Raw genomic sequence first — 143,843 nt, forward strand, 5'->3', positions numbered from 1 at the left:
ATTGTCAACATGTCAGTGAAGGTGAGAAATCTCATGGTGAACATACATTGTGAAGTAGATAAGAATAAATGAAAGTAGTACCTCATCAAATGTAATCCTAGTGAATTTAGTGAGAAACAAGGATATTGTATTGCAATTTGATGGTACTAGTTCCACAGCTGACCTGCCCGGCATCTCCATAGAGACAGAGTTGTTGGTGATTTTTTTGAAGATGCAAATTATTTTCACAGATTACCCGAATTTGACAGAAAAATCTATTGAATGGCAGATGTACCAAAATCAGAATAACACACACATGAAAATGCATATGCAAAAATACACACAAAACAATGTAGGCAGCAGCTACAAATGACTATACAGACATCCTTTTTTACAGTCTTACTGTGAAGTTTTATGTTGTTTAATGTAATGGTGTAGGCTGCTTTAACTGTTGGCTCACCATGCTGGGTTGACACTTCAAATATTTTTCCATCATGCCACCTCTGTACCTTTGAATTTGGATAAAAGATGTTGTTTTTTCTTTAAAATGAAAGTGCATAATCCATAAAGGTCACTGATTTCTGGACATTTTAAGACAATTTCCACATTGCTATACCTATAGAAAATGGTTAAAAATAACTATACTTCAATAAATGCACTTACATAAGTACTGTACTTGGGTGCATTTCTGAAGTACTACCACTGTACAGTTCTTACTTGTCCCTTTACAGGTGAAGGTCAATTCATTGAATATGTTGTTGCATTGTAACGGCATATAGTTTGAAAGAGCTTCACCACGACCAGCTACAAATATGATAAGAAATGCTCACATTTTAATGGATGACAAAAAAATAATTAAATACTATAACATTTGATAATGAAACAGACTATTCCGATGCATAAGGAGTAGTTTTACGTTTGATACTTTAAGGACACTCTCCTTATAGGACTGCAATATAACACTTTTTCAGCTGGGATCTCAATACCGCTTATACCACTAGAAGTTTTAATATTTAATATTTTGTATTTGTAGAATACTATGTCATTAAAAATGAAGCCCTCATGGTCACCTCATCTCTGACAGACACCTTCAGTAGGAACACAGTGCACGGGAAATCTTTCGTGAGGAGAACAGGACAAATCATTTATTAAAATTTTAATAATGTTAAGGTATATTGTTATGTTAAAAGAAATTTCACAATGTTATGTACACTATTAGTTCTAAGATAGCTAGAACTGAAGAAGCCTCTTGGATAAGAGTTGAAACCGTCTTCAAGAAAACTACAACCAAGTCCAGTTGCTTCTTTGTTTTGACACCCTCGTGGATATATTGTTGAAAATGTTATTAAATCATAGTAGTCACACAGCATATTGTATGAAATATGTATGTCTGGGGACCTACAGTAAATCTGTTTACACAGTCACATTATGTGGACTTCCTCAAACACACATTATCTAAATGAATTGTTTTAATGTTATGGTAAGGTTGAGGTTCATTTTATAGTAGGGTTAGGTAAGTAGCAGTTGAGATATAGCTTTGCTACCATAACCCTCTGAACCATAATCCATTTTTTTCCTATTTGGGGTCTGCCGCGTCACCTCGTGTAATAATGTTACCTCAAGCCTGTAATGTACAGTCAAGTTATATCCATCTTCTTTTTTTTCAGGACAACCTAGGCTATCAGCATTTGTATGCTTCAGTGATATCACATGCATGTATAAATGGTTATATGACCATAAAGACAAAAGAAAATACAAAAAACAGAAATTGAATCTCACAGTCATTCATTATAATGACACACCAAACAACAATGTTTCCTTGGCTATAAGGGAAAACAATTCAAAACATTATTACTAATGCAAATCAAAAGTTGTGTACATTTTTCTACAAATAAATCCTTTGATTTTGATCAAACCACGCACCCTTGTGGATTAGTGCACAGCCCACTCTACCTTTCTGGTGACTATAGTCTGAGGTGGGTGGAACAAAAGACTTCATATGACCATGTGACAATACTCGGTAGTTTTAAAATCCCGACTCGAACAGTGGAAGAAGTACTCACGTGTGTGTGTGTGTGTGTGTGTGTGTGTGTGCGTGCGTGCGTGCGTGCGTGCGTGCGTGTGTGTGTGAGACGGGGAGATAGTGATAGATCATATTTCCCTTGGTGTCATTCACAAGCCATGTTCCATTAATCTCCCATACACTCATATTGCCTATGATAGCACAATCATTCCTTTACACAGTGTGAGATGTGTGTGTGTGTGTGTGTGTGTGTGTGTGTGTGTGTGTGTGTGTGTGTGTGTGTGTGTGTGTGTGTGTGTGTATAACATGCTGACGTGAGGTCATCTGTCTCTCTCACTCAGGTTTAGGAGTTGGCAAAACACTTCCTGTGCTCTGCATCTCTGCAGCATACTGTGCAAGTCAGTTCTTATGAATAAACAGAAGTTCTGTCTACATTCTGTGTCAATCACCAACAAATGCAGTTTGTGTATCTTGGAGGTCCAGTTAATTCGTCAAATGTATGTCTTTGTATTGTAATGTATTTCATAAAACATTTGCGAAGCCCAAATCTTGTTCCATGTTGTTTCAAATTCAACGCTTACGTTCACATCCGTGTTACAGCCTCTCTCTCACTGCAGCACGTCTTGGCGCCAAACTCCAACTCTCCTCATTCGGTGTGAAACCCCTTGAGATTTTCAGTCGCCCCATCTGGCCTTCCCTGTGAAAAATTTCTAGGGGCTCCAGTGCCAATACGCCGTGCACATCAGCCTAAGCTAAGCCTTTGCCTTGACCCACAGTCAGTCCAAAGCCTTTTCTCCCATTAGAGGATAAATCAAACCTTTGTGTGGCCTCTCGAGTGCAGCTAGAATGGCTCATTGCTGCCTCTCCCGTCAAGGCGAAGCCACACACACAGTCAGACTTTGAAAGACTATTCAACACATACTTCCTCTTAGGAATCAATATCTCTTTTTTTTTCACAAGCAATAAATGCTCAATTCAGCGCTTCAATGGCTTTGCTGCTACAAGCCTCACTGGGTGTGCCCAACAGCTCATGGTGGCTAAAGTTGGCAGATATTCATGGACTAAATATTAAGGACATATTGTGCTGTGTGACAAAACCGGTCCTCTTAAGGACTTTATGATTCTTCTCCACTTGTATTGTTTTAGCTTTTACACTATAGTCACCCGTGGCCACAGTGGCTCCTGTTCAGTAAAACGTGCGCAGACCTGCTCTCAGTACTCGTTTCTTCAGACTTGATGTGCAAGACCACGCACAAGGAAGTAGGTTTAGGATGTTTAATGAAAAAACAAAGGCCGAATAGTGCGTAGCGGAGTAGGTGCGCAGGGGCAAGGTGGGTTAGGGCTCTTTCGGTTCGGCTGAGGCCGACTCCAGGCATCCACGGGTTCACAGAAAATCGGTCCTGGACAGAAAATGTGATTAACAAGAGTACTTCGACATCGAACAGGTGTCGTGCTCGACTGTGTGGCTGTGTACAATACCACAACAGGTAGAACGATCCGGCCTCGAACGTGTGTCCAGCCTCAGCTTGAGAGCAAATGTCTGATGAGCTGAGGACTACCAGGCGGGGGTCCCAGCCAGGCGGCCCGAGACGAGGCCGCGCCCCCCCACTTCGCCTGAAACCACACACAAAACAAAATGGTTATTCAGGTCACAGCGGGAGCCGTGACACAGGACCAGGACAGAGACGCTGAAAAATGTTAACTTTAAATTCAAGTTAATAAAGCATTTAGTTCAGTGTACCCGATGCTAAAGGAGATAGGAAAGGAAGCATTGCAGCACCTTTCCTTAGCATTTAGAGAATCCGAACGGCTCTTATCATGGCTGCTGATAAAATACTTCCGGGTCACGTCAAGATTAAGGAAACTTCCCTAAGCCAATTTTACACTTCGAAGAGGACAAGTCCAAGGAGAACTGCTGCCTGATTCAATCTAAATCGACAGTAATCGCGAGCTCCTAAGTAATCCCCTGTTGACAGCCAGTTGGTTCTGTGGTTTCACAGGAGTTAGGTTGACGTGCCTCACGTGTCATTTTGCGTGTGCGTGTCTCCCGGTGCCTCATTCGGTTCACTGTCCTAATATACACATGTGATTCATCAGAAAGAATCACAAAAGTCAATAACCGTAGTTCTGCCTGTGTGTGTAAGTGACTGACTTTCAGTCTGTGCAACCGATTTGGAGAAATTGACGGCAGAGTAACAAAGAAAATGAATCCATCCACATATTTGGGGGGAAATAGGTGATTATTTTATTTATTTTTATTTTGCCATTTCTGCACCTGATTCTGATTCTTCTTCCTTACTGCAGATATGTATCGCCTGGAGCTGGCCGGTGGTCTCGGGGTCATACTGCTGCTGCTGGGGGTCCTGACGGCACTCTATAAGTGTTACAACCTGGAAATCATGCTCTGCTACAGGAGACACTTTGGGAGCGACGAGACTGAGGACGGTAAGCCCGGTTCAGTGCCCAGTCCCACCGCACGACACCCACACACCACACCGATACCGAGTGAAGAGTCAACGGTGTGTTATGATAGAAACATGCAGATAAAACCCACAATTAACATTAATAAGCTCCAAACTGATGACAAATGTATTTTTTAAAAAAGCATCAAATTTAATAAATGATTTAGTTTTTCGTTGATTTGCCGATTCTTCTTGTGTTCATTGATGAAATAAGGATGAGCTTTATTTTTAAAGTCCCTTTGAAGAGTAAAAATTGACAAATCCATGCAAGCATATTAACTATAGCTAAATTTAAGAAAATAGCAGAAGGAAATTTACAGAGACGTGATGGTCGTATTGATTCAAAGTATTGATTTCCACTTAAAGTTCAACGCCGGTCTCATAGTCCTTGCAAGGTTTTTCTGAGCTTTAGTGCTCCAACGGTGAATAGCTGATTTTCCTCTGTCTTTTCTTTTCTTTTGCTGCTGCTGTAATAAAGTCTTTTGTGGAATTTGAAGCCAATCCCAGTGCTATACCTCTGGAAAATAGTTGAAAATAACTATACTTCAATAAATGCACTTACATATGTACTGTACTTGAGTGCATTCTTTTGAGGTACTACCATGCGGTACTGTACTTACTTGTGCCTTTACAGATAAAGGTCAATTTATTGAATATGTTGTTGCATTGTAACAGTTTAAGAAGCTTCACCTTGACTAGCTACAGAAAGATAAAGACATTTTAATGCATGAGACATGAATAATTAAATAATATAGCATTTGACAATGAAACGGGCTATGCGGATGCATAAGGAGTAGTTTTACTTACAAAGATTAAAAAAGTATTATCTTATCTTATCTTATATATATATCAAGAAGTGATCTCATTCAGGAAGTCAGCTGTGTACTTTTAAAAAACAGCTTACACCAAGACCACAATAAAACAATAAGCACAACATGTGAGAAAGAATCACGTTGCCATCTTTACAGTTGTAACAAAAATAAACTGTGCTGTGATTCCATGTCTCCCTTCAGCTGTTAGGGAGGTCAGAGGTATATGTAACCCGGCTTTAAAGGTGAAATGCAAATAAAGCGCTTCAAACCTCCCCTGTCCTCTCTGTCTGACTCCGTTGTCTCTCGACCCTCGCAGATAATAAGGAGTACGACGCCTACCTGTCCTACACTAAAGTGGACCTGGACTGTCTGGGCAGGTGAGCTGTCTGGGCCTCACACTCAGGGCCGCCAGTGGCTGTGCAGCACGCACACAAAAAAAAAGAAGGACTTGCTCGGGTCGATCATGTGTGCTGGACATTTGCAGTGAGCAGTCGCTGCTCTCCAGCGGACCGGATGTAACACCGACTTACATATTGATGTGTACCTTCTCTCTCAGAGTGGGACGAGAAGAGGGATGCCACCCTCATGTCTGCACGTCATGTGTGGAGCTGGCGTCAGGACATGGTTACACTTTGCCATAGCTTTAGAATAAGAAATTGGAAGCAGGTGGAGACAGGGAGCCCGGCTCTCACTAAAGTGACAAAATATCGACACCTCCGAAATTCACCAATGAATCTCATCCTGGCTCCAGCTCCACACTGACCCCTTGAAAAGAAAGAGAATGATATATGAATTTCCCTTAAAAAATATTTAAAAACGATGCTACACTTACCACACTAACTATGACCAATTTCTTCCTGCATGTGCTTCACAGTATCAGTCGTCTTTGTTAGACGCTGGTCATGTTTAAAGAAGCAGTAGGTCATATCAGGCTTAATGATGTTACAGTACATCACACGTCGCCTTAGAGATTAACTGATGATTTTGCATTTAACTCTCAATCTGGAGCCATTTTCGTTGTTGTCTTCTGTGGCAGGACGACGAGCAGCGACGAGGAGACGTTCGCTTTGGAGATCCTGCCGGATGTTTTGGAGAAACATTATGGCTACAAGCTGTTCATACCGGACAGAGATTTAATACCCAGCAGCAGTAAGTATCCATCTATATATCTATCTAGCTCATCCACTCCTCTGCACCCCCGGCACGCACACACACACACACGCACACACACACACACACACACACACACACACACACACACACACATCACTTCTCACTCTCTCTGTGGAACACTGTACCTCCCAATACCCAGAATTCATCACTCTGTCAGAAGAAATAAGGCTGAATGTGGGTCTTCATTACACCGTAACCCAGTCACAAACAGGTACACACATCTGTGTCTGCTCTCAGCTGTGTGTAACATTTGCACTCAAACCACACAACACCGATACGTAACACGCACGCACAACGTCGCTCTGCCTCACAGATCGTTCCCGATCTACTGTGAACGGTGTTTTCCTCAACTTACAGTAGCTCATGTTGAGTCCTCATTGTGACAAGTACCACAGATGCCTCCATGCATGAACAACGGGAGCTGTGGAAGAAAAAAAACATCTGGATTATTTGTGTTGTAAAAGCGAAGAGATTCGAGATCCAATGTTTGCTCGTGAACACGGTGAAGGATTGCGCGCTGGTCATCTTTCCTGGTCAAGCTGACAACACGGTCGTTTGTCTCCATTTCTACGTTGACAATTTGAGGACAGCATGTGGACATATTTACTGAAGCTGCTGCTCAGAGACAGTCACATTCACATATGTATGGTCTCTAAATATGAACCCAGAGCACTGAGACATTGTGATTCACTGAAGCTGGGCTGAAAAAATGAAAGACATATGGAGAAAAACTGAGGATATACTTGCACAGATTTGTCACTATTTCAGGCACACACACACACACACACATGCACACACAGATACACACACTCAGACCTCCATCTATCACTGTTGAGCTCAGCTCTGGCCTTGCTTGCTGCTGTGAATGAAGCATTTACATTAGAATGTAGTGCGTGCGTGTATCAAATAAACACACATTTAAAATTGTCCCAAACACACTCATATGCACATTCCAATCAGGAGAGACAGTGAATTACGACATTTTATTTATTACAGGTTTAACAGAAGTGATATGTGATGACAAAATATTGATATTTTGAGTCTTTGGCGCATAGACTCCATGGGGAGATATTGAAGCCGAGGGCATCCTGATCAGCAGCAGGTAAATCCCCCCATGGAGTCCGGACACTGGTGGTGATGGTGGTTGATGACTTGCTGAGTGATGGATTGAAGAATCCCATGAGTCTGCACAGACTGGGCGGTGAAAGGGAGGCGGAGGGAGCGCAGAACAGCAGCATAAGAGGACGAAGGCAGGGAGAGAGGTCATATTCAAACAAACAGCAGCAAGATGATAGGCTAATGAGGCAGGCGTGCTGCAACGCTATTGGGTATTCGAGACCAGCTGATTAACCGCTGATTGCAGGAAGGACAGGCTCAGGGAATGACGGCGGGAGCTGATGAGTGTGCGACGGTCAGGATGACTGAGACTTAAAGTACAACCGAAGCAAGCATGAGGGAGCTCATTAAAGCTCATTAATAATTAATTTTTTCCATATTAAAAATCACAGGGTCACCCAGCGCACACGAGATCTAAAAGGACACTCTGCGAAACCTCATTCGCATGTGTAACTACGCTAAGATTCAAACCTACAGTCTTCCTCAACATTATGTTGTGTGGTTTGTTCATGTGTTGTTTTTTTCATCCGGACTTTACACACATTGTATGTCCACCATTTGTTGATATGGTATCGGTTACTGATGCATCCGACATCTGTCTGACTTTGATATTCTTCAGGTAAGGTGTGTGCTTAAGGGAACGTAATGTGCATTAGGGGTTCTAATATTCTGTACCTGCTCAGTGCTTAAAAAAACACTGCAAAACATATCAATAGTCCGTCAGGTCCCAGGTTAATTCCACTGAGCTTTCAAACTAACGCAAGAAATAAAATATTGAGCCATTATCCCCTTCGTATTAGCATTAAGTTGACAAAATGCTTTTTCAACCTGCCCCAAAAACTCTGGGAGAAGGATGCAGTCACTAAATATGTAGTTTCATAACGTGGCGAGAAAGGAACAGACTAATGGGTTTCCTGCATTATTTAACATTTCCTTTAAAATACATAAATAAATGTATTTAAATATGGCTCATAACGAATCAGCACGCTCTACATAGTCTGCCCTTAACCAAGAGGATGCCTCCTGTAAACACACACACACAACACCGCATGCCGGGAGCAGATGGAGAAGTCACATGTCCTCCCAAATTGCGGCTTCCGCTCTGCGCCCCAAAAACATCCGAAATTACAAATGTCCACCGTGCACACCCACACGCACATAACTCTGTCTGAGCCGCGTGTACCGGCCAAAAGGTTACGCGGTGTGCGACGAACAGACCCAGCGAGGTGCCCCTCTCCACTACTCACCGAAGCCATCGACAGAGCAGCGCGGGGACGCGACCTAAAATACCACATTCAATTATCCACTCCATTAGCGCGCCGAAATGAACACGAGCGCGAGAAATAAACCGCGGGAAACAGGGAGAGGGCGGGCGACGGGTTCGCCGGTTTGTGCTGTTTCAAATTAATTGATTTACATAATCCCCCCAGAAAAACATAGCGAGCAGCGAGATGAAGTGACGGGCGGGAGAGGGGAGGAGGGGAGGTTAGATGTTGAGGAGAGGAGAGAGGAGGGAGATAAAGAGAGAAAGAAAGAGGGAGAATGTTGGTTTGTTCTGCGCTATTTGTGCCTCTCAGATTGAGCGTGAAATTGCAATGTGTTGTTGGCGAGCCTCTGTCATTAATTTAGTTAGCAAGTGGAGGGATGGTGACGGAGAGAGAGAGAGAGAGAGACGTACGGGGGGCAGGCAATTGGTCGTTCGCAGAACAGAGATTTTCTGTAACTCCAAGTCACAGAAATAATGAGCAAATGTCGGTTATGCGCGGTGCAGACAACATTGAGAATGTCACCAATAATCCAGTGGAAATGGGACACGATGGGGAGGAAAAAAAGGCTGACGTGAAGCGGCAGAAATATTTCAGGCAGTTCTGCAAGCGTCGCAGTGAACTCTGATTCCTATTGATATGGACACGTAGAGTAGCTCCAGCTCAGATCGGCCCACTTTACGCATCTCATCACCTGCCCTCTTCTGAGTTCTGAGTAAAAAGGCTGATGCCAGGGCCGAAACTCTCGCGCAGGCATTTCTGTCACCCTTGCCGCACACTCCTGTCAATCTCCCCCTGTCATTTATGGATGAAGTGACTTCGAGGATGCGGCACGAGTCAGGCAGATGCGATATTGAGAGGTTTCTCCCTCTGTACACTCATGTTAAATTCCACTATCGCTGCCTTTTTCCTTTTGAAGGCGGTTGTAGCTTTTCCTCTAAATCAACTATAAATAAAATGTTCTGTCTCTCGTACTCACTCTCAACTTTTGGAGACATAAATGCACGACTGTTACAGCAACAACACTGAAGATGTCGTGGAATTTTTCGTCTATCCTCCCCTGACAAACTCTCAAGATGAGTCCTCTCAGGCACCGAGGAAGGCCTTCGTATCTATGGCAAGACGAAACAATCTGAGAGCAGCTGATGTCTCTCTCTCTCTCTCTCTCTCTCTCTCTCTCTCTCTCTCTCTCTCTCTCTCTCTTTCTCTCTCTCTCTCTCGAGGTGTCTTCCTGAATCAGCATCCACTCCATCGATTACTCCATTTAAGAAGGTGTCTTATTCACACGATGCTACAAACACACGATGTGTGAGAACACGTCCAACAGGCTACACCGGACCTATCTGTTGTCCGCGAGGAAATAATTGTAGCACCATTCATTCCCTCTATAAACACAAGTTGTATATTATCCCTATGTTTCCATGACAGTGTGTGCGCACAGTGGTTGTACAACGTCTCTGTGTTGGTGGACTGTCCACGTGAGAGGGCACGAGAGTGTGCGCCATGCTCTGGGCCTCAGTGGCCACTCGCAACCGACTCAGGTCATGCCCGGTTCTTCATTTCAATCTCAATGACAACCCGTCTGTCTTTTTTCGCTCCGCCCCCCCCCCCAGCCTATATCGAGGACCTGGCTCGCAGCGTGGAGCAGAGCAGACGGCTCATCATCATCTTGACCCCAGAGTTTGTCGCCAAACGAGGGTGGAGTATCTTCCAGATAGAGACCCGCCTCCACTCCATGCTGGTTACCGGGGAGATCAAGGTGTGGATCACAGAGTAAACAGGAAAACAGTCTAAAGGATAGACAGATGTGTGTTATTAGCTTCCCTGGCTTGATGACATCACTACATGTGCTCTGTACTTTGAACAATAATGACAACGGCTTTGACGAGATTGTCATATTTCTCCCTTCCCAAACACCTCTCCATCCGTGGTTCTGTGTCCAGGTGATCATGATAGAGTGTGCCGACCTGAAGAACGTCATCAACTACCAAGAGGTCGAGGCACTTAAACATACGATCAAGGTAACCAGAGAAAGGGGGGGATGGAGGGAGAGAGGCAAGAGGGGGAGTCTGTCTGAAGGGCGTCATCGTCCACGAGCAGCAAAAATATCTTCACCTCTCGTCTTCTTCTCCTCGCCAGGTTTTGTCTATCATCAAGTGGAGGGGTCCTAAAAGCAACGAGCTGTCCTCCAAGTTTTGGAAACAGGTGGTCTACGATATGCCTGCTAAACGCAGAGAGACTCTGTCCAGACGCCAGGTATATACAAAAGTCTAAAATCACTTTAGATTCCTTGTGTTTACAGTTTTTTTTCCACAAAACTTTGCATTGGCCCCCAAAAGAAATGAACAAGGGGCCATTTGATACCTTGCTATGCCCAACTGTGACAGTGAGAATAAAGTAACTTTGAAAACACATGAATTTGCACATTGTAGTGAAACCCCTTCCCTGCTTCCCATATTGTATTCTGTAAAATGTATACAGAATACAATATGGCATGACCAGGAGCTTGGGAGTAATACTGTGGAAGTCTAGCATATTTTACTTACGCTCCCCTGGGTGACACGAACAGATGGCCTTGGCCTTGGAGATGCCCAATAAGCTAATGTATTAAAATCCGAATGATAAAGGGGGAAAATGTGACCACGTCGACCACGTGTTAACACCTCAGGTGGTGTATGCCCTGATTAGCAAAGAGATGTTCACCTGCTGCTTGGTACTGCAGAATAATCATGGAGAAACAATAAATACAGAGTGAACCGTACGACGGCAGCAGAGTGGATCAAATCTTAATGTCCCACGGTGACGAAAAAGCCTTGACGTCGTGGAACTGGGGCAGTTATAATGAGAGTAGTAATCACGTTAAAAGTGCTAAAGTATTTTGGGGGTTCATACACTGCACCTGTGCTCTCTTATCTTATTAACACCAGTTATGTGATTTTCTTTGTTTGTTTTACAATTGCAGCCTATTTTTTTCTTCATGCAGGAAACAGCACTTTAACTTTGTTACCGTCTTTGTGGGAGAAATGTGAACGCTTCCGCCCGTGTCGTGGTATAAACCCCGCCCATTATCAGATAATCGGCTGTGATTGGACCGACGAGTTTTCTGCCGGAGGGAAAATCCCTTCCCAATGGAGGGGATCCAGACCGTATTCTGGCAGAGCAAATTGAAATGAGCTCCCACAATTCGTCTGGTTGCCCAGGCTGTGAAATGCCACCTCGACTTAAGGACTACGACTACTATTTACTGTCCACACTTGTTTGGATAATGAACAGTGTCAGTGATGACATGAACCAAATACGTTAATGCAACCAAGTGAAGTTTAGCTAAATGTTTCTGAGCAGAGGACAAACTATGGCTTTGGTTTTACCTTTTTAACGGTAACAAATGTGCTCACCAGAACTTTTGTCTGTATCTGCACAATGTAATCTTGTTTCTGTGGCGACAGGTGATGGACTCGGGCGAACAGGGCCTCTTTGGTGACCTACAGACCACCGTCTCCACAATTGCCATGACAACCACCTCTGCCTCCCTGGTGCCCCCTAATGAGAGTCGCCATGGACATCATCAGGTCAGCTGTTTCACCTCTGACTGACAATAACACTTTGACAGACAAATTGGATTTTATAGGTCACAAATTTACTATAACATTTGATGAATTCATATGAACAACTACCACTAAACTGTACAGTGTGATTGGCTGTAGGAGTTTAGGTCTATAACTGCGAAGGATCAAACTAGCAGGGTTTAATTGTATGTAATACATTTTTTTAAAAGATCGCTAATACCCAAACTTGATTTAACTTCTAACTAGTCTGGAAGGATTGCAAGCTTCTGTGGCAGGCACGAATATATAAACCTATAAAACTGAAACTAGTGGAAAATATAAAAAAAAAAGTACAGTCTTCTCCAAAGGGGCTGGAGAAGCAAATACATTGTTAATAAATAATTATTTCCACATTTCAAAATATATGTAAGTTTGCAAGTTCAGCACAGAATTGATGCACGTGACAAAATATAAGAGGAAACACGCCCAACCCTCCAAACTAACCGAATCACCATCTATACAGTGTACCCAAAAATATTGTCGTTTCTGCAGGCTAGTGGCTTGTCATTAAAAATGTGATGTAAATAATAGTACACGTGAGTTAGTTTAGACCTTTGGTCTAGCAACATTTTACAATGACCAGACCAATGTTGTGTAGGGAGGGGTGACCCATGGACATGCTTCACCTGCTCAAGGGTCACGGTGGCCAAACCGGCTGTATCACCTACATTACTACAGCCAGATTTTACTTAAGAGTTTGTTTCTGGTGGTTAAAGTTACCCTTATTATTTTTATAAGCCCGAATCCGAAGATGAGACTTGAGCCCTTTCTAAAAGAAAGAAGTCCCAGCTTCATTTATTTTGAACCCTTTATAAAATAATAGAGCCACAGTTCATCCAGCAATTAAATCACAGTCTGAAAATCTCTTATATTGCACTGTAGCTGTTTATAAAAAAAGTTTATAAGAAGGCTTTTTTTTTGAACACAGGTTGCCTTGGCGACAGAGATTCCGGACTACAACCAGATGACCTTGCCACTAGCGGGGGGTCACACAGCTACAGCAGCCCAGATGAGGCATTTCTGCCGCAGTTACGAGTTCCAGCTTCCCCCACCGCCTTCCTCCATGTCGCCTCCTCTCCCACCTCCCTCCACCGTGCAGTTCTCCACTCTGGGACCCGGGGGGCGCCACGTCTATTGCAACATCCCTATGACACTATTGAATGGACAGGTGAGAGAAAAGACAGTGCCACTTACAGTGTGTTAGTCAGTTAGTGAGTTAGTTAGTTAGTTAGATAATTAGTTAGGCAGTGCCCTGCATCCAACATCTGCACAGTGTATCCTTTTTTCTTGTTTGTGTGCATGTACTTAAAAGTGAAACCCCTCTTTTCTCCCCAGGGGTTCAGAGCAGCTCACTGGGGAACAAGAGGTCTGTTTGGATAAACGAAAACATAGGAAAAAAAACTGTATCATCTATTATATAACCTCTATTTATTCTAACAGACTGGGAAATAGTTTTCATATAGCTGTATAGTTGTCATACGTGTGTCCTTGTGCTATTCTTGCATGCTGTAATACTGTATATAATGTAGAATGTTTTTAATTGTGTATTTTGTCTAAGACTTGTGGTTTTAGGGAAGGTTTCCTGTTGATCACTGTTGTGTCGTGTGCTCCCTAGGTACCTCAGAGCAGTACGCTTGGGAAAAAGCCGGAACTCCACCTGAACAGCACGTTCGTACCTCTCACCAGCAGAGAACTAAGCTCTGACATCTGGTAGATGTGCTCAACTGGCACTGGATACAAACTGGTTTGCAGATTGCTTTTTTTCACTGGCTTTTGGACCTTGGGTAGATTGGTCGGTCGACTGGTTTCCATCGTGCTTTTGGACTGTGTACAGACTGTCGGAGTGTCAGTAGAGACTCGTTCTGGGCCTTCTCACCCCATGCTGTGGACAAAACGACTTCTTAAAGACTGTATAAGGCTGAGATTCACAGTGGTTGGGTGTAATGACTGCATTCCTCACAAACAGATGGATTCATTTTGTCAAACCTTTGGACCAACTGGTTACCGACTGATACAAACTGGTATGTATGAGGGGTGGCCAATGCCGTTTAATAGAGGCGGAATGCTATTACACGACATGACTGGTTCAATGAATTTGACAGCAGAGTGTTTATAGACAGATATGGACATGTGGACATGATGAACTGGTAAAGTCCATGAAAAGGGGCCAGGATACCTTAAAGATGACTTTGGATCCACAGCCAATAGAAGTCTGTGTGTCAAACTAGCTACCACGTTGGACCTCGGAGCACAACGAAGTATCCCAGTCCACTCGCACACCGGCTGTGGAAACCAGTTGACTCGTCAGCTGCTCGACTACTTGGAAATATCGGTCCACGGAAAAGCAAAAAGTAGCGCAAACGCCGGTCAATCTTCCACATCGGCAACTTCTCAGAATTCCAATCTACCTGTTGACTAGGTGGCTCGTCAGGAGACAAGGTCGATTTCAAGCAATGCTTTTGGAATACCAGTCCACCTTAAAACAACAAGTCAACCTCTTGAAGTACAACTCCTAGTTGGCTACCTGGTATGGCACTTAGAAGCCGAACCCCAAAAAAGCCGTTGTGTATCAGAAATGGTAGTCTGGAAGAACTTCAAGCAAGTGATGCAGAAAACAATGGCTAAAACTTATTTTACTGGGAAAGCACAGTTAGCTGGAGTCGGTGGAAGCTATCTAGTTGCATAAACTAGTTGACTATAATGCTACTTCTTGAACTAGGAGGGGGGAAAAACCAGCCAGCTCGTCAAACTGTGACCCAGTTAACAGCAACTAGTTATTTCATCGAGAGGCGAAAATGTCCGAGGGGTGAACCACCAACTCTCACCACCGGGCTAAAAGCATAAAGGACTTGGCTTTTTCTATTTGCATGACCACCCATTTAGATAAAAAAAAAAGATAATCAAATAAACATAGATAAAAGAGTAAATGACACAGTCATTTGTCGCAGCCTCTTTTAACACGGAGGAAATGAAACGTCTTATGTTGATGCAGTATATTTGTTTTCTGTCCGGCCACGAGGTGATGATAAAAACTGAATAAAGGGAAAAATAGGAGGTGTCCCTCCAAAAACATTTTCAATATTTATTTTACATTCAAAAGGTTTGTCGTTTTAAAAGGTAGGAGAGAATTGTTTTCCAGGCTTTGTTCTTTAAATATCTGTTTGTTATAATAATCTCTGTACAGCTTCCATAACTGACGCATAGACCTATACATGACAGTGATTGGTTCCCTACATTTTGTTAACACTCACATTAAGTGTCCTACTTTTGCTTTCGTTCCGTTCAACTTTTTGTCAGTGGTTGGGTGGATGGATGGATGTTTTGTTTTTTTGATTTTTCTCGGCAGTACAACACTGCTAAGAGACTGATGTTTTAATCAACGCGACTACCGGAATCCAGACGACGACCGGTCAGCCAAAGGAGGGGCTTCACTGCATAAAAAGCCAGACTCCAAGCTGAAGCAGAACTCATTCTTCTTTGTGAGCTTTAAAAAAAAAAAAAAAAGTTTATTACCATGGTATTTAAGCAAAGTGAATTCTGTTTTGAGTTTACAAAAAGGTACTGTCATTGTCTTATTAGAACCAATGAAATATGGATATTTGAGATTGTTTGATACAATAATTAATTATTTGAGTTGTTATATTCGATGGCAATATACAGTATAGTGGTTGTCTTTTGATTTCTGCTAATTTCTTTGACTATTCATTGGATATATTGGTTGAAATAATTTAACGGAGAGCAAATAAAAATTATATGAGTTGTTTTGTACATTTCGAATGCCTTTCATCCGACACCGTGAGCTGTTATGCTTTCTTCCTTCTCTTTCTTCCCCACTCTGACCTTGTGTTTCATGCTTTGCCAGGTTTCACGCCAAGCTCCTCCCCCACACAACTTCTCTTTAACATTTGCTGAAATGAGGAACAGTGAGTTGACAAGGATTTGGGCTGTGTTGAGCTGCAGTAAATAGAAAGTAATTACAGGTCCGGTGTGTATAGGATTAAGGGGTATATCCTGGCAAAATTGAAATTTAATATTGCTGATTATATTTCAATTGGTATATAATCACCTGAAACTAAGAATCATTATGTTTTTTTTAGCTTAGAATGAGCCCTTTATATTGTGATAAACCTTGTCTCGTGGATGTGAGAATGTAGAGAGTGCCTGCACACAGAATATTTATACCGGGCACACTAAAACAAGGAGGAGGAGATCCCAAAAGTTCCAGAAAAAGAACCCTCATTATTACAAATTCATCATTTTCAGCGCACATCCTTGCACACAGGTGAGGGGCACAGTCTGGGTTCCAAAGTCCATCAGGTTGCACCACCATGTTTATTCAGTAACCCAGAATGGACAAATCAGACACTGGCTCAATTTATTACAGAAACTGTTTTAAATTTTCTGTTCAGAGGAGACGCCACGATACAGGGTCGAGTCTCGAGTCCACTGTGTCCAAGTCCGAGTCCAAGTGAAGTCACAAATTAAAGAGGGTCTACAAAGATGACACAGCTTTCACCATTCAAAGTCTTCACGACCCGGGGGCGCGACAGACGAAATTGACAGACTTATTGAACATATAAGTTGTCAGGGACTTCATCCACCTTCGAGTCCGATTTCATGAAAGCTCGAGTCCTCTTGCATTTAATCCTCGAGTCAGAGTCCAAGCCAGAGTGGAGTCATGAGTCCCGAAAATAGCGACTCAAGTCGAGTACTACATCCCTGCCACGATAACCCTGTGGTCAAAAGGTCGAAAAAAAACTTTCAAAGATTTGTTGTTAGTAAAGACTCAGAATTGTAAAGGCGGTTTAGTTGTTCAGATGCCCTCAGCCAATGAAGACAAATCATCCTTTAAAAGCGAAGTTGTCATCGCAAGAAATTTCTCACAAACACCCTTTTAAAAGAAAATCCTCCATTAGCCTCCCTGTGATGCCTGTGTGCCCTGTGCATCACAGGGAGGCTGGAGGCAATCCCCGTTGAGCGCAGGTCACGTGGAAGAAGCCAGAGTACCTGAGAAAACTCTGGCACGAGGAGAACCTACCAACTCCACGCAGAAGAGACCAGGCGCAACCAGGCTTCAGACCCCGCTGCACCGCCGCGCCGTCCTCCAGTTCCTCATTCAGCAGTCAATGATACGAATGAAAACAAAGAAGTGGTTTCAGATACGTGTTCAAAAGCATGTCAACTCTCATGTGTCAAGACCTTTGTGAATTTTCACCCCATTGCATCTATAAATGGACGACTACAGGTGTCACAGTAATAGTGATCGAGCATTTCTCTCATCAATAACTCACTGTATAATATAAATATGCACATGATACATTAGTTTCAAATTTGTTCTTATTAACCTATGAATAAGTAAGTAAATAAAATAAACTACAAAGTAATTATTTTGTATTTAAATTGTTAATAAATGAAGTTCAATAACCAGGTTCGGGAACAGGGGCCGCGCCTTAAACACACTTCATTTACGCACAGAAAGTACTCAAGCGCCCTCTTTGACTCTCATATGACAAGTGACAAACAAGCAAACAAACCTCCCTCTAACAAGCACGGATCGCGAACTCCTGCCCTCGCGTCAGCAAGGACGCACGTCGACTCATAGCGGCGACCATGCCACCGCTTCAAAGACGATAAGCGTCTGACTTGTGCACAGCATATCCGACAGCTGCAGTTGTGCTTCAATCTGGTTCCACAGATCAGCGCACTTTTGAAGAGCAGCGTAGAGTCAGAAAGAGGCCTTGTGTGTGTGTGTGTGTGTGTGTGTGTGTGTCTCACACGCTCCACCACAAACCACAGTGCAGTCAGACAGCCAGAGGCACATCCTGATTACTTGCTATTTTTTGTGTCTGTCAGTCGCCGTCCGCAGCTGTCAGCACTGGACTCGCTCTCCCTTGAAAATGCTCCAGAATTCTCTTTCCAAATCGTAAGTCTAGATTTATTTCAATGAATTTGACTCAATCATAAAGTGAGAGAAGTGAGAGACTCGGCGTGGGTACTGAATGAGAAAGCTTTACAGTAATATCCCCTGTCTGGGTCTTGTAGAAGTGGATCCGTCACACTCAGTACATCAGAGGCTAATGTCTGGATTCAGGTACAAACACGCATTTATGCCTGCGTGGTTTTTACTATCACATATTTTCAAAGTGGAAAGGCTAGGTTTTTAGCATTCAGGCATTACCAACACATGCACATGTGGAAATAAAAAATGTAATGAACAACTGTTGAGCAAGCGTCATTGAGGTTTCAATTATTCCTTGTTATTGGTTTGACTTACTCTAGTATGTGTGTCTATATGCATTACTGACACAGAGTGACAGAAGATACTCACTGGTTTCGAAAGAAGCTTGGGAGCCATTCGTTTTTTTCTCAGTATATTGGAGTTCAATTAAGGTATTATTTTTGTCTCAGACCACGGGAGAGTAAAAAACAGCAGGGTTATGACGCAGCTCTATTTTAACAATGATAGAACAATGTGAGCACAATGTAAGAGCAAATGTCCAATCCCACTTTTACTAGTGTAACGGCAGGAAAAGAAAGGACACCGCTCCACACAGGTGGCTCAAAAATGTTGTACATAGTCTCCTAATTCATCGTGCGTGCATGCTTGGGATTAACACACAATGGAGCAATCAGAAGTGACAACTCCCACTCCCTTTTTAAATGCTCGGGTCGCTTGCGACCTCGGTGAAATGTTGCGCCAGCGGTTGGTTTGCAGGGAACCTGGGGGACGGCATGAGTCGATTGGAGTCGTACTTGTGAAAGTGTTACATTCAGTGTCACTGAGTCGCAGTGACGCAGCCGTTGTGAAATTCAGAGCAGACTGCATGATAAAACATTGGGCGAGGGTTTGTGTTGTCTTACAAAAGGGTTCAGAGTATGAATGACTGCGCTATTTGTCTTGATATAAATAGTAAAGCGTGTGCAGTAACACTGTGCACCCCCCCCCCCCCCCCCCCCCCCCCCCCTCTCTCTGTGGAGGTTTTAGTGCTTGCTGCTCCAGGCCCGGCCCGGGTTGTGGTCGTGGTGGTTTGTGATGGATGCAGCTCTTAATGGAAACTCCGTCACTGTCTCTACGCGGCTACAAACAAGTCACTGCTTAGGACGTGAACATCAGTGGGCGAGGGAGAGGTGATATTTGCAGAGTACTTCCTGGTTCCAGCCTGCGGTGCGGTTGAAGGGCATTAACGGCGGCCATTTTCACTCTTGTCTCCGCAGTGAAAAGACTCCATGGACAAGGGCGAGGAGGGGGTTGATTTTGTTGATGCTGTTCCTCATGACGGGGACTTTAATGCTCATGTTCTACCTTGAAGTATCGTTGCCTTTGAGCTTTTGGAGAACAAGCTCAGTGTCTAGCAACAATATGACTACTGCTGTCTTCAGTGTAAGTATATGTACTGGCCCCTATGTCATCTTGCAAGGGCAGCTACGAATATGAGGCGAAAAAATTGCACACAATGCATTTGTGCTGTTTTCTGCCCTGTTTATCTAATGAGTCATCAGCTCTAAAGCTGGATTTGCACTCCTGCTGTGAGGACAGCCGGCGTCGTGCACCTCCTTAAAAAACGGCACTACATTTCGGGGCTATGGCATCAAGGAAGATCTGGACGTGGATACTGCAATTACTGTTTTGCCGCTTGTGTTTGTCCCGCCATATTTGACTAAAGAGATTTAGTCAAATATGGCGGGACTATTTTACTAGTTCAGGCCTTTACAGTGTCAAACATCCAACTAACCACTTATACTGCAAACCGTGTGCCGTCTGCATTCCCTGCTCTCTGCGAGTGAATGAATGTCACCACAGACGACACTGTTCTCAGCCATGGACACGCTATACAATGCTGAACGATGAGTTACCTGCATGTGGGTCCAGTTTCTATAAATCCGCTTGGCCTACTGTACGTATAATAAAGAACATTTAAGAATATAACTGTGAAAATTGCAAAATCCTGATGCAGCCTAATAAAGCATCTGGCATTGCCGAGCAACCAAATCAGAACCTGGACCACATTGAGTATAAATTCAGCTCACTCAAAAAAACACAGACTCCCTTTGCTTACACAGGTCACAGCGGAGGGCTTTGTGGCATACCCACACCATTACCGTCTCATACTGGACGAGCCACACAGATGTTGGCGGGAAAGCCCCTTCCTGGTCCTTATGATCCCCGTCGCACCCCACAACAGAGAGGCCCGCGACGCCATCCGCAGCACGTGGGGCAAAGAAACCGCAGTGCTGGGCCATGTAATCAGCCACTACTTCCTGCTGGGACAGTCCACGGAGGGAGATGCGTCCGAGGTCCTCGAGCGGCATGTGAGTGTCTTCATTTTTTTAAAAATTGCTCAAAGCAATCTCAAAGTGCTACAATCGCGAGGTACAATGGAACGCAGCAATTAATACAGTTGCAGAAAACGGTCCAGAATACGTCGCCTTCGTGTAAAGTGGCGCACCGGTGATTGGCTCAGTTGGTTATGGTTTGCAACTTTACCACCAGATGCTGCCAGAAAAGAAAAAGAATTACACACTGGGGCTTTAATGTGGATGGTGGATTTTTTGGGGGATTTTTCCCGCAAGTGACTCTTAAGGGCTACTTTGAGACATTCACAGAAGTCCGGACATTTTTACTGAACTTCTCTGGATGTGAGCAAATGTCCAGACCTTGAGTGGGAGTGAGCCCATGTCTCAGGGAATCTCAGGAAACATTCCAGACATGCTCCCGCTCTCGAGAAGGGCGGCTGACCCGCCGCGTTCATTATGCGCCAACGGCAAACGGAGTTCAGGTCTGAAAAAGCGGCCTCAGTCTAGCTTCTACCATCAAACCTGTCTGTCGCAGCAGCAGACGGCTATTTTCAGCCAAAGAGCATCTGATAGACACCATGGCACACAACCTACCCAGCACCTAACAAGGCCAGACCTAACAGGATAGGGTCCAGGTGGCCGGTGAAAACGTGACTCCAAACAAATGCTAATGAAGTTCCGGTTGTGCTGGATGTTTAAATACACAACTGGTCTCCACACAAAAACTCAGTTTGCCACTAATTATGACTGCTTTGTACTAAGTCTCCCATCACTCTTTCTTTAGTTGTTACAGGAAAGCCGGACACATCAAGACATTCTCCAGAGTGACTTCATGGACAGCTACAACAACCTCACCATTAAAACCATGGTCATGTTCGAGTGGCTCAGCTCCCACTGCCCCAACACCTCGTACGCCATGAAGGTCGACTCCGACATGTTCCTCAATGTCCACAACCTCGTTGACATGCTCGCGGCGGCCCCCCGACATCTCTACATGACAGGGCAGGTGGCGAGGGGTGCCTTTGTTATCCGATACCGCAGCTCAAAGTGGTTCATGCCCGTGTCTGTCTTCCCTGAGTCAACGTACCCACCGTACGCCCTGGGACTGGGCTATGTGTTCTCAATGGATTTACCCAGGAGGATGCTGCAGGCGTCGTCGCACGTGCGAGCTGTGAGCATTGAAGACGTGTACGTGGGCTTGTGTATGAGACACCTGGGAATCCCACTGACAGATCCCCCCAACAGTGGTTTGTTCAGGGTCACAAAACCGTTTTTCACGTACAACTGTTACTGGACCTCTGTCATTACAACAATACTAGAGACCTCAGAGCAGCTTCGGGATGTATGGGCAATTTATCAGACTCAAGTACAAAATGGCTGTTAAACCCTTCTGCCGGTGCAGAAAATTGCCACTAATTCACAGTTGCACCCCGTTACTGCCTTGATGATGGGTTTTTTGGAATCGACTTTTGACTTACTTGGATTGTTTGTATTTCTTTACACCAGTTACAATCATCTTGGGTGGGACTAAGCCAATAAGCCACTATTTTGCGTCATTGGTGCAGCCGCAAAATAGTGTCGGGAGAAATTGATTTGGAAAAGTGAAGAGAAATGTATAATATCCTACCAAAAGATTGCAAACAAAAACAATGTTAAAGCTATAGTAAAAGTTGAACTGGCTACGACCTAAATCCTTTAGATAACATGCTTAGATTAAAGCTACAGAGTGTAATATTTAGAAGAACGTATTCACAGAAATTTAATATATTGTCCATAATTGTGTGTTCATATATGTACAATCACCTGGGACAAAGAACCAATGTTTTTTCGTCGTGTTGTGCGACTCGGGAGGACGAAATAAAAATGACCACGCCGACTTCCGGGGTCCAAGTTCCGAGTTGTTCCAAAGTAAAATGGAACGCAGCATTAAACACGGTTGCAGAGAACTCGTCGCATTTGCGTTGAACTTCCAGCGCTGCGCGAAACCGGAAATGGAATTAACGGTGCGCTGCCATAAAATGTCCCCTGTCGGGTGCTCAGTGGGTTGCGGTTTACAACTTTACCACCTGATGCCGCCAGAAAAGTACAAAAATTACACACTGGGGCTTTAAAATTGAGCAGAATGAATGACGAAACGACAGCATCCAAAAATTACACAACGACACACTTTTGACCGTTCACGTGAACTGCAATGTAGAAGCTGTAGTTACTATAGTCAGGATAATATCTTCTGTACCACAGCTACACTCTTCTTGGCCTGCTGACATTCAGCGGGACTATGGTTGAATGCAGCTGTAACCAAAATATTCATGATTTTTGTGCGTGATGTGCTGAATGGATGTTTTATTAAAGTTTCAACTAAAAAACTGGTGTGTCGCGTGTACACACTTGTACACTTGAACATGGAGAATGAACAAAAGATCTGAGAATGAGGTGAGGTTTGACTGGCTGGTGGTAAGTACAGTACTTGAATTGGACACACCTGGTGTGACTGTAAGTTCCATGTGAGATCTACAGAATGTCTCCAAAAAGTACATTGATGACATGATGGCAAAATGATGAGTCAGCCCACAAAGTAGACCCACTTACCACAAGCGGCTCACGTCACATCCTCTTCTCGTTTGTGCAGATCAACGAAAACAACAAATAACGGGGGGGGGGGGGGGGGGGGGGGTGGAGAATGCAAGAACACGGTGTCCATCTGTGAAGCTGCACGTGTGCTCCTTCACTTTGAGTCGCCTCTTCTCTCTGGTCTCCGATCGCCCAACACACTTCTTTTAAAGTGTTTCATATGAGAGCAGCACATACAGTCAACGGTTTTTTTCTCCACCCACACATCTTTCTCATGCTGCTGCCCCAGCACGAACACGTGAACCAAACACAGACGCGCGTAACCGATCGAGACAATCGACACAACACCAGTGACAAAAACGCATAAGGGGGCGACAATTGCAGCAAGAAAAATAAATACATAACAAAAAAAAAGGTTTCGAGCGTGTATTTTGCTTAGTCAATTCCGAGGCTGCTTATTACGGACCGCTCTACTCCCAAAAGGGGCGACCACTCTTTTACTAACTCATCTAAGGTTCCTTGCAACACATTGGATGACCTCTCATAGGGCCGAATTGACAATAATTTATCGTACCAAAGGGATAATGTAGGTGGATGCACATCCAGCCAGATATTTAAAAAACAAAACACGTTTCAATGCCAGGTGTAAATGGGTGTTGCCAAGTCAGCCATGGCAACATCTTCCTCATTGCGAGACGGGCAGCGGACCACAGCTATGTTCATGTTATTGGTTAGCAGCGATGACTCTGGCCTACAAAAAGAAGTAAAGAAAGGGAAGTATCCCTGTGCTGCTGCCAGGCTGTTCACTGAGTCTGGGTCACCACTACATGAGTTGAGCCAAGCATTTCTAAGCATGGTGAAGGAAAAACAATACAATTATGGATTAAAAAAAAGAAAAAGAAAAAGGAAGAAGGTAAAGGCTGTGCAAGAGAAAGATGCATTAATGTGACAGAATTAGATCAAAGTAAATGAGATCAGGAAATAACGACAGACATTGATAGGACCGTGAGACCGGAATCAGGCTGAAGCAAAGGCGAGATTAAAGAGGCAGGACTTTATTTGAAATGAGCAATTGTGGAACAGGACTTATTATTCCGGGGCTATTGGGGAGCAACAGGGAAAGTCTGGGTCCCGTTGACTGACTGAAGTGACTTGTTGTGAGGATTATCTAAGTGACCCAGTGGCAGAATATGGGATCAGGAGATCAGTGGTATAACAAGGGCCAAGACAAGATATTCAAATCGATTCGGTATTCAACTGGTAGCCAGGGCACGTTTGCCAGGACGGGAGATAAATGTCGCCCCTTTTTTTTTTTTAGCACCAAAGTCTAGCAGCTGCAGCTTTGAAACGAGATTCAAGCATAAGCATTTCGTCTCTTGTGCTTCTCCGCCCACTGAAATACCTTATTCCCACTATATGCTCTATATTTTTTCTTGAACAAGGTTATGCATTCTATCCTGTTTACACGAAATACAGTGAGTTTCGTAACAAGGCTGCGATATGTGAAAGAACGGCAGGTTTAATCGTGTTCAAATTATCGTTACAGTAGATTTATAAGGAGATTTTTTTTATTTCTACTCATTGCTTGTGTCCTCATTTTCAATCATTCTGCAGTGAGACGGACAATGGTACTCGGGAAAGCCACTTCCTGATATGACTGATATTTTAAAGTAGCCCCATCCGGTTGTTTTTGTCAGTAATGCAAACATGCAAACATGAGCAACAGCGCTCCCGTGTGGCAACTAGGCAAATGAGAGAACAGGAAGTAGGAAAGAGACACTGAAGAGGTAGTAAAATCAGAGCTTATGAATGAAATGAAGTCAAGTTGAAACGGGTATGGGCGCTCGTCAAATTTGAACAACGTTTCAGACAGAAATGTCTCTTGCAACCCTCTACACTTACTGCCCCTCAGAGGGGTTTATTGCTTTTCAAGTGTCAGTGTATTTTGTATCTGTTAAAGTTTTTCGAACCCCTGTCTGTGAGTCTGCAATGGCAGACAAGGAGACACTGAGGGAGACAGAGACAGATAAAGAGATGTGCTCAGCCAGCCGGTTAGAATCACGTCAGTGTGCCTCTGCAGGATCTCTTGCTCCCAGCAAAACTCTCTGCTTGCATATATATATATGATATTTCTTCAAGTTATTTTTCCATCTGAGGACATTTGGTCCCCCTGCAAATATATATATATATATATAAAACATAATATGAGAATGCATATATGTGTGCTTATTCTCATATTATGTTTTTTATATATATATATATATATATATATATATATATTTTTTTTTTTGCGTGGGGACCAAATGTCCTCAGATGGAAAAATAACTTGAAGAAACGTCATCCGGTGTGAGGACATGCTGTTCTGGCAGCTAGACTACCTTGTCAGGTCTTAGTGTGAATTGACCTTGAGTGACCTCGGACAACCCAATCCGCAGCACCAGAGCAAGACACGTCTTCTCTAGAGCCTGTTCTACGACTGCTGCTTCAAAACCCACCAACTCTCTCTGCACAGGTCCTCTTCCAAGGCGTTTGGGTCGGAGGCTCTGAGTGCGAGTAAGAGTCTATAGCAGCAAACTCAGAGACTCGAAAACCCTCAGCGATGGAGTCAATCCGCATTCGGGCCGAGGAACCTGCCCCGCTGGTTCTGATTCATTGTTGATCGCAAATTCGAGAGGATCCCGACGACCAAGCCAAGCTATTCCGACACACACTACGGTGTCAGTGTGTCTGTCCATCAGATAAGTCCACGTTGTGTGTTCTAGATTATTCATTCCCCAGGCTGTCAATGTGTGTGTAAATGAGAGACGTACGATTTGATCCTAATGAAAAACAGAGACCAGAGAATATACAGTAACTGTATGTGTCAGTCGAAGCTGTTCTGAAGGTTTTCATTAATTATTATTGCTAACTGCATTACTATAATCAACATGGCTGGGCATAATTTAAATCTTGCCTGCATTTTCTGTCCCTTGTATATAAAATATTCTATAATTTGGAATAAAGTTTGAGCGCTTTAAGCTTTGATGTGTCTGCCAGAGAGAAATCCTCTTCCTTTCTCTTCTGAGAAAGTGACAGTGATGCAGCTCTTATTGCTGATGTATATGCTTATTGGTGTACATACAGTACGTATGTGTTATCTGCATGCATGCCCTCAGGAAATGGTTGAGATAAGTGGAATGTCAACTTCCTCTACACTCAGAACACCTTATATGTTGCAGATACACAGAAACACAAACACACACACGCGGAAAATAAGAAATGACAGAGAGAGAGACAAACAGACAAACGGAATGTTTCACAGAATCTTGTCTTGTTTAGGTTGGATTCGAGTCCAGTGAGTGTGTGTGTGTGTGTGTGTGTGTGTGTGTGTGTGTGTGTGTGCGCGTGCGTGCGTGTGTGTGTGTGCGTGTGTGTGTGTGTGTGCGTGTGTGAGCGTGTGTGTGTAGGCAGCTGACCCTGGTGTGAAGAGGGCCACTGTGTGAGACCACAGAGAGACCATTCTTCACAGCAGCAAACACACACACACCCACAACCACACGCACACACACACACACGCACACACACACACACACTCATAGCCGCCCCCCCCCCTTACGCTTTAATTTGTCACATTCACTTACACACACAAACACACATACAGAGTCACTTGCCATCTTTCTCTCATTCTCCTACAGTCACACTAATCTCCCTGTTACTGCCAAACACACACACAAACACACACACACACACACACACACACACACATACATACACACACGCACGCACAGTGTCTGTGTCCGACCACATAATGAGCCTTATTCCATCATGCTGACTGTGACTCATTGCTGGCTCAGTCAGTGGACTGGAATGTCAAGCTCCATCTATCTAATACATTTTACACTTAAAAACATAATTACATGGCTAAAGAAAATAAATACTGTCGCATAAACAACTGAGGAAGGACAAACAAATCTAAAATAAATTGTTGTTTTGAAGTTTGGGGGGCAAATTTGAATGCAGCATTGTCAGGGTAATATTTTAATAAAAAGTTTTTGCTTTCAAAGCACTGGCGGCTGTTAGTGGCCTGTTTACTTTAACGTCTGTTTGATTTAATTAGGAAACCCCATTGTGCAGCTGATGAGAATTACTCTTTCATATCAAATATCATCTTTCACAGACACATGAAATAAGTGAGCCAGAATTTTTTACTGCAACAATAGGCTGACATCAGTCAAGGTTGGTACTTTGTAATAATCAGTACATTTTGCTTTCAACTGGATAAACAATGTCCTTATTAATTAGCATGCCAATAAATCCATCTTGCAAAATTACAGTGATCTCTCTGCGACTTGACGGTAGCACATGAGGGTTGCTCAGCCACATTACACGTGGTCTGCGCTACTTATTGGAGGATCTGGGCTGAACAGCATCCTTATTCTGTCAAACCTGTTGGCGGGGACAGGCTCCATCTCCTCTGGAGGTTATCGAACCATCTACAGTAAACCAAACAGGGAGCTAATGGGGACAAGCCAGAATTGGGTTGATGGGATGTTGTCTATTAAAAGCAGTAAGAAGCTCGGCTGCAATGTTCTGATCTGGTTGGAGGTGGCACAGTGACTTCACTGACTCGCGGTAGTCGAGTTTTGAGAAAGAGTATATGTTTGAATCTTCACATGGCTATTGAAGTAAGCAGGATTGGACAACCTTTTTGAAATGAAAAGTGAAGTCTGAATCAAATCCAACTCCCAAGTTTCTGGCAATGGGCCTCATATTGAAGCCGATAACGGACCAAGGCTATTTTCGAAAGGGCTGGTGTTTGGGCAACTTAACAGTATTATTTCAGATTTTGAATTATTGAGTTGAAGAAAATGTTGTGCCACCCAACAGTTGATATCACTAAGACAAGTGAAAACAACAGCTAGGCTTCTTGGGTTGCCAGGTCACAGAGGAAGGTACGTATATCTGTGTCATCAGCGTAGCAGTGAAAACATGCATTGTCGCGTTGGATTATTTGACCAAGTAGGGAGCCTGGAGTTGCCAGGTTGGATTTTCACGTAGGTAGGATACTGTTGGCAAGGCGAGAGACAGTGGCCGCATCGGCAGTGTGATATCTTTGTATATAAATGATCAGGGTAATATTCGCTATTTTATAGTTTGTTTATAGCTTGACTGTGCATTACAGGGTTGATTTTATACATGCAAAAAACATTGTTAGGTTTTATAGGTAGCTAACAAAACATAGCCATCAAGCAGTTTTTGACAGCTACAGCCTACTTGAAAATGTATGAATAGAGAATATTACCGTTCGTTGACTCTCTTGCCTGTCATGAAGAGACTAGTTATATGTTGTTACAGTCCCGGGCCAGTAGAGGGCTCTAGGAGTACACTCATGGGAATTACATATAGCCAGGTGCAGAGAGAGTGTATATGGCCGGAGGCATGAGAGGTTTTACTCCCACGTTGGGCATGTTATCATGTTCTGCCAGCTCCCTGAATAAAGTCACGAGAAGTGGAAATGCCTGGGTGCTGATCATTGATATACGAAGATATCACACTGCCGATGCGGCCACTGTCTCTCGCCTAGCCAACAGTATCCTACCTACGTGAAAATCCAACCCGGCAACTCCAGGCTCCCTAAGAGCTGTCAGTCAAAGTCCAGAGGCTCCGCCCCTAAAGTGTCCAAAACTTTCTCCGCGAGCGTAGAAAGCGCTCCACGAGCAGCGGAGCCGCCTCTCGCGCGAGTGTAAGATGTTTCACGGCGAGCGCAGAAATAACCCCTCGAGCAGCGGAGCTGCTTTTCCCGCGAGCGACAGCAGACCCTCTTGAGCCTCAAGGGATTTAAATCTGCGCGCGATGGTTAATATATGCGCGAGTCAAATCGCAGACATCGCTCGCGAGTCATTTTTTTGTGCGCTGTACATATGACCAAATTCTGGCTCCATACATTTTCTACAGAGCTATTAAAAATCAACAAAATACCTCGGCCCAACTGTTCAGCTTTTCAGATTGCAGGCGGGGTTACCCCACAAGAGTCCAACTGTGACATCAGAGTGGGAAAGAAATCTGAACCAGTGGTTCAGAGCCAGGCTGTAGGGTTCAGCCAGCTCACAAAAAAACAACAACAGGGTTGGTCTTCTTTCACAGTTTGTGGGCCGGCAGGCTCCACAGATACACAAAGATACGATTGTGTAAGTGCAAAAAAAACTGAAAAAGTGTTTTTTTTTGCATCATATGTCACCTTTAAGAAACTTAGTTGGAATGATATAAAGGCTGCACGTCCGGCTTCTTGTGAGATATGATGTCGATTAAAAAAGGACATTGGTACAGGTTTAAAAATGACTAAGAATGTCCCCACTGACACGCAAGGCACGTGACACATTCTAAGTTGCTTCCAAATAAAATTACACTTTTTCTAAAGAAATCATATGAGTCAAAAATGATTCTCCCTTGTGGAACTGGACACACACGCGTGCATCAATTAGTGTTACTGTCAGAAAAAAGTAGCTGTTGTAGCTAAAACCACCGCCTTCCTTTTTCATGTTGGGGAAGGTGAATCGTAGCTTCGCTCCTTAAGATGCAAACTGTCACAGGATGATGTACAACTGGAACAGCAATGAGACACCTGCAAATACCCACAAATTGACTGTACACTGTAGAATGAAGATCGGTGTGTTTCAGAGTGGTCCCACTTTAAATTTCTCAGTGTACTGCATGTGTGCAAGTTCCTTTCAGTTAATCTCAGTCGATAACAAACATGTTGTCCATTCTCCTTTATATGTATGACTGTTTTTTTTTTTTGGAGTAACGTAAGGACTTTGAACCTTGTTTGCACGCACGGCCGCGGACGCACGGATACACGTGGAGACATTTTTGTGTACTACGTCTACGTTTCATCACTTTCCCTCAGCTGCGTAAGGACGCGCATACCGCTGAAACGGGACGGGGGGGTTGGCAAAGCAGAAGCTCCTCGCCCCGTCGTCTTTCCGGGGTTGACCCCAAGTCAAACATTTCTCAAAAGTCACTCCTCTGGAGCGAAATACCCGAAGGTAAGGTGGCGCAAATACAACCGGAAACAAAGAGTTTGCAATTTCAAAGTTAAAGCTGCGCAGTTAGTGAGCCGACCGCTTTCACGTTGAAGTTGACATGTTTCGAATATCTCTGACTTTTATAGTATTCGCGATGGTCGCTGCTTCGTCTCGCCTCTTCGACAACGGAGACAAACACACACGTTATTCATTTTATTAACGCGCGCGCTGACGCAGACAACTATTCTGAAAGTCGTGTCCGGAAGCAGTTAGCTTGACGTCGGCTAGCTCGACTCAAACCTCCGAATGGACCCGTCGGGAGGAAAAACCCGTTAGTTCTTTTTTTTGTGTGTGGAGGAGAGAGAGAGAAAAAAAGAAAAACTCGCGACCGTCCGTCCGTCCATGACTCGTCCCGCGAACACCGACACGCCGACAAAGTGACTGGCAGCGATGTCGAGGGAGAACACCACCCGGAGTCTGGACAGCATCGACCTCGCAGCTTTGCGGGTGAGGAGAGAAACGTTGTCTTCTTTCTTTCTTTCTTTTTTTCTTTTTTAAAGAGAAAGTTTGAGTAAACAGTGCAGGATGTGGTCGGGTGTTCCTTTACGAACGCAACGGTTCCCAGCGACAGCTCTGTGGGCTGTCAAGAGATTTTGGAAGTCGTCTAAACGCCCGGCACGAGCTTTTTACGCACAGCTGTAGAACCTTTTACCGAACTGTCTCGTGCCGCGACTGGGCGCTTGCTTTCCACACCGCGTCCCGTCTGTTGTCAGCTTTGCGAGCGGCGGTGTTTACACACCGGAGTTCCCTCTGGCTCGGTTTGCCCGAAAAGTTCACCGCGCAACAAGTGGTCGACGTCGAAGAGAAAGCCCCCGACGCTGCGTGCGTGCGTGTGTGTGTGTGTGCGTGTATTTGATGTCAGGAAACACAAACAAGAAATCAGTTGCTTTAATCCAAATCAGTGAATACTAGTGATCTATTGCTCGTCGATGTGTTGCGTTCAATGTCTTCTTATTGCCACGGTGTTTTTCTGTCACAGTCCCACGCTGACACTGACGGCTGGGCCCGTGTGATGCCATGGCCGTGTAGACAAAATAATAATCATAATAATAATACTTTTTTTTATTTATATAGCACCTTTCAGAAGCAGCTTTGCAAAGTGGGTTCGCAAAAACATACAAATCACAGACAATTGAAATCAGCGTTCCAACAATAATACGGTTTTCAGGTCACATATCTGTATGTATATTTTAAAAAAAGATATAAAAAGACGACATCACATTAAAGCAAGACTAATGTAACGACATGTTACATCTCCTACGGTTAAGAATACTCCCCCAGTCAGTGAAATTGCACATTGAGGACATTTTGTTAAATGATGTCTTCCTCACTTGTAAGCTCAAAAGTGTGATCCACAGTTTGCGAGCACCACTTCCTCAGTCCACATCCTTCTGCGGCACTGCATTGTTTCTCCCGTTTGCCCTCAGGTCCGAGCATATAGAGCTTCTCATAGTTGTGCTCGGCGTGACCCTGTTGCCCCTCGCCGAAATGTGCACCACTTTTTTACACTTCTCCGGTTCCCATCCCTCCTGTCCCGATTCTCCTTCCTCACTGACTCTGTGTGTTTGTCGCTCTCCAGGATCCAGCAGGTATCTTCGAGCTGGTGGAAGTGGTTGGCAATGGAACCTACGGTCAAGTGTACAAGGTAAAGACACACTCACCATGCCTCTCTGCCCCCCCCCCCTTTCCATTTTGTTCGGCGATTGTCACATATGAATAGGCCTGTCACGACTACTTTGTGTTTTGCACGATATATGGTCCCAGAAATAATTGCGACAAACAATATTATCGTCATTTTAAGACCTTTTTTTGATACTGAATCACGTGAGCCTGCAGTGGAGGCCTATCGGACGTTGCACGTGCAAGTCTGACGCGATTTGTGTTGCTGCTGAAAGAAATGTTATCCAAAGTTTAGACAAAACAGGCAATTTGTGGACTAAGACATCCCTAATTTCTGACATTTAATAAAACCAAACCAGGGATTAATTGATCATACGACGAGAACAGATGAGAGGTTAGAAGCGGCGTGACTTGCTGGTTTGTTGTTGACATGTATTCTTATGTCAATAGGAAGAAGAGAAACACTGCTGCACACTGTGATACTGATACAAAAAGTTCATGTTTGCAGACGTTGGCAGTAAGTTAGACCGTGAGACACGTCACTTGTGGTAAAACTCACTACGGCTACTTACAGTTGCTCAGGGGGAACAAGATGCAATTCTCAGTTCGACTGAAATATCCTGTAGCTCTTGAAAAAAGAAAAGACACAAACACACTAGCATCTGCATATGCATCATCTTTAAAGGGCCCCGGGGTGGGGCCCACTTCCTTATCGCAATATCTGTTGGACTATGTGTGTGTGTGGTTTGTGGTCAAAGGAGGTGTTCGCTCTTATTTAGGCCTGTGCAGATGGTTGTGCCTCCACGTTCACATGCCTTTGCTGTACCACAAACCGTGTCGCTTTGGGTGTACGGACTAGTTTTGGTTTTGAAAAAAAAATAGGAGCCAGCGATCAATGATTTTGCAACGGAGGGTTCGCACCCTTGAGAATTTAAAGCCTCGTTATTGTTACCCCAGTAAGATGTACAGTAGTGCCCATACGTTGAGCTGCCATTTGGCAAAGAAAAGACGAATAAACATATAAACATGTTTGTACAGAAGGTGATGTGACATTGCCTTCCAAACTGAACTATGGAGGATGATGGTTATTTTTCCTGCAGGACGAGACACAAATATAAAGTTTCCATACAATTAATTAAGCAATAGCTAACTACAGGCCGTGATATACGGATATTATACCACAGTTAAGGGGCGTTGTTCTGGCGACTCCCTTTACTGTGGTATAATGAGCATATACCACAGACTTAAGTGAGCTATTGCTTTTATAAAACGATGACAAGTATATTGAAATGAAAGTAATAGACACACTACAGTTAGATTTTTTCATTTCGTCAAAAAAGATTTTTTTTGAACGAATACAAAAAAGTTGTCCCTCCTGGCTGCCTGCACAGTGCGCGGCGGTTGCTATGCAACACACCGTAGCGTTCCTCAGAAAGAAGACCCAGAAAAGCTGGGTCCGCCAAAACACCATTCAACCTCACCGTGTGCTATGAGCTCCTAAGTTTACTCAACTTCCCTGCGTCGCTACTCACCTCTACTTACGTCGTTACTACTTGCACGGACCGGTGCAAACTGATTCAACGTCGTAGCCGTGGTATACGCTCAATATACCACAGCTACGAACCAATCAGATCGCTTGATCTGATCTGAAACGCTTCCCGTTTTATAAAGTGCGACATTAAATCCATTCTGCAAGAAACATAATTGCGACCTGATCACGTTTACGTTTTGTTGTCGTCGCTAATTTACACTTTTGGCAAGTAGCACCAGCAATGAATATGCGAGTAAAAATGTTCACAGAAAACTTGTGTTGTCTCCTCCTGAAATTTCCCGACCTTGCGGCACAACATCCGATTGTAGCGACTGAAGGATTTTTTTACAATTGTTTTATGGCTCCGTGCTCAGACACTCACAGTGCTTGTGCCCGCGTTGCCTGAAAACCTAAGCACAGACTGTGGATGTGAACCCTGGTCTCTGGTGTGACGGTTGTGGCCTTTGTATGGGGTTGGTTCAATAGGAGCGATTGCAGGTCACTGCAGAAGAAGAAGAAGAGGAAGACGCAAGCAACAATAAATCACTTCTTGGTCTTGCTAAAAATGTAGCTCTAGGCTAAGGGAATGATTTAACGCAGAGGGTTAAAAATGTAAGGATTGTTCTCAGAGGTGTGCGTGTGTGTGTGTGTGTGTCTCGATGTGTGTGAGACAGAAGGTGGGTGTGTGTGTGCCTCGATGTGTGTGAGACAGAAGGTGGGTGTGTGTGTGCCTCGATTGCCACTTGATTTCCTGAAAGAGGAAATGTTGCAAGCGACGCACAGGACAGTCAGGCCCGTGTCGGCCGTTACACAAGGTGCGATTACGCAACGGTAGAAAAATCACACATGTCACCCCCTGACTCACGTTCATTGATGCTTTAACAAGGGGAACTCTCCAAATATGGTGAGCTCTCACATTCACGGGGAGTTGGAGCAGTGATTTTGGTGATTCTAGTGATTTTAGTGTTTCTCGCGTCGTCAACCCACGAGCAGAGGCAGTGTCGACCTCATAAGCTCTTTGGATGAAGCCCGTGTTTCGTGACGCAGCTTGTCCTCCGAAGAGGAACTTTTGTTTTGCGAAGAGTGAAACTCTACAGAGTAGTAATAGTTTGAGACGTTGTTTTTTTTCACAGACTAATTTCTGTGTAATGAAATAATATGGCATGAAATGGCTACTCTTCTCTGGGCTGCTCAAATTCTCCCGGAGCGTCCGCTGAGGCGTCACCACTTCTTTGATTATTCTATTCATATTTTTATCCATCAAATGCATTTACTGTTATGGTCTGTTATGCTCATGATGCAGACACGGTCCAGCAATACTTAATGCTGCCTCATGAGAATTGCTACAGGGAGTAATAAAGTTTATTTCCGTCAGGCTTTTAATTGGACATTGATGAGAAGAACTGTTAGTGTCTGTCTGTGAGTGTGTTTTCAGCTTTACAACAGGTCCCGTCGTGGGAAAACCTCGGCAGGAACCGGGCACGATAGAACAATGATTTCCACACATGCACACACGCACACACACAAACATGCAACATGGCCCCCAAAGAAAACACTTGGTTGTGGATGGATGTGAGTGCTGGAGATGCTGACGATGCAACTGGGCTTTTCCTCTGTTTATTTGTGTGTGTGTGTGTGTGTGTGTGTGTGTGTGTGTGTGTGTGTGTGTGTGTGTGTGTGTGTGTGTGTGTGTGTGTGTGTGTGTGTGTGTGTGTGTGTGTGTGTGTGTGTGTGTGTGTGTGTGTGTGTGTGTGTGTGTGTGTGTGTGTGTGTGTGTGTGTGTGTTGCATTTTCACTACGTTGCAGTCGGAGCGTTTCATAATGGAAACCCGACACGGATGCTCCGATCTAAATTCTAAGCTTAGATATCTGTGTTAAATATTCATGTAAATTTAGCTTGAACACAGTGTAGAACAACAGGGGGACGTTTGTTTGAAACATTGATATAATGTGTCACAATCAAACTTTATATATATTTTTTATATATTTAGGAAGAGTAAGACATCAACAAAATCCCCCTGTATTGTGCCAAGATGGACCGAGTTCAGAAGATACAGGGCTTTATGGGCTGCCACATAGTCACAACGTGAACTCACGGACAAAACCAGTCCCTCTTTTACTTTTACAGAGAAGCTGAGGTCACCATGGTTTTCAAAGACATATCTACAGCACATGAAATTCACACACCCGTGTTTTTATTCATCATACATGACCTAAATGGTAAAATAAAGAAATGGCTGTGTTAAGTGAAAGGTCTTAAGTCAACTGGCAAAAGCTTATAGCAACAAGCAGGGTTAGATAAGGTCAATCAAGTCACGCAAACAAATCAGAGGGGTCAGGCAGTAGGTTAAAACACATAAACCACATAACTAGACCATTGAGCAGGGGCGCAAAATTATTTTACTAATGTTATTCACCTAATTTATGTGCAGTGTTTAATTTCAGCATAGTGTGGCTCTCTACTGTGATTTGCTGTTATTTATGGTCAAGTTTCACTCCCCTGCTTTCCGTTTCACTGTGTGTGTTTGTTTGTGTGTGTGTGTGTGTGTGTGTCTGTGTGTGTGTGTCTCAGTCCTTCGCCACACCCGCACAGCAGAGCACCACGTTAAGCGCGATAAAAGCTGTCCAAAAAGTCTCCTTGAATTCGTCTGAAACCAAAGACGGACAGACATCGACCCCGAACTTCTGAAATCTGCATTTTTTTAAACACACACAATGTGTTGACAGTGGCGACGATGCTGCTCGTGGCAGGGAAGCGAGTCCTGGCATCAGCAGCGTTCCTGTTGTTACAACTTCTGTAAATATGTACAAGAACCGGAGAAGATAACAGCCCTCCCCCAGTGACTTTGCTGTAAGTTCGTGGCATCTTAGCAACATAGGCCCTCTGGCAAAATTTGAAGTGAAAAACTTAATGTTTGAAGAGAAGCCGGCAAGCGATCAACTGGAGGAGGGAGACGAAGTGAGGGCAGGGGGCGGACGTTAGTTGTGACAGGGTGAGGAAGATTCAAGAACCACAGTCTGTGACTTTGAAAAAGAGAGAGAGAGAGAGGATGAAGTGTTTGGTTAAATAGTTTGTAGGCCAACTTGAGTTATGTTGCCATTTAGCTCTACTCACAGCCGACCTGTGTAACATCAGGAGTCGGTTGTAGTGAATGCTAAATTTGTCTTAGACCCATATTGTTGAGCATTACGATAGGTTTGTGCCTGTGTTGCTGGAGCAGAGTTTGCCCCATTAGCTGGATTGTCACTTTAATTCAGTGGAGCGGCCTCCTGCTGTCGTCTGGCACAGTTCAGTAGAGATGGAGTCAGCTGGGGGAGTAGAGAGGGCTGGAAGAAACAATACAGCCTTTTTCATCCAAATAGCCCCAGAGACTGAAACATCAGGAGCTTCTGAGGAACTCAAAGAATCTTCAGTGCACTTTAGTTTTTTCTGCATTTCCCCCACATTTTAGGGGCTGTGGGGATGAGAGAAATTAGGGCAAAAACAGAATTAAAAAAGCCGCCTAGATTGAGACATAATTAATGCTAGCCTGGCGAAGTTGGACTAAAACTCAAATGGGTATTAGTCTGGGACCTCACGGTTCATTTTCGATTTCCAAGAGGCGTTACCAACGGACGCAGACGAATCATGTAACCTCTGCTGAGCGATGCAAAAGTGTCAACAGACGAGAGCAGAGAGGAGATGCCCGTGATGATGATTCCACAATGTCTGTGAACGAGTGCTGCCGTTTTTATGGCAGAGATTTGAAGATATCTGGTACTCTTAGTCAAATGCTCGTTCATCAGCAGCAGCCTCTGTGGTATAAACTCCGCCCATTGTCAGATAATCGGTTGTGATTGGACCTGCAGGTTTTCTGCCGGGGGGAAATCACTGCCCAATGAAGGGTAACCAGACCGTAGTCTGGCAGAGCAAATTTAAATTCGTCTGGGTCCCAGGCTACAATTTATGCACGAAATAGAGAAAACACTGAGTCCTGTGACAAAAGTTCATATGTGAAGGGTAATGGAGATTTTTAAGAGGACCGAATAGTACATTTTTTCTCTTGTGGTTATTTGTCTGCTGTTGTAGGTGTCAGAAATGCAAGCTGAGTTTGACCAGTAAGTGACATTCAGTACTGCAAACCCCACCCGTATAGTTTTCAGCAGACTGTCCCATGCCATGGGATCCAGATCCCTGTAGTATGAATGCAGGTAAAGTTCCTTAGTTCCTCAAAGAGTTCCTGGTAAAGACAAACACAATCGCACCCTTTCTATTCTTATTTTTACTCCTCTTCATTTCTATAACCTTAAGCCTTTTCTCTTCTCTTTTCTTTTCTCTTCTCTCATTGTTTTTTTCGTTGCTTTTTCTTGGAATTCTTTTTTCATGCACAGCATTGATTTCACATAGTTGACTCCTGGCTTTTTGGTGTCCAAAACATGTGCACCCAAGGACAATATCATTTTTGTCCAACTCGTGGAGAAAGCACGCGTGCACACACACACACACAAGCACACTAGTGTGAAAAGATGTACCATGTGCAGTAGTAATCACATGGTAGTCGTATGCCTGCAGTGGTATTGTGGCCCCGAGACAAAGAAATACAGCCCTTACAAGTGGGCAAAACCACTTCACAGGAATTTCTTTGATTTTTTAAAATATTTTTTTGTTTTGTCATGAGTTATTGCCAGTCTGTCCTGCATGGATCAAGGATACACACAAATTATTGCCATATTTACATAAGGCAAAAGAGAAAAAAGTGACTTCAGCTCTTGAACTTTTCAAGTTACAACTTATTGTACTTTAAGTACGGCACTGTGAAGAGACAGACACTGTGCATGCTCCTCCCTTTCACTCAGCATCTTGTCATCACTTGCACACACACACACACACACACCCACACACGCACAGACACACTAAGGGCGTTTCCATGTTTGCAAAAGGAACTTCCCTTCCCTGGCACCGCAAGCCATTGCTTTAGAGTAATCTGTGTCATTTGTCTCTCTCTCTCTTTCTCGCCTTCTCTCGTGTGTGTGTGTGTGTGTGTGTGTGTGTGTGTGTGTGTGTGTGTGTGTGTGTGTGTGTGTGTGTGTGTGTGTGTGTGTGTGTGTGTGTGTGTGTGTGTGTGTGTGTGTGTGTGTGTGTGTGTGTGTGTGTGTGTGTGTGTGTGTGTGTGAGTGAGACAATGTCAAACTCCACTAAAGCGTATCTCTATGGTCAACACAGCACAACTCTAAGTAAAGCTGAAATTAGCAGCTCCTCTGACCAAATGAAACGTGTTGAAATGCTTCTTCAGACTGTTTGTGTGTATCTGTGTCTGCTCGGCCAAGTCATGTTTACAGAATGTATTTAGTAAGGTGAAACGTGTCTTTAACTTTCATTTGTCACATTTAATCGGGTTCGGAAAGGTCAAAGCCATTCATATTTGCTCAAGAGAACCAATTTGACAGTTGATCTCAGTAAACCTCGAGGACACCACGTTCGTACATCATAAAACAGCCGGCTGCAATACAAATTCCCAGAGTGAGTCACTTCCTCAAATCTTCCTAGTGTCAGTCTTGTCACTTCTCATTCTATTACCCACACATCATTGTTGTTTCACAAACTTTAACTCATCTGCTTACACAAGCATTTAAAAACTATCCAAATGTAGATTTTGATAAGGCGCTTATCTCCGCGGCAACCACATCAATCCCCTCCCACGGAGACGGCACAACACCTCCTGCCGCTGCTACACAGGGGAAGCCACTGCAAAGGGTGTTTAAGGTGTTTCCATCTCTATTAAGAAATGAACAGTGCAAAGTTTACTCCCATTGCACTATTTGAAATTCAAAATTTTAGGTGGTGAAATCTGAAAAAATAGTATTGTTAGTTTTTTGTTCCAAAGCCAAGCAGTGGTGGGTGGGTCTCTGAGCCGAGGGAGACAGGAAACATCCTCCAACACAGTCTGGAGTTGCTTCATCTGTTTTTGTTCGAGGCGAAACAGAAAGACCGGGAGAGAGAGGCAAAGGAATGGAATGGAGAGGAAGGAGAGAGAGACAGAGGGAGAGAGTGAGTGAGTGAGGGCAGGGGAAGGAAAGCAGAGGTGAAAGGCAGAGAGACAGCGAGGAGGGGAGGAAGGAAGAGGGAGAGAGACAAACGAAGAGCTAGAGAGAGAAGAGGAAAGCAGCCTCCCCCCTCCCCATGAGACATGGAGCTATGGATAGTGCTGATTACCCCGGAGTGTGTGTGTGTGTGTGTGCGTGTGCTAGAGATAGGGAGCAGTTGAGTATGGTATTGTTTAATATATATAGAAAAGTTGAGCTCAGCAGGTTTTAACGTCCAACTTCAAAATAGTGTAACTGTGTTTGAAATGTTACAAACACATATACGTCCATGCGCTGGTCCGAGTCTGGATAATCATTCAGAAACAGTTCAGTTCAGACCTCTGACCATGGATTGCGATTGTGTGTTATTGTGTGATATGTTTTGTTTTTTTTATGTGGAAGATTAATGTGTAAAGTTGGTGGAGTGTAACAATTGTGTGCTGAATCACTGAACAGTATCAGTTTTGTTAATAGCCTGATCAATTATGGATTTGCATACAATGCTGAAGTGTTTCTGCGATAAGCTAAACCCTCTCAATCCTCTCTGTTGGCCGACAGGGGACACGCGGACACGCGTGCGCACACACACACACACACACACAGTGGGAGTAACTTCACTTTCTTAGCTCTTTCTCCGTTTGCAGCATTATTCTGAATATAATAGAAACCAGTCCAGCTCTTTGGACCGTGTAGTGCCAGCCAGTGAACGTTCCATGTGAATGGAATGGAGGAAATAAAAGAAGTTGTTTCTCTGCAAACACACACACACACACACACACACACTTTGTAGAGGCGAGGTGATCAGAGATTCCGTCCAGTCAAGCACAAAGTGCACATATGTAGCTAAGAGGCTGTTCTGTAGGGGCAGATAGAAAGACGGAGGGGAGGAGATGAGACAGATATAGTGGTTGGGGTGGAAGGGTTAGCACGTTGTAAACTGTTCCTCTCATTTGTCTCCTTGCTGACTGCTTCGCAAATGTCTCTCTTGTATCGAATTTGCATATGTATGACTGCATTATAGAAACCTTTTCACTGACACAATATTTGTAGTGTTCCCTTATTCTGCCAGTGTGTGTGTGTGTCAGCATGTGACAGACTGATAAGGAGATGACATTTGTTTCTGGATGTATTATGTGCGTTTGATTTCCATGCACTTTGTCATACACTGTAAGTGCGTGAGTCTGTGTGTTAGATACACTGGGTGTCAATGCCAAAAAGTGCAGAAGCTTTCTCCAATTAATTGAAGACCATAGAGCCGTTTTAAGTGTGTCTGTGTGCGTCAGTGCTGCAGATTGTTAATAGCTACAGTAGCACCAGTTGAGAATAGAACATTTCACACATTTGTAATTTGTGGTGGCAGGCAGCACAGCCAGCAGATCATCAAGTCTAAAGGGACAGGAAGGCCATTTCCTCATTCATCCCAGTCAGGGCAGGGGCGTCTTGGATGTCACCATTCTTTGCGACTACGGAGACAATGTCCTCTACTTGGAGGCAGAATCGCGGCCGGAATGAACAGGGCAGGGGTCAGTGAGACGGACATTCAATATGAAAGGTGAAATGTTTGTGAGAAAAAAACAGCCAGGTGGTTGTCCGGCAAGGAGTCGGCTTCACGAAGAAAAAAAACTTTATTTCAAAGCACATCGTTGCTTTCCCCTTTTTTTTAATGAATATTCCTAGCCTCCTTTGCTCAGGTCATGTGAATTGTAGCCTGGGACCCAGACTAATTCTGGGAGCTCATTTAAATTTGCTCTGCCAGAATACGGTCTGGATCCCCTCCATTGGGAAGTGATTTTCCTCCGGCACAAAACTTGCCAGTCCAATCACAACCGATTATCTGATAATGGGCGGGGTCTATACCGCGACACGGAGGGAAGTGACTTTTGTAAACAACCAAGGCTGCAGCCGACGAACGAGCATTTGACTTAAAGTACCCGATATCTTCAAATTTCTCCCACAAAAACACTCGTCCACAGACATTGTGGCCCGTCGCTCAACAGACGTCACATGATTCGTTGCTCTCGCTGGTTGTAGGTCTGTCCAATTGCGTCCGGAGGCATTTTGCTCTGCGTCCGTTGGTAACGCCGCTTGGAAATCGAAAATTAACCGAGAGGTCCCTGACTAATACGCATTTTAGTCTTAGTCTGGCTACGCCGGGCCAGAGGGAACTGAGGATGAGACTGGTTTGGGGTTTTTTTTTCAAATGAAAAACATCATACACTTGCATTTGTAACCATGGTGGTCCCAATGATGCAGCCTTTCTCGTGTCCACAAACAGTCCCACACGGTGTTGTGGACATATTTCAGGGTTTCATGTAGGTTCTAGTAACTGATTAGTTAACACACTCTGTTAGCATAAACTGATGGACTAAGATACCTACAAGAGTTTATTCAGTGATGAAACTGTTTGCAGAGCCAAAGGCATAATGCCATGTACTGGCCAACCTCTATTCCACTAGCCACTGTAACTAAGTGCAATCACTTGCTCAGGACTTTAAAGACTTTGTCCTCGAATGATCCGACTGTGGCACATTTCCACATCCAGTTTGGCAAAGTTCCCCCCTTTGCTTCCTTTTCAATTTTGAACTACATTCTACCAAGATTTCCAGCATGTTTACTGTAAATCATTTTTCCCCAGTTCTGTTTGCCGTGACAGTTTCCTGGTTATATCGACCTTGTGGACAGAAAAAGAAAATGATCGTTCGGACATTTCCATCTAGTTATCTGGAGCATGCACAGTTCGCACAGTGTGCTACACAGTCACACATTTGGGAGTGTACGCGGACGTCTTCACACGCAGCTATGCTGACCCTCGCAGACATTGGCCAGACGATGACATTTCCATCACGCCGACCCTCGTGGACCCCTCGCAGACCTTTGCGATCGCACCGACGTGGAAAGTATGAGTTGGCCTTTGGATTAAAAAAGCCTGACGCAGTTCCACTGGCAGTGGATTGGACTGAAGTAACTGATTTAATGGAAATAAAAAGAAAAGAACTGCTTGAATTCTCTGAGAGTGTAAGATACTTGGTTTATGTGGACATAGTTACATAGATGGACATGAATATGAACTGATTGAGGTGAAGTGGGATCTGTCATGCCCTCTAGTCTGTTTTATACGCACACACACACACACACACACGCACACACACACTCACCTCTGCCATACACCTCAAATGAAAGACCTATAGAGTATCATCTCTTGTATCTCGTCAGTTTTCCGACTCATCACAAGGTTTTCAATTTTCCCCTTTTCACCTGACTGCACTTTACAGATCTGCGTGTGCGTGCGGGCTCGCTCCCTCCTTTAATCTTGCGCCGTGTCTTGTTCCGTCTGACTGTGCCTCTGACGAGAAAATTAAAGTATGTGGACGCCGCCGTGTACACGGGTGTTGGAAATGAAATCACAGCAATCCGAGTATTCACTCGAAAGTTGTTGTGATTTGTGTATATGTTACTAAATGATTGTTGTGCTGATTATCCATTCTGCCCTGGGCACAGTTTGTGTTGTTATCCAGGGTTGAAGTTACACAGTACTTGCTGTCTAATCCCGTACTTCTCCATCCTGCCGGCCTTCCCCATTCAAACAGCTGCAATGAACTGGAACATTTGAAGAATATTGACCTGAGCCTCCCAGTGTGGGATGATTCAATTTTGTCTCTACATGTGCTCTGCTCTTATTAGCGGCTGTGGTGATCATGAGCTATACATAAAGCAATCCCACTGAGTTGATTGTACCATAATTATGGAATCATCTTTTGCCATCGACAATTTATCCCACGACAAAATGCCGTTGATCGATGTTCTTGTTTAGGAATAAGCTATTGAGTCATGTTTTAGTTTTTTTTTGATAATTCTGTGTCAAGATGAAAAAGTAAAAGTGTGTACGTTGTTGGAGATAATTGTTTTGCGTGGGGTGTCGAGTCTGTTGTTTCTACAGTGATCTGAACCCGTTCTTCATCTATCCCACCAGGGTCGTCACGTCAAGACAGGCCAGCTGGCAGCTATCAAAGTCATGGAGGTCACAGAGGTAAAAAAAAACTGTCTATTACCTGTGCTCTCAACTAATTCATTCTTTTGCTTATGTGTGGTGAATATTACAGTGAATCCAGTCGTGCAGTCTTTGAGTGGTGTGAGGAGTTTAAAGCAGCGACTCTACTGATATTACTTGATCCGCCGTGTCCGATTGCTCTTGACACTAATCACATAAGATGTGAAACTGCGACAACAATCGATGAATCGATTTGTAATCTATTTCTAAATTAATCGCCGACTATTTTGTGAGTTGGCTAATCACCTCTCTCGTTTTATGCTCCGTGCACCAGAGCAGCCGGACACGGCAGTGCAGCGAAGAAGGCAGGTATTAAAGGACATTATTTTCTAGTTAAGTGTGTGTCAAAGAATAAAATGCTCATCCCGGGTCCGAAATTTGTGTGTGCGCCTTGTGCTCAGGGAACTGTTTTAATCGCAATTTCAAGCAGCAACCAGTGAGGACCAGTCCAGACAATATTTATGGATGTGATGATGACACTCGTCATTTTTGGCACACATAATTTTAAAATGGACTAATGCAGGATGAAAAGCTATTCATTGAGACAGACTAATGATCAAACATTGAAATAAAAACTGGCAATTAGCAGGGCATACTGCGGAGCAATATTGATGCACATCTCAGTAAATAATAGCCATCAAGTATTCAGACAATCCACAGTATAAAAAGTGTTTCACATTTGAAATGTATTTAAAGGGTCCATATTGTCAAAATTGAGATTTCTTGGCTTTTTTCATAATAAATAAGGTCTAGGGGCTCTGTGAGTACCATAAAAGTGTCAAAACGAGGCGCACAGATAGAAAAAAAGACAGAACACAAGCTATATATGTGATTTGCGATTGAGATATTTCCTTCTTTGCCTTGGGAAGAAGTAAAACCATATCACACAGCACCTAAATGACTGTCTTTGCAGTGCATCTGCCTCTCAGTCCTCTCTCCCCTCATGTTGATAGTTGAAGCCATGGGGCTTTTACTATCCATCTGACAGCATCTTCTGACTCCCTTCCCGAAGCACAGACACACAACAAGGATAAAAAAAAAATCTACTTAGATATACCGCAAGCCTGACAGAATGAAATTACATGAAATAGCATTTACTTCCTTTCATCTCCCACCAGTTTTGACCCAGAATAACTTTTTTTTTTTATTAGATTCCAGACTAATTTCCTTGATATTAAAGTTTTGCTCACTTTCCAGTTTTAAAGCCACAGTGTTGATAGTATTGCAGAAATAAAATATTAAAACAACTCATCATGCTGTAAATCAATTTGAGGATGAAAGAATCTCTTTGAAGCAGTAAAGAGGGAGGTGATCTGTGTGTGTGTTGTGTCTCGTGGGGTTACAGCTGTACACGGAGACGGAACAGCTGAGATGTGGAGGTTTTGTTGAAAATTGCTCGTGGTTTACAGATGTGAGGGAACAGCGGCAGCAGAACGTGGTTAAATATGAGCTTTGGAATAACATGTTGCCACAGGGTGGAAGGCATCCTGGGCCATAATGTAGCAAAGCAAAGGGTTTGACCTGCATCCTATCTAATGTTTACTGAACTGTTTGTTAATGGGCGGATTAATATGTCAACAGAACAATAATTGCCAACTATTTTGATAAGAAATTCATCACTTTAGTACACATTAGTCATTGTTAAGGACTTAATTGGCATGGTTCTAGGCAGGGGCGGACTGGCCATCTGGACGTTCTGACGGCCATCGCCAGCGGCCATAGTATTTGGAAGGGCGATTTAATTCTTGCATGTTTTGTTTTGTTCTGCGCGTGTAACGATGGTCTGCCAGTCGATCGCTGTGCTGCGCAGTGTGTAAACCTCACTCGCCGATGGACTAGAATGGATCCTAACTATCTGCTTAGGAAGAGCCCTTGCATTTAGCGTCATTGCTAGTGCGTCTGTCTTATGTACCGAAGGTTTTGATTGCTAAGCCAGCCCGTGACACACGGTGGAGTCATCTTCCCTGCTGTTTTTTTTCTTCACAAAGCGCACCCTGAATAAAACCCTAAAGTAGTGAAATGAATGAAGACAAATTAACCCAGCCAACATCCAAATACACACCCATTCGTCCCCATTCAAATTGCTCAAGAACTGGTCATAAAATCATATAATACTGAATATCAAAACAGACCGCAATTTACCAATTCTTATGGCGCTACGTGTCAATTTGCACAGATAGTTGTGGTGGGGCCTATTTGGGAGGGAAGTTCAGGGCCCTTTTTAGTCCCAGTCCCCCGTGGTTCTAGGTAAGGAATTTTCCATCGCCTAGCAACAGGTGATGAAATTAACTCTCCTGATTTTGGGGATCCGCAAACTTTCCCTCTGGCAATATGAGCAGCTTGGAATTTATGGCTTTAATGAAATGTCTTGACAACTAAAAGACTATTAGATGCCATGGAATTTGGTCCACACATTCATGGTCCCCTGAGGAAGAGTCTTCTGACTTGGGTAATCTGAATTACCCCAGAATTTTTGGCAGACACTATGACAACAGTTGTCAGGTCCTGTTTCCTGTGAAATGAGTCGAACTTAATACAGACCAGCCTGTGAATCCTAATGACTTTGATGATCCACTGATTTATGTTATGTAAAATGTATCAACAGTCCTTGTATGGATTACAGGAACTGGAATGTGGCATAGACATTCCTGACTCCCCATGAGACAAAACATTATCAGTTTGAAGATTCCCATGATTTGATGACACACAAATTTAACATCTTTGGGTTTTGTGACTGTGATAGTCATATTTCACCTTTAAAACAAAAAAGAGATCAATTGAAATAATGATCTGCAGAATATTCAGATATTGAAATAATCTTGTTAGTTGCAGCCCTGGTTAAAGGCAGAACTGGTTGAAGTTGTTTCCTTTACATAAGTATAAAGACACCATGTACTTTTTTTATACATCAGCACAAATCTGTTTATTGCAGAACTAATTCATTTGCTGTCGTTGAGAATGTGAGTCTTCTGTGTTGCAGACAAACTCTTTAGCAGGAAATGCTCCGCTATTATCTCCCTTCAAACACACACACACACACACACACACACACACACACACTGCAGACACAGGCAGGAGGCTTTGTGTTTCAGATGGGGGTGAAAGTTCAAACCCTGCCTTGTCATTTTCTCCCCTCCTGTCCTGTGGAGATTTAAAGGAGGTCAGTGACTGGGAGAAGCTCTCTCTTGTTTCCTCTTTTCTGATTAACAGCCACATCCAGCTCCCCCAGCTCTCCTCTACTGACCCCCACCCACCCCCACCGGTCCTCTTTCTCCCCCACCTCTCCTCTTTCTCCTCCAGTCCAGTGCAGATTTAGAGGTTCACTGAATTGGACAAGTCACAAGTCAATTTCGGGGATTTATAGTGAGAAAACAAAAAGTGCCGCACTCCGTTTCCCTTCTGCCCGTTCTATCTGTCCCTGTGTCGTACTGACTGGCCAACCTTAGTTGAGGAGTGGGAGTAGTTGTATTAAGGTCCAGCAGCTGGGTGAGAGGTCATGTTGAGGTTACACAACAGTCTGATTGGAGACGCTGCCTGGATGCCTACGTGTTTGTGTTGTATTTGACCGTAAAAACTTTTTGCTTTTCATCAAAGTTCCATCTTTTCAACTTCCGTAGCTACGCCTCGCTATAGAAGCAGGATATAGCAATCATCGTATTTCTGATGTATCGTTTGATTTGTTTCTAGATGCAAGAAAGAGCAAGACGTGTTAAAAGAAGTGAAACTATTAACATCCTCAATGTCCTGAAAGTGTATCGTGCTCTCTTTCGTTGAAGCTGTCTCCCTTCTGTCGAACACTGTCAATTTAATTAAAAGCAGATCAGTCATACTTAAAGTGGCTTTTTTTTTTAGCATCTTACTAAGTGAAGACGTTCTATATGTTGTTATGTTTAGGAGGAAGAAGAGGAGATAAAGCTGGAAATCAACATGTTGAAGAGTTACTCCCACCACAGAAACATCGCTACTTATTATGGAGCTTTCATCAAGAAAGGTCCTGCTGGACAGGACCACCAGCTCTGGGTTTGTAAACTACTCTTTTATTACTGAGTGAAAAAAAATATTAGAAATGTCTCCTTTTTCTTCAACAGGGGCGAACCCCTCCTGGTTTATCCTGTATGAAATTAGCATATATTTCTCCAAAGACAGTAATGTTAAAAGTAAATTCTGCCGGTAGAGCTCCTGTGTGTGTGTGTGCGATCGACGTCTCTCCGTCTGTCCATCTAGTTGGTGATGGAGTACTGTGGAGCCGGCTCAGTAACAGACTTGGTGAAGAAGACCAAGGGAAACTGCCTGAAGGAGGACTGGATAGCTTACATCTGCAGAGAGGTGCTCAGGGTAAGGTCAAAGTAACACATAACAAAGCATGCATACTGTACACACACACGCACACACACACACACACACACACACACTATACGCCTGTACCAGCGCCGGAACCACACTGGCTTTCTGAGGCTGATTGATATTTAAGAGTTTATATGTAGGATATGCCAATATTCAACATCACAAATATTTTGGATGGCGTGAAGAGCTGTGACCCAGATAAGACAGAGTGGGACATTTTACAGCTGAGAAATTAACTTTTTTTTTTTTTTAAATGTATATACATTATGCATGTTACAAATACTTCTGCAATAAGCTAATATTGTTTGATTTGGTCTCCACTCAGTTACATTTTATTTCATGTCATCAGTTTGAACGTGTCATTTTCAGTTCTGTATGTGTGTAGTGGTTTTGCCCGATCCTTTTACATTTGATTGGTGAATTATTTAATATTTTTATGGCTCTAAATACTGTGATATCCACTAGCCTCAGTCTCCATTAATTCAGATAAGAAGCCAGATTGTCAAAAAGTCAAATTGACTGTGTGAATCGTGTTTTTTTTTGATGTAACCGGGAGCAAAACACCGCTGCACAGTTGCCGAATGTATTCAGAACTAACCCAGAATCCTGAACAGAAATGATTTAAGCTGCTGAATGTTTTGTCTGGTTTCTACAAAGTCTAATCTTTATAGCTTCCACTTGACATTATCTGTACACCACAGTACAGCATTTTTAAGCTCCGACTGCGTGAGTGAGCTGCTCGTTGAGGGTCGTAGTTTTTAAAATCTCAAGTTTGTACTTGAGATTTTTTATCATAGAGCCAGATAGTTGCTCTTCTGTTATGATGGCGATTCAGCTGGGAGAGATTTGCACATGTAAACTCTGGAAGGGATCCAACGAGCAGACATCTAATATTGCCTGTGCAGAAAATGAACCCCATACTCCAAATTACACTTCTCACACTATGCAGCCCTGCTGTATAAGGTGCCGTATACACTATGTGGACGTGTACCTCATGTTCCTGTTGCTTTATTTCTTTTGTGATGTTGCATTTCAACCACCAGTCTTCAAACAACCGACACAAAAATGCAAGATACACAAAGAATCACAAGGTTACTTGATCCTGATGTAAAGCCCATGCATCTCATGTAAAGGTACAGTAGTCATTTATGTCTGGATGCAAACTAAAGGCCGGATGAGTTGCTGCTGTTGTTTGAAAAAAAACAAAAAAACACGTTACTACTTTTAGAGTTGGATTCTTTTCTTAAAACTTCAAAGAGATGAGGCAGAACTGACACTGATACGTTCTTTATGGTGGGGGAGATCATGTTTTCCCACTGTGACTTGGAGGGAATAATTGATTTATATTTTTTCATTTATGTACTTAAAAGGCCAGTTCAAAACACATGTCTGTAAGATGTTATGGTTATCATTATATGAGATCACAAGGTCCTGAGAAATACTTCAGGATGTTTGCACTGCTTCCTTGCGTTGGTGTTTGTGTTTGTGGCCCTGCACGTGCGCACACACACACACACACACACACACACACACACACACACACACACACACACACACACACACACACACACACACACACACTGTTTCAGTGCTTATTAACTCAGCTCCAACAGATCCAACATGTCTTGTCCTTGACGCTGACATTTTTAAGGATGAAATGGAGCAGAGATGACTTTTTTTCTTAGCAGTGAAAAACTTGTGGGACAAAGGGCTCTGGATCGACGCCAGTGTTTTCTCTGCTGCTGTCAGATTTGCTGTCTCCCTATTGTTTCGGCATGCACACACAAACTCACGCAGACACTCAGCATCGCAAGATGAAGTCATTGTCTGAAATGAGACTCACTTCCTCTGTTTATTTAACCTCCTTTGAAGAAACGAGAGTACACACACACACACACACACACACCTACACACTCAAACTGTGCCACTGTGACTAGGCCACCTCCAGAAAAGTTGTTTAGAATTGCCTCGGAAGGGAGAAGTAGTACAACAAGCCTGGAACTAAAGCCCACTCTTTATTCAGTATTCGTTGAAAAATAGACACTGAAGGCAATGTGTGTGACCTCATATTTATAGTGATAGTCATCTGACTCTGTGTGCATGTGTGTGTGTGTTGATGTGTGTACGTTTGTCCTCCAGGGTCTTTCCCATCTTCACTCCCATCATGTGATCCACAGAGACATTAAGGGACAAAATGTTTTGCTCACAGAGAACGCTGAAGTCAAATTGGGTATGACACATCTCCACATGCACTGCAGTTTCCCAGACACATGTGCCTCCCTCCAGGACAAACTGTAGAACAATCACAGTCATACATATATAAATAAATCATATAACCATGAAAAATGGGGGAAAAAACACCTCTCAAAGAAGCAACGGTTGTGCTTGTTTTCAGGCACGAGATTGTCCTACGTATGTTTTATGTTTCAGTTGACTTTGGAGTGTCGGCTCAGCTGGACAAGACCATCGGTCGGAGGAACACCTTCATCGGTACTCCCTACTGGATGGCCCCAGAGGTCATCGCTTGTGATGAGAACCCCGATGCCACATATGACTACAGGGTACTTTCATGACACAGTAGCAGTCTGGCCAACTTCGAGGAATTTTGTTTGTGGCCCCTTGAGATATTGCAAAAAGAAAAAACAACCTGAGAAATGTGTTAGTTCCCCACACAGGGTGACCCATGAAAATAAAAGTAGGGCCTCCAGCAGAAGAAAATGAAGAGCCTTTGAAATGCTGATTAGCACTGTGTAAGTTCTTGTTCTTTAGTGTCAGTTTAATGCAGACATGCGTGGTGCAGCCACGAATCAACCACATTCAACTAGACAAACATGGAAGTGATAGATGCACACGACACGGGCACAGGATCAAGGTTACTTGGACGTAGCATGATTCAAATGCGTCCTGTGCAGACAAGGCCATTAGCTGCGTACAGTGTATTCCTCTCTTTGGAGCCCATCACAAATCTGAATCCAGCCCCTCCAGGGCTACTTGTTAACTGCCACAAGTGGATTATTGTACTTAACACAATTTAATTACAGCCAGGGTGCGATTTGTGAAAAAAGCTGAGGGGGGGATGACTCCATCACGTGTCAGGGGGTTGCTTCGCTCCCTTGGTAGACGGGTCTACCAAGGGAGCTAAACGCCGCGAGCGCTAGCAGTGGCCGCTAGCATGTCTCTTAAACGTGTCCACCAGTGAGGTCTACACACACTGCATTGCACAGCACTAGACTGGCTGGGCCTCCGTTACACATAGACAATTAAGCAAAACATCCAAATATTCGTGCTTTGAGACATTCTGAAACCCCATGCAGTGATCAAGGCTGATGGGACCAGGATTTTTTGACTGTTTAAAAAATTCTATTTTAGGTCTTTGATATGGTGTATTGGTGAAGTAGCATGTTGTGGTGTCAGGAGCAGAGGAGCTGTATAGACTATGGTGGCCACTTACAGGTGTGGTGTAGGAGTAAAGCTCACGTATCAAGTTCGGAGATTGTTGGAGACGGATGCATTTACATTGGCTGGAATACGCGTCCCGGGTTTTCAGTTTCTCTTGAATTTAGTCTTTTTCGGAATCCAAAAAGCCAGCCAATCTACCAGAGAGGCATGAAATGAGTCCACAGCACATAGAGGTCAAGGTGTTCACCTTATACTCAGCAGAAAGGTTTTCCGTCATTATTCATAAGAAAAACTTTCTGTCCTGACAAAACATCTTTCAAGCATTTTCGTCCCAAATTATATATATTTAGCTCACAGAAACATGTCTGAATGGAAATTGAGCAAATTCTATCCTTTCTGGAAGTAATCAATCACACAATGACTTTTGAATCCGCAGCTTCTTTGTCAAGTGCCAGACATTTGGCTCGGAGTCATGGAAATTGTCTTTGTAATCCCTGGATCTACACTGTCACACTATGCACAAACTGATTTTACTGTTTGAATTAAAAAGGGGACACCCAGCGTCGACAGGAAATGAACGGGGCTCAAGCCAAGCTTTGTGTGTGCACCATTCTTAACCTTTTCCTGACTCTCGTTTTCAGAGCGACCTCTGGTCTTTAGGCATCACCGCTTTAGAGATGGCCGAAGGAGCCCCTCGTAAGTGAGACATAAACGTGATTCATATTAGCAGGTTTTAACAGTTTCTTATGATTCCCCATCCAATCCAATGTAATTTTACATCACCCATGTCTATCTCTCTCCCTCTCTCTCTCCGTAGCTTTGTGTGACATGCATCCAATGAGAGCGCTGTTTTTAATTCCACGAAACGCTCCACCCAAACTGAAATCAAAGAAATGGTAAGCCTCTGAACTCTAACATACACACACACGTACACGCAACGCAGCAGGATGTGGAGGGCAGCGTTTAGGTTTTTCTCCCCTGAAAACACGACTTGAAAGTGCTCTTTGGGATATCCCAACACTCTCCCTTTAAAATGGATCTGAAAAGCTCAAAATCACGGCTAGTGTCCAGACACGCAAAACAACAGTGATGACACCTGGGGCTAATTGTTTGAGCAAGGTTATAAAATATCCCGTGCTCTTCTCAGTTTTGTCCTGGGCTGTGGCTGGAGGGGTTTGCTCCAGATGGTAACACTGTGAGACTTAAGAAGGCTGGGAGAGGGCACCAGAGCAGCAGGGGGTTACTGAACATGAGCTGAAACACGGTTGCAGCAGCCAAACAGCCAAACAACTCAAAAAATGTCTCTATACACAACTCGCTCGCATTGAAAAACTTCTAACTTGTCACAAGGATTATACCTGTTCTAGTGACCGATCAGAAAATATGAAAGACATTGTATGAAATAAAAACACTCCCACACCACCACCCCTCACAAAACTGAGCATAACTGTGAGATCAAACTTTTCCAAAGAATATAACAGAAGCCTGATGAATTTTGGCAGGGCATTCTTTGGTCAGATAAAGCCAAAAGGAATTTGATTGGACCAGATGGATCCAAGCATGTGTCGGGATGGACGGGGTCAGGACGACCCCAGTGACTGCATAGGGTCAGCCGTGAACAGAGGTGGGACTCTGCCGGCATTGGTTCATTTAAAACAGGGACAGTTTAAATCTGTTGACCCCGTGCGTATTTACAATGCACATATAATGATGAAAATAAAAACGTTACATAAACAATTATGCATAACACTAATGAACATGGGGGGCTACGTGACGGCAGAAGGTGTAGTGGAGTTGACGTTGTGTAGCTGGCACCGTGAAAGGTTTGTTTACCCAAACACTGAATGAAGAGATGACTCTCAGTCTCAAGATGCTCGACACATACCACGGCAAAAATCACACAAGAGTTTTTCAAGAAGAAAAGTATGACCTGGCCCAGTACGTCCCCTGACTTGAATCCAGGAGTACTTTTTTTTGTTGACAATTTTAAGGTGGAAGGTAGAAAAACAAAACTCCACCAGCAAACAAAAGCTGAAAGAGCATCACGTGTGAGCAATGGCAGTGGTATCATCATTGCCCAGGAGGATTGACACACACACACACACACACACACACACACACACAAACACAGGGTGGACCTACAAACCATACTGATTTTTTTGTAAATAGTTGGTTTTAAAATATTCTTCATCATAATTTAATAGGTCAAAAGTTTCTTTTCTTTTCTTCCATTGCTCTTCAGCTTTGTCTAAAAATATAACGTTTATTGTGCTCATTTTTGTTGTGCACTCTATGTTGTTCCTGCAATTTTTAATCTAAATTAGAATTTCATTTACAGTTACTGTTCACTCCCTCTCTTTCCTCTCCCATATATAATGAATAAGCTCATCTGACCGAACATGCACTTGAACTCATGCCTCTGTCAGCATTAATGTCGTCGGGAATACTGGTTCATAAGGACAGTTTTTAATAGCGCCAACAGTCTGGATTATACGGTCCTTTTCAGCCTTTATACCTTCAGGCCTCCCTACGGCGGCCCGGGGACCCAAAACTAAGCAGCAGTGGCACGTCACTTTCCTCATTTTCTTGGAATTAAGACCAGAGACAAAACATCTCTTCAATATTAGGTACACAGACGTCACCTTGGTAAAACTTGAACTCAGTTTTCATTGGTACTGCTCCACCGAGTGATTACTAGCTCGTATACTAAAGCTGAGTTTTAAAAAAAATGATTTGAGAATTTTGTGGCAGGTTGTGGAGACTGCCATTGATTGTAATAGTGTGCACAATGAACATGCTGTTTTTTTCATTGTTTTACTGCTCTAACTTTCTTAAGAGAGAAGTTTAGTCTATAAAATAACCTCCGCCTATTTTCACAATTTTACAGACGTATGTTTGTAGTCAAATGTCAAATTGCTTCGTAGTTAAGCCACTAACCATTTGTGCACCGTTTTGGTATCTACACAGCTTTCATCAAGCCATTCAACCACAGAGTTATGTTTTTGTTTGAGTTAAAAGTGCTGAACATTAAACCGATGCCCCAAATTTTTGTGTTGTCAACATTTGTTCTAATGGATTTTTTTTTAATTTTTTTTTTTTTCGTGTCCCCTTTTTCTCCGCCCTCTCTCTGCCTCCGTCTCTGGTCTTCACAGGTCAAAGCGCTTCCTGTCATTCGTTGATAACTGTCTGGTCAAGAACCATCTGCATCGACCCGCAACCGACGCCCTGCTGAGACATGCCTTCATCAGAGACCTGGCCAATGAGAGACAAGTTCGCATCATGCTCAAAGATCACCTGGACAGAACCAGGAAGAAGAGAGAGAAAGGTGAGCAAAGAGGAAGGCAGTAAATATACCAGTAACGGGCTCAGTTGATTGCGTGGTTGCATTGAAGAAGAAATACTGTTTTCTTTCTTGAGTTCTTTTAGTCAAACACAGCAGCAACGTACCAGGTTTGATTACAGTGGGTCGGAAATAATTAACTACGTTTTTTTTTACAGCTGAATTATTTAGGTGATTACTTTATGTAAACTTTGCCATTGGCTGGGTCCTGATGGGAAACCCGTGCTGATATTATCGGCCACCTCGTGGCCATGCGTGTGTCTCTGTGGTGAAAAGGTAGCTCTGTGTTGGGAAAGATGGTTTTTGCTTCTTCTTTTTTTTGCAAATCGTAGAGTTGTGTCGCAAGGACTGGATTAATAACCCATTCAGACAAATGAAAGCTTTCACAATTTCAATAAAATGCACATTTCAAAATATAGATATACACACACACATACTCAAACTCAAAATGGGCACACAGTGTGTCGAAACAAAGAAAAGGCAGAGATTTCCTATTCTGGAGTCACCATCTCTGACCCACGTAGTTAGAATTATTAAGTTTTTAAAGAGCTGATTCTCAGAAAAGAACTGATGAATTGTATAACTAATGTTACATGAAGAAGTGTTATGAATAGGCCACTTCACCAAGTCGATTTTGCATTATGTCACACAAACTCCCTGAGTGAGGCGCGTTTCAGGCCACTCGTGTAGGAATAAGAACCACCAACACACTTGAGCTGAGACAGTGGACCAGCTGCACTCGTGGCACAGCAGCCGCTCTGCTCAGGCTGTCACAAACACCGCATCACTGCTAATTTATAGCAGGTTGTTCAGGGAAATGTTTCATATATTACACTGTCAATAAATAGTAAATCTACACGTTTTAACTCCTAAACCTGTCCACTCTTACTGCACAGCAGCTAAACCAAAAATAGATATAATATAGTGACTGAGATGTTTGGATAAATGCATGAAGTTGCATCTCAAAAAATACACTTGTTCCAGCTAGACAACAGGTTTCCCCCCTGTGCCGATAAAGCTTTTGGATTTGAATTTTCAACTGTTCTAGTCATGTCAGGTATTTTAATGGAGCTGAATGTGGAGAGAAAGTGAGGAAGGGTGACGGTAAGACGGCCAGACGAAATGTACAAGAGAGTGAGAGTGGGAGAACGTGGGCTCGGGGCCCAAAAGGCTTGTTCATAGCCGACCTCTCCTCGTTTTTCCTTCTTCCTTTTCTACGCTCACTCGTGCAATGTGCTACACAGGAGACGCAGGAATAAAAGAGGGCGGAGAGAGGAAAGAGAGACAAAAAAATGCGGCAAATCAGGAATATGGAGAGGGAGGGAGGAAGGCAGAGAGGCGTGCAGTCTGAGAATATTTTATCTTCATTCTGTTCTAAAGATTCATTCGGCCGCGGATGACTCGTATGTGCTGAATGTGCGATGCCCATATGTGCAGTCAAACAGTGAGATATTTATGAAGCCCTGTATTGTCTTTATGTATGTTCATCTTCATTTTGGCAAAGTGGGAGACAGACGTTAACAACAGACAGACAGACAGACAGACAGAGACAGACAGAGAGAGAGAGAGAGTAGCTGAGGGGAATGAAGGAGGAAACAGAACGGCCATCTGGTTCTAATCTTCTGTTAACTTATAAAAACACACTAATGACTGTTAGACTTTCTGCATGCTGCATACGTTGTGTGTGTATGTGTATACGATGTGTTTAATGTATACGTGTGTGTGTGTGTGTGTGTGTGTGTGTGTCTGTGTGTGTCTGTGTGTGTGTGTGTGTGTGTGTGTGTGTGTGTGTGTGTGTGTGCGCGCCCCTCCACAGTAATGAAATGCTGGTAGTCTCAAGTTCATGTGGGAAAAATTCCCTACTGCAAAGAAAAAAAAAGAGGAAAAAAATATTTCAGTGCTCCAGACATGATGCAAAAAGGATGTCATGTCCAGCAATGCCAAGAGTAGTGTGGACAAAGATGGTCTTTGCTTTGGAAGAGGAATCACACGCGCGCTCACCAACAAACAGACAGGCCGACAAAAAAAAAAATCCCTCTTCTCAGTCAAAAGTTGGCATTAACCCTCCAAATGCACTCGCCTCCTGCGAGTTTGGCCCAGAATAGACAGAACGTTAGCCAAAACTTGTTGAATGTGACATCACAGCAACAGAGCAGAGATTTTCCTCCCTTCCACTGCAAGACTATTAGTGCTTCTTTCTGCCTTTGAGCAAACACACGTGTACTGTGTTACCTTTGAAGCGTGTTAATGGCAACGTATGCCGTGTCGAGGAAGTGTTCGAGTAAACCCGAGCTACTTTGACACCATATGCTGGACCGGGCCCATCGTCCTGACCCCCGAGTCTGGACAGTTATGTGCTCTGGCTCCCGCTCCCCGAGGTGTACAGTGTGTGGAAAGTGAACGAGTTTGGGTCGGGATGGAGGGATGACTCAGCAGTGCTGTTTCTGAAGCCGTGCTCCAGTGTAACTGCTCCGTACCATATGTCTGCTCTGCCAAACGAGACTCTGATTTACATTCTTTTTGCCCCGGGTTCGCCCACATTATACTTTTGTGCGGCTTCGATAATGACAAAATTGCTACTGCCGCTAGACGATGTCGAAGCAAGGCGGCGGGCGTGGAGGAATTTATAATGAAACGGTGGCTGGTTCGGAGAGAGCCCCGGGGGAAGAATGCCCACAGCAGTGCTTACACATCAGAAGTGTTCACCCGAAGCGCCGCCCATAAACCAGACCTCAGTGCTCTGACAACACCGAATGCATCATTTGACTGCGGGCCGCCAGCCTCACATGCAGACATGCAGCTCCGTGTGAAAGTGGGACGCCGGAGTTAAAATGGGGGCACATTCCACTAGTGCTATGCAGCTGGTGTTACATGTTCCCTGTTACATGTTCACATGTGTAGAACCGCTGTGGTGAAGCTATAAGAGCTGCGATTGACAAAAATATTTTTCACAAACAATCAATGAATCAAATCAATTAACATCATACAAGTTCCAAGTGCCCAATGTGACATGTTGTCATTGCTTAACTTTATAACTTTTTTTACCCTGATAAATCCATATCCATTTCAAATAGATTAAGTTAAATAATTAATTTCAATTACAAATGGTTAATCAACTAATCATGTCTGATATATACTGTGTATATATATAGTTTTTCTTTTTTGTTTTTTAAAGTGGCAGCAAATGACCATGTTCCCATTACCACACATCCATACTAGGAAATATATGTATAAAAATGTTTTTGTTAACTTAATAAATTGCTTCTATTTTGTCTTTCTGTCTTTCTCTCTCTATCTCTCTTTCTCTGTCTCTGTGTGTCTCTCTCTCTGACTCCCTCTCTCTCTCTCTCTCATATTCAGAGGGTCCAGAGTATGAGTACAGTGGCAGTGAAGAAGAGGACGACGAGGTAACAGAGGAGGAAGGAGAACCCAGGTAAAGGCCTTTTCACACTAGGCTTTTTTTTGTTTTCGCACGTGGACATTATTTGACCGTTTATGGTCGGACACAGACAGGAAACAAGGGCAAAGCGAGAGGCGTATGACCTGTAAACAAGGGTCCACTGGCTGGGAATGGAACGGTGGACGTTGATGTGAATGTATGTGGTCTGCACCTCGAACCATTCCACCACCAGAGGCCACGGGACAAATGTTGTCGAGGATCAGAGGGTGGTTTATGAAAGTCTGCCCGACTGTGCAGAGAAATAATTTAGAACCACCACGGCAGCTGGTGCATATTTCCATTTGCGGAAAGAGATGATAATTTAATGAACCCCCCTTCAGATTGACGGATTCAGCGACGTGGTGCCAGGACATGTACGGTCGATGAATCCAGGTGAACATGCAAATGGATCTCTGGAGTTTGATTTTTGAAAAATGTATCATCGCTGTCATTATGAGTGTTTTGCTCATAGGTACATTGACATTCATGTCACCATGAACGTCCGCCCCCTGTTTAGGCGCTCAGTAAATTCACTGCTAATGAATTACTCTTGGGGAAACGCGTGTGCTTTTTATGGAAACAGACAGATGCACTTGTCTCACTGTTACTGTCCCGGGACATCAAACAGCAGATGGCACTAGGAACTGGGCACTTTCTGCTAGGATGAGCTTTAAGTGTGCATTTGTGTAGCTGTGCCTGTTTTCTCTCGCTTCATAGCAATCTCCGTATCTTCACACCATCTCTCTCTCTCGCTCTCTCTCTCCCTCTCTCAGCTCCATAGTGAATGTTCCTGGTGAGTGGACGTTGAGACGGGAGTTTCTCCGTTTGCAGACGGAAGACCGCGAAGGAGGCAGAGAGGGCGGCCACGAGGGAAGTGCTGGTCAACAAAGACAACAGGTAGGTTTCCAGTTCATTCGCAACCTTACACACATTCCTTCAGATTGTTTTAACATTCAGTAAAAAATGCCATCACTGCTCACTTGTACCTTTAATCAAATCATCTGTAACAACCTGGATCATTTCACTTGTTGCACCTTCTCAAATGTGACTAGTTGAAGACTTGTAAGAAAACATGAAGAATTTGTCACTTCACTAATTGAGGAAATAATTTATTGATAAAGAAAAGAACTCTTTAGTTGTCGACCTAATTATTAATATTTTTGGTGTTGGCAATAGTGGTAGTTACAGTTCTTTCTCAATTTACAAATCAATTCAAGTGAGAATCAACGATCAAACGGGTTGGGAAAGTCAAGCGAAAGCCAAAATATCTGTTCAGAGCTCTGATCTTGTTTGGCTCTCTGTGATTAAACGGTAGCTGGGCTGCATTTATATGCTCTATTTTTAATCTTAACGAACGCTCACGTCGCTCGACCTCCTGAGCCACAGCCGTCCACAATTAGCCGTTGGTCTTGTTAAAGTTTATGGTATGAGTGCGTCGTATCACAGTTAGAACAGCTTTCTGTTTGACCCTGGAATAAAAGTCAAACAGCACTCAGTTAGTCTTGACTCAAAGAGTGTAGAAAAAAAAGAAGAAGCCTTCTGTATAATTATTTAAATATTCTATCGTCTACGATCACGTATTACTTCATGTCCAGGCGTTACAGCAGCACAGGCAGCAGCTGGCGGAGCAGGAACGATACAAGCTGCAGTTAGTGGCAGACAGACAGAAAAGGATCCAACAGCAACATGAGCAACGGCAAAAGTTAGAGGATGTAAGTAGTGCTCACACACACACACACACACACACACACACACACACACACATACACACACACACACACACTGTTTTCACTCAGCGCTTACAGGTCAATCAGAAGACAAGAGCGCTGCTGGAAATAAGACATTTTCAGAAAGCTTTTATGAATTACATCTTTACTTAGGTGTCACATTCTTCCTCGGCCCACTCTAACTAATCTGACAACAGCCTCAACCTTTGAAACCAACGGCAACCTTTGCAACCATGTGTAATCTTGATAATCTGAAGGCTCAATTTATGTTACATTTTTTAGGTCTGCCCCCTAATCCCTTTAATATAGATCATGTTAATGTCAATGATTTTGTCTTGATTACTGTTTTGAGATTTTTTTTTTCTGCCCGCAGCAGAGGCAGCAGCTGACGGACTGCGCCTTCCAGTGGGCGGAGCTTCAGGAAATCTTGCTCGGGGAGGAGTCTGATCTCCATGACAATAGGATCTTACTGGATGAGAGGAACAGGAGGAGCGACAGGAGGCCGGTAAGGATGAGCTTCTTACTTTGTATTGGTCACGACTAGTGATGACTTGGAAATGCGCTGATCCTAACCTTTGGAGGTTTTTATGTAATAAATTCTGCTTTCTTTAGCGTTATTGGAAATAAAAAAGACAGTCAGAACTTTGTCTGTATTTTTGGCTACACTAGTGAAGACGCTCGGGAACTAGTGCTGCTAATTGGTCTGTGGGTCAGTTGGTCCGGCACTTCAGTCCAGTGGAGACAAATCTTGTGGACTTTGGTGATCTCTTTACATTTTTCTACCACCGTTATTCAGAATCTCCAGTTGTCTTCTTCATAAAGATATATAATTTACCTGATCATATATTAGGAATGTTATTGGTCCTACATGTAATGTACAAAAAATGGTCAAATACCGCAAACTGCAGAGTTTCCTTGTGAAGTTTTTACGCCCCAAACCACTGATTGTTTAGAAAAACCTATTCTTTTTCGTTTGCTCAAACCTGCCTTAATTGATTTTTCAGGGGTTATTACAACAAGTTGCCTATTTTCACATCCAGTAGACACGCAGCATAGTTACACATTAATGTTTCTGATCATTAACATGTCCTGATGAAAATATCTGGTTCCTCGGCTGTTAAATGCTCCTTTGTTTATCAGCCACAGCTTCTTACTTTGTCTGTCTGCTGTGCGGTGCTGGGTAGGCAATCTAACCCACTATTAGTGTGTTTCTTAGAAACTTTCTCCAGAAACAGAATATCCCCTGTGATGGAAATGATGCTGATTAAGGGAGTGAGCCAGAGTGAAACAACTTGTTAAGTCGCAGGCTGTACAACCAGAACAATGTTGCCAAAAGACGCTCATTGCTCACCCATTGTTCACAGACAGATATTGACCCGTGCAGCTCTCAGTTGAACTGAAACAGTTTGCCATGGATTAATGATTGGAGGCCTGTGTTTGTGTCTTAGAATCTGACCTTTGTAGCAAAACTGCGCTGACGGGATCTTTCTTCTCTTTTCATTTAAAATGGAAGTTTACATCAAACACGTCTTTCTTTATGCAGGTGCTCCGTGAGTAACGTTATTTAAAGGAATTTAAATATATATAAAAGAAGAGGTCCACGTAGAAAAGAAATTACCATTTCACAGCACTTTCAAAGACTTTTCTACATTAGCTCGGGGTTGAATATGTTTCGGAAAAAATCCTTTGTTGTGCTTATGTTCCACAGTTTCTGTTCTAAATTTTAGACTTAAAAGAAGTTACTATCAATTTTTATAAATTATTAAAACATAATTTTGTACATCACACAAATCTACATGGGACATCAAAAAAAATATCCCCATTTTGTAATAGTTGTAAAGTTAGAGTAGTAGAGTAACTTTTGACAAAGTATGTTTAGACGAGTTGAAGTGTCTGCCAATTCCAGTCATTTCAAAGAAAGACACCCGGCCCTCTGGTGTCGCAGATTCATTCTGCAGTCATTCATTTCAACACATGCTTGATGAATCCGTCCCACACACTGGTGAGCTTCAATAGCTGTACATTAGCACCGCAAAGCAGGTTAGTGGCTGTGATTTCTTCATGTAGAAGACACTGCATTTAAATGCTATTAATAGCTGTCTGGTTATATTATATGCCCATTAGGTGTGCTCACGTGTGTGCGGCCCGTATCTGTACGCGTTCGATTCTGACGGCGCCGATTGCCCCGAACTCGTTAAGTTCAAACTTGGTTTAATGGATCTATCTGACGCTTCATTAAGTTTTAATTTATTTGCATTTAACCATGCGACGGGTTCAGTGGGTGTGCGATGTGACGCCTTGTATTTTGTCAGATGAAGAGCTCGCCCGCGGGTGCGGGTTCTGACACTGATTGGTTCCAATCAGTTCACACAGTGATTGATTTGGCGAGAGTTTGGTGGCTCAAGGATTACAGAAGTGGGCAAGTGACAGTGAGGTTGAATCTCCACACTGGATGGGGAAAGAAGATGATCAAGGTGCAGTTTCACAACCCTGTTACTATATTCAACAAAAAACATTCCTTTAACCACTTCGTTACCATTTGAGAGAGCAGTAGTGTGACTTCCTTTTGATAAACTGGAAACATGTCTACGGTCTAGCCTGTCTCAATGCATGCTGGGATAGGCTCCAGTCCCCCATGACCCTCAACGGGATAAGTGAGAATAGAAAAAGATGGATGGTGTGTGACTGTTAACCTGCACAGCTTGTGCGTAGTTTTATAGTGAGGGGGTTGTTTTTTGCTTGGTTTGCATTTTTTTCTTTGCTCTGTTTTTACAGTCATACAACTAAAACGGTTTACTGGCTATTACTAGTCAAATGATAAAATTTCCACTCTTAATATCTTCCTATTTTTATCCTCAAATTAATACTTTATACCGTAGGAACTAGGGGTGTGACGATACACTCAGCTCACGAGACGAGACCATACACGATATTGGGTTCACAAGAACGAGAAGAGATTTTAAAACTATTTTTTCAGAAAACTTAAATGACAAAATATATGGCTGGAATAATGACCTTTTATTTGACTTGCATTTAGAAATGTTTTATGTAGTCGTCTTGTAATGAATGTTATTGTCACTTCAGTTCTGCTTTCATTTTCCACTACGTTGAATGGCCTCATACCTTTTGGCCATTTTGAATTATGCATATTAAAGCAAAATGCTCACTGATAAGGATGCTAAGGGATTTGGTAAGGCCTTTTCACAAAGCAACCGCTGTGAAAGCTGTGAGAGGATGTTACAGACACATGAGAGTTGTCTTGATGTCAATCAATCCATAAACTAGTGAGCTATTGAAAAAGAAAACCTTGAAATATACATATTAAAACAAAATGCTCACTGATAAGGAGTCTAAGGGATCAGTCTAAGCGTCTCTTGGGTTGATTGTTTCTGGGAAACTCACTGTGCAACTTTGACAGTCACTGGATGTCCTACACATTCACTAGTATTCTTTTTCAATTCTGGGTTATTACTGTATTTCCTCAGAGGGCAATTCAATTTGTAATCAAATCAACTCTGATAACGAATCCAGTCGTGCTGCTGTTTCAGCTTAAGCACTGTTGAATATGAGCCCCCAGATCCAAGCTGAATAAACACAATTTAAAGGCAATGGTGCAATTCAATTAAATTGGTTCAATTGGTTCAATTAAACATTGTCGATTAAAAAGGATATGTCCAGTTTGGATTAATTGGGACATTGAAGGATTTTCCAGAAGAAATTTCAAAAGAGGTCATAATGAAATATTTAGAGTTGAGGGCGCTAGCTAAAAGCTCCATGCCATCCTGCACTCTCTGAATATTTTAGCTCCCACCTCTCAGACTTTGCGCTCAGGACCTTAGTGTACCCTAATCAAAGTTAGCCTGTGCGGGAGTCTACGTGTCTGCGTGGATTGTGTCCTCCTCCGTCCTCGCCAGGACTTAGCAAGAATATACAATAACATGAAACAGGTTTGAATTAAGATGAGATGTATTTGTTCAATAAAAAAGTAATCAAAGTCACGGATTATTCTTCCAGATAGTTTAATTGTGTGCTTGTGTGTCTCCTAAACAGGAGCAGGCGAGCAGAAAGGGCAGTGCCGACGTGTCAGTAAGGCCTCTGGACTTCACAGCAGAGCAGGTAACAAACCGTCACTCTACGTCTTTTCACTTGTCTTTCTCTCTTTCTTCCTTTGTTTTCCAGGATTTTCCAAGAATTTTTTCCGCCAGTGTTTGTGTTTTTCCCTATCTCCCTGTTCCATTGTTTCTGTGAAAACACTCTGAAACGGTTGGTCGGTTCATGATAAACAGTTATTTTTTTCAAGCCAAACTTCCTCTTCCTCCGTCTTCCAGTTTGCCTTGTGTGGTAGGACAGGTATTTTGTTTTTTTTAGCCTGTTGGACGTCGACAGACTTTGTGATGGGCGCTTCTTCTGTGTTTTCTGACATTTTACTGATCAAAATGATGAATGGGTTGTTGGAGGGAAATATTTTGCTCACTTCTAAAGTAGCAATGCTCCTACTTTTATGAGATAATTTCTTGAAACTGAAGTGCGTGAGTTAAAGAGAAGGATTATAAGACACTGGAAAGGAGAAAGGAAGAGAACACAAAGGGAAAAAACAAATGGCCTAATTCACCTGTGGGACCGGGGAAGTTCTTCATTGTGAAGTTCTCAATCAAGGAGATGGTAAAAGATCAGAGTTTTGAATGCAGCGTCTGTGCGGGATTCCATTAGGGATTCAGAGAGACATCAGTGGAGCCCACTGCACTGTACCTGGAGTTGTCAGATTTTGAAAAGCTTTTAGGCCAATGCTTATCACAGCGTGCCCTTCACTTTTGTTTCAAAGCCTTTCGCTCTCCTTCGCTCCCCCTCTCCTCTTCCGTCTCCGCGGCTTCCCAGCATGCCATCTCCATCCCTTCCTCACTCGTCTCCTCTCATCGTCCCTCCCTCCGTTGTTCACAGCGTGGCACCGCTTTCATTTCTAGAGTCTCTCGTTCAACGCATCCCTCGTTTTTTTCCCCCCTCCAAAGTGTTACTATCTGATCTCAGTGGGGGCTTCAGACGTAAAAACACCAAACATGTCTCTCTTTTTTTAACACTTACACTGTTTCTCCTGCCTGCTGATGATTCTGTGGTATAATGAGAGCACCTCTTGCCTTTTGCTTGATAGACTGTAGAGTTGTAAATTAAAGACACAGATATGGAGATGGATACATGGATATATTTTTGTGTGTTCTGTGTTTGGTGTTTTTGCAGTACATGCAAATACAGTATCTTGGTGAGTTGGACTGAGCAACAAAAACTTTTAAGTTGCACTTTCTTAAGGTTGTTCATGCCTGTTTTGACATATTATCTGTTTCGATTGTCAACACACGGTACATTAAGGAAGTCCCTCCATTGGCACTGCCATTAGAGAAATTTGTCTTCATTCAGGTTCCTCTATGGGCTCTACATTTTCATCACAACTGCTATCCAAGATGTATTTGTATGTACATTATGGTTTAGCAGCTTCAAGGTCAGTGTGGTGTCACACGACAATCCATGAAATAGAAATGAGAGCCCAACCAATATATCGGTTATTAGCCGATATTAGCCTTTCACAGACATATGGGTATCGGCTAGATGTTAAGAGCCTATTTATGTTTACATTTATGTTCTAAGTATTTGGTTGTATTTGCGTTTTCTTTGTATTTAGTTATTTCTGATCAAGTTCATGGCTAAACTGAACTATCAAGCCTAAATTACATTACTTTGTCATAAAGGTTTGCTGAGGAAGTCTTCGGAATCATTGACAGACAAATACATATATCGGCCAATGTGTCGTATCTGAAATCTTGTACTCCTTAAAATAAATATCTGCATAGGCCCCCAAAAATCCATATCGGTCGGTCTCTAATAGAAATTGAATATTTTAAGCGCACGTGAAGATAAAGATGGGGAGAAATTATTTCACTTCATCCCGTCGTCCTGTCCGCTTGGTTACGAGCTGCAGACCTGGACCCTGAGAGAGCGACCCAACACGATAACACATCCGGCCTGTGTGATGGTGTTGCACTTTTCCGATCCGTCGTTATCATAGCTAGCACACATTAACTTGGTGGGATAACTTGGTGTATTTACTATATTGTGTGAACGATGCTGTCGCACTGAACGCCTGCCAAACCCCTGTTCAAACATCTGGCAGTTCATCAAAGCTTCGCTCGATTCGACTGACGAAGCAGCCCTGATTAAAGATGACACTAATTTGGGTAATAGCCTGTCTCTTTCTATTTATTTCATCTTTCACTGTGTTTTTCCTTCTCAATCACCATGTAAGTCACCAAATAGAGCAACGAGGCTCGGTTCACGTTCAAGTCACCACCTCAGTGGTGACTCGGATGGTAAATTGCCGATGGCTGGCAGGAATTGTTTTCCTAATATTGCTGTGAAAATAGACTTCGTTCTGAGGCAGCGAACAAGCCGATGTGCGTTACAATGGCCGGTGGACGGAATGTTGAGTATTTCACTTCTGTGTGAGTCCTGCATTGTCCGCTCGTTCTCAGGCAAACAGCATTAAACCTTGGGTGGTTTTCATTCACATGAAACTTACCTCAGCCAGTTGTCAAGTGGCAGACGCGATCACGTCGGGGGGGCACATCGCTTCCCACAGTTTGTTCTCTGCTGCTCGCCTGTGTCCTACACACTGCAGTACAGACTCCTGCATATAAATATATGTCTTTCATTCGTTTTCATGTGTGTGTCTGTGCGGTTTGGACCCAGCTGGAGTTCAGTCGAGGTCCTGATCTGCACAAATTCAGCTAATTTTATGACGGATTTTAGAGCCAGCTGCTTGCCTGACTGCAATTTGCTGATTTTTTTTTTCACATGTTGCTCTATTTTACACAGAACAGCTTCTGTCTTACTGTGTGTGCTTTTATTTGTCCTTCAATGTGTGGCTTAACAAGTTTGATGATGCAGTTTATGCTTTATGAGGGTTTTCATGCAACAACCATGGTTTGTCTTCAGAATTCAAACAGAACCTGGGAGTAGCCATTTTGCTGATTTACATTTCACCAATATCCACTTCTCGTGTCTGCACAGCGTTTAAGTATCAGCTCAGTTTATTGCTGCCTGTTGATTCTTAACGAGAACATCTTGACTCATAGGACGCTGAAATATCACAGTCATTTATTCCATGTGATTTTTATCCGAGGTGATCTTTTTTTCCCTTCCCAAGTAAAATTAGATTAGACAATATTATCCATTTACCGTACCAAAATTGCAATCTTAAGTATGCCAAGTATGTCATTTGAGAATAGTGTCATTCAGCTAAAAAAAAAATGAGGACAATTTAGATCTCAATCTAATCATGAAGATTGAGTTAATCTTGGCAAGAGGCATTGAAATCAGATGAGTGTTTTATAAATGGGACATTGTGTCGTCTATTTGTTTACATAAAAATAGCAGGATTGTGCACAATCTCGTATGACAACAATTTCATCATAAGTGAATGAAAAATCCTGGACTTGTCTAAAGTTGAAGACTAATCAAATCTCTTGTGTGAGTTCAGATTTTAGGCCTTACATGCTTGGCTTTACAGTGACAGGTCTTGAGGTTCACTCTTAAATATCTTAAATAGGTTGTAAACACTGTACGTTTTTACTTCACGATGAAATATACACATATATCCCTTTTTTTTAAACATCGGCACTCCCATGCTCTGTTCGTCCCTTTATGTGCTTTTCGTGTGTGCTACCTAGAGAGCCGCGGCTCCGAACCAGCTGCTTCAGAGTAAGTCCCAGCATCAGCTTGAGCCGCCGTCCAAGCCCCCAGCCCTGGCCCAGCATCAGCATCAGCATCAGCATCAGCATCAGCATCAGCATCAGTATCAGCATCAGCAGCCCTCGGCGGCCAGGCGTTCACACCGCACCCTGCCCAAGGACCAGACCCAGCTCCTGTCGCTGCAGCACGACCACAGACACAGGGAGCGGGAGAGGGAGAGAGAGAGGCAGAGGCAGAGGGAAAAGCCTGTGGCGGCTGTCCAGAAACTAACAGCTAAAAGTGGGAGCACAGCTGTCGCTGCCGCTGCTGCCACTGCTGCTGCCGCTGCTTCCTCCTCGCCCAGCCACCCTGCAAACAGCCAGCGCTCAGCGGTAAAACCCTGCCTCCCCCAGCCATCTACCACCCGTTAGCACCTCTACATCCCACTTTTCTCACTCTGTCTGTCCCTTTTGGACCATGTTTCCTTTTTTCTGTCACCTTTATTGTGTCATGTTCCTCTTTGGTCCCCCTGATTCTTCTTTTCTTACATGGGCTGTCCACTCCACGCCATCCATATCTCAGCTGACAGACCCCTTTCACCTAAAAGGTCACAAAAGCCAAGAGAAAGCAAGCAAAATGTTTGGCAGACAATGTAAAAAAAAGTTACCCAAGGAACAAGTGACGGCAGAGTCTTGCACTGGTCTGGCTCGCCGGTTTAAAACATTACGTCAGTTTATGTCTGACTACTCTCAGGTGAAATATTTAACCTTGGGTATGAAGGTGTGATGATTTATTTTTAATTTTTTTTTGTCTCCATGTAAATGCGTGATAACGTGTGCTGACTGTGTAGGATGACAGCAATTGTTTCACACCATCTATTCTTAGAACAGTAGCTAAACCACATAAGGAACATGAACAGGAAACAGACCCAAGGTGTTCTTTCGAGAAAAGCTGTCCTACACTGTCAACTGTTGTTTTGTTTTGTTTTTGAAACAAAAAAAGCTAAATCAGGATTTTCTTTTTTTCATTCCATTTTTCGAGACTTTTGACACTGACTGTCAAGTGGCACTCTATGGAGAATTCTCAAACTCTGACATTGGAGTCCAAACAGTCCTGTGAAGAGTTGGACTATTGGAAGTTGGACGTTTTCGTGACCATTAAAAAACGTTTAAAAAGTGTGTTTCTTAACTGCACACTGCAGGGACTGCAAAGGGTGGTTAAAATAAGGAGTGCAGTCATGTCTACCCACAGTGCCCCCCGAAAAGCATTTAATCAGCCATTAACAGGCTTCCAAAGATGATGTGTCATGGCTGGATCACGTTAATCGTCGCAGTTTCATGCACACCTCGTAACAAAAGGTTCTACATGGGTCTAGAGTAAGGTTGATGATGATATTAACACGCGCACACACACACACGCACACACACGCACACGCACACGCACACACACGCACAGTCAGCCTCAAACGTGTTTCTTTTGTAGATGGACTTCCAGGATTCAAACTTGGCCAGGCTGCTTCTGGCGGCTGGTCTTCCCAGCCAGATGCACTCGAGGCTGGGCTCTGGGAGCAGCTCTAGTCCCTGTACCCCCGCCATGCAGAGAGCTCACCTCAGCCAGGTATACTAAATTTAGCACTTTAAACACACACACATATTTTAAAAAAAGAAACATTCTCCTTTTTTACTTCTACCGCTCAAAAACATCTTAGGTTCAACTTGAACCAATGAAAAAAATGCAATAAGCATAGGTGAACTTTTTTTTTTTATCTCCCAGAATGCCAATCTGCGCTCCAGTCGAGACGCCCCTCACAGCAGCTCCATGTCAGACATGGCCCTTTCCCCGCTGTCGCCATTTTCCCCCATGTCCTTCACTGATGACGTCTTCTGGGACTCGGGTGACGCTCCACCGAAAGTGAGTAACGACTGTCCTTTTAGACCCCGAGTGACACATCAAGGGTTAAGGGCCGGCAGGTTTGACGACTGACATAAATGAACGTGAAAAGACATAAATTAAACTCAGGTGTATTTTTGCTTTCCTGAAAGTGGGCCTTGTTATTGCCATGTCAGGCACAGGATGTAGGCTGCATCGCATGAGGTTGGCAAAATGTGCTTGTGAGTGTTTTTGTGTGTAAGCATCCTGTATTCAGGTCATACCAAACCAAGGAAGTAGTGCACACATCACGGGGTTGGCATACTGTTTGTGTTGTGGGCTGTTTCTGTTTCTGTTTCTGGAAGGAGCGGGGTTGTGTTTTACCTTAAGGCGTGTTATGAAGTGCCTCTAACTAAAACCACCTTTGTGCTAAACCCACCTTGCATTTTCCAAAACATGTCATCCACCTCTTCTCCGGCAACGTGACATCGCCTTCTCCCCTGCTAGGTGTTTTACTAAGTGAAATTAGGGAATATTCTGTTAGGTGTACTTACCATATGGAGTTGATAGAACAACTAATAACTACTACAGAGAGGGGAGGGGGCCCAATGAAGCTGTCAGTTTCCTACGTTATGTTGCTGAGCTACGAGGAGACCATGTGGAGTCGATAGAGCAGTTAATGACTCACTACTCTCTCCTGTGACCTCACTTTGGTGACTGGAGCCGCTACAGGAGGCTGGAGCGGCCTTGACAACTTTTGGGAGGCTTACAGCACAAAGAGAATTGCATTTTAGGATTTTTAACAGCTGTCTGAAATCAACTGAATATTCTCGGGGTCGAGCTTTTCTCTGATTGATTTGATGATACGAAATCCACACGAACCCCAACTTTTGTTATTCTCTCCAAGCACGGATTTTTCGGATCTCGATTTTCATGCGCGTGGCGCAGTAATAGATAGGAAACAACAGGCACTGAGTTAAGTGTGTGTGTGTGTGTGTGTGTGTGTGTGTTCAGGGGAGCCAGATGCAGGATGTGGGCAACCCGTCAGTAATTGATGGCTATTCTCACAGCTCTCTTCCTGCTCTGCTGGGTGTGCCTTCCTCTCTGTAACTGGGTCATGTGACCCAGGAGATGAGAGGTTGAAAGTTCACCAGCTGGTTGGTAGAACCAGAAGAGTTTGAGGAGAATCGAATGTTGAAAAGTCCTATTCTTTTTTTAATGAAAGAACCAACCACCATCTTTTGCAACACTTCCATAGACTGAATTGTGTTGATTTCACAATGCAGCTCTCGTCATGTCACGATTGCAACGCTGTTTGAAAAAGGCTGAGAAAAATATCCCTGACTCAGATGATGTTTCCACACCATGTGTAGGATTTGGACACGCTTTAGAGGAAGCCCAGTGGTCTCATTAGATTCCTGGTAATAAATATTTCCCAATGAGTAATTAAAGATTTTACTGCACTTCGCTCCACAGCTTCTCAGGCACTGCTGAAGTTGTTGTCCACATCATAACTGCAGAAATCTCCCTCTAATTAGCCGAGTCCCTGTTGGGGCTAAACGTGAAATCCTCGTAAAAGAGCTCTTTCGAACCTATGAAAAGTTTTTAAAAAGCAAGCAACGAGGACCACCGGGAGGTTGCCGTCTTTGTTAATTCATTGTGTTTTTATGAAGTCTGATAGACTGACTGTTCTCCTGCCCTCTGTCTCACGGTCCAGGTCCCAGAACGCACTACCTCCAAGTTTTACTGTAGAGAGCTGGTGATGGGACACAAGAGGGCCGCTTCAAGGTACGGCACTGCCACGCTGCATTCACACTGCACACACAAACCTTACACATGGGACCTGTGATTTTAATGAAGGTAAACAACACTAATGTTGAGCTTGTAAACCAGTTGAAGGGTTTACATGCTCTATTGTTCAGAAAAGGCATGTAAAAAAGTGTTCTCATTCTGTCCATTCCTGCAGCTCCTCTTTTCACCCTCTGTCTAAAACGCCTGAATTTCTTTTAGCCCCTCCCTCCCGATAAACTCCAGTCTGCTCTGATTGGCCAGCTGGCCCAGTCTGTTGTGATTGATCAACCGCTTTCAAAATGTGTAGGAAATGTCACGCCCCTTCACCAGAGAAGTGGAGATTCTGGGATTAGAGGCGGGGTTACCCCAAAAGAGTCCAACTGTGACATCACAGTGGGAGAGAAATCTGAACCAGTTGTTCAGAGCCAGGCTGTAGGGATTAGCCAGCTCAGGGTGATCTTTTTTCACAGTTTGTGGGCCAGCAGGCTCCACAAATTCACACATTTATGTGCACAAACACTGAAAAAGAGATTTTTGCCTAATATGTCACCTTTTAAGCTTCCCTTATCAATATTTATAAATGAACATTGTGAAGTTATAACGCAGCCATGCAGTTTCCTCCAGCTCTGCAGAGCTTCCTAGCAACCTTAGATTGTTTTTGGACTGAACAGTTTCAGTTATATGACACCGTATGTTAATACACTGTGTAAATGAACAATATAGAAAAGAGATACAGCTTTTATTGAAGTTTGAGAGTAATTGGTTTCACACCAGCATTGTTGAGCCTTGATATGTCAGTGTATTAAATATAAACGTCTTTACACTCTTTTACATCTTCTACCAGCTGGTCTGCTAATAAAACACAATTTCCATAATCTCACACGCTCTGTTTTACATACTTATGTGCTATAACGGCAAGGTGCTTCCTCTACTTTGGCAAAACCTCACTATCTAATTCGAACTGAGCATCGGCTGAGCTGGTAGCAGAAAGCTACAAATAGGCATAGCTTAGCAACATTGAGATATATATATATAATGCATCTGTTTATGCCCCAAATAACATTAGTATGTGTAATCTTTGTTATTGTAAAATTTCATGTGCCTATATGTGCACTGGCATATACCATGGGAGAACAATCGGACATGGGTGAATCCAAGCAGTTCAGCTTAGATGAGTACTTTTGATTAGACGAAACTAACGGTGACGAAATTGTGTCTTTGTGCAGTGGCAGCCTGAAGGAATATCATTCATTTGAACATATAGAAACCCTTGATCACAATTCACCTCCCTAATTATACCTCTTCTTTTTTCGCTCCACCTATTCCATTCTGTGTGTGTGTGTCTCTCTCCATCTAGTGGCGGTCCAGTGTCTGCAGCAGATAAAAGTGGACGCCCTGTGCCTCACGGAGTCTCCCCCACCAGCTGCAACCACCCAGGTCTGTGCAATCCTTAGCTCGGCAGCTTTTTAAAGCGCGGCCGCACGCTGTTTTCTGCTGTGTGGAGAGCAAACACAAACACAAACCCACAGAGACCAGGTGGGTTCTTCTGTTGTCATCTCTGGTGGTTTCCCGACTACGCTTTGAATGAGCTTGCTCTCTGGATTAGAGACTAATGTCTCTGTTTAGGTTCCAACATGACAAGAATGAGAAACAACATTATCTTGACATCAGACTTAAACTCTCAATTTATACTTGTTTTTTGTAGCCTTTCCATATTGTACATAGCCTTATTTTCTACCAAATAGTAATATTGTAAATGTTATTTTCGTGCTGATAAGTTGGCTCGTTTGTTTTGCTGTTGAGCGATATGACCAGTGCTGTCGACTGCTGTAGTTACGTATCGCTCTGACTTCTTTTTCTTACACACGCGCGGTCCGTTGTTTGAACTCGCCGGTTTCCGGCTCAACCCACACACCCCCGAAATATGCCGAGCCCGTGCACATGCATGCACCCCACACCCGAGACGGTATCCCCATAAACACACACGTACACAGGCGTCATACACACTGCGTACACATGCTCTAAAAGCAGTGCGAACGCACAGCACACAGTAATAGGCTTGACCTCTGTACCTGAGTGTCTGGAGAGAGGAAAAGAGAAATCTCATCTATTTCAAAGCTCTTCACTTTCTGTGTCCTCTGTGCTCGGCAGTAAGGAAACTGCTTTTGTAGCTACGGGGAGAGACAGAGCGAAGAGAGGAAGACCGGGGAGAATATGCTTGCAAAGTTGGCCTCTGTGTGTAGTTCAGAGGAAGCAACTTTTGATGCCGCCCACTCAGTTTGGCTTCTGGCCCCTCGGCCGTATTTGTTTCGGAGCCAGAGATCAGAGATTCTTCCAGAGACTCATAACAGCTTCGCTGTGGTGAAAAGCCTTTTGTCTGCACTTTCTGCATCTGACAAAAAAGCCACTTTCCCCTTTGAACTGCATTGTTGTTGGAAAGCAGATATATTTTTGGATTAGTATTCATAAATGATTTACAAATTGATTGTGTTGGTGGGGAGACGAGGGATTGGTAACATCTATCTGTTGTATGCTGGCCCCATACTGGTCAAAATTAGTCTTTATTGCCCATAATATAACAATAACCCAGTGAATAACAAAGAAGATGTTGTGTTTATCTTCTGACACTCAGCCACTGCCAGAAACAGTGACCTTTTCCTTCATTCTGCCCCATTTAAAAAAACAAACATGCAATAGCAGCAACAACACTCTATAAAAATCAGGTCACCAGTGACCAGTCAAGACATTAGAGCTGCTCGAGTCAATATTGTAATATGTCAAAGAGAACTATCACCAAAGTCCTCTCACCTCTATAGAGTTTTATCGTGTCTCGAAGCTCATCGTGGTGAGCGGAGGCAGAGGTCTATTCACAACTCTTCGGTCTTGAGGGTCGTTTAGTTTCAGGCTGTGATAGCTCGACCAGATGTGAGTCGCCGCCCCCTACTGTCTGTACACAGACTCGTCCTGGATCTGACCAATGACTGCTGCGTCATCCGCTAACTCCATGGGTCTCACGCGGAGCTTGTGGGGGGAGCATGCCAGCCCCCCAATGGTCAGAGGGGTGGAGGTGTGCTGCAGCCTCACATGCTGCTCCCTGTCCGTCAGGGGCTCAGTGATCACAGAAGACGCTGTTTACCGGCCGTCGTCCTCTCGGGTCGGGATGGGTCGGAAAACCCATGAAAACTTAGTACGCCATCTAAATTTCAATGACGCCGAACAAAGTGGGACTCTGAACGAAGTAGTGGGTGAACAGTAATGGTAAACAGACGAGCAGCATCATTTTGAACCAGAAGTACGTCACGAAGCCTAGTGCATGTAAAGTATTGTTTTTAATGCTGAGCTAGGCGATTTTAATCCAATACACGTTTTTGTAACGTGAATTGAAAAAAGAAATCTGTTTTTTCATTGCAGCCCTATATATAAAAAGATGTGGGGGGACCGCACTGAAACCACACAATGCCGCTACAACTCAGGGGCTTTGGTCTCGTGGTTAGCACGTCTGTCTCACATACCCGAGGCTGCTAGTTTGCGTCCCGGGCAGTGCAGTAAAATCATCAACAACAACGACAACAACAAAGAGAGAGACATTCTTTCTCCAAAATCACTTGCTGCCCCTTTAAGTGGACAAACATGATCCTGGTGGAGGTTCACCCGGCCGTCCGGATGCTGAAGGGTGAAGTGCAGTCCTAGAATGACTGTGTTGTCAACAGGCATCTCAGCCTGGGATGCAAACTGCACGGGGTTCTTTAAAGTTATGCTTTGACCTGCATTTCAGAGTGCAACTGCTTCATAACAGCTCAACAATCACTTACTGTTTATGGCTTTAAAGCAATCTAATGTATGATCCAATGCAGAGGCTAGCAAAGCTACTGCTTCCTGTTATGCTTAACACCACACTGTTTCTCACTGCAGAACTGCTACTAATATGTGTGTGTGTGTGTGTGTGTGTGTTGGTGCGTGCCTGTGTGTTTTCTAGGTTACTTCAAGCTCGAGAGCCCTCTTCTTCATCACCGTCTACAGCAGCACAGGAACACGCAAGAAAACATTAACAGCGGGTACACACAGGTAAATCACTGCCATGACCCAAACACACTGTTCACGTTGCACAGGGTTAATCGGTACCTGTATACTGAACTCATACACTTAATAGACATGTGTGAGCAGAGTCTTCAGAGGTTCACTGTGAGGAAAGTACAGTGTCACTCCGTCACAAAGTACAGTAAGGTGTTGGGCCACCATGTGTCGCGAGAGCAGCTTCAGTAAGTCTTGGTGCTGATTCTACAAATCTCTGGACTCTAGTGGAGGGATGGACACCGTTCCTCTATTTTACTCCCTCATCTGTTGTTTTTATGATGGCGTTGGCCGAAAAAATCTCTGATAGGTGTCCAGTTGGGTTGTGATCTTGTGGCCACGGCATATGATTCACATCATTTATATACTACTTAACTATTCAGTGACTCCTTGTGCCCTTTGGATTGTTCCATCGTGGACGAGGCCACTCCCATCGGGATAGAAATGTCTCTTTGTAGGACGAAGGTGATCACTCAGAACAACTTTTTACAGTGACTCTTCCCCTTAACAAGTGTATCCCAACGATGTGTGGAAATTCCCCACACTGCACGGGGTCAAGCATTCACGCCACACATGCAGCTCACCCACTTGTGGAAAATATGGTGGAGGATGATTTATCTGACCACATCACTTTTTTCTTCCACATCCCTGTAGACCAGTGACTCAAGCTTTCTGAATCACTAGTATGCCTCTCTGTGCGATTGTCCACTGACACGTCCTGTATCGACATTCAAACATGAGGGAGAGTTGCTCTCTTGTTTTCCCCTCACATATCACGCTACGTATCACAAGCATCGCCGCCATTAAACGTCATGATTATATAATAAATTGACACCCCGATCACCACAGTTTCCTCTTTACTGATTCGTCTTTCCCATGGATCTGCGTGTCGATGTCACTGAAGTCACTTTTCCATTTGAAACACCGGCCAGTTGGACGGTGTTAGTGACAGAAGCTCCTGCCTTCCTTGCCCCAACAATGACCCCTCTTGCTGCAGTCATGATATTTCTCCTCTTATTTATTAAGGGTTTTTTTTTCCTGTAATTTGTCACCTGTCTATACATTTCACAACCCCCCTCTTCTATATTCATTGTAAATGAACCTTGCAGTGTTTCCAGTGCGCCCCCTCACCTTTTGACGCACACGTAGTTATCTGTTATCCTTTTTCCATCTGAAACCACACTTAACTAAGTCCTTTTTTAAAAAATGTTCTTCTTCCTCTGCCTTTTCCTCGATCTTCTGACTCGCCTCACCTCATGTACTCACATTGTTCCTCACCTCCATCATGCAGGGTGTAAAGTCTGCTCTCGGCCGCCTCAACAAGGCCACAGAGTATTCTTCTTCCAGCGACGAGGTCGGCAGCAGCGACGACGAGGAGAGGAGCAGGTGAGATCTTCATCGTCAGTAATACCTGCCTTGTGATTATTGTGTTGTTAAAAAATGTCCTGATGTACAGTAAGTACACCGTATACTTCACCTGGTCTATCCTTTTAATCTGCACGACGGTGACTTTATTCTTGTAAACTGGTATTCCATCAAAGGATTGAGCAGTCATTTCTATGAAACGTGATATGTTGCAAGCTGAAGAGGAGACGCAGCAGTTCTTTAGAACCAGTGGAGAATTAGTGCGAAGAGTCCCCACTCTTACTCAGACATCTGCTGAGAATCCTGCCGCATATGCAGAAAGGTTTCTGCTGACCACTAAACCTAAGCTAACCCACACAATTTGACGGGTTTAAAATACAGCGCATACTAAGATGTAGGATTAAAATCCCAGAGATCTATTTCGGGTTCATCCAAACCTTGAAAATCAAACTGGGACGGGCTAAATCCGTCACTGGTTTACATTTTACATTCCCACAAACGAAGGCGGACTGTGTCATTACCATGATACATTGCAATTATGTCTGCTCATGGTGAAGATTAAAAAGATCAGTATTTCAATTTTGACATCAATTATTTCTCTTAAGGCTCCACCACCAATCCACCGAGGAAGTTAGTCTGCCTCGTTATTATTGCTACGTGATGAATCAATATTGTTCATAACTAATAAATGCAACACCTGAAGTCAGACTCTTAACATCTGGACTGGTCTGTGTGCGTCAAGGTCTGGTCTGTCCAATGGAAAAGGGAAATACTTCAGAAGAATACCTGATGGTATAGTCCTGCAGCCTCACCACAATCTCCACCAGGTACCCCGCACACGCTCGCACACACCCCCACACACACACACATTACCCTGTCTCTTGCTGAATGCAGTGTTCATACTGTCGACACTACATAATGTAGATTGGGATAATGTGATCATTTAAAATAGAGAAGCGTCACTCTTCAGAAACTTTTGAATCATATAATTAAAAAAAATATGAGGACGAAGAGGTTGTGACTTGATCGGCCAAATTTCTGTCGAGGCTGTTCGGCCACAAGGCTTCAGCTACTCCATCGCATTTACTTACAACTTTGTGTATGTGTGCGTGTGTGACTGTGTTGAACAGACTTCTCGGGTGGGTTCAGACGATGCCTACATGCTGCCAGACCTCCTGCAGAAGACCTCGCCCTCCAGTCCTCAGCACAACGCACTGGTCCAACAGCAGCAAGCACGAGAACTCAGCTACTCCCAGTCGCCCACTGCCCCCCGATGCCCCACACATCAGGAACTGAATTCAAATATGGTAGGAAAACATGGAGACGTGCGCGCACGCACGCACAAACACACACACACACACACACACACACACACACACACACACACACTCAACTTTGTATTTCTATCATTGGCATGATGCATTCCCTATCCCCTTACCCTAATCTTAACCCAATTCTAACCCTAAAACCAAGTCTTAACCCTCAAACAGCCCTTAGAAAAAGTGAGGACCGGCCAAAATGTCCTTACTCCGTCATGTGTATGCTCAAAATGGTCTTCACAAAGACTTAAGTACAAGTAGACACAAACACAAACACACACACACACACACATGCAGCATATTGACTATTTATTCATGCCTTATTTCTTCCAGTTATCATTCAGTTCACATTACTGCGACTACTACTAGAAGTTTGTGTTCAGAAATAATGCATTTAATCAATAGATCCAACTGCAAAAAAAAAGTCCTTGGTTAAAAACTTTTGATTCTGGTATTGACAGATAAAAAAAAACCTGAAATAATGTGCCAGTGAATTATTACGAGTCTGTCTTGACCCCATCAAGACATTTCATTTTGATGATAACAGGCTGAAAGACCCAAATAAACAGGAGAAAAGGCACTTTGCAAGTTATTGAGCTGTTGAGGACATTGTCAAAGCTTCTTTCTTTTCTTTTTTTTTACATGTTTAAAGAAATAACTCTGACCAGTTGCACAAGTTACACTTTTCCACTAGAGGGAGGTGGTGGCACAGTTTTGGTGTCAGTAATGATATGATGTGTCTTATGCGGAGAACTGCAGAAGAATAAGATGTATCAGAAGTAGTAGTAGTATCAGTTTTTATTAAACAAAGTAAAACTTAGCCAGTCATGTGTTTGCCCTCGTACTGTACAAATTTAGAAACAAACATTTGCTGTAATTGCTTATAAGAAGTGAATAAAAAGTGGTGTGAACTTTCTGTTGTACTCAACAGGTTGTCAGCAGTCCCACTGGCAAAAACACCTCCTCATCTTCCTCCTTCCTGTCCTTCATTGATCCCAGACTGATCCCCATGTCGTCGCCACCACAGAGCCCAAGTGAGCACATCTGCACACATCACGTCATTTTACCCATTGCAGCACATGGAATGTTTTCTGCATGTTTTTATGTAGAACAGTTTACATGAGGTGGTGGTGACAGTTCATTTTTTTGTTGTTTTTGTTCATTGTGCTCGTGTAGCAGGTGGAAAGGGCGAGCCGATAATCAAGAGGGAGAACCACAGGAAGGGCTCTGTGGTTAACGTGAACCCAACCAACATCCGACCACAGAGCGACAGTCCCGAGATCCGCAAGTACAAGAAGAAGTTCAACACCGAGGTTCTCTGTGCAGGACTGTGGGGTTTGTAGTTTTAATACGGCTGTTTTTACTTTTTACTTTGAAATTGTATAACCCATGATCCTACATCCACAACTGAAGCTGACATTGCATCACTGTGTGCAGACTCCATATACTGTATTGTTAATTTTGAAATTCACACCAATATTCAATACATTTATCAGTGTCACACAGGGAGATTGGATCCATGGAAGGCACGTTGCTCGTGGGTGTGAGCTTTGTCTCTTGTCGTGCTCCGTAGGTGTGAATCTGTTGGTGGGGACGGAGAACGGTCTGTGGCTGCTGGACCGAAGTGGTCAAGGGAAAGTCTACTCTCTCATCAGCAGACGGAGGTTTCAGCAGATGGACGTGCTGGAGGGGCTCAATGTGCTCATCACTATATCAGGTACGTGCTACGTCGGAACATAAACTCCGGAAGGACTCAATGTGCTTCCTAGATTCTCATAATAACATCTTGTTACAAATCTTCTGGCCTCGCAAGTGCTAACGTTTGAGGAATCGGGTACAGTATGCCATGAACTAAGCTGAAATCGCATCTCTGTGTGTGAATCTGGGCAAGGAGAGTGAGCGATGAACTCTTCCTCAAGCGGCTTGTCCCTTGAAATCCAGTTTACCAACAACGTGACCCCAAATACTCCAGTGTATTGTACAGCTGTGAGTAGCTGCATGAATGCCAAGCAGGACAAGTCTGATCTTTCCTGAATCATCCCTCCATCTCTTTCTCTCTCTCTGTGTCTGCAGGTAAAAAGAACAAGCTCCGTCTGTACTACCTGTCCTGGTTAAGGAATAAAATCCTCCACAATGACCCTGAGGTGGAGAAGAGACAGGGCTGGACCTCAGTAGGTGACCTGGAGGGCTGTGTCCACTATAAAGTGGGTGAGTACGCACTAATAAGTGCTTATTTAAGGGCACTCTCATGCTGGATAACGGAAACACACAAGTAATGTTTTTTGTAGAACTCGGAATGTTCATTGCGCCAGAGAGCTACCAGTCTCAAACAGATTCGTCTTTGTTGTCAGTGCGTTACGAGAAGATAAAGTTCCTGGTGATCGCTTTGAAGAACGCCGTGGAAGTGTACGCCTGGGCCCCCAAACCCTATCACAAATTCATGGCCTTCAAGGTTGGTAACATTTAAATCATGTGTGTGACGTGTGAAAAATTTCAAAGGATTCTGTGTGTATAGACAATTCTCATTATAACTGTTTACCCCTGACTTTTCATCAAGCGCCACCTGCAGGTCACACAGTCCACTTTCCCAACATTTAATGTTTACAAGCATTGATCTGTGTTTGCAAGCTAACATGATACGTTGAGCGTGCCAACTTATAGCCGTGGCAAACAAAGGGATGTTTATAATTATGAAAACCAAGTCTGACAGTGCTAAGTAAAACCTTAAGGAGGACGAAAGTGAATCTCAATCACGTGAAGTTACAAACAGAAATTCAACCTGCTCAGCTGATTGATACATTTCTTACGCCTAAGTGGTTAATCCAATAGGTTAACAGCATTGCCCTCTTTCGTTCTTCTGTCCTCGCTGTATTTTTGTATATCTAGGACAAAACACTGAGCGACTTTGACCCCCCAAAAAATGGAATAGGGTCACTTCCACAACCAGACACGTGCGCACACACACGAACATGACACATCCAGGCTGTGGGAGTTTTATACACACAGCAGAGCCGTGTCCCATTTCTTTGTGTCCTTCGTGGCCTGAGCTACTTTTCCTTGCACACTGACAAACGTATTGGTTAACCCTCTCGCCTCAGAAAAATCCCAAAATACACGTGACGATGGTGTTCTGAGTTAACAGCACCACCGTGTCAGGATGCCCGTTCTATATGTAAATGCTCTTCAAACTGTCAAAGTTATTGCTGATTTAATATTAGTGGAGTAGGTCTAGTTAGTTGTCACAGTTTACTTTGAGAATGTATTTCTAACAATCTTTGTGCACGTCGATCCAGTCGTTCAGGTCTCTGCCTCAAAGACCGCTGTCTGTTGACCTGACAGTGGAGGAGGGTCAAAGGTTAAAGGTCATTTACGGCTCCCTGTCCGGTTTCCACGCCATTGATGTCGACTCTGGGACACCGTACGACCTCTACCTGCCTACACACGTAAGAGTGTCCTCATTACATATTTTGTGTACTCTATGTACCACACACATGTTTTTTTGCTTCGTGGAAGTGATATCTCAGGACCTCCATGACGCAATCCCCTCAAATTTGGCTAAAAATGTTTGCTCGGACTCGAGGATTGTCCAATGTCAAGGGATCTGTCATTTGGTCCATTGAATTTGATATCTCAAGATCGCTTTGAAGGAATGTCTTCAAATATGGCATTCACAAATGATTAGATCAAGCTGATCACTGTGACTTCATGTTTTGTGATTTGCTAATTAATCAGGAATGCCCTGACGAAATTTCATCTGGCCCAAACTCACTGAGAATCAAGGATACCCTGATCAGGATTGGTGGGTCAAAGGTCAAGGCCATTGCAAACTCACAAAACACATCTTTTGCCATAACTAAAGAATTCATGCACTTATCAGAGTCAGACCAGACATGGATGTAAACTTGACTGTAAAATGGACTGATGGGCCGAGGCATAAAACTCTGAGGACATTTTTTTTTTTTTTCAAAACAATGTAACCCAAACAGGATAAACCATAAAAAGAGAATTTAAAAAAAGAAATGGAACAGCACCTAAAAAATTAAATCGTTAATATCTCTGATATCTACATTATGGAATATATAACCACAACAGAAAAAAGGAGGGGCTACAGAAGGTATTTTACTGCAATGCAATATTTATAAGTAGTCAGAATATTTGATAAAAGTTTGCTGTCTGATGAACCTTTAAGGAGTAGAGGTGGGAGGCATAGAAGATTTCCAACAAAGTCAAACTCTGCGTTATGTAAAAGCAAAATCAAATCTGTGCTCATGAAACAACTTTTGCAGAACTCCAAATACATTTTCTTTTTTGTCTGCCTTGAAAAACAGAAACATGTATGTTAAGTAAAAAGTCCCTTCTTGTCCCTCACTGACTTAAATGAATGTATGAATTAGGTAATTTTTAAGGTCAGATTTTTTTTTTAATTTTTATAGCACCAACCAATTGGCTGCAAATTAATCTTGCCCTGTCCAATGTATTTTTAAGATTACCGAGCCTGGACAGTAGATAAAACCACATGAGCAGGATCATTCTAATGAAATTTCTTCTTCCAGTGTTACTAGATAGTATTGAATATTTAAAGATCGCTGATCTCTGATCTTGTACATGATATAGATATCATTCTCCCTGTACTGGAGGTCTCTGTTATACCTTTGAGTTTGCTTCACATTTTGTTTGATTCGCCACCTCTTATCTCTCTATTCAACCACCCCACCTCTCTCTCTCCCTCGGGCCCTCAGGATGCTCTTCTCCTCCTCCTCATCATCCTCGTCCTCGTCCTCCTCCCACTCACAGTCTACAGATGTCAGTCATTTCTCTCCTTTATTTCTCCTCTTTCCACCCCCTCCACTCTTCTCCCACTCAATCAATAGCTTTCAAACTCCCCCCCCCCTTTTTTATCCATCTCTTCATTTTCCTCCTCCCACTCTGTCATCCAGTGTGATGTTGTTAATTTGCTCGTTTTCACATCATTATTCATCCCCACTCTTCTTCATTCTCTCTCTCTTTCACTCTCTCTCTCTCTCTCTCTCCCTCTCTCTCTCTCTCTCTCTCTCTCTCTCTCTCTCTCTCTCTCTCTCTCTCTCTCTCTCTCTCTCTCTCTCTCTCTCTCTCTCTCTCTCTCTCTCTCTCTCTCTCTCTCTCTCTCTCTCTCTCTCTCTCAGTCCGTGGGCAGGTAGAGCTGACAGCAGAATGTTGTGACTCATGTTCACATTTCTGCTGCTTTTGATTGAAATTGTAGAACCTGATCTATTGGATTCGGGGTCATAAGAGGCTTCTGTGTGCATTTCTGTCATAATTAGGTGTTGTTGATAGTTATTCTTTCATCTTTTTTAGTTGAATGTCTACTTGCTTGTTGTTTTTGGGCTTTGGAATAGTTGAAAAATACTTGATATGATCACATGTGGACAGTTGGTGTTCGAATGTGTCTGCAGAAATGAAATTATGATGTTGTTAGTGTGTGTGTGTGTGTGTGTGTGTGTGTGTGTGTGTGTGTGTGTGTGTGTGTGTGTGTGTGTGTGTGTGTGTGTGTGTGTGTGTGTGTGTGTGTGTGTGTGTGTGTGTGTGTGTGTGTGTGTGTGAATCAATCTGCTGCGCAATGGAATTTCAACAGATTTTACTCATTTGAAAGAATAAGAAAATCAATATGTGGTGTAGAGGTGCAACAGTTAATTGATTAATCGATTAGTAAGCGATTAATCGATTAGTAAGCGATTGTTAATCGATTAATCGGTTCAAGTAGTTTTTATGAAAAAAGTCAAAATTCTCTGATATCAGCTTCTTAAATGTGAATATTTTCTGGTTTCTTTGCTCCTCTATGAATAAAACTGAATATCTTTGGTCTGTGGACGAAACAAAACATCATGTTGGGGTTTTGGGAAACACGATCAACATTTTTCACCATTTTATGACATTTTATGGACCAAAGAAATAATCGACTAATTAGTTAGTTGCAGCCCTAAAGTGGTGGTCAATGTTGCTATTGTGGCAGTAGCCATTACTAAATCAATATATGGGAAACACTGAGAGGGGTTCCTGATGAAACTGCAGCGGATCACAGGACATCAGATGAGTAGGCGGTCCTTCTATGTGGCCCAGGACACATTTGTTTAAAGACAGTGGCCGCATGTGGTCGGAGTGATGGAATTTGAAATGCATCGCATTTGTACTTTGAGCTCTCCACAGAAAATCAGCCTCATGTTGTCATAGCGATACATCACGTTCCCTCGGTTGAAAACAGAAAGCCTGTGTCACATTATGATGATGCAGAGTTTAAAAGGTGTATTGACAAGTTACAGTGGGCAAATACAAGAACTGCCAAATATCAATCTATTGTAACGGAAGGATGCGTTAGTACCGACTGTTCATGTCTTTCTATTTCTGGTTTATCCTCGAAAACCGTGAGCAGCCGATCTCTCGCACAATGGATGTCTTAGCTGAATACCTAACAACAACTGTATTTGTCAGCTAAATATAGCATGTACAGTATTTACAGTATTCAGGGTGTGTTATTAATATTTGTGTTCATAAGAATTAATTTGTGACTTCAGATGTGAGCAGATCTTCCCCCGCTGGTACAATTAAAATTTGATTTCCCTGCTGTATGTGGGCATGTGAGCCCAGTGTAGCCTCTGATGAGTCACATTCAGATTCAGACACATCCTGTCATTTTGTTTTTAGCTTGAGGCTCAGGATATCGCAAAGTATGAACACTTGAGATTTGAAACATTTTGTTTCAGCCTGTTTTCTCATATCAAGCATCTAACTCGTATTTTCACATTAACTTTTTTGTTCTGTTGCTTCATATACCAACTGTGGACTCAAGATAATTCTCTTAAATACTGTGCACATACATATAGTTAAATATGTGGTGGGTGGAGACACGTAAAACATTTTTTAAATGTGCTACTCAGTTCACTGATCACTGATCAACCCAATCTTCTCTGGTGTGCCTCTCATAGTTTATCGCCTGAGATGTGAAACCTTGTCGATTTGGAGTTGTTTTTAATAAATTCGCAGTTGCAGGCATCAAAAAAGACGTTTCGACCCATTTGATTCTTCTTTTTCTTTGTTTCTACATAAATCAAGTGACGTTGGTTTAGTTCCAGGAGAGGAATGTGAAAACACAAGATACAAGTCCCTATAGTTAATGTCAGACATTTAAGCGGACAGAAACAGAAGAGATACACTTTGTTGAGTGGAGGGGGACTTACACGTTGAGCCCTCTTTCTGCCCTGGCCACCTCCAATGTGTGCCACTTTCCATTAGCAAGTTGAAGTTGGAGCAAAGAGAGGTGGAGAGACGGACGTACGACATGAGAAATAATAAGCTCTAAGAATACCCCCCTCCTGTCCCACGATCATCAACCCTGTGTGGACGAGCGTGCGTCCTGACCTGCTCTTCCTCCTGTTGAGTTTTTTCCCCCCTCACTCCTCCTCTGGTATATTAAGCGAGTCTGCACACATGCTGCCCACTACACCGGTGCCTTAGACTGCTGCTGCTGCTGCTGCTGCCGCGATATCATTTCATCTCTCCTGCCTCTCTCCTTTTCTCTCTTATACATACATTCAAGCTTTCAACACTGTCTCTTACACACACATACACACACACACACACTCAGCTACAATGCGCTTTCACCCACTCTCTTATACTTCAACATGCTTATAGATCTTTTGCCTTGACTACTCTCGAGGACACTTCACACTCCCAGGATTTCCTCACAGATGTATATCTGCGCGCAAACACACACACACACACACACACACACACACACACCTTTTCCTCTTAAATTTCACATCTTCCCACACACACTTACATCACCCTTAGAGCACATTCACTTATCTGTTTCATCACTGACTACAATCTATTCACTAACACGAGCCTAACCCACATACACTCACGTTCACTCACTGTCACACACACACAATGCACCACTCACCCACTTAAAGACACACACACACACACTTCCTTCCACATACACACACACACACACACACACACACGCATCCTCCGTTGTTGCCTGCAAACTATGTGACAATGCTGATTCCACGGCAGAGGATTAAGATTGCGTTGCGTCTGTGGATGCCCGTTCTGATGCTCAGGATCGTTGTGGCTCACACTCTGGTAATGTACCAAACACGCTCGCAAGAAACTACATTCAACCGCTGTTCGTAACAGCACTGAAAGACTTATTTTGGAGGAGATTTCTTGTTGAACTGAGTTGATTGAATGGAGTGAGGGATTCTCCGTCGGGGAAGATTTGAGCTGCTGCAGCGTCTCGTAGAAACACGTTGCTGCCTTTCAGCTTGACAGATGATGGCAAGTTGTTTCTGTGGCAGATGTTTGTTGTCGACTTTTGTTCTCTGGAGTAAATTGCCGAACGAGTGTTTCTCTTCATTTTTCAGGACTATGCTTTGAATTGCTTTCCTGTAAGACACGTTGGCCACGTTTCATATTTGATAAATATTTTTAAACTGCTTAAATTGATAATGTGCTACAGATTTGGTCAGATACATGTCCCTTGATTGGATTGACAAATGTTTCTGAACTGCGAAAACAATAGCAGAGCATTTTTTTGTGCCGGTTAAATAAAATTTTTACATATATTGTTAGTTTAACTTAACTAGTGGTTGTTAGATTGAGTGTTCATGCGAAATATTGGCTGAAATGAATTTTTTACTCATAAGTAGTAGAGGTTTAGTCAATTGTATAATGGGGTCTCGTCTTTGAAAGAAGTGCGAAATATTACTCTTTTCTTTGCTCTCAGAGAATCCTGGCTCTAGTATTTAACAAAAAAGCCATCTCTTCCCCTCATAGCTCTTCTTTTTGTCTTTTTGTTTCACAGATCCAGGGTTCCATCCGTCCACATGCCATCATCATTTTGCCAAACAGCGCCGGAACAGAGGTTCTGGTTTGCTACGAAGACGAGGGCGTCTACATCGACACTTACGGCCGCATCACCAAGGATACGGTGCTGCAGTGGGGGGAGATGCCTGCGTCAGTCGGTCAGTTTTCTTTCATACACACACATAGGGCTGTGCAATGTGACCATAAAAAAATATCATATCCCGTTATAGGTCATACATACAGTATATCATCGTACCTCACAGCGCTACACACACAGGCACAAGGACCACACAACACACATTTTGCCAAACTCAGATATTAATAATTTCACTGCACAATGTCACTGTATTGGCTTCTTGATGCACTGATTTTCTAGATCAGGAGCTGTCCTGAGCACCGAGGGCTCACCCTGAACCAGATTCTATACAGACTCTAGGCAGAACTGGGACAGGGTGGACTAAAAATAAAATGCTGCTGATTCTGAATGTGAGCGTGCTGGGTTCCCAGTAGATGGGTCATTATTCTAGCATAAGGACTGTCCGTGGGGAATATATTCACACACACACACACACACACACACTCACATACTCTTCCTCTCTCTCCCTGCAGCCTACCTCCAGTCTAACCAGGTGATGGGTTGGGGAGAAAAGGCCATTGAACTGAGGTCTGCCAACACAGGAAACCTCGAGGGAGTGTTCATGCACAAAAAGGCCCAAAAGCTCAAGTTCCTTTGCGAGAGGAACGACAAGGTGGGAGTTACAAACACATATACATACATTTTTTTTGATCTAAATGAAAACCTTCAAATATAATATAGTATAAAAAAAAACCTGTGTTCAATAAAGGTGTAATAAAGACCACTGATATCAAACTAATATCGAGATCAGTTTTCTTTGCTCACAGATAAAGAGTTAAATGTCCAGTTAAATAAAGTTGTACAGATATGTTTAGATGGATATAGTACACATAGTTAAAATATAATGAAATACATAATAAAAATTATGAATGACCAATATACCAGTTCATTCTGGATCTTAGAAACAGAAGTTTGGAGTAAATGTGAGATTTCTCAGGGACTTTTCAGCCACACACAGCACTGCCCTCTTTAGTGGTTGGAATTGTTTGTTATCATGCAACCAAAATGTAATAAGCAACATGGCGACAACTGAACCACGTTCATGAGAAAATTCGATATTTGACTGGTGCAATATGCATGAACGTCCCCTAAGAAATCTATATGGTGGACTTTTGGGAATTTTTTTATTCGGAAGTGTGACATTAGGTAAGATTGAACAATCAAAACTCAAATACTCACAACCACAGTGACGCTGTCAACATTGTTCCTGAAGCCGAACCTCTCTCTTGTCTGCAGGTGTTTTTCGCCTCGGTGCAGTCGGGAGGCAGCAGTCAGATTTACTTCATGACGCTGGGACAGAACTCGCTGTTCAGCTGGTAATGACTGGATCTGTGAACATCTGGGGTCAACTGGTGATGTCTGCCTTCTTTGTTCTGGAGTGTACCTGATGCCTTTTTATATCTGTGCAGACCGATGTTGATTTCCATGGGCAGATGACGCCGTGGAAGGATCAACTAAATTCTCCCGGATCCATTGCGCTCGTCTAGTTTTCCGTGTACGGATCCACGGTTGAGTCGATCGCGACGCCGGCCGCGAATATGCTTGAATCCATCATTCTGTCCTTGATTTCTGAAGTCTGGACCTCAGTGCCACCTCACCTGTCCATGAGAGTTCAACTGTGTTTAATGTGTAGTGAACATTTTCACATGCCTGATCTCAATAGTCACTTTGAGGCGTCTTTCCCGGACTGCAAATCATCACTTCACCATGTGGGTCCTGTTTTATCGAAATCCCCCCGGAGGCAAAACTGATGGATCAGTTCAGTTCCTGTAAGTGTGGTGATCCCTCATGAACACCAGATCCTGGTTCAACATCTGGCCACAGGATTCCTCAGCGCTGGGAACCACGGGAGTCTTTTCAGTTCATTCCACATTCAGCTCATCGCTCCTGGATCACTTAACTTTATTTGTCTTTTTCTGAAGGGCTCCATTGTAACAGTTACGCAGGCTATTATGTGTATATCATTTATTCACTCACATTTGCTTGTCCGGCTGTGGCAAATGACCCAACTGCTTCCCTTTCATCAAAACAAGAAGAGTTATCTGTCTTCATGCGAGCGGCCACTGTGTGAAAAGTAATGAGCGAAAACTAGAACAGAAGCAGTTCATGAACCTCATTCCTTCTTCGGACATTTCAAAGTTCGCGTCGGGGGGCGAAATGTGGACTAAGTAAGACGGTAACTATATGCAAGTCCACATTTTGTTTCTATGGCTTGAAAGAAGGGTTGTATTCTTTTCTTTTTTTTTTTGTCCAAGGTGACATATCATTATAGACCTCAGCTGTAATTATACTGACCATCCAAACCTTATAATGAGGCCAAAATCAGCATTAAGATGTACAACATCAAGCCGATTTATCAGGTCATTCTGTTCCTAATTAATGAGTCCAACTCTGTCACTGCTCATTCGCCTGGAATCATTTGCTAAATTTGGTCAGAAAGTTACTTTTTTCAGGTCCCAGTTTGAGCTTTCACTCTGTCACAGATCTGCACTCTTTCATTTTACACCTATTATGATACAATAAGGACCTGGAGAGCCTTTTTACTGTACTGTAGGAGCCACAATTCAGATGTACAGCACAAAAGGTATAGCTACAAAACAACTCCACTTTAACAGGCAGGGAAAAAGCTTTTTTGTTTTCTTGCATCTATTTGTAAAGCTTAGGATGTATATAATCCTGTAACAAGCACTGTTTTTTCTAAATATTGTATAATTGACAAGACATCTTATATGTACAGAATATGTACAGAATTATAGGCTTATGAATGTGAAATTCCATCCCAAAACAGAGTGTGGACACGATCCACACTTCCACGATCTTGGAACAATAGTGGATATGGACATGATCCTATGAAGTGTTCAAGATCAAATAATATCATGTGAATTCTGTTTTGCGGTTGATTTTCTCCTAACATGTATGAGTCTGGCTCTTTGCACAATGGCCTCCTTTGTTCATGTTTTCTGTAATATATCATACTTTGAAATGATTTTTAGGTTTTAATGTGGGGGAAACGTTTAAAGCCATTCTGCGGTCCAGTCAGTATTCAGGAGATTACTGCGAGGCCTCAGATCTGTTTTTTACTCTGCCCAACATAGGACGCACTCTTGTTTTTTAGATGAGTAACCTTGAGAAATTATTATTTTTGTTGTTGACCGTGGGCCTGAAGTGTTGCAATTAGCTGGGCTGAAACAGCAATGAAGCCCTACTGTATAATATGTATGTTTTCTTTGTATGTTTTATGATTTACGCAGTGAGAGTCAAAGCAAGAAACCAAAGATCGATTCTTTGAAATATTGGAAAGACTACTTAAAAATTAACAACTCGACTATTAGATTTGACATTTGGAAAGATATGATGTTGACATAATCCATTGGGGTGTATTATATATAATATACAAAATACTCCAACCAACACATCAGCCTGCAAAGACCCCCAGGACTGATGCGTCTTGCTAATTCTAAACAAATATATGCAAGATTAATGTCGCAAGCATTCTTATATTTCATAGCCGAGTTCTATATTTTAGACAGTGTTAGGTTTGGTGAAAGTGAAGAAATAATTGTTTTGTACCTCCAAATGTGAATTTTTGCAATTTCGTTCATTTCTGATTCATTTTCTTTATACCAGTCTCTTTTTTTTTCTTCCCTTCATCGGATTTAGCCCAAACAGCTAACTTAGTAATTCATTTTTCTCTATATTGTATTTACTCTTGAGTTTTTGTGACTATCAAAAAATTGCGCCCAATGTTTTATATGCAGTGATAGTTTGAGTTTTACTTTTGTCATGTCGGAGCAGCTGGTTCTGTGCGAATACCTTGAACTGGAAAATGAACTTTCTGACTTTGCCGAGACACCTGGGCTTAATATTTCAGAGCTATGTGAGCTAACTAGATTGAAATGATGTACAGATAAAAGATGGCTAAGGTAACAGTGAATCTTGCAACGATCTAACTATTTTTCCCATATTTTGGCTCAAATTGGTTGACATAAATTCAACCCTTCATCCTGCAACTCCTACAAATGCATGTTATTACTACCTGCAGTTGACAACAACTGCAAAATGAGCTCTCAGCACCTCAAATACATTTGGAGTGAATACATGAGGGTTGACTTTTTTTTTTTCTTTTGTAAATCTTTATTGACATTAATGCACAACAGGTTTACTGCACATGATAATTATCTTTGTGGGACTGGACGTGTAACGTTCATATTCAGGAACTGTGCTAGTTTATGGTCAGATTTGAACTTGAGCAAGACCCCCGGCCATGTGGGTCCACAGGGGACGAAAGACTAGACCAAGACAAGTCTTGTCCAATGTATTTGCCGGACTTCTCTTTTCAACACACTTGAAAGCCACCAACTGTACACATATAGGTCCATTACATTTGATTATTATTAATTTATGCGAATGTTAATTACAATTTGGTTTAAAAAATCAATTTAAAGCAATAATGTATGGAATTATCTTTACAATGATTTTAACATTTCAATTGAGTCTCGATGTAACAATTAACAGGTTACCACCCTCATACTGTTGAGTTTGAGTTCGGGTTATGCAGATAACTGGATTTTCTCTGTACTGGTCCACATAAAACTGCCATTTTAAGCTGAAAAACTTTTTCAATGATCAGAATTATTTCTTTAAATCTGTACTTCTTCATTCTGCTCTTAGAAGCAACACGGAAATCTGCTGTCACACCCCAATGCTGTGTGTTGATCAGAGCAAATTCTCCTGAGTTGAGATGCAGACTTCTCTGTCTTCTGCACTTTCTTCTTCATGTGCTGAATATTTGACTGTAGCTCATTCACCTGAGAGAGAGAGAGAGAGAGAGAGAGAGATCAGTGCACTTCCTCCTACACCTTCCGCCGGTTAAGCCGGTGATGGATGCAGTTTCAGGCTCTCTGTGACTCACTTCTCCGACTCTCCCACCAACTTTCTTTTCCCTCACTTTGTCAACACGTCTCTCCTTTCCGCCGACACTCATCACCTCGGCAAGAATATGTAACTTGGCAGTTATAGGACACGCTAAAGAGGGTAGAAAAGAGTCCAGTACGGCTTGCTAACATTAGGCACCATAAACTGCTGGGGGCATATTTCCGATCGCTTATCGATTAAACGTGTTCTTTGTGAGAGTGGGAACGTGTGGTTCCTTCTTTCAGAAGTTACACAGTTACGCTTCGAGCGCCGCAACAGTTATGTTCCAGCGCTGTGTACGAGCAATGGTCTGGATGCAGGAAGTGTGTTTGCGTGGGACGGTGTGATGTCGATTGTGAGCAGGTGTCTAGTCTGCAAGGAAAGAGAGGGAAAGAGTCAGAGGAGGTGGTGGCTGGAGTCAGGCGTCGCCTAGTAGAAGGATCTTGGATGTTGCTTAAAAAAACAAAACAAATCCCTTTAAAAAACTTTAAAGAGGCTTTGAGCTAAAGGAGAGAAATTGAAAAATATGTATATTGAATGAGCTGCCAGACCTGGTGATGGAGCACCGGGCTGCGACAGGCGGATTGAGAATGTGGAGATAACGATGGTTGAGATGAAGAGAGGGAGGAAGAGGATGTTGAAAGCAGCGACAGTGATCGGGATGAATGACTTGCCCGTTGGCCGGAGGAATCTCCCTGCTTGATGACATTTTCCTGAAGTTCAGATTAGCCAATAATTTACAACTACTGTCAATATTTTTTTTATTTTTTTTTTCAGTGTGGACACACGGGACAATTGTGTTGAAGATTCACAGGAGAAGTTGAGATTATGAAAGACCAAATGTTTTATATTATATATTCAAGAATATATAGAGAATCTATATTTGCCTTTGTTTCCAAGTCTGTCGCGCCACAAGGATGATTGTTACTTTTATTTTTTTTTTTTGCACTGGACCTACAGTATGTTTGAAGCGTCCTTTACTGTACCCCTCCCACTTTGAGACCATGTAACGGTGCAGGCGACAGTGAGACAGCAATAAAAAATGTTGAATTGAGTCAAATGCTGAGCTGTGTTGCTGTTTGCTTCAAAGGTCATCGTGACATGTTTGGTTTCTTTCTACGCACCGCTTCATCTCAACGGTGAGCCATCAGAAACCTTTAATCCCATTGTCAGTCTGAAAAAAAACTGCGCGCAGATTTTGCCTGTTCCACTTATGCCTCCTGGTAAAGCCCAATCAGCGGGAGCATTTTTCCCCGTTTGATTTCCTTATGTCGACCAGATCGACTGATATCTTTCAAAGTCAAGTCATCTATTGGAGGCGACTGCAAAGCCGCCCGTTATCACTCTGCTGGTACGCACAGTCAAGGGGACGCTGCCTCGTGACAATGCTGCCCGTGTCTGAAGGCTCATCCCGGGCTTACATATTATGCTCATATTCAGGTTCATACCTTGTATTTGGGTGACCACTTGAAAAGGTCTAAATGCTCTAATTAGCCCCTCCCTCCCTATAAGACCCAGTCTGCTCCGATTGGCCAGCTGACCTGGTCAACTGCTTTCAATATGTGTAGGACATGTCACGCCCCTTCCCCAGAGAAGTGGAGATTCTCAGATTGCAGGCGGGGTTACCCCGTTTCCTGTTGTTGTTTTTCTTCATAATTTGCCATCTTTTATAATAAAATATAAAGTTCAGAATTGAAGCAGTCGTGTAGTCCCTTTTAATGGCTCAAGCTCCAAAAAGGCTGGATCCTTGAAATTCCCATAATGCAAGTGGATAGAATCTTTCATGGTTGTATATATGGAGGTTACATACATCAGGCGTACAACGATCTATGTACGCACAATAAATGTTGGGCATTTTTCAGGACAGAGCCGCCTTGGCCGAGGGCCGTCTGTACTGGAGGGTGAACCAACTGGGGGCCAGGGACACTGTCCTGCTTCTTCACCACCGCCTCGCTCTCTCAGACGCCGCTTACATTCTCAGACGTCACTCCTCCAGAGCTTTTCTGTCTCTTGAGGATCCCAGCACGGCGAGAGTCGGCCGTCGTCCAGCTTCAATCTGAACACTGCCTCTCCTGTAACCTCTCCTGCAGGAGAGACCACAGAGGAATATTGAACAGGGTTGTTCTCGGTGTATTAAAGCGCTCTCTCTCTCTCTCTCTCTCTCTCTCTCTCTCTCTCTCTCTCTCTCCCCCCCTGTCTCCTGTCCAGGGGGGTCTCATGTATCCCCTGAAGACTCACTGGCACCAGTCGCCCCTGCCGCCTCACACTCTTGGATGAAGTCGGGTCGTCGGGCCTCGGGCCACGTCACCCCTAGCTTCCTTTTTTATCTTTTGATATTTTGTGTCATCTCTGTCGACCCCTGGTCAGTTCAGTAAATCTGAGCCCCCTTTACTTTCCGCCCTGCGATGCGCCCGTCACTGTTGACGAGCATTTTTACGCCCACTCTAAATTTGCCCCTTCAGGACCCCCCCCCCCCCCCCCCCCCCCCCCCCCCCCACACACACACACACACACACACACACACACCACCAGTAGCCTCAGATTCCCTCCTAACCCCATTCCACGACCACAACGCCCCCCTGAACACACACACACACACACACACACGCCCCTGCCTGTGTGTGTCTTCATGTGTCAATGTGTGTGTGTGTCAGCTCGAACCAGCGCAGGGAGCGTCCGGCAACCAAGCCATGACTGGCAGCCACACAGTCACGCAGCAGTTTTGCATTTAGCATTTGGACCTTTCCTGCCAGATCAATACGTTTGCTGCTGTTGTTGCTTGTGATCCTGCTTGGAACAGACCAGAAAGGTAAGTGGGGGGGGGGGGGGGGGTACCCAAGGTGCAGCCAGGCCTCTCTGAACATGGCTGCATCCACACTAGAACCTGTTGGATCCAGTTTGCACACACACACAGACACACACACACACACACACACAGATCTTTTGCTGCATACATCCAGGTTACAAAAGTTTATGTGGAGTGTGACATGGTTGATGTGTCGGGGCATGTGCATATACTGGAGCTCTGTACTCTCGCTTTTGATTGGTAGATAATCAAAGGCGGGTAATTCGGTTGGTCAGGGGCCGTACGATTCCCGATACCGCGTGTTATTGATACTGCAGCCAGAGGGAAAAAGACAGCTGAGATGATCAGTCCGGAGCTAAATTTGTGCTGTGTCATGTGTCTGTCTGTCTAATCTGTCTATCTATGCGTTGATGTAACTGTATATGTGGGTTAAAGTGTGTGTGTGCGATCATGGCAAGTGAGTCACCCTGGATGTAAACGGTCCACGTCAGAGCTCCAAACTGTTGCAGCGGATCAAAAAAAATCTGTCACATCCGTTCGCTGATTGAAAGACTAGAATTGGAAAAAGTGTGTCAGTTATATAGCCGGCTGGGTGAGGCAACACGTGCGTGCGCGTGTGCGTGTGCGTGTGCGTGCGCGTGTGTTCAGCCTCTGAGCTCTGTGGTTGGTGGACAGGGGGATCAGGTGACTGGGTCCAGGCTAAATCGGTCGCCCCAAGCAGACAAGTTGAGGAGAGGTCGAGGGTTAAGAGGTTTTTACAGAATGATGCAAGCGAGAAAAATTCAAAATGGCCAATTAGGGCAAGTAGAAGAATCATTCTTTTCCCTCTTCCCAAGATCAAACTAAAATTTGTTGATAATTAATCAATTAAATAATATTTACCTGGGTTTTCTTACAGTGAAATTCATGTCCGTCCGCCCAACCCCCAATGACTAGTACTAAAGTATATTTACTTCCATAAAACTGAAATTACCAAACAAAATGAGCGTGACCATGATTTGCAGGAGGTGGAAAACTCCCTACGCTTTCCAAGACTGCAAAAAAAAACAATCAATGATCCAGGTACAATTTATTCCAGTTGGTTTATGAAGAGTTTTATCTGAGCTTTATTAAGAACTGAGGAATAAAAAATATGGAACAACAATATATGTACCATGGAACTCATATCATCCATAGTGTTGTAACAGTTGTGGTTTACAGTGATGTAAGTAAGTAAGTAAGTTAGTAACGTTTATTTAATATAGACCCGGACAAAAAGTGCTTTACACACAAGAATAAAAAAGGCATACAATAATAAAAAGATTAAACGGTTAAAGGCCAAGGCAATAGGAAATTCATAGACAACTACTACACGAAGGCCAGTTTGAAAAGGGGAGTTGAAGAAATTGTAGATTTTGACGGAGCCAGAGATTCAAATGCGCGATCACCTTCCGTTTTTTTAGTCGTGTGCGGTGGGTCACACGACCTAAGTGACCTGCCGGTGGTGTAGGGTAGCAATAGATCAGAGATGTATATGCATATGAATATGTATGGAGCATTTCACGCGGAGCATGTGTGTGAATCGTTGTTGTTGTCCTTTTGACTCTTGTTTGGCCCACGAGCCAAAGTGTTCCATAGACCCGGACTGTCAATCGCAGGGGAGCCCAGGGGTGACGTGAAGGACTGCTCCCTGGTGGACTCCAACACAATGTGCGGCTGCTGCGCTAAATCGGTCCACAGCTGAGCTGAGCGCTGCAAAAGGGGTTGGGGGCTTCCTGGTGTTGCACGGAGGGCTGGAGTTACACAGCGGGGGGTTTGTTGTACTTTGGACAAGGTGGATTGTGGGTAGGTGCTGGTGGTGGTTTTAAAAATGATACTGATTGAGAACGATTAAGAAATACAGAGCATGACTTGTGTGCCTACATATATAAATACAAGTGGGATATTTCTATGGCAACTGCTGAGACATGAAAGTCAGCCGACTGGATGACAAAGATGCCCACCATGACGCGCTCACAGTGAACTTCTCACACTCTCCTGTCTGGTGAGAACATCCGAACGGGCGCAGCCTCAGCACCAGCTCCAGTCACTTCCCGTGTGGCCGAAACAGGTTGGATGAACGTGGTCCCAGCCAGATGTGCGTTGTTCGTAATACCGGCCAATTACTCCTCATAGTGACATGAAAAGGTTCCGCAGGTCATTACCCCCAAAAAACATTTATGTCACTTTAAAGCTACAGTGTGTAACATTTAGATGAACGTACTCACAGAAATGTAATATATTGTCAATAATTGGGTGTTCATGTATGAATAACCACCTGCAACAAAGTTAAATATAGTTACATGTGTGATTCACCATGTTTGTTTCGTCGTGTTGTGCTGCGTTCCGGTTCCACTGCAACTCGGGGGGTCGGAAAAAAATCACCACCCCGACTCCCGGGGGTCCGAGTTCCGAGGTGTGATGGAACGCAGCATGAAATACGGTCGCAGAAAGCCGTCCGCCATACGTCACGTTTGCGTTGAATTTCCAGCGCTGCGGGAAACCGGAAATGGAATAAGCGGTGCGCCGCCATAAAGGGTCCCCTGTCGGGTGCTCAGTTGGTTGCGGTTTGCAACTTTGCCACCAGATGACGCCAGAAAAGTGCAAAAATTACACACTGGGGCTTTAATTATATGTGAATAATATATATTTTTTAAATAAGATAGGGAGACATATTGATGAATTACATGCACTGCCTACAAAGCACAAGCACAGGGATCCAACTATTTCTGATAATGAGCATATTTAAAACCAGATAATAGTGTGCAGTAACCACACGGATGCCCTCAGCACCGCCCCCGCAGATGACTACGGTTGAAGTTATGATCCAAAAGCAGTCTGCAGCCACACAGTGCGGTTTGGTGGGTCAGTCGGGGACTGCAGTGCTCCCGGTTTGGTTCCCGCAGGAGCAGTGGGCCTGGCGCACAGTGATTCCGGCCTTTTGTTGAAGTGTTCGGTCATGCCCCCCTGACACGGTCAACGCTGCATCTATTATTAGGGACGGCAGTGTCGTTCCGACTGAAGCATCTCGACAACTATCGGACGGATTAGCGCGGGTTTTGGCGCATGCGCCCGCGGTGCCCAGAGGATGAATCCTCCCTGAACTTTCCCTCTGGTTGCCCCCCCCCCCCCCCCCCACAGACCAAAGTTCTCGCTCATCCAACAGACCGTGAATCCTACTGACTCTGATGGGATGAGAGGATGATTCGCCCCATTAATGACACTGATCCGACGGGAACAGGCCTTGAATTGAGATCTGTTGTTTCCTACGGTCGACCCGTGCGTCATTTAATTCGATTAAAGACCAATACAGCTTTTTCAAGATCTGTACCCCGTTATGAATGCGTGTGTGTTAGGTCCACCTCTCTCCTTGGCCACCACTTCCTGCGCGTCTCTGTGCGCGTTGCTTGCCAGGTAACAGATTATGTTAGATCTGTGAACGCCGCCTGTTGCCGCTGCAGTAAATCCTTTGGTTATGTTACACAGAGACAATTGATATGAAGGGTTCAGCGGCAGCTGTTGTTGTGGCAACAATTGGCTTCGACCGAGGTACACACACACACACACACACACACACACACACACACACCTGTCGGGGGCGATTATCTGAGGGGAGAGAGGTGGATGTACAAATGGATTATGCTTATGTAGTGGCTATTTTTACCTAATCTGTGATCCTGTCATTCAGACGGCGTTCGGGCCCTTAATACGAGCGTACTTCCACAGTGAGGCAGAGATGGACCCAAACTCGAGGACAGCCACGTCTGCGAAAGCGCGTCGTCTAACGGACCGCGATTTGGCCGACGTGACGCGCTTGTCTGTATTTCGTCCCGTCAACGGAGACGCTGAGATCCGGCCCCCTGGCCAGAGAGCCCATGGCTGCTGTTGCCCAGAAGGCGGCACAGTTTTAATTTAGCCTGGAAACCTGAACCTCGGCCTCCTCCGCCAGCTCCTTCTCCGGGCCCGGCACAGGGCCAGCAGGCCGCGGTTTGTGGGGGCCTGTCCCTTGGTTGTGAAACGGTCAAAAGTCTCCATTAGCGTGTGTGATACCCCAGAGGGCTGCGACAACAAGTCGAGACCCGCGATGGCGACACTGCAGGCTACTAAGCACACTGGCACACAGGCAGTGGTGCATTTGTTTGCCCTGAGGTGAAAGAGCACAGAGGTCCACTCGCCAGGCAGCGAACAGGCCTCAGGCCTCTGGATTTTAATGGTTTGTATATGATGATCGACAGAGCCGTGGTGTGTGTGTGTGTGTGTGTGTGTGTGTGTGTGCGTGTGTGTGTGTGTGTCTGTGCGTGGTTGTTTGCCCCCACTATTTTCACAGAGAGTGACTGTAGTTGTGTCCCGTGTCAGTCTTTTTTCACGCGCAATACTTTATTCCTGCTACGTGTTATTAATGGTTTTGTTTTGTTTAATTTCGTATGTTCTGTCTCTGCATGTCCGTGTTAAAATGAACCTGTGTTTTCTGCTTTCGTTGTTTGGAATGCTTGGACTGGGGCGTACATGGTCTTTCATCACTTCTGGTGACCCCTCGAGAAAAGGGAGGGAGGGAATGAGACGCAGGATCGCTTTCTTAGACTTCAACATCTGAGAATGAACAGACTATATGTTTACTCTGACACTTTATCATTTTAATTATCACAATTTACAAGAAAGGACACTACAGGAAGTTATTTTTGCCACTCGTGTGCATTGTTGGAGAGCACTGAAACCGCCTGAGGCAAATGTGTGATTTACAATCTCTATCTATTTTTCTTTTACCTTATAGATACAATTGAAAAGAACTTGAGTGTTGCTTCGATATAAGGTTTTGCAGATCACAAGAACCTTCTCCGAGATTTACCCCCACTCGTCAAGGGCCTCTTAGGGGAATAAAAAGAGTTAACTTAAAAATATAAATCCACGTAGTTACGCCTAATATTCTTCGGTATCATAACTACACACCGCACGCACACAGAGACTGATTTTTTGGGAAGATGCAGTAGAAGAGATCGATCGTTACACACCGTTACTCAAATTTGGCTGTTTTTCAGGTTTTAACTTGAATTGAAAAATCCCTTGACCCTCAACAGGCTGACAAGGAAATGGATCAGGCTTGTCCTTTGTAAGCTTATTGTTTGATGGACAAAGCATACATCGTTTCTTTGAGTTCAACATCATAACCTGTTTTTCGGAGCAGCTGCTTTTAACTGGGGAAGAGTCCTGTTGACTCCCATGAAGACGGCGACTGATGATGCCTTCACGTTAAATGCTTAAATCAAGCTTCTAACTCGTGTCACATCTCTCATTTTCTCCATCTGTGTCCATCAAATACACATACTGTACACCGCCGGCTCATCCGGCTGCCGCTGTTCAATACTGCTGACACCTCTGCAGTTGAAAAAAAAAAGATAACAATAATAAATATACGTGCCTTCCAAATTTCATTTGTCTACATTCATTTATCTACAAATGTAAAGCATGGGGGGATGTGGTAAGGGGCTTTATTGAGTTATTTTGACAAGCCCGTGCCGGAGACACCTAAAATGTCAATTTCACTGGTTCTGATGCGTGTGCAGAGTTTTGGGAAGGTCGGAGCACGTTAAGTGCCTCAAATTAGCGATTCATTTGGCGTAATAATAACAATAATAATAATTATAATATAATAATAATAATAATTCACTAAATTACAATAGGTCCTCGCTCTGACTTTGTCAGTGGAGCTCGGGCCCTGAATAATGTATTCATGGAAGGCTTTTGCTGACCATGCATACACACACACACACACACACACTCCCACTCAGTTGTCTCTGCGGCACTGTGAACAAAGCTGTGGTGGAAGTGTGTGTGTGTGTGTGTGTGTGTGTGTGTAAGATGTCTGACACTCTGTCTTTGTCTTTATAGAGTAAACAAACCTCAGTCACTGCCTCCTGGAACGTCTGAAACATGGCACAGTAAGTCCCACCGCACACACACACACACACACACACACACACAGGAACGGACACACACACTGATATAATCCTCTCGCTGTTGGTTTGTACCGTGTGTGTGTGTGTGTGTGTGTGTGTGTGTGTAGCGTCCAGAGGGTGCAGAAGAAGACCAGCACCATGTCTCTGACCATCTCCTCCTCCTCCTCCTCCTCCACCACGGCGTCTTCCTCTCGGGAGCTCTTCTCCTCCTCCCCCGGCTCCTCCTCTTCCTCCGGCCTCCTCGCTCAGAGACACTCCAGCCTGGTGCAGCCGCTGTGTGTCAGCCCTCAGAGGGTACGTACCCAGAATCAGCTCCGATTTGACAAAATGTACAAAGATATGTCATTCAAATGTGCAAATACACCTTTGTTTACCCTGTAAAGTTGCACACATACATGACTACCCTTGTGCAACCGGGGATATTGAATGAAATATACTTTTTTGTCCGTGTCCAGACTCAGAGTCCCATCTACAACCAGCAGTATTCAGGGAACGGAGTGGCTCCTGCATTTGTTAAGGTATAATATACTTACATGCATGTATTTGTATGAATGCAATCAAATTATGAGAAAATCTGAAGAGATATAATCTTTTATGAAAGATGTTTATGAAGTAGATGTATTTCTGTATGACTCTGATTCTGATTCTGCCTTCTCCTCTTCTTATCTCTATGTGTCCGTATCATCATCATCGTCATCGTCGTCATCGTCGTCGTCGTCGTCGCCTAGTGCCTGCATGATGTGTCCACGGTGAAGGGCCAGCTCGTGGTCATGGAGTGCAGACTGAGGGGAACTCCGCCTCTGCAGGTCATGTGGTACAGAGAGGACGAAAAAATACTGGACTCTGACGACTTTAGGATTCTGCGCAAGAGTGAGTGTGTTTTTTTGCGACACGAGGCCGCGAATCTGTGTACATGTCCCAACACAGCATCGACTGTATGAAAATGGGAATGTCTGCTAATGCCCCATCTCGCCTGCAAACATAACCTCCTTGACAGATATGATAATGCACACTTCATTTAAATGTGCAGCAGCTTGGATTCACAGTATGTCTGTGAGATCATAAGAGCGGCAGCTAAAGTGGATTCAAGGTCAAACTATATTTTCACTTCAGGTAGGAAATAACTTTTGTCTCTCGTTGTTTTCCCAGAGGCCAGTTCTGCGTCGGTGCCAGGTGAGTACAGGAAGTTGGTTATTTTTACCAATGGATTTAAAGAAGTACTTCCCATTCGGGCATTTAAAAAAAAAATTAAAAAAACACTGCCCACAACAAACATCTACACTTAAGCCATCACAGTGTACTTATGATGCAGGGCTTTGGTATTGCTTCATTTTGACGGGGTCCGATGCCAAAGAAGAGGACTGAAATGACACGGCAACATAGTGTCATATTATCGGTCATCCAGGACACTGAAAGGCAGCACGCTAGTGGCTCCCTGTGGAGACACGAGGAAGACACCGCTTTTGCAACAGCTCCTAAAGTGTTTTAAGTCACAAGAAACAAAATAATTATCAGTTAATCGAACAGATTCTTGTGCCGCAAAACTATCCAGACGCACTGGATGCGAACGTTTCCCTGAGCAGAGCGAGCCCGTCAGTGGGAGTGTGTGTCCTCGGCTCCACTCGTGTGTGTTTGTGGTGGTGATGCTCTGGCGTTGACCTCTGCAGAGGAGCTGTGCACACTGGTGATCACCGAGGCGTTTCCGGAAGACTCGGGCCTGTTCAAATGTGTGGCCCTCAACTCCTTCGGCACGGCCTCCTGCTCGGCCATACTGGAGGTTTACAACGGTGAGACGCCCTCACACATGTGTCCAGGTTGTAGTACAAGACACAATGATCTGTGTTGTCTTTAGAGGTCGCTTAACTTTTATACCTCCCCCCTCTATGCGCAGACCTGGAGGAGCAGCTGGAGATCGAGGCCCTCCGTCAGCAGGAGGCGGTGTTCCAACAGGAGACCCCCCCTCCTGGACAGAGCGGCGGCGACGACGACGACGACTTCCCCCCTCCGCTGCCCGACTCCGTAAACCTGCCCCCTCCCGAGTGGCCGGAGAGCCCTTTCGAAGATAATGTCCCCGCCGCAGAGTGAGTACACGCTGTCGCTCTCAGTATCTAGAAATGTTATGTAATGTGTGTGTACGCGTACACCGTTAATGGTGACACTTCTCGTTTTATGGCGCTATTCATTTCAAATGAAATTGAGCGTATAGTGTAGTACTCCTATGTGCTATTAAATGGTCTCATTGCACTTATTTTCAAGTAAAAACAAACAAAAACACAAACAATAAATGAATGAACTGTGGAATAAATAAACTGTGACACTCCATCATTTTTGTTGCAGACATTGCTCACATGCAGGAATGACCTCTGACCCCTCTCCTTATTTTTCTATTTTATTGTTACTTGCAAAAAAGTGATGCTTTACGGTGTTGTTCTTAATGCAAGTTGTTAATGAAAGACTTACTGAAATGTGAAATTAGTTATGATTTCATTGTATTGAGTTCATTAGATTAAATGGACGAAACACAGTTTAAGTCTATTCATTGATTGATTGGTTGATTGATTGATTGATTGATTGATTGATTGATTGATTGATATCAATGTATATATTTATTCATATATTTATTCATTCACTCGTGATTACAATCTGTTTGTTTTTTTACTTTGTTCAGGTGTAGTAACATTTCATAGAAATGGTGTTTATCACCTTGTAGTTCCTAGTTATTTCCGGACGAGGGCGCTGCTGTGTCATTCTGATAATTGAACGAACAAGCTCATTTTCAAGTTCACATTTATTTATTTATTTATTGATTGATTGATTGATTGATTGATTGATTGATTGAATCGTAATCATAATGTTAATCACAATAGTGATTTAGATGTTTGATGATTGACCATAAAATGATTAAGATTCAATGTAATATTAATGAAATGAATGAAAACAAGCTTTAAACAATAATTGATGTTAAAATATATTGAATGGAAGAAAACTATATAATTTCAAAACCTGACTCGTAGAGCAGCTGTGTGAAGTGTAAAGGCTGCAACAGTTAATCGATTAATCGATTAGTAATCGCCAACTATTTTGATAATCGACTATACGTTCAAGTAATTTAATTTTTTTTTAAAAGGCAAAATTCTCTGATTTCAGCTTCTGGTGTCTTTGCTCCTCTATGACAGTAAACTGAATATCTTCGGTGTGTGGACGAAACAAAACATCATTTGGGTAGTTTGGGAAACACGATCGACATTTTTCAACACTTTATGAAATTTTGAGGACCAAACAACAAATTGATTAATCGAGAAAATAATCGACAGATTAATCGATGATGAAAATAATCGTTAGTTGCAGCAGCCCTGGTGAATGTGGTGATGGTGACGACCATGCTGAGCTTTAAAAAAAAAATGAACCAATCAGCTGTGCGCGCGCGCGCGGTCACGTCCCTTGGCGCTCTCCTCGTGAGCGCGCGCTGTCACCTGCGGCGTCCCGCTGCTCGGTCACGCAGAGTCCAGCTCCCGTCGAGAGCCGGCGGTCCAGAGAGTCAGGGCCGCGGTGCCGAGACACACGCTCGCCGAGGTAAGAAGTCAAGCGCGCCGGTGGCTCCACAGCCGCAGCCGACATGTCGTTGTCGCGGCTCCTGTTAGTTTCAACCCGCGTCCACGTTAGTGCTCCCCGCCTTTTGTCTTAAATCACGGAAGACTGAATGTGCTCCGTCGTCCTCAGAAGGTCGAACTATGTTTGGAGGCGCTTGGAAAGTGGACTTCGGTCCAGTGGGGGGGGCGGGGGGTCGTGCCATCTGGTGGGCTCTGGTCGTCGGTTGGAATCGAGACAGTCGAGACAGTCTTCATCCCTTCGTCTTTTATAGTTCAGCTCACTTAAAGTGCAGCCGAATACTTGTGTACTTGTGTGTGTGTGTGTGCGTGTGTGTGTGCGCGTGTGTCTTTTAACGGCTGTGAACTGGACGTGCGGTGGTGACTCTGTGCGCCAGCGGAGAGACATTTAGTGCGCAACACACATTTGCGCCGACGGCGTCCCATAACAACTGCGCGTGCTGTTGCGTTTGCTGCCGGACAACACGCACTTCAGCCAAGAGGTGAGGCTAAGAGCTCCTCTGTACATTTTTCTTGTACAGTATTTATGTGGAACCCCCCCTCCCCCCAAAAAAAGAAAACATTGTGTCAGAAGTTTGGAGCAGGTCTGCCAGAATGATGCATTCATGTGCAGTCACAAAGAGTGGGGGAAAAGGGACATCTCCAATCAGATGCAATTGCTTGGGGGCTGCAACACTAGTTTTGCAATTTTGGGATAAACCATCAGAAGTGTAGTCATGTCTCCGTCTGCCGCAGGTGCAAGTGGTAACATATTTCTTTTTAAGCTCTTTAGCTTTTGGTGGTCGTTGGTGTTTGGTCGTTTCGTGTCCTTTGGCTCGGCGACACTCTGGTTCATCATATTCAAATCCAGTGAGTGTGTGTGTGTGTGAGAGTTATGTCTGGCTGAGTGCGATGTGTCCGCTCTGTATCAGGGTCCCGGGACTATGATCTCATCTGTAATGTGAACTGCAGACATGGCGTCTGTGTCCTTCAGAGAACCCCCCCCCCGGCCCACCACCACCCACACCCCTCCCTCCCTTATCCCTGAGCGCTGCACACAACAACAGTTGTTCTCGAAAAACCCGTTGGCAGGCCGGCCTGGCTCCTAAGGTCGTGTTGAAGTTCTCCCACCAACTCGAAGTTTGTCTGGTCATGTTGTCGTTGGGGTGATGGTGTCTTGGTGAACCTGCTGCTCTGAACCTTCTCCCCCTCAGTTAATAAGATAGCTGAAGACACAGTGTGCTTGTCACGGCTGGGTGAACAGTATGTTCAGCTGCATGGGAAAAAAAACACACTGTGTGGTTTTTGGTGCTTGACTGTTGGCACATCTGACATTGATTTTGTGAAGACGTGTGTTTGTGTAAACTCAGTCAACTCAGTAGGAAATCGCTTTTCCCTAAAGTTGACTTTGAGTGCCGGACTTCCCCCAAACTATCTCCCTTGTTGGGTTGATCGGTAGTAAATCAACAAAACTTTCACGAGAATGAGTTCAGTTCTGACCCTGATCATCAGGGAGACACCAGGTAGGAGCAAAGGAAGGAATGAACGAAAAAAAAAAAATGCTCATCTACGATCCCTCTCACAATGAAAATAAAAAATATTAGAATATACTTTTGTCTTTCAAAACCTTTGCTCGATCCTATCAAGCGTCCACGGTGTCGTCGTCCCTCTGTGGTCGTCAGTCAGAGGACTCACAGCTCACTGTGCTGCCTGCTACCCACGATGACATGCACAGTGTCTTAGTGTGTGTGTGCGTGCGTGTGTGTGTGTGTGTGTGTGTGTGCCTGTTAAAAGGGTTGGGTCACCAGTATGGTGTCTGCACCTGCCGGCTGATGTCCGAATTCCAAGACTAATATAGCTTTGCCCACTTAATCACACAAACACAGAGGGACACATGCCGTCGCAGTAATAATTCACGCGCACATTACTTTCACATAGTCTCATTTAAAGCTCCTGCAGCACATACAGTGTGACAGTCGTGGATACAAAATACAGTTTTAAACTAGCGGGTTCACTGTTGACCATTGGTGAAGTAGAGAAGCCAAATGTGGAACATATAGTCCATCTGCCATGGCTTACTGGGACAGTTCAGTGGAACAATTGTTAATGGTCTCAGCTCCAGGATTATACTGTCAGCCAATATTAGCTCATTGTAGATGTATCAGTATTGTCATATACACACATTTTTTTTTTGATCAGTACTAAGAAGTTTCAGTACAGAAGCAGAGATATGTCGAGGGTAATGTGGAAAAGGTTTCTGGTATGAACATGTACGTCCGTCAAAGATCACGTACATTGCCAACCGGCCTTACCCTAGTCACAGTATACAACCAAACTAAAAAGATTCTCATCCCAAATTTTTTTGTTAATATTAGAAAACGAATAACGTATCAGTCTTTGAGTTCATGGGATATTGTTTTAAAAAGGACCTAACGAACAGAGTAGAGCTGCAACAGTGAATCGATTAGTAATCGACTACTAAATTAATCGCCAACTATTTTTGATAATCGATTAATCGGTTCAAGTAGTTTTTATGAGGAAAAAAAGTCAAAGTTCTCTGATTTCAGCCTCTTAAATGTGAATATTTTCTGGTTTCTCTGCGCCTCTATGACAGTAAACTGAATATGTTTGGTGTGTGGACAATACCCGATCTTCATTATATTAGTTGGCATAATTGGATGACCCCAGGGGGAAAAAAAGGGATTTATGTGGTCGTCGACATCCCATAGTCTTGGTGTGGATGTCAAATTCATTTAGACATTCGCATATCAGCTCGGAGAGATCCTTTAGATTGTGTTTCATTTAGGTGGCGTTTCAGCCGTATGATCAAGTGACCACAACTCAGTGGTCGCACGTCTGACTCACAGTTCAGCCTCGTTCAGAGTCAGTACATTCCTCTGGATTGAGGTATTCGTATATGATTTAAAAAAACATGATTATCCATCAGTGTATTTTGATCCAAAGTCTCAGAGACTAGCACAGCTGATCATGGCCCAGTCAACAGAAAAACTGTGTGTGTTTGTGTGTGTGTGTGTGTGTGTGTGTGTGTGTGTGTGTGTGTGTGTGTGTGTGTGTGTGTGTGTGTGTGTGTGTGTGTGTGTGTGTGTGTGTGTGTGTGTGTGTGTGTGTGTGTGTGTGTGTGTGTGTGTGTGTGTGTGTGTGTGTGTGTGTGTGTGTGTGTGTGAGAGAGAAAGAAAGAAAGTGAAGAGAGAGAGAGACTGCTATTGTCGTTATACTCCTGCGTAGCCCAGACGACGTGGTAGTCACGGGAACAGAATTCTTTCCTAGCAGAAAGCAACGTAGAGGACCAGCCGGGCTTTTCCATTGCAGGAAGAAAACTCCTGAGCGGGCTGAAACGGGATCTGTTCCTCTCATTAGACAAGTCCCACGCTGGTACCGATGGCAGCCGCACTGGAACAGATCATCTGCAAGTTAGAGATTACTATCATTTTATTCACCGGTCGTCACAGAGGACGATCTGAGCCAGTCACAGCACGGATCACAGAGTGGTCCACCAAAATAACATTGTGATGCTGCGACCAACATTATCGGCACTGAAAGAGTGTGGTGCCAACATGGCGACCACTGGAGAAGTAAAAAATACAGTGATGTTCTGTTTGTCAGCTTTGTGCTGCCTCATGTCGACCTCCTTCAAAACAACTAACCAGCAGAGACTGTTGGTCACTTCTCATTTTCTTTGAAAAAACCTTTTTCAACCAGAAATTTGGCATTTTCCTTTTCATATTTTTGGACTCATGGAGTCAGAAAATTAGCATTACGGTGAACAAGCTGTGAGGAAACATATTGTCAGATTTAAATCTGATTTGACTGAATAGAGAAGTCGAGGTTGTGTCCAGTCGAGTGCAGATGTTTGTCTTCAGTCTACTTTAGTGTCGTGTGCATGGTGGTGTGAGCTTCATCAGACTAGGGCTGCAACTATAACGATTATTTTTAATCATCGATCAATCTGTCCTTTATATTCTCGATTAATCGGTTAGTTGTTTGGTCCATAAAATGTCATAAAATACTGAAAAATGTCGATGGTGTTTCCCAAACAAGATGATGTTTTGTTTGATCACTATATTTGAGTTTCTGTGATTTATTTGATAGTAATCTTTATGTTTGCAGCTAGCTATCACATATTAAACGGCCTGTAATAAGACTCCTCACCATACCAGTACTGAGTATGAATTAATAATTTAGAACTGGTGTTGATCTGCATGTACTTGAACGAATGTTAGATTTTTTTTGGGGGGGGGGGCTTGCCAGTTACAGTAAAGTTAACGTTACCAGTGTGAATCTTGTGTTTGCCATTCATTGTTTAGTTAGCTAAACATAAACAGCCAATTTAGACAGTTATCATTCCGCTCAACTGCCCCGTCAAAAAAAAAGAGAAGAGTCAGAAAAGTTCACTTGTCACAAAATAAATCACTCATTTGACCTATGTTTGAGGGCACAATGTCATTATCTTCTCCGTTTCAAACTTCTTTTAAAGACGAGCCTGACTGTCAACTGTGTACGCCAAATAATTCTTCAATATTTTACTTTTAATTTGCTTTGTCCACACATTTGCGCCAGCAGCCATTGCTTTTCATCCATCTCACACACAAACGTACCTGCTGTCGACTCTACTAACACAAATGTATAACCTGGCAAGTTTGACCAGCAGGTCATTGTGATATGCGACACCTCTCTAGAATCGGTACACAGTGTAACAATATTATCCCATCCCTTAATATTTCACTTGTTCCCACTCAGTAGCAGGCTGATATGTGCTGCTTCATGTGGACATTTAAACCCAAAAAATAAACACTTAATAAACAAACTAACATGTCTGTGCGTTTCTTGTCAGGTTTCCAGCGCCCCAGCCGTCCATCCACTCCTGCGAGAGACCCTTCTGTCGCAGCGAGGACGAGAGCGCCCCGTGCTCAGAGGGCCAAAGGTCACCAGAGGTCGTGGTGCGAGCCTGTACGCCCAGCCCTCCTCCGCCCCCCTCACCCTCACCCTCGCCTCCACCGCCGGCACAAGAGAAGGACAAAGCCACGACACCGAAGCTGTTCACCCCGAGCAAGCTCAGTTTCACTGTATGCACATTTCTTACTTAGATGGGTTTTTTTCCCTACAGTTGTAAATTGCTGCCATCATACTTACTGTTTACTTTTTTACGTGATTTAATATTTAAAAATTAAAAGTTTGAATGGAAGTGGCCCGTTAAGATTTACACAGGGTTTTAAAGGAGACAGCTTCAGGTGGATAAGTAAATGAATGTTAATTAGAATATTCAAGAGAAACAGTGATCCTCCTAACTCCACCTTGAATATTTCCTTTGTGTTGTCTCTGACTTTTAGTAAATATCGACAATCTTCTCTCCCCCAGTCTTCCCAGTCAGGAGGCGACAACATGAACCTCTCGGACCTGCCCACCTTCAAGCCCAGCACCTTCCCCCCCAGTGCCTTCAACTATGCGCGGCCGAGGCACTTTATCCAGTCGCAGCCGTCCTTCCAGGCCCCCAGCTACGAGAGCGTGCTGCGGGAGGCCCAGGAGAACCAGAATAACTCCCAACAGAACCTCGCCAGTTCCCAGAATAGCCTCGGCGTTATGGAGACACAGAGTCAGGCAAAGATCCAGTCGACGCAGAGTCAGTCATTTTCTCAAGCCCAGTCGGTGTCAAGGTCCTTGTCCCAGACCCAGGCACAGTTTCAGTCTCTGAACCTCAGTCAGAACCAAACCCAATCCGCCGCCCAGATCCAGATCCAGACCCAGGCCAATGGCACGGGCAAGTCCTCCCCCTCCTCCTCCAGTGTCAGCTCTCCCATTTCCACCCCGGCCTCCTCTGCTGTGCCTCCTTTGTCCTCCACTGCCCCTCTGCTCAGTCCCCTAGCGACCACCGCCTCCTCCGCCTCGCCTTTCCCAGCCTCCCCCTCCTCGCCTTTCCCAGCCTCCCCCCCCTCCTCCTATCTCCCCCGCACGACCATGCGTTCAACCATCACCCTCACCCCCAGCGTCCCCAGTGCCACCGGCCTCGGCAGCGCCACACTGCCAGCCAACCAGGACAACATGTCGGCACCGGCCGCCTTCCTCTGCTCCGTGCTGCCCTCCTCCTCCCCTTTCTGCTCCTCCAAACTGTCTCCCAACTCCAACCTCCCTCGCCCCTCCATCTCACCCTCCCGCTCCCCACTGTCCCCCCCGAGCCCTCTGCTTCCCACGAGGGTCTCCTCGTCACCTTGCCCTCTCCCTCAGCAGCCTCTCCCAATGTCTCCCTCCATCCCGCGCTCCCCCATCTCCCCCTCCTCTTCCTCTCTCCCACAGCCCAACACTCCCAACAGTCAGAACAGAGTCCCGCCTGCTGTGGTCTCCCTGCCTGCTAGCTACAAGGGGACGCCCAACATGTGAGTGACACTGGACATCAGTCTAGCATGTATGTATTAACAAACCAGTCAAATTGTCCCTTTACGTAACAGATGTAGACACGTATACATACCGAAGAGATGATAGAAGTGAGCTGTGAAGATGTTGTGAATGTATAACAACACTAAACGATTACTTATTTCATCACAAACATCCAAATCACCCCCAGATTTCATTTGTAGGTTAATGAAGAAATCTTAAAGCAGGAACTGCAGTTTCCATAGCCTTTCTGCCACCTGGATGATTGAGAAGAGCCACCGTTTATCTTCCATTTCCGTTCCTCCCTCCGTCCTCTCCTGTCCCACTGTCTCCCAGCCTCCCCAAGCCTATTCTGAAGAAAGCTGTCCCTCCTCGGCCTTCTTCTTCCCGTTCCACAGATGACGACATCCAGGGCTCCAAAGATGCCCTCATCCAGGATCTGGAGAAGAAGTTGCGCTCAAAGGAGGCCAGGAGGACAAACAGCCAGGTGTGTGTGTGTGTGTGTGTGTGTGTGTGTGTGTGTGTGTGTGTGTGTGTGTGTGTGTGTGTGTGTGTGTGTGTGTGTGTGTGTGTGTGTGTGTGTGTGTGTGTGTGTGTGTGTGTGTGTGTGTGTGTGTGTGTGTGTGTGTAGGGTGCGATTTGCACTGTGCGATAACCCGTGACACATGAGTCATCCCCCCTCAGCTTTTTGCTCAAATCACACCCTGTGTGTATGTATATGTGTGTGTGTTTGTGTGTGTGTTTGCACACACACTAACAAACACACTCACAGACACTCCAGCCCATTCACATTTAACACACTGTGTGATTGTGTGAACATAACAGAATACATAACTGCAATAGTTTACCAACACACAGCACAGCACCCTTTCTGTGTGTGTGTGTGTGTGTGTGTGTGTGTGTGTGTGTGTGTGTGTGTGTGTGTGTGTGTGTGTGTGTGTGTGTGTGTGTGTGTGTGTGTGTGTGTGTGTGTGTGTGTGTGTGTGTGTGTGTGTGTGTGTGTGTGTGTGTGTGTGTGTGTGTGGGAGTGAAATATTCCAGTTCAACCGTATAAGGCTTCATTTTTGACAGAAACTGTCCTATGAGGAGCGTATGGCTCGTAGGCTGCTGGGTCCAGACAACGCCACCTACATGTCTGACCAAGACAATCTGTCAGACTCACAACTCGACCAGGTACGACATCAAACTTTCACGTTGCCATTGGCCATCGTCATTGATTCCGACAGTCCTTCTGAACATTTCTGACCGTGTGTTTCAGCTATCACTTGATGTGTGTTGCAGCGCTGACCGTGCTGTAAAGAGATTTGTGTTGGCTCTTGTCCTAAACCATTAGCTTTCATTTTGCCATTAAGTAAAGCCCACACATTATTTCAGCCATTTGGGTTTGAATGGCTGCACAGGGAGACGGTTTCCCTCTCAGGGCCTCCTGATGGGCTAAATAAAAAGCCTGACAGGAAAACCGGCAGCCCCTATGAGCTGTCTCATACTGTCATTGTGTACTCAGTGTGTGTGTGTGTGTGTGTGTGTGTGTGTGTGTCTGTGTGTGTCTGTGTGTGTCTGTGCGTGTGTATGCACGCGTGCAGGATTGTTTGGTCAAAAAGCCCTCTCTCGCAGGGCTTTGCACCCATCTATTCTCTCTGTCTTTCACACTCACTCACCCACGCACACACAACACGTGCATGTACACACTCAGGGACACACACACGCGTCCTCTCAAGCCAATGGGGTTTTGTCAGAGGTTACTCCTAGCCTGCATTCTGAGAACGAACCCCTTTCACTGGTGACAACAGGAGTATTGTTTCATAATACGCACACACACACACACACACACACACACACACACACACACACACACACACACACACACACACACACACACACACTCCTTGAATTTTGACCAGTGTGGCTCTGCTTATGTGTTTTCTGTTCCAGCCAGAGTCACCAGAAGGAAGACACACAGGTGGACTATGGTAAATACAATTCATGCATCAATGTTTCTGATAATTATTAACCTGCGTTTCCAGTCAACAACACATTCTTGAATGTGGGATTTCCCCTGTTCAAGCCGGACAATATTTACTCAATCTCTGCTTCCGTAAAACTGAATTTGACTTTTATAAATAGCCTATCATGATTACCACCCCATGGCCATTTGACACTCGTTGCTTTTGGCCATTTGATGTGGCAACTGAACCTTGAACTGCTCTGTGCAGTCATGCATATTACTTCTCACTTTACAGAAGCATCCACGGAAATATTATCATCTCATTTTTCTTAGACCAACTTAAAGTATATTCTAATTGGCTTAGAAATGGTCACTTTATCCAAGTGGCGCTCGTGAATTATTGAATCATAAGTTTGTGTAACTAGTTTCTGAAGAGTTCTTGAAAGTAGTGAAAACCACCAGTGCCAAATTGCTGCGTTAAGGAGAATAAGATTTCAAACGCAGCTACATAGCCTTATCAGATTTGTAATCTGGAACCACCAGTTGAATAGTGGTATAATAATGGAATGATGGGATTCAAAAAAAGAAAAGAAGGTGGGTGGGGGTTATAGTTAAAGGACCTATAACTGATCCTGCCTGTCCGGAGAGATACAGGATACGTCCCTCATACAGTAGCTGTGTGTGTGTTTGTAGGTCGGCTGTACGGTTATGATTAAACGATCTCCCCCCTCCCTAACAGGGGGAAGCACCACTCGGGGACCGACGGGAGGGGAAACGAGGGGTCAGCTATCCAGGAGAAATGTTATGCTCCTCGCTTCCTGCAGATCCCCCCGGACCTCACTGTGGAGGAGGGACGCTTCTGTAGGATTGACTTCAAGGTGACACACACATGCATCAACACCAAGGTCTTAACGGATTCAGGTTTATTAATACACTTGAATGTGTCCCTGCAATCGCTACAATGCCAGGGCCTTCCTCATATAACCAGTACAAAAAATAGGCGCTGTTGTGATGTGATCATGCAAAGGGTAAATAAAGTAAAATCGTCTCTCCTCTCTTCAGGTCGGTGGCCTCCCCACACCGGACGTCTGCTGGTACCTGGACGGCAAAGCCATTCGCCCAGACGACTACCATAAGATGTTGGTGTGTGAGAAAGCGATGCACTCGTTCATCATAGAGATTGTTACAGTGCACCATGCCGGTGTGTATGAGTGTGTTGCCAGGAACCGAGCCGGGGAGAGCAGATTTTCCATGAGGCTCGACGTCATAGGTAAAAACAGAATTCCTTCAGTCTGGCGCAGCTTAATACTGTAAATTGAGTGAACTAAATGATATTGTGATGATCTGCAGTACGTTGTGGAGTTTTTTTGTCGGGAGCATGCTCAGTTTTCTCTGGTCAGTGAATGTTAGTTGCACTGATGAATTCAGTCCAGCTGTTCTGCTCCTGCAGCCCAGGAGGTCCTCCGTCCTCCCACCTTTGTCCAGAAGATGTTGAACTCCAGAGCTCTAGAGGGCGACACTGTGAGGTTAGAGTGCAAAGTGGAAGCTTCCCCTCCTCCACAGCTCTTCTGGAAGAAAGATAAAGACATGCTGCGCATTGACCCCAGCAGAATGAGGTATGCTACTTAAAATTCAATTTAAAACTGGTGAATCATTTTATAAACATATCCAGGTCAGCAGGGCCAAAGAGATCCAGACTTTGAGCCACTCATGGGTCAAATTCCTAAAACAGTGTCTCCTACAGTTCTGAAAATGCAATTCTTTCATGAGACCCAGAACGCCACAGACTTCAAAGACCTTGTGCGACTTTTCACAGTCGTATGACTAGTATTCGTCAAGATGAAACCTTTCCTCATCGAAAACAATCAGTGTAGTGCTGATTTAATTTCCTGGTGAATGACGCCCATTAGTCAATTGTTCTGATTTTGCCTGTATCAGCAAACTGGGCAAACTTGACGATAAAATGTGAAATTGCTGTCTTTGTTTCAGTCTGTACCAGGACGGTTCAGGACGACAGTGCTTGTTGATGGAGAGGGTGATGAAGTCTGATGCCGGTTGGTACACCCTCTCTGCCATTAATGAAGCTGGCATGTCCACATGCAACGCCAGGCTGGATGTCGGCAGTAAGTCCCCTGTGTGTTCATCTTTCTATGCAAATTAGCTTTAAAGGGGCCCCGTCTCGGCTATCTCTGCAATGAGATAGCCTGGTCGTTACCATAGTAGCCCAGGCCGTAAAATCAAACAACAGATGGGGAATGTTGTGCCACTCAACGCTACACTGAGTCCACCTCTCCACAGCCCGGCACACGTTAAACAAATGTTGTGTTACTCGATAAAGCAGGAAACTCGCTGCAATATGAGGCCGTCGACCTGTTCAGCTTACCTAAAGGATACTGCATGATCACCAAGGCACAGCGATGGGTATGGAGGAAAATACAACACTGCTATTAGGTTTCTGCTCGATCACGTAACACACCATCTGCTGTGTGGAGAGGGAGCCGAGCGACAAAGGCTGCACAGAAAACATCCCGACCCTCGGTCACAGAGAGCAGAAAACCTGAAAGTGAGTTCAGAGTTTAAAGTCCTGAACCTCAACATCACCATCACATTATGCTGCGTTCCATTGTACTCCGAAGTCGGGAAAAAAGACATCTGACTCGGGAAAGTGCAATGATACGTTCATTCAAGTCGGGATTTCAAATCGGTAACTCTGGCAAGATCCATGTAGGCCGAGTGGGATTGACGTCACAGCAATATGGTCATATATTGTAGCTTACTAGCTCAGCACCCGTTTATCATACACAGTTTTGAGCCGTGTGGTTATTTGAATGAGCAAGTCATAGACGTTTCTCTTCCCCGATGGTGCTGTGGTGGCTCATGTAGGTCCCCAGCACATGCTTCTGATGTTCAGAGGCATGCCAAACCAACAGGAGTTAACCGCAGGCATCCGTGTTCTTCCGAGCAGATGAACTGGAATGCAATTAGATCGAAAGTCGGATGTCCCTGTCTTCGTATGCAGCTACCACTGTAACTTATTTGCTACCCCATAATTCCTCTCCCTACTGTACTCTCCCCTCTGATCCCTTCTTCTTTTCAACCCCCGTCCTCCCGAGTGGCCTACTCCTCACATCCACTCACACCACCACACACAGACGTTGTTAGAACTTATAGTCCGCTCTACACTAAATATTGTCACACACAGCCCATCATATTTATTATTATTATCATTTTTATTTATTTGCGTGCTCACTGTCATTGTTGCAGTCCACCCTATATGTTTTCGACATCTCTATAGTGACAAAATTTGCTCAGGTGCTAGTCCGTATAGTCAATGACAGACATGTTAGAGGACAGAAACAGAAGAAAAACCCTTTTTTGAGTGGAGGGGGGCTTTAAGATTCCTTTAATAAAAGTGTACTTGTGAGTTCTGTTCTGTATGTGTGTGTTGGGTGACCCAAGGTGGCAGAGATGCCTGCCACCAAATCTTAAACACAGTAGTTTTAACTTGTTGTTTACATTTCTGTATGATTGATATCAATTTCCCAATGACTTCAGAACAGAAACCTAAATAACAACTCACTTTGCATGTTAAGTTGAAAGCATTCTTCCAACAGTATTCACAGGGACTTGGATCAGTTTGATTTTCCACAGTGGCGCTTTTATGTTTGTGCTGTGTATGATTTGTAAGTTGCAAAAAAAAGTACTGATATTAGACGATAGTGGTATTAGACCGGCTTTCGCTACATCAATCCCATCAGTCCTCAGGTGAATGAAGCTGGTTTGGTTTCGAGACGGAAGGTGAATCTGAACCGTGCAGCCGTTGTTCCTATAACTGTGGCTTGGTTACATATCTGACCGTCCCGCCTGTGGCGTGGCGTGGAGGCCAGAAGAGTTATTTTCAGACACCTGGCATGAAAAGAATGTAAAACTTGCTGCTGCTGCCTGCGACACCAGTAGTCATAGTGGTCATAAATGTTATTTATATAAATAATCAAGAAACGCACCTATCTGTAAAAAGACAAAAAACTAATTGAAAACCATTTTTCCACCCCTGCTGTAGGAGATTATTAAGTAATGTAGCTTCAGTTTAGACACAATATATTTTGTGCATGCAATGGAGAGATTATTTCAAAGCCCTAATCGAAACATCAGCATGTGTAATTTAAAAGTGTTTCGAATTCAATAATCTCTTGTCACCTCATCTGGCTTTGCTGAAAAAAGTTACACATGAATAGGTTGATACTGTCGTTATCATAAGTGTATTTTTGATGATTCCAATCACTTTCTAATCAAAGTTTTTCAATCAACTTATCAAAATGTAATGCATTCGTAAAAGCAGGAACAACAGCAGTCACCTCTCCCCCCCTCCCTGTGCCCCCCACCCAGCTCGCAAAGCCCAACCCATGAAGACGGCGCCCCCTGGCTCCAAGACCCTGAAGCTGCTGTCGTCCCTGAGCCACGTGCCCGCTCTGACCGTGGAGAGCCCCGCCCAGCACACCGCCCAGCACACCGCCCAGCACACCGCCCCGCACACCGCCCCGCACACCGCCCCGCTGTACGAGAGCGAAGAGCTGTAGACCGCACTGTGCTCCCGTAGCCGTCGCCTCTGAACTGTCAAACTGGGCCAGAGTCTGTGTGATGACTCCTGGCGGGAGCAGTTCCAGCGTATTAAACTAATCGTATCGCAGCAGATGAGCAAATGTCTCTCAGAGAACTTTGGAGGCCGATCCACATCAGATGAGGCAGATAAGATACAGTTGGATAACTGTGAACATCTGTAAATGGCAACAACTGTGATGCAGTATCATAGGGTTGTTCACTATTATCAGAAATGTCCATCTTTGTCTTGCCAAAAAGCTCAAAACAAATCTTTCAGAGGTTTAGCAATATTCCCGAATTGGCCTTTTTAGAGATTGTTTTTTAGATGCCTCAAGGAAACCGGCCTAACCGTCGGGAACACTTGGCATCTACTCGGTGAGAAAAGTCTCCAGAGTTTCGAGTGGCCAAGTGTCTTTTAAGTTAAAGTAATCACTCCCTGTATTGTCCCATCTGCTGCTGATCGTTACCCCCTGTGCCCGCCCTTCTTTCTTTCTTTCTTTCTTTCTTTCTGTGTTTTTTCGTTCTAGTTAAGGCTCATGTTTGATACATGCCTGTAATCCTCTCTTCATCCGCCTGCCATGTCTGCTCTCAGCAAAACAGTCCGGGCCCGGGATGTATTCGTAGACGTAGGTACGATGTGGCGGTATGTGTGGTGTCGATCCCAGCGGCCAACCACAACACTGCAACGTAGAATCGCATTAGGTCTAGAGACCATTTTGCCAATAGCATCTCCAGCAGCACACACGACATCTCTTCTCGTGTTGGACTCTCGTGGTGTGTGCAGAGTAAAGCACCTCCGAAGAACTGTGCATTATCTTGAATCGCAGTGTCCAGCTTTGTTCTGTGTTCTCGGTCAAAACTACAATACCCACAATCCAATACTGCCAACATCATCGCTGCACTTTAATCGACAGCTGCTGCTGCCCCCCACGGAGTCTAACCACTACCCGGAATAGAAAATCAGACTTTTGTCTTCCACTAATGTTTACCCCGTTTAAAGAGAGAGATCAGATGTTGGTCACTGGTCCCATTCTCTGCTGTGATATACAGGTGTTTTTAAAGTTGGATTTCTAATATACAGTGTATGTGAAGCTATTTATTTGAACTGAACAGTTATTATTTATCAGTGATAAAGGCTGCAGCCAGGGATGTACAATATCACAGAGTTTGACAAAGAGCGACAGGCTGCCACAGACCGTACCCGGCCTCCGCGACTGAACACCAAACCACATGTGCAAATTCAAAACCTGAATCATCAATCCCATCTGCGCCGCAGATATGACATGTTGTGCACTTCACCCGAGGGGAGACCCGTTTTTCTCCTTGCATAACTAGTGTTCAGTTGAAAACTGGGTATCACTTTGTGAGCCTGGGTCCAATTTTTGCCCAAACTCCATTTCTGACCAGAGCCTTATACAAAAAGATATTTTGCCCTTGCTTACCTTGGAACTGCTTGTTGCTGCTGCTAGCCAGGAGGGGATTGCACCCAAAACCATGTAGTTGGGGCTGGACTTGCATGTAAATTTGAAGATCTGGCATTTTAACCCTGTGTGGTCACAGCTAAGAGATTAAACATACAGTACCTGCTGCCCCTTGTAGATGGGCTGCATTCATACAGTAACATGTGAAATTGTCTTTTACTGAGATAAAATGCTTTGAGATACAGTATTTGTACAGTTCATGACGATGTTGGGATCAAACAGGGTTAAACGTTCGATTTTTGCTTAAAGCTCCAGCATAGTTGTGGTAAGTTAGGCCCCTTTTCAGTTGAGATTTTTAAATGCGGGTAGTTGCGTGTAACTCTCCTCAAGTATATGTTTGTTGTGTACGAAGTTCTGCATATCACTGGATGAATGAGAAATAAAGTTTGTGTGACCTTGTCTTTGGCTCCTGCTATGTATGTTTTGTTTTTGTTTTGTTTCTTAATGGGTGGCATCATGTACAAATGATGCTCAAAAAGATCAGGACTCGTGGTTCAGGGGTCAGTCCGCTCGCGGCGGAACAGTCCAGGTCCTGGATGTATTGATATACGTAGGTATGGGGTAGTAGAGTCCTCCCTGTTGCCAGTTTAATCCCAGTAACCAACCACAATCCCCTGTGGTCTGGAGATGATGATGATGATGATGATGATGATGATAGGGCATCTCCAGCAGCACACACTACACGACCAGCTGTATTGGACTCTCGTGGTATGTTCTGGATAGTCAACTTACTTTTGAATAATTATGCATCGTCTCGGTCCCGGACCCCTACGTCTCATCCAGCACCCGCCCTCCTTTCCTTTAGCATTGAGTTGAAAAGGGATGTTTGAGCTGCAGAATTTAAAATTGTTTCTGATTGACAGCTGCTGCTGCCTCTCACGGTTTCTAACCACTGACTGGTTTGGAAAGTCCGACCTGTATCTTTACCTCATCATGTTCTCCATGTTGAGACAGATGTCGGTCATTGCTCAAATTTAGCCGTGTGTGTGTGTGTGTGCGCGTGTGTGTGTTTCTAATGTACAGTATGTGTGAATGAAACAATTTATTTGAACTGAAGCTATGATTTTTAATCAGTGCTGGGACTCCGTCCCCACTATTGTCCTGTAAAAGGCTGTAGCCAGATACAACGTCAATGAGTTGGACAAAGAGTGACGGGCTGCCATCGCCCAGATCTGCAGATTTAAATCTGGAATATTGAGAGAAGATGGCATTCTGTAACATCTGCAGTGCCGAGAAGAGAATTCAAAGAGAGACATTTTTTTCTCCTCTGAATTATTATTGGCATCAGCGATATTTAGTCCAGAGTTTGGTTGTAATTATTGCTAGATATAAGTTAGTAACTTCACCAAAACTTAAATTTTTTAAACTTCAAATCTGCTCTTTAGCCCAGTGAGGGCAGCTCAGTGGCAGGAGGATGGAACATACCTGCTGCCCCCTTTGCAATATTCAGTAACTCCATGTAGTTGGGCTGCATTATAGTGACGTGTAAACACTTTTGGATACAGTATTACAGTTTATTATTATTATGTTTGGACCAGAATAGTTTTGATCTGTTGAGATCTGAAATGCAGGTAGTAGTGTAACTCTGTTTGTTGTTGATAATTCTGCACATCACTGGATGGATGAATAATTCTTACTTCTTCAGACACTTAAGTTAATGAATGACATGACGGTCTACTGTTTTTCAGAAATATTTGGGCCCACGTCGCCCTCTAGTGGCTGTTTTCGAAACCAAACATCAAATCGACAGAGTTAAAAATTATTAATTTTTCTTTTAATAAAAACAAAAGTCGCTGACAACGATATCAAAAATGACATGAAACCTGGTTTTGGCTAAAAGAGGAGGTGGTCGATGGTAGAGAGAGTTTTGATTGCCACTTAATGTACATGTGTACTGGAGCTGCACAGTGAAGGACAACCAGTTTCACTAACAAACTGCCAGCCTCGTCCCCAGTTGTACTCTACTACATTGTGAACAATCACACACACACACACACACATTCACAGTTCATACATCATGTAATACGTATGTACAGTAACGAGCAAAAGGAAAAGGAATGAAAAGACACGAAGGGAGAAGGTTTTTGTTTGGATCAGTTACAGATGTCCACTTGTCGAAATCCAAGCGGGTGCCCTGCTCTGCAACAGTGTTGGACATTTCAGAGCTGTAAGGCACATGAAAAAATAACCAATAATGAATAATAATCACAACATGGTGACTGTTAAAACAAGACAAATGACAATCGGATCATTACATGTGAAATTCTGGATGGTCTTAAAAACATCTGGACTGGCGAATGTGTCACTGATGTGTCCTGGCACTTGCTTCTGCCACCTCACACGTTAGCGTGCGTCTCGACGTCCGGCGAGAACTGTGGCTGTTCGTCACGCGGACGTCCCGTTCTGTCACGCCTCTTCAATCCCCGGCGGCGTCGACAGATTGTGTATTCGAGACACTCTAAAGAAAAATTGTGGTTCGGGGACACTTGGTTACAAAAAAGTCGCTTCTCTTGCCCTTAATACTTGAAAAATGTTGTTGCGGTTGACATCATCCTCTTTCAAATGCATCTCAGTGATTACGAGAGGGGGGTAAAAGAAAATACCTAAAAAGGTTTTTATTATCAAAATCTACATGTGTTTGTTCTCATCCTGTAATGAATTGAAATAACACAGCTGATCAAGTGTATATACATGTTTGTTTCAGTATCCATCATTATGAAAAAAAAATTGTCTGTTACAATATTTGACATGTTGACTCCAAATGCAAAAAGACAGAATAATGCAGTACGATGACAGACTCTGTGGAGTTACGGTGGAACAGCCGTTAGAAGAAGAAACTAGTGAGAGTAAACAGAGTGTTGAGGGTCTTTTCTGTCCTTCCTGAACGTTTGAGTGTTTTGTTTGACGTGATCCTCGCAGACTGTCACGAGGCTGCGGGGGGAAAAGCTCCACTCCGCTCTATTCTCGGATGTCAAATTTCGACGTCGCTCTCTTTGTCATTGTCGTGGTCGCCGTCGTAGAACTCATTGGCTGCCTCAGGTCTGAGGAGGAGACATTATTGGAAGCAAGTTAAGACACGGGATGGTTTGAAGATTTGAAATAGGGCATAATATTTTAATGAACCATGCAGGCGCACCGACCTGGTGTAGTTTTCCTCGCCTCCCCTCTCGTCAGGGTCGGGCTCGTCGTTACGTTCGTAGCTCAGCAGGTCTGAGGGGACGTCGTGGATCTGGACACTGGGTGCGTGGTTCAACATCTTCAAGTTCTCAAAAACCGTCTGACGGATCTGCTCCAGGTACTGCAGCGACAGACACGAGAGAAGAACAGTGAACAGCGGATGTGGCGATGTGTTATCTTCATTCAAAGACTCCGGAGCAGCTGATGCTTCTGAGTGTGTTACGGTGTTCTACCTGTCTGGAGTTCTGGTTTTCTATCCTGGTGCTGACGTCCGGATGCAGTGTGAAGTCTGGAGCAAAGTACTCAAAATACTCTGCAGGCAGCAGACACAGGAGGAGAATAGGAAGAAACCCAGTAAGGACATTTTTATTACCAAGAACATCTCTTTCTTTATGAAAAATTATTTTTTAAATCACTGCCAACCCACAACTATACCTAATCCTTGTGGCTACACTGAACTTCCTACAGATGGCGCTAACGTTTGAAAATGCTCAGTATGAATCTGTACTCTATGAATGCATTGAAACAACGAGGCTCTGATACATTTCTCTCTCCGTCACGATAATCAGGAGCTTGATATTAGGTTTAAATGAAGTTAAGTACAACTCACCGCTGTAGGGCAGCTCATCGCTGATGGGCTCGTCCACTAGCAGAGACGTCTCGAAGGTCCTGGAACACAAACAGCACAGAAAGGATTTTTCTAGACTGGACCTCAAACACACCGCTGGTTTGTTGATGTCACACGTTGGTTTTCTTGACTTACCAGCAGCGAGCCACGTTCCTCACCGTGTAGCCTCCTCCCCCCAGCACCAACAGGGGAATCTTAAAGCTCTTTACAAACTCAACACACTCACTGCACGACACCAAGCATGAACACACACACACGATGGTTAACAATAAGTCAGATGGTACAATGTTGATAAAGACAACACATGTAATAAAAACACAGCTATAGAATAAAGTAGTTTCTATCGCAGGCAGTTAATACGATAAAGAAACAAAGAGGAATAATTTGAGCTGTGCACTTGAGCACTTTCTCACCCATGTCCTCGTATGCTGAGGTTGAAGCAGCCCAGTCTGTCACAGCCCAGAGAGTCTGCTCCACACTGCAACGACAAAAAACATGTCAACAATCCTTCTGCACTTTTATGGACACATAACTACAGCCCAACCGGTGCCAATATCAGGGTACTCCATTTCCGTTACCAATCTATCGGCCAATATATATGTATATATATATATATATATTTTTTTTTAATGGCAATGATGTTATCAAACCCTTATGACATAGAAATGTAATTGATATTTTACAGTTTAACTATAAACTTTATTTCAAATAAAGAATAAATAGAAACAAAAACAACCAAATATATAGAATTTGATATAACCTGATAAAAAAAATTCACTCATGTTAAGTGTGAGCAATGTTTCTCACACATAGATTAAATGATCTGTGAGCTGAGATGACAACTGTTAATTAAACTGATATTAAAACCTCGACAGACTGACCTGTAGAACGATGCAGGTCGGCTGGTAGAAATCCACCACCTGTTTAATAACCGGCTGGAATAGCTGCCTGTAGCCTGAACACACACACACACATACACACGGTGTGATTTGAGCAAAAAGCAGAGGGGGGGGTGACTCCATCATGTGTCACGGGTTATCGCACAGTGCACACACACACACACACACACACACACACACACACACACACACACACACACACACACACACACACACACACACACACACACACACACACACACACACACACACACACACACACACACACACACACACACACACACACACACACACACACACACACACACACACACACACACACAGCACAGGGGTTAGCTGTAGTTCATACTAATAATGCAGGGTTATGTGTTGTCACATTTTCGCAGGAAGTAAACTCACTCTGGTCGTCAATGCCGTCTCTAAGAGGAACATTGAGGCAGTAGTACCGGCCGCTCTCTGCCCCAACCTCATACATGTCACCTACAGAAAACACATAGACATACACACACACACACACAAACTGTTTTAACACACACTTTGACTTTCTAGGCTGAAGCCTAATGAAGAAAACACTGTTTTCTTTGCTCGATGCTTAAAGCAGCTCACACCTGTTCCTGGAAAAAAGTAGTTCCCATATTTGTGGAAGGACACAGTCATGACACGGTCGGTCAGATAAAAGGCTTCCTGGACTCCGTCACCGTGGTGAATGTCTATGTCAATGTATAAAACCCTAGGGTGGTATCTGTAACACAACACACACAAACACACACACACACACAGTGTGAGACAGACATGAGTGGGACAGTTGTAAAGAGAGAAACAGCGACAGGAGCCATATTCGGACAGGTGTGTCCAAAGGAGTGTGTTCTTACTTGAGTAGCTCCAGTATACTAATGACGATGTCATTGACGTAGCAAAAACCAGACGCCTGCAAACACAAGAGAAACACGTATTTCAAAAAAGTTAAGAAACACGAGTTACAGCCAAATATAAAAGAGAAAGCAGAGAGACATCAACAAGACTCCGTTCTGACCTCAAACTTCTTGGCATGATGCAAACCTCCAGCCCAGTTGATGGAAATATCACAGATCTGGAAAAGACAAAGAGCAGGAATCATCAGCGGTCACAGAAAGTCCTGACCGGTCTGTCTGTCACGCTGCGGCCATGACCCTGCGGTTTCAGTAGAGCAAAGAAAAGGGTTCGCGCCGTCATCTGATACCTTGTGGTTGAGCTGTGTGGCCCCCTGTAAAGAGGCTCCGGTGTATCTCGAGCAGAACTCAAAAAGACCTGGAAACACAGGGCTGAGACACACACACAAAGTATTAAGCTTATGAGAGAGGTATTTCACAATTTTAGGCGGTACTTTTTCCTTAAAGCAACCCATTCTAATGGAAAACGGTAGACACTCACCAGTCGTCCCCCACGTTGAACGTGTTGAGGCTCTTTGTGAAGCCCTGCATGTTGTTGGGGCTGACCTTCTGCAGGAAGTCGATGTAGTCTTCCGAGTGGAAGCGACACATGTCGTGCTGCGACGCCTTGTACGGCTTGAACACCTAAACAACAAACACCAGAGAGACCATAGTTAAGGTGGGAACGTTTATAATTTTGACACTGATCATAGTCTGAGTGTGTAGCCACATCTCTCTCCGTGCTGCTCACCATCATCTTCTTGTAGAGGCCATAGTGCAGCACCAGACTGTGCGTCAGGGACAAACGGTGGGGCTTCATGGGGTGGCCCGCACCTGGCACGCACACGCACACACACACACACACAAACACACACACACACACACACAGTTGAAGCTTCCACATTAGAGTACAATTATTTCACAAATAGATTCACTGTGATTTCATTGATGCTCAGAGAGTCATCGGAGTTTAATAACTGCACTGAGAGAACATGTTTTGCATCATCATCATCATCATCATCATCATGATAGTTCAGCCACTACTGACAGATTTACCTGATTCTGTCAGCTAAGATTTGGACAAAAGGGAAAACACAACACATCTATAACAGGCTGCTGTTTCAGGTTCGTTCACAGTTACACAAGTGAGACTCCGTCCTTCCTTTCGAGACAAAGGATGAAAAAAACATAAAGTTAACCATCAGCTCTGAGTAGTTTTTACACTACGAGCTCTTAACTGTGCTATAAGCCATGCACAAGAAAGAAAAAACGTGCACCGGAAGTCAGTCGGCACTTCGTCCAAACAGGCAGAGAGCGAACACATTTCCACACAACAATAATAATAATAAATGTCACTGCTGACAGGTTGTAACGGACGAGAGCTGGGCTTCTACCGCCAGTGCAAACATGTAGCTGTCGGTGTAAGAATGTGCTGCGGTGAAAACCAACATGTAACTCCTCTTGAAGCGCCGCGACAGCGTTAACTGCTGCAGCGCAAATGTGGAAATAAAAACACAAGCCTCCGGGTTGTTAGCAGTTAGCATGTAGCCGGCTAACACTAGCACCGGTCCCCTTTTGTAGGCCCGCTCGCTGCGACAGCCGAACTCACCGTAATGGAAGTTGCCCACGTCGGGGTCATAGAAATACGACGTTCTGTTGTTCATTGTGAAAGGAATGTGGACTGGCTCCTTTTTTTTTAAAATTCCGTAACGCTGAGTGTCTCCGCAGCTAAAGCCCCCGCATTTTCCTTTCAATTAGCACATAGCCGCCATGGTAACGCCAACGTCGCCTGCGTCATCAGACCGCGACAGCACCGACGAAGGAGGAGGCGGAAGAAGAGCTGTTGCTGCTGGGCCGCAGAAGGGAGATGGTATCTGAATGAATGAATGGACAAATGTAAATCAATTACACGTTCAAGTAAACGGACGAAAAAGATCAAAATATGTCCAAAATATGTAAGTTAATGAAGAAGTTGACAAATGAAGCAACGAAACTGTATCGCTAAATGGTGTGGCTTAAATTCACTTAGTCAATCACATGAAAACATAAGAAAACAAGCCTATAAAACAAGCCTATAAAGGTTAATATGTGGATCCTGTGGAGAAATTATGCTGTAGTTTCTTTCAACAAAACATTTGCAATTTGTTCTCAACCAGAGAGCAACTGGGGAGAACCCATGTTTGAATGACACACATGTATGTATTCATTTAAGAACTCTTTTTATCCGTCATCCTATTTATCTATTTGTTTGTTAATTTTGTCATGTTTTTGTTTTTACAATCCCCTTCAATAATTTAACGTAATTTGATGATAATGAGATGACTCTTCTCACAAAAGAAAAAACACAGTAGTGTGTCAGCAGAGTTTTCAGCATCTCCCTGAGTGAGTGTGGATGTGCGACTGATACAACCTTTGTAACATTTGATTTTAAAAATAGTTTTTCAGTAACCTAGACATCACCCTTTCACTGCAACAAAAAAACAGAAGAGGTGAAAATCTGATTTCATGGATTGCAACTTGTATCATTCATACTGAGCTAAATAAGCACCATGGTTCGTGTCAATCAGGGGACTTTGACTGCATCAACCTGGTGTCGGGCAGAATAACGCGCCTCTGCAGGTGCACTCAATAATAACATGAGCATGAAATCAGTCTACATCAAAGAGTCAACTCGCTGGAGATTTTCCAGATCATAAAGTGATTGAAACCAGATTTCACACACGTGGCGGATGAAGGAAAGGTGTATAGGGGGCACAACACAAAGCAGACATGTTACCCTGCATCCACTGGATTTAACCCGCAGGCCATTAAAGCCAAAACACACACACACACACACACACTCACTGTAGAGTTTTGTTTTCCACAAAGTAGTTTTAATGTCTTTCGAAGATGCTCCGAGTTACATTTCCTTTTCATTTCCTTCATCTCTTAACTTCAGTTTCTGTCTTTCAGATCCTCTCCACCCTTCCCTCCATCTGTCTTTCCACAGTAAAGAATAAAATATCTGGTGTGTGTGTGTGTGTGTGTGTGTGTGTGTGTGTGTGTGTGTGTGTGTGCGTGCGTGCGTGCGTGCGTGCGTGCGTGCGTGCGTGCGTGCGTGCGTGCGTGCGTGCGTGCTTGTGTGTGTGTGATGGCAAGACCAGATGTGCCCAAGAGGTCTACCAGAATATACTTACGTAGACAAGGTCATGTCCTCCTACAGTGTGTGTGTGTGTGTGTATGTGTGTGTGTTTGTGTGAGTGTGCGTGTAACTGTGTGTATAGAGGTCTATGAGTGACAGCTTTACTCTTACAGACTATAGTATGATTTATTGGTGCGCTCATAGAAACACTGCTCTCTCAAATTCCTGCGCACAAACAAACAGACGCCTGCTCTTACATTTTAGGCCTGCAGCTTACTAACCCAAAGGTTTCAATTCACATTGATGCAGGGTGCAGGGTCTGTGAATTTAAGACATTATCAATTATCAACATTTTGTCAGTTGTTGAGCCATCATTTATTTTATTTTTTTACACCTGAAGCCACCCACAGGTTGCTTCTCACCAGCTGGTTCATTCCCTGTCTGTCTTTACACCATGTTGCTTCGATGATTTACTTTGCTACCTTGCTGCTGGCTGATAAGGTTGGCTAACATCATGATATATAGATCAGATTTGATAGATGTGTTGCATTCCACCATAATGGCCATTGTGGCCAACGTTGCCAATAAAATAAGCTGAGCTACTTCATGGTAATAATGTATTTTGATATTTCTGACAGACATTGATTGTGCTTGGTTATCTATAGATAGTTTTTTTCCAGAAATGTTATAATGTTATAATGTCATAATGTCACATTACTGTGGCACATTTCACACCCTCCTATTGTATGACAGTGGATATTGGTTATATGAAGATCTTGATTATTTTTATATCACTGGCATTGATTGCAAAAAAATGACATATATCTCAGGTCATTCATAAATATAGAGGAAAAGGTTATCTGAATTAAATATTCCGGATTATTAACATGAGCGTGAGGTCAACTTATACCAGAAAAAGGTGTTGTCTTTTGTCTCCAAAATGTAAAAACCTTGAAGTCACTGAGAAAAGTGTGTGTGTGTGTGTGTGTGTGTGTGTGTGTGTGTGTGTGTGTGTGTGTGAGAGAGAGTGTGAGAGAGAGAGAGACAGAGAGAGAGAAGACAAATCTTCATCCTTGCGTGATGGCTGGCATTATAATTCAAAGAGCAGCATACTGCCTCACCTTCTCTACAGAATGTGTGATGGCTTGTCGGCTGCTCTGCTTTGGAATGCCTGAATGTACGTTATGACTCTCTCTCTCTCTGTCTCTTCTCCATGTTGCTCCGCCTGCAGCTAAATGGCAGCGTTTCTTTAGTTTGAACGGTTTATGTATTATGTATTGTTGTTACAGGCTACAGTAGGTTCAACACAGGTGAGCGTGAGGCATAACTTGTGTGTATAGGTGTGTGATTGTGTGTGTGTGTGCAAGAGCAAACCACATTTGACCCTGGAATGCCCCAATATATTGTTTGTTGTTCGCAACTCATGTACAACTAAAGTAACCCCATTATTATTTTTCTAAATGATAATAATTAATATTATTATATTTTTGGGGGGGTTGTAATTTGAAATAAAGACAGAAACAGGTCACCTTTATCCCATACAACTTTATACTGAATAGAAAATATATACTTAGGAAAAACAGTAGTTATTGGAAAGAACTCTGATTCTATGAGTAGGTGTGTAGCCCTTTAACTGGCTTCTCTGTTGATTAACTTCTTCAGCGCTCCGCCTCATCAGCCTGAGACCGTTCTTTGCTCACACTGCTCAACCAGGGGTATCAAGCACACACTGCACTGCACTATATAAGCATTTTTATATATATATATATATATATATATATATATATATATATATATATATATATATATATATATATATATATATATATATATATATATATATATATATATACATATATTTAGCACTTTGAGATTGCTTTTAGCAATGAAAAGTGCTCTATAAATGAAATGTATTATTATTATTATATACTGTATGCTACTCATCTCCCTTTGTAACTAAGCAATGAATCCCAAACTAGTTTGCATTAAATGCGGTGGCTGTGGCTCAGGAGGTAGAGTCGGTCACCCACCAACCCGAAGGTCGGCGGTTCGATCAGCTTCCCCCAAGTCAGCGTGCCGATGTGTCCTCGGGCCTAATTTGCCCCTTGCGGCTCTTTAAGAAAAATCTCCCGGATCCACTCCGTAATGTGAAAATGTAATTGGTTCTCTCTTGGCCCATGTCACATCCTTCCGCCAAGTTTTGTGGACATCCGCTCTGTAGTTTTTGCATAATCCTGCTGATGAAAACCAACCAACCAACAAACAAACGAACAGGGGCGAAAACATAACCTCCTTGGTGGAGGTTAAAAAAAACAAAGGGCGAACTTGGCCCACAGTTGCACACATCAAGAGCTTTTTATTAAACCAAAAAAATTATATTTTTTTGAATCAATTCGGAGCCGAGACAGGCAGCCATTGCAGAGACTATGAAATGGGTGTAATGTGTTCTCTCTTTCGGGTTCCATCGTGCCCCTGTCCTCGCAAACATTTGTCATACCCATCCCTGGGTTTGAACCTGGCCTTGATGGAAGATAAAGAGCTATAACTGTAAAATATGAATTTGTCTTGCACAATTTAAACTTTAGCAATGGTGTAACATTTGAGGTAGAGCAATGTCAAGGTCTACATTTACATAGATGAATCAGCCTGTGTGTGTGTGTGTGTGTGTGGTGTGTGCGCGCGCACGAGTGGGTTCACCATAAGCTGTCTTGTTTTGGCCTCAGGGTCAAAATCTGTTCTGTCAAGCATGTGCTGTCTCTGCCTGTGGTTGAAACACACACACACACACACACACCCTCATGTGTATCTCGAAGTTGTGATTTTTGATTTGTTGTATTTATGAAATCTCAGGCAGCAATAGGTAAATGCACCCATTTGTATTGAACTTTCCTGTCTTCAAACTCAGGGCAACGTCTCGACGCCTGGGTTACTAAAAGACCAAAATATAGAAGAAATGTAAAAGTCGAGCTACGGCTTCTTACCACTGCACAGCAGGATATAACCCACACTGTAGGTAATATATTTGTGGTCAGTTAACTTGATTGTGTGTTGAATATGTCACACCTCTTACCCAGAAACTTCCTGATCAGCTGTAAAACAACGCTGTAGCCACGTTAACTATGGTGTCAGTTCTGCCGGATCAGTTTTAGCCCTAGTTGGATATAAAAGGTCAGCATAAACATAAAGACTGGAACAGGATGTTTTTATTTTGTCGCTCTCATATATTTCATATTTTACATTGTTCCGTCACCTCTCTATGTCACTGTATAAACTGTATGTAGGCAGGTAGCATGCTTCTTGGTGATGTAGATCCTTGCAGAAAAAAGCCAGACATCAAAACAAGCCAGGAGACTTTGACCTTTGAAACTTGGCAGACCTTTTACACAAAAAAAGCTATGACACACTAAAGGAAAGGAGAAAAACCTGTAAAACATAACATGGGCACATTTTTTACAAGTTCTCTAACTGGCCTCAGGCAGTTGTTGGACTGTGTAAGTCATTTCCCTCAGGATCAATAAAGAATCCATCTTTACATTTGAAAATACTTGTAAATGTATGTGCGAAGCTGTGGGGGTTGGTTTTTATTTGTCGTTCATTGCACGTTTCCTACCATTGGTTTGATGTTTTAGGTGCATTTTTCTTGCATCATGTGTCTTTATCCCTTGGATCCCTGGATCCCCCTTGCTCCCAAGTTTGGTTTGCTTGCCTCATTTATTTAGTTAGTTACCTGTTGGGGGGTTGTCGATGGGTGTGTCCACTCAGATGTAGCCACCTTACCCATTTGTAGAAAGGCCAGGTAGGTGGAGACACAGGCACAGAGCAGATTAGAAATGTTGGCGTCTTCAAACAGGAACCATCCCGTCATTGCAACTTGATAGAAATAGTTTAATAATATCTACTTAATATAATATAATACTTTGAAAAGGGACATCAATAAGTTTATCAAGAATCCCCAGTCACCCCACTCCCAGCAGATGATTGACTCTTCTTGTGTGTTTTATCAGGTGATGTAGAGTGAAAGAATACTGCTTGGAAAAATGTTTTTCGATCAAGATTTCATACAAGCCAACCCGCTGGTTTGTCATGCCATTCACCAGAGAGCTAATAACTGAAAAAAAAAAGAAAAGAAATGAACAAGGTATGCCTTGTTAGGAATATCAGATCCCATTTGTTGTGGTCACATCAATGGTAAATAGTTAAATATAAAGATTGTGTTGCAATATTGTGCAGTAAAATTTGCCTTTATTTTTCTTTACCATATTGAAAGCAACTCACAAAAACCAGAGTTATATACAGAAAGAAGAAGATCCTGCTCCTTTGGGACTTATAAAGATACAGGGATGTTTGATTAATGACTATCACATGAGCTCAAGATCATCACTTGTTGTCCGTTCTCCTCACAAAGTTCACGATGAGTTCCATTCCAAATGCAAACCATTTCCACAAGGCCAACTTGTCAATGTGCCAAGCTCCCCTCCGACGGTGTTATTGCTATCCATCACCATCGCACTAAGTGCGTGCTGCATTTCACGCTGAACAATTGCGATTTGCTACCATAACATTGCAACATATATATGCTTTTTCATCAACATATAATTTGGAGGGCCAGATGTCATGAGAACTCAACGCACACCAAGTTACCATAGTATTTGATGCACTTCGCGGATTGAGTTTACTTTGACGCTTATAGATTCGTTGCAGAAAACATCTATTGAAAGTTGGTTTCTCTTAAAATAAGTGAGTGACACTGTTGATTGCTGCTTACTGAACAAAATACTGATTAAATGCATCAGTTTTTTTAATGCTAAATTGTAGGATGGCTCCATCAATGACACATAGGATCAAGGCAAACAATCGCCAAAAGATATCATATAACATATGTGTACAGGGGGTGTTTTGCAGCTAAAGCATTGTTTTAGATGTAGAGCAAGAGTTATGTGATTTAGAGCTGTTTCACAAAGTAAAATTCATTAAAAAAAATGTGTGATATGAAGTGCAGAGAGCAGGGGAATCAAGGAAGAGCTGGGAACGATGTTAGACTATTCTGACCTTAATCTATTCTGTTTAATGTTGAGAATGCTCATTTTGTCTTTTGAGATATGCACATTTTAATCTCGTCTCATGATTATTTTTTTTTATTATTTGCACTATAAAACCAAATACTTATCCTGATGCATTGCCTAAGGCGACACAGGAGATGAGCGCTATTAAATTTGAAAGGCTGCCTTTAAATGAAATCTTTGCTCTAAAAGAACTACACCTGTGTTATCATGTGGAGTCGGGATAGGCTGAAAGACAGAAGAGCGTTTGTGAACCTTGAAGCTGTAGATTGGCGCCCAATTGCCTAAAACGAAAACGGCTCTCAGATTTTGTCACAGCGGTCACTGAGATAAAAAAGAGAGAAAGTGACAAATCCACACTGACTAATGCCCAGGAGACAGACTTCAGTTCCAGGCAACAAAGAGGGAGCCACCAAAATTTGAAACAGCAGTGTGCGTCTTGAAAAAGTGCGGGCTGTGAACGATTAAAGAGGCTTTTATTTGATTCCAGGGGGGATTCAAATGATCAGAGCCACCGAGAGAGTACATCCAACTCAAACTCCCGATGCTTTGAGGGATACCATGAGCATGAGTAACATGAGCAACATTAAGCTTCATGAAACAAAGAGAGACCTGTTGTAGCAGGCAAGGGCTGAAAAGTGTTCAGAGGAACCTGCCTGTGATTTCCATCCGGAGAGTTTTATGGAAACGTAGTGATCACCATATCTCTCTTTAGCTAATTTGCTTGTAAGTTGATATGACAGCTATGCGCACATTTCATTACATTCACCAGGTGTTTGTCTCTCCGTATCGACTCTCCTTGGATATGAACGGGCTCACTGTGTATCCTGACTCTGCGGGATGACACAGATGCTGTGTTGAATAAGCGCCATCTAATAAATACTGATAAAATAGGTCTTTTAATTGTGATGGATGTGTGACGCGGTGAACTCTGTGATATGTAGGTGACGTTTTGATGGTACCACCTCATGATGATCATCAAACTGATAAATAGACTCAGATTGTTATTTTGGTGGTAACAAATTTACATTTATTTGCTGAGAAGTCTTACATTTTTAAATATAGTTATTAGGTAGGTCATAGAGTATATTTTAAGGTAAGGCAATTTACAATTCCAATCAGTGAAAAGTGATAACATAGTGGCATACCTGACCTTAGCCACAATCGTGCTAACAGGAATATGATTGATAGAGGTATGTCACTGGCAGGCATGCCGCGCCGTTGTCATGGTAATAATAATGAACACATGGTTAAAGTTATGTAACAGTCAAGGTTTGGTTAAACTCGGGCACGGAAATTACTCCAATAAGTTTAAGAGAAGATCCTGGTTTGGGTTAAAGTAAATACTTTGTAAAGTTTGGAAAACCTGCTTTGTCGTCATGGTTACTATAATAGAGTTGCAGTTTAGTTTGTGGAAAGTGTCATGGATCAAAGAAACTGCAGATTATTGGTTTGAAACAGGAAACAAGCAGCAGTGCCTTGTGTGAAAGAAGTGTGTAGTATCGAACCGTCCACCCAAACAATCTTCCTAAGATACACTTTGTTGGTCCATATACTACACCACCTGACTTTCCCACTCGCTACTGTCATGATTACTGTGGCCACTAGGGGTCGCCTATAAATAAACCGTAACCATGGGTTGTAATGAGACGCTCGTACAGATGATCACTGGGGTCATTTTTCCAGGGCAGAGAATCTCGCCATAGAAATAGATTCCTGAATGTGCTACAGATAAACTGCTATTAGCTACTGTTTAAAAATAACCAACTAACCCATAACCCTTTTGTGATGAGACATTGCTATGGTAAAAGTTTGGAGAGGTTTGGGTACAAAAACACTTGGTTAGGTTAGAGGAAGTTTGTCGCCATGGTTACAGCAAGACTGACGAAATGAAACGTGGACTGTTGCCTTAAGGCAAGATTCAAAAAGCAGTCTGCGATGTTCTGTTGACCCTTCCAGCAACCCTTCCAAACTTAGACGATGTCGCTATAGCAAAACATCCCCCGACCGCCATCATAATTACGGCCAGTAGCGGACCTTGTCACCTGAACATGAGCGTGCCATTTTGCGGTGTTTACTGAAAAGTCTGTCTTATGTGACTGCTGGATGTCACTTAACAATACAATACTATGGGTAATAATAAGCTGCTCGCAAAAACAACCTATGGGGTTGGGTTTTTTTACGGGACAAGAGTCTTCTGTGAAAATAAATCTCACGGAGAAGGAGGATGTGGCAGTTTGGCAGTCATTTTGTAATGGGTTTCATTCCTCTTTTAAAAATATATCTGTATTTTTTTTTCTAAAAAGTCGAAACTCGAGCTGGGGAAAACATAAAACAGTGCAACACACTGCAAATGTAGAGCATTGATGTTTTATGGTCCATCCGCTGAGGGAATCTTGGCTCTGTGAGGAAGTGGGTGAAGGAGAGAACACAGAAACTGCGTGACAAGAGCGCGAGAGAAATAGATGAGAGACCCACAGGTTTTGGTTCCTGTCTCTGTTCCCATCACTGCCGACAAGTCAACACAGCTGCGTTGACAAATCCACAGAAGCAAGTGGGCCTGCGAGATATCCATAAAGAACAATAAAAGAGAGACAGAGGAGGAGGAGGAAACCCGTGAGAACACAAACACGCAGCCATGTATCACGCTGCAAGGTAAAAGATGAGGTATCACCAGATCGCAGCGTTCCCAGGAAAATCTTAGAGAAACCTGGAGTTAGACAATGTTTGACTGTGGTTTCCAAAGGTGGACTCTAAAGTTCCTTCCCACCAGTCATATTTGGTTCTGTTAAAACAATGGGCCTCTATAGTGTGGTTTGTTAAGGCTGCTGTCAAAGATGCTAAATAAAATCTGGTTCGGGGGAAAACAACCCGACTGAGACTCGAAAAGGCTTAGCGCCGCCCCAAACGATTGTGATTGGTTTAAAGAAACGAAAAACAGGCCAGCCCATTCAAATGTGTACAGTAACTGGCAGCACACATGTCGTCCTTGGGTATTTTCCATCAGAGAAGCTAAAACGTTACCAAACAACACAGGATTGGGGCCCACCAGCTGAGTCAAGACATCCATTGAGCTACAGTCAACAAGTGTCTAATCCACCCGCCGATGTTCGGAACAGAGCCTCTCCTCCACCAAGGCCCCTACAAATAAACTGGTGACTTCCTTTCAAAGGGGACGTGCTTTGAAATCTGCTTCTCAGCCAGCAGGACCATAAAATAGGGTAAAGAAACAACGAGGGCGGAGCAGGCAGACTATAGAAATGGGGAGCCGAGGAGATTGAGCCGAGGACCGGGGAGGTGAACGATGGTGAACCTCAGATCCTGTGAGATGAAGAGAATGAGACATAGACAGTGAGAGGTTTAAGAGGAATGGCAAGGAGTGAAGGAGATTAGCAGGATGTCATAGAAATGTTCAGACAAGAACAATATAACTGTACCTTGAACTTTCAGTTGAAGGTCATAACAAACAAAGAAATAGTGTAACCAAACACTTTTATTCCTCTGCATGTGCCAGTAGTATCCGAAGCTGGTGGCGTTAGGTTTTCATCAGGGTTGTCCTCCGTCTCACCTACTCTTGTGAACACATTAGTGTCACTTGGACTCAAGGATGGACCGATTTGATTTTGGTGGTGAAAGGTAAAGGGTCAAGCTCCCTGTGACCTCAGAAAACGCGTTTTGGGACACAAGTCAAGTATTCTTATACTTATGATGACAAAATAAACAATAGCTCTCATCAAATAGTCTCTACATGTATCATATGAGTCTGGTGAAACATGGATATACACTGCACCTTGACTGGTAAGCGACGTACAGCGTAATTCTAGGTCAGTTTTCTTTCTTCGCAAATAGAATTGGTGATGGCATCCGACGTCATTGCATGACGGAATCAATCCATTGGCTCCAAGAGCGTCCGTGGGAAGTATTCTGGAAAATACAAGGAATCGCCAACTGACGCAGGAACAGAAGTCAATGACAACATTTGATCGAGAACTCATGAATGGAGTTCACCCCACAAACTAACTTACAAAACAATGTCCTGTTGTCGATCGTGTTCATCAATCCAATCCAAATCGTGTTTTAACCAGTCGGACTCTTCCTTGTTCCGCCGTTCGGTACGCGACCAACAGAGAGAGCGGCAGATTTTGAATCGGTGAGATGAATGAGCCATAGGAGTGTTTACGAACGTGAGTGTGCACACACTGCTCCAAAATAAACACATTCTCACACACGTAAGAAAAAAAAACTTTACAAGACGGAGGAAAAGAAGCCTGTCAAAACAGGATGCAAAGCTTGTTATTGCTTAAAATGGCCCACTCTGTGTGTGTGTGTGGGGGGGGGGGGGGGGTTCTGTTTGTAAAAGAAGGTGGCACAAGAATGCTAGCGAGACTTGGCCCAGGGACCTGGCACCAGTCACTGTCATCACTATGATAGGCTGATGACTGATGTCTCTGTGTGTGTGTGTGTGTGTGTGTGTGTGTGTGTGTGTGTGTGTGTGTGTGTGTGTGTGTGTGTGTGTGTGTGTATGTGTGTGTGTGTGTGTGTGCAAAAGTAAAAATAGGCCTGCATTTGTCTCCAGTTTGTGACAAGTGAGGATTAGAAAATAATAAATGAATGAATTCACGTACTAAATATGGAACATTTTCCATTGAAGCACAGCTTTCTGCTCAGTCCTCCTTCTCAATCCACAAATGTGCCTTAATATATAAAGCTCAGGTTGGCCTCATAGGTTTTTTTTTCTAACCGGGGAAACGGCAGTGAACCTTGTCTATTTCAATCTCCGAAGGCAATCGCAGATTTCAAGGCCCGGGACCAAGTACTCATTAACCTCGTATATGTTCGTACCGACCATCAGTACGGTGTTCAAATGTGTAATGTAAAGGCGGAATTACACAACATGTGTAAAAACTAATGGTGAACACGATCATCCTGCTCATCAGCGCAAACATGGAGAACACATGACCTTTTAAATCGCGACCGGTCGTAAAAAGCGGGATTATGTGAAGGGCAGTGATCAACTCCTGGTATCAACTGACATAAATGCCAAATGTCGATGGTTCTTTGGCGGAGGCTCTCTCCTCTTCATTGTTATTGAGGCATTACATCATAATTATCTGGGATTGGATTTAGGAGTAGTTAGATGAGATACTTGGGACTCAACAGTGTATCAACAGGCTCTTGCTAAACATTTTACAAGCTTTGACCACACACTGTTGGCGGCATCGCTTTCTTCCCCCGAGCGAAGTGAACTAAATACAAGTGAAACGAGAGGCGGGCCTCTGTCACACAAGGCCTATTCATATAGATTTGTTGAGAGTTCCACAAATGAGCCGGTCCTAAGTGTTTCCAAATGGTACCAACAAAATGAGACCGATTACATGCAAATAGGCGAGACAGCGTTCTCCTGAGATTCCTCTTTCATGTTTATACTGAATGTTTTATACATTTTTTTGCTCTTTTAAGCCTTGCATTATATGTTTGATCGTGAGTAGATCGTGAGTAAATGTGTGTGTGTGTGTCTATCGGAGGGAGGTGGGTATCTTTTTTTTTCCTCCTTTTTTTTGGCGCATTTCATTGCATGTGAAGCACTTTGTGTTATATTGCACTTTTTCATGCAAAAAAGAGCTATATAAATAAAGTCTGATTGATTGATTGACACATTGAGCTCACACATGCCACCACGTTGTGAAAAGTTCAGGCTTTCTACAAGACTAAAATTATCTCCAACCCCGTAAACTTTTGTGACAACAGGAGCCGGGGTGCGTTGCCGCCGCGTGTCAACACTGCGCACATCGCGTACAATACCACAGCTTAACGGACAATTGTGCCGTGAAAGACTCTTCATCCTGTTCTTTATTCCCCGAGACTTTTATCCAGGGAGATCACAAGAAAAAATTGTTGACTGTTTGCCAACTTTTGCAAAATGCGTGTCAGCGAATTTAAGCCGCCGGCACAGACGAGACATCTTTAGACGGATTATTGTAATCGTCTAATCTTTATTCACAAACTGTAATGTATCTCGGGAGGGAGAAAAGGGGGGGGGGGCTAGGTGAAAGCATGTAAAGAGGAAAACAGGCAGAGAGGGAAAAGAGAAAGACAGCAGAGATAGAGAGGAAGTAAAAAAGAAAGAAAGACACACAAAGGAGGGAGAAAGGAAGAAAACAATGAGAAGGGAGGGAAAGTGATAATGTTTCCACCGGGGGGGGGGGGTTTGGGGAGGGAGAGCAAGGCATAGGTGAAAGCGGAGAGAGGGAGAGAGTGGGAGAGGAGACTGGAGGAGGTGAAGGAAGGAGCGTAGGTGTAAAAAGGGGATGGAGAAGCTGCTGCATTCCTGACCACACAGCTACAGAACGGGACGGGAGAGAGGGAAAGAAGTTGATCTACAATCCAGATGCCTGTAGGACCAACAGAGGGTCAAACTGATACACACACGCACACACACACACACACACGCACGCACGCGCACGCACAGAGCGCGCCGCCTCATCCCCTCTCTCTTTTCATAGACCTCGGGACCTCGGTGGCTTTACAAGTCAGCAAACATCCAGAGGACCACGAACATCAAGTGGATACTTTTTTAATGCCTGTTTTTTTTCCCTTGTAAAACTTTCCAGCGTGCAGTGGAAAAGCCAAAGGACTTGTTCTTGGGCGTTATTTGGTTTCTTTAACCGTTTGTCCTTTTTATCGTCCTACCCCTTCTGCACGAGTTGCCAGGTGAGTCACTTGGGTTTTTTTTGTTGTTTTTTTAATAAATGAGAACTAATCAAACGCTCCCAAAACTCTAAGGCAACTTCAACGGAGGCTGGTGCTGTTGAACTCTGCTTTTGACGTGGAGATTATCATTTAAACAAAACAACTCCTCGCATGTTGAGGCAACAGCCCCAGAGTCAATTGAAAGAGTTTCTTCCAGGTCGTCGACTCCAACTGAGAGAAGTGCAACGCGTCGGCTAACTAATTGTCATCATTCAAAGCTGTCAGTTGGATTACTCGGCGAGTCGTCTGACGGGACGTCCAAAGTCAGCCGAGTGACAGTTTTACAGCCGTATTTTGTCTCCGCAAAACTCGAGGAATGCCACCCGACTCTGAAATCGGATTTCATCCTCGCTGTCATGTTGTGACAGATGTGGTCAGCAAACGCTCTTCAATTCATCTGTTAATTGACTCTTCCTGCCCAGAGCACCCAGCGGGGAAAGCGGGAAAATCTTTCGAAAGCTTCCGTGCTCTTTAAAAGCCTATTGTTGCCTGCCACCCGACAAAAAACCCCACAAATGACACACACTCATTTCTGCCAAACACAGCCTGTTACCGGGGAAGATTGTTGACTACGCCCGGGTCCCTTTTGGCATTTCAATCCTACTGCCACCAGTGAGCGCTTCAGGCAAACAGGCGCTGAGTATAAATACACGCGAGTATTTGTTAGCCACACGCGGCATTGTTGTAATGCCTCGAGGGCCAGCTCTCGGTAATAATAAGCAGAGAGGCAAACGGAAAGCTTTCAAGACTTTCGACCGTGTGAGGCATTTCAAGTTTACTGCGAAGGCCACATGGGCGTCTGCAGCCGCGCGAAAAAACCACCCGACGGATTTCCCGCCAATGCTAGGCCAGGGGAAGTCTGAAAGTCAGCTGCCCGTCAAAATGAGTTCCAAAATATTTTTCAATTAGCATCCATTCAAAGAATTTTTTCCCCCCATTCCGTCAGTGTTGAGTTCAAAACCCCAGGACGCGAAAAGACAAGAGGGGACGTTTGTTCCGTATTTGTTGCGCACATGAGTGACATGTTTTATACCATCTGTAAATGCAAAAAGAAAAAAACCCCAAAGTGAACGCTTTTTACTATCGCAAATCATTAAGATTTATGAAAAGGTAATTAATGTAAATCATTTGCTATTAGTAATTTGTGAAAACCTTTATGAAAGATCATAATACATGTTTGGCTGTTGTATTAACCTGTCTGCTTGGAGATGAGGTCGCAATCCAGTGGTAGCAATTAAAAAAGGGAATGATGAAAGAGCATTTCTGAATGAGGATATATGGGCAGCACATGATATTTACAGACTTCGGAAAACATGTGGGATTCATATTGTAGTCTTCTCTTGACATGTTATCTTGAAGGGAGCAGCTGTGAGTTGGCTGGCAGTCGGCGTGATGCTTTTGACATTAAGATGTATCGGCCTCAGTCAAGACATTCTTAAAGGGACACGCCGTGTTTTACGGAGATCATTTTTGGCTTTTAATTCATCTCGAATGATCACCTATAGACAATCAGTCAGCATGTGTTTTTCTACAGCAGCTATGGTCCCAATTACACTAATGTGTTTTTCAGTCAGACAGAGATTCCTCCCCTTTATATTTAGATCAAACTGGGCTGATGGTACAAGTCTAGGAGATGGAGATCACTAAACCTTACCTAGGTTTGTTTCTTTGTTTTCATTTCCATGGCATTTTAATTAAGATTACGTTGACATCAAGTCATTCATGAGAATTGACGACAGCCTCTCTCTCAGATCACAGCATGACTCAGTTTGGCTCTTTGCGCAGTTCAATTAGTGATCGTGTTCAAAAGTACTAGACAATGGAAAGGAGACGAAGCCGTAAAGACAAAAACCAGGGAGTCTGCCAATGAGCATATGATTTTGATAACCGCAGTTCTGATAAGTGAGGTGCTCTAGGAATACGGCACTTTATCTCCGCCAAGTGAGAGTCTGGGAGGGGTACTAAGTGATTCCATAGTGCAGCAAAGTCCTTTTTCTCATCTTTTCTTAACAGCTTTCTCTTGATTTTTTTTCCCCGTTCCTCTCCTTTCCTTCCCTCTCTCCCCTTTGCTCTGCTCTTGAGTGTTTTCAGTCCTCTCTCTGTCTCCAGTGTGCGAACGCCGGTGAGCTGTTAAAGCCATCAAAGATAGTCAGCACGAGTGGGAAATAAGTTTCCATCTGTGATCATAATACTCCGTGCTATTGGAGGCTGACACACCGAATGGACACGTTTATTGCTCTGTTAATTCAATGCGGTGGTTTGGCTCCTTACCTGAGTCGTATTGTGAGTTAAGGGTCGTGGAACACCCTAATAAACTGCACCCAGTGTTCTTCCACGTGTCACTTAGAATGTAAAACGGATCGCTAAACTAATATGGACAATATGGGGAATTGGTGGCGAGCCGCAGGTATATATATCCAATAACCGGGTGCCGCCTCTTGAGAAAGGTCAAGCACGAGTTTTTATTGTCTCAGTCACATGGTGGAAAAGTCGTTAGAAACCCGAGGGGCTCCAGGTTCAAGCTCTTGTGCCACGAAGCGTCCCTCCTTCTTCAGTGTCCTTGACCGCGGTGAAGAATCTCAAACAGACCCCTGACCTTCCTGAAAGAGGACAGGGTTTCCCTCTGTGGATAATTACAGCACCGTTTGAAAATCTACATTCATACCAATAGGAAACATTTTTATTTTAAGCTGTGAAAACCCACCGTACACTTCCTGCTCAGCATCACACGTCAATCACACAGAACTAGCGAATAGCTCATATTTAGCTAGAAACTAAAGTATTTACATTTGTCTGGTGATGTCAAAGTCATCTATTATGAATGTTAATGTTGGTTTTATCTGTTCAACAAGCAAATACGTGCTAAAGCTCTGTTCATTTCAGTGTAGTGTTAACAATACATGATTTTCTTGGTATTGTGAGTTTGAATGCTTTTGTTGTTCTTCTAACCAGCTGTCACATGTTGCAATGTGAAAGTAAATTCTTTCCTTTGGAAACAGCCAATTTGATCTGCGATGTCCTGACTGATCTCTATGTAGGTTAACGTGTTTGTCAGATCAGGAAGTCCAAACTGTGTGTGTGTGTGTGTGTGTGTGTGTGTGTGTGTGTGATGGAGAGAGAATTAAACAAAGATAAAACAATTATAAATCCTCCACATACCACTTTATGATTCAGGTCACTGAGGTGCTCTTTCCTTCCCATCTCACACACACACACAAACACACACACACACACACACACACACGCACTCACACACACAAACAGCTGTTAGGTAAATTAGCCTCCCTGTGAGGAGAGAAGACAGACGTACAAGTGGAAACCAGAAACCCCAAACTGGCCTCTAATGACTACAAATATGTATGGGTGTTGTTTGGTTCTACCTGTGAATGCTTCTCCTTCTATTTTTCCTTCCATCTCTCTCTCTCTCTCTCTCCTGAGTTTGCTGACGATCCCACTGGTGCGCGCGGGCGTGTGTGTTTGTGTGTGTGTGTGTGAGTGTGTGTTTCAGCAAGAGTGGCATATGTAATTGGCATGTAATGCCCTCAAAGACGCATGTTAACATTTAAAACCAACGTGACGACTGCCAAACCACCTGGCACTGCAGCAAACCACAACCGCCAATGTCAAGTGGTTGTTTTCCACACTCCTATTCCTTTCTAATGAACTGCATTGAATTCTTTTCTATGCGAGAAACAGTTTGAGTTATACCAGAGTGTGATTTTGTGAGACATTAATCCACAATATCAACAGATGATCCATCTATTGTGAGTCTACGAATGAACACATTTTTGAAACGTGATTATATTGGATAAGAGAGGATTTGCATTCCGCTGAGTTCCCCCGAGGAAAGGTGTAGTGAAGACAAGTAGGATTTAGTTAGTGTTCATAGCTCGCTGATGTGTCTTATCGACCTGGAGGGCAAATAGTTTGGTAGAAGAGAGCGGCAACTGTTGTCAAGTTATTCAGTCGTGGAGCTCATTTCTCACACCATCAACTTTAATGTAAGTTCTTTCTTCTTTCTGTCTTTCTTGATCCAACAAAACATTGTGAGCGCACCAGCTTAGACTTGTGTAAAATGTTTATTAATGTGATGCCTTTTGCAAGACATTATGGTAATTTTCTCTTTAATCGGGTCTGGCCAAAACACTTAAAAACTAGTCTTTGCAACATCAAGGGAGTTACTGCCTCTCCAAAAGCTCATTAGGTGTAAGAAGTCAAAAAAAAAAAAAAAAAGACAAATCAGCTGAATATGTATGGATGTATGTGTATGCACATACAGTTTTTACATGCATTGAAAGCTATGCGTATAACATTAGTGGCGCATGCTCGTGAATGTGGCTTATCGTTTAGAAGTAAAGCTATCTAAAGATGTTTCCTCTCAGAAGTCAACATGGTTCTGTCTGAATAATCACACAGCCACAATTAACATATTTAGAAATTGATTCAAACCATGACTAAATTGCTTAAGATCTGTTTGCTGTAATAAATGACACAAAACATCAGACAAAGTTGGCGACTAATTGACCAAAAAGTGGAGTATTTATAATCTAAAGAGCCAGATATGTCCCTCTGGAGTTGTCGTAGAAAATGTGACTCCAAGTGAAGGTTGATGCTGATCAGTA

At 43.6% G+C, this 143,843-nt stretch overlaps 6 protein-coding genes across 13 annotated transcripts in view; 5 read left to right on the top strand and 1 right to left on the bottom strand.

Annotated features, from left to right (window-relative positions):
* The window catches only part of il1rapl2 (interleukin 1 receptor accessory protein-like 2), a 344,386-nt gene extending 328,189 nt beyond the window's left edge, over positions 1 to 16,197 (top strand). For both annotated transcript variants that reach the window (XM_047334583.1, XM_035650663.2), the window contains exons 10-18: positions 4,307 to 4,447; positions 5,593 to 5,653; positions 6,313 to 6,425; positions 10,444 to 10,589; positions 10,774 to 10,851; positions 10,970 to 11,086; positions 12,277 to 12,399; positions 13,364 to 13,603; positions 14,051 to 16,197. In XM_047334583.1, the coding sequence (XP_047190539.1) occupies positions 4,307 to 4,447; positions 5,593 to 5,653; positions 6,313 to 6,425; positions 10,444 to 10,589; positions 10,774 to 10,851; positions 10,970 to 11,086; positions 12,277 to 12,399; positions 13,364 to 13,603; positions 14,051 to 14,149 (1,118 nt within the window). In that variant the 3' untranslated portion in view covers positions 14,150 to 16,197. The remainder of the gene's footprint in view (positions 1 to 4,306; positions 4,448 to 5,592; positions 5,654 to 6,312; positions 6,426 to 10,443; positions 10,590 to 10,773; positions 10,852 to 10,969; positions 11,087 to 12,276; positions 12,400 to 13,363; positions 13,604 to 14,050) is intronic.
* A 2,046-nt stretch (positions 16,198 to 18,243) lies between these two features.
* On the top strand, positions 18,244 to 23,353 carry LOC118319928 (beta-1,3-galactosyltransferase 2-like). Of its 2 annotated transcripts, XM_035650664.2 has the most exons (5): positions 18,275 to 18,358; positions 19,414 to 19,563; positions 19,651 to 19,816; positions 20,497 to 20,745; positions 21,515 to 23,353. In XM_035650664.2, exons 2-5 carry the CDS (start codon positions 19,469 to 19,471, stop codon positions 22,112 to 22,114), a joined length of 1,110 nt encoding a protein of 369 aa, XP_035506557.2. In that variant the 5' UTR covers positions 18,275 to 18,358; positions 19,414 to 19,468; the 3' UTR covers positions 22,115 to 23,353. The 2 variants fall into 2 exon arrangements, with proteins under 2 accessions (XP_035506558.2, XP_035506557.2); XM_035650665.2 differs by lacking the exon at positions 19,414 to 19,563 and having other exon boundaries at positions 18,244 to 18,358; positions 21,515 to 23,352.
* A 7,218-nt stretch (positions 23,354 to 30,571) lies between these two features.
* On the top strand, positions 30,572 to 92,955 carry si:zfos-2326c3.2 (misshapen-like kinase 1). 4 transcript variants are annotated; one of them, XM_035649603.2, is made up of 34 exons: positions 30,575 to 30,812; positions 31,945 to 32,010; positions 43,550 to 43,606; positions 47,522 to 47,647; positions 47,852 to 47,962; positions 50,111 to 50,201; positions 50,402 to 50,532; positions 52,012 to 52,066; positions 52,188 to 52,266; positions 54,523 to 54,695; positions 58,071 to 58,143; positions 58,923 to 59,046; positions 59,745 to 59,861; positions 60,250 to 60,381; positions 63,927 to 63,992; positions 67,592 to 67,984; positions 69,075 to 69,209; positions 69,366 to 69,503; positions 71,179 to 71,249; positions 72,610 to 72,689; positions 75,229 to 75,317; positions 76,615 to 76,709; positions 77,431 to 77,515; positions 77,819 to 77,995; positions 78,939 to 79,041; positions 79,184 to 79,342; positions 79,581 to 79,724; positions 80,081 to 80,215; positions 80,359 to 80,459; positions 81,301 to 81,450; positions 86,850 to 87,009; positions 87,461 to 87,600; positions 88,224 to 88,303; positions 88,397 to 92,955. In XM_035649603.2, coding segments are annotated over exons 1-34 (3,894 nt in total). In that variant the 5' UTR covers positions 30,575 to 30,755; the 3' UTR covers positions 88,398 to 92,955. The 4 variants fall into 4 exon arrangements, with proteins under 4 accessions (XP_035505497.2, XP_035505495.2, XP_035505496.2 ...); XM_035649604.2 differs by having other exon boundaries at positions 30,572 to 30,812; positions 79,187 to 79,342; positions 88,224 to 92,955; XM_035649602.2 differs by having other exon boundaries at positions 30,574 to 30,812; positions 88,224 to 92,955.
* A 1,572-nt stretch (positions 92,956 to 94,527) lies between these two features.
* On the top strand, positions 94,528 to 119,077 carry myot (myotilin). 3 transcript variants are annotated; one of them, XM_035650258.2, is made up of 18 exons: positions 94,529 to 94,710; positions 100,612 to 100,661; positions 100,787 to 100,973; positions 101,135 to 101,197; positions 101,408 to 101,549; positions 101,829 to 101,852; positions 102,347 to 102,466; positions 102,571 to 102,760; positions 109,119 to 109,350; positions 109,643 to 110,655; positions 110,990 to 111,140; positions 111,725 to 111,826; positions 112,586 to 112,623; positions 113,338 to 113,476; positions 113,661 to 113,868; positions 114,049 to 114,214; positions 114,588 to 114,721; positions 116,985 to 119,077. In XM_035650258.2, exons 2-18 carry the CDS (start codon positions 100,654 to 100,656, stop codon positions 117,173 to 117,175), a joined length of 3,108 nt encoding a protein of 1,035 aa, XP_035506151.2. In that variant the 5' UTR covers positions 94,529 to 94,710; positions 100,612 to 100,653; the 3' UTR covers positions 117,176 to 119,077. The 3 variants fall into 3 exon arrangements, with proteins under 3 accessions (XP_047190473.1, XP_035506151.2, XP_047190472.1); XM_047334516.1 differs by lacking the exon at positions 94,529 to 94,710 and adding an exon at positions 98,874 to 98,938; XM_047334517.1 differs by lacking the exon at positions 111,725 to 111,826 and having other exon boundaries at positions 94,528 to 94,710.
* A 1,353-nt stretch (positions 119,078 to 120,430) lies between these two features.
* Positions 120,431 to 126,104, bottom strand: hdac3 (histone deacetylase 3). Its single transcript, XM_035650310.2, has 15 exons — positions 125,900 to 126,104; positions 125,042 to 125,124; positions 124,793 to 124,935; positions 124,602 to 124,683; positions 124,416 to 124,472; positions 124,255 to 124,310; positions 123,991 to 124,124; positions 123,782 to 123,862; positions 123,365 to 123,438; positions 122,897 to 122,961; positions 122,619 to 122,708; positions 122,466 to 122,524; positions 122,089 to 122,168; positions 121,819 to 121,976; positions 120,431 to 121,719 (listed from the first exon to the last, which is right to left on the bottom strand). Exons 1-15 carry the CDS (start codon positions 125,952 to 125,954, stop codon positions 121,650 to 121,652), a joined length of 1,287 nt encoding a protein of 428 aa, XP_035506203.1. The 5' UTR covers positions 125,955 to 126,104; the 3' UTR covers positions 120,431 to 121,649.
* A 12,663-nt stretch (positions 126,105 to 138,767) lies between these two features.
* si:ch211-159i8.4 (matrix-remodeling-associated protein 5) overlaps positions 138,768 to 143,843 on the top strand; it is a 24,841-nt gene continuing 19,765 nt past the window's right edge. Inside the window, exon 1 of the mRNA XM_035650683.2 lies at positions 138,768 to 139,182. The gene's annotated coding sequence lies outside the window, so the exon portion shown is untranslated. The remainder of the gene's footprint in view (positions 139,183 to 143,843) is intronic.

The sequence above is a fragment of the Scophthalmus maximus genome, chromosome 9, assembly GCF_022379125.1.
Source record: "Scophthalmus maximus strain ysfricsl-2021 chromosome 9, ASM2237912v1, whole genome shotgun sequence".
Taxonomy (NCBI): Eukaryota; Metazoa; Chordata; class Actinopteri; order Pleuronectiformes; family Scophthalmidae; genus Scophthalmus; species Scophthalmus maximus.

Excerpts from the sequence above, each read along its gene's own strand:
- LOC118319928 (XM_035650664.2), top strand. The coding sequence starts at position 19,469 with ATGGATGCAGCTCTTAATGGAAACTCCGTCACTGTCTCTACGCGGCTA. Across the intron at positions 19,564-19,650 it reads CATCAGTGGGCGAGGGAGAG|TGAAAAGACTCCATGGACAA; the intron begins GTGATATTTGCA and ends TTGTCTCCGCAG. Across the intron at positions 19,817-20,496 it reads TGACTACTGCTGTCTTCAGT|GTCACAGCGGAGGGCTTTGT; the intron begins GTAAGTATATGT and ends TTGCTTACACAG.
- hdac3 (XM_035650310.2), bottom strand. The coding sequence starts at position 125,954 with ATGAACAACAGAACGTCGTATTTCTATGACCCCGACGTGGGCAACTTC. Across the intron at positions 122,709-122,896 it reads CTCAGCATACGAGGACATGG|TGAGTGTGTTGAGTTTGTAA; the intron begins GTGAGAAAGTGC and ends GGTGTCGTGCAG. Across the intron at positions 122,169-122,465 it reads CGATGAGCTGCCCTACAGCG|AGTATTTTGAGTACTTTGCT; the intron begins GTGAGTTGTACT and ends TGCTGCCTGCAG.
- myot (XM_035650258.2), top strand. Across the intron at positions 111,141-111,724 it reads CCAGGAGGACAAACAGCCAG|AAACTGTCCTATGAGGAGCG; the intron begins GTGTGTGTGTGT and ends CATTTTTGACAG. Across the intron at positions 114,215-114,587 it reads ATTGACCCCAGCAGAATGAG|TCTGTACCAGGACGGTTCAG; the intron begins GTATGCTACTTA and ends TCTTTGTTTCAG.
- si:zfos-2326c3.2 (XM_035649602.2), top strand. The coding sequence starts at position 30,756 with ATGTCGAGGGAGAACACCACCCGGAGTCTGGACAGCATCGACCTCGCA. Across the intron at positions 80,216-80,358 it reads CTGTGTCCACTATAAAGTGG|TGCGTTACGAGAAGATAAAG; the intron begins GTGAGTACGCAC and ends CTTTGTTGTCAG. Across the intron at positions 80,460-81,300 it reads ACAAATTCATGGCCTTCAAG|TCGTTCAGGTCTCTGCCTCA; the intron begins GTTGGTAACATT and ends ACGTCGATCCAG.